Below are 110,710 nucleotides of genomic sequence, written 5' to 3'. Positions count from 1 at the left end.
ATTTACTCTTACACTAAAGACTCTATAATGGTATATGTTACAGAAGAACAGCCAAATGAGTCTGTTCTGCAAAATCCTTACTGAGTACTGTAATAAAATCAGCTCATTCTCCTAAGTAATTGTAATTCTTTTTAAATTAAATAATACTGATTTGCTTATAGACTAAGCACTAAAGCAAAAATCCTTCAATTGTTTTAAAATTCCCTTCAAATAAATTATTTAGCAAGTCAGGGTGTAGTTGAATAAAGGAATTATTCCTGTCCTGGGAAGTTACCATCTGAGATCTAATGACTGACTACGTGCGTATTCATAATCCCATTAAAATGCAGAGCAAAAAGATTTGGCAGAACTCTAAACCAGTTTAAGCAAAAGTGCATTATTTTGCATTGTTGCAGATAAAGAAAGAGCACACAGCTACTGTGTCTCTATGGCGGGAATAAAAGCTCATGAAAAACAATCAGGACTAGATGGCTGATATTTGCCTGATAGAACACTAAAAATATTCAGAATCACAGAATACACTGAGACACAGATCTTTTGGAAGCACCGTATCTAATTCCCACTGATTGTAAGATTTAGGCCACTGCTCATTTTTTCTTTCTGCCTTCAGATCAGTTTTCCAGGGAATAGGCAATTGATTTCAGAATTTTCAGTGTCTTAGTAAATTCCTTTCTTGATGTGTGCTAACAGACGATGGCTTGTGACACTTAACAATTAGAAACACGTACGGCAGAAATGGCCTAAGGGTACATTTCAATAAATTGATAGTATAATCATTTACAAAGATAAACTTTAAGCATATTTCAGTATTATTTACAAAGGGCTGCATTTTGTTTCAAAACAGTGTTTGATTATGTTACAGATTACTCTTCTGTTTGATGTTTCTCTTATAATTTGCTTTTAGCATAGCACTGTTCTGAAAAACAAAACAAAACAAAAACCAAACTACAAACTTGAAGCCTCCCCTAAATCTGTGGCTATTTTGATAGTGTACATCAGAGGATTTGTTGGGGGAAAAATCTCATTCTCAGGAAAAGACTTGAATGATTTGTGATTCTGTTCTGTTTCAGTGTTGCGACACCTACATTAACATAAGACAGTGTTGTGCTATAAGTGTGTGCTCCATTCTCTTTCATAAGGACACTAAAATTAAGTTCATATTTCTCTCATTAAAGTGCTTTGAGAGAAACAATGCCTCACTACTATGATGTACTCATTTACTTATACAAAGATGCACCTGAATGAGATACCATTAAACCGTTTAGAACAGTACTTTTTTAAATTATTATGAAGCCTTAGGCATCAATGCATCTGGGTTACAAATATTTTCTCAAAAATGCTGTCAGTTTTACTGTAATTTATGTTCTTATATTTATGTATATTTGTTAAATCTGTAAAAAAGAAAAAAAAAAGAAAAAACACTTTAAAATATGTTTAATATGTTTGTGGCTCAAAATTATTTGTGGTTAGCAGATTCCTATTGCTTGCATGTATATCACCAGGATATGTAACTCTTATATTTCAAGTGTATACATATTGTGTATATAGCTATAAATAATATTAAATGGGGCAAGAGGGTTTGCACATTCTGCCTGTTAGACAGTTCCTGCGAATACCATTGTAGGAATATGTTGAGTAACAGTATGAAATTGTGTATAATATACAGTGATAGAAGAAACCAGAAGGCTGGAATCAACTCTTACACATGTCGAAGGACTTCACAGGAAGTTTAATAATGGGAGGATTTTCATTTCTAAAACATGTATTATGATTTAGCTGGTAATTTGCAACACCGTGAAGACACACATTGATCTAATCAAAGTGAGCTTAAGTACATAACAGAGGAATTGTCTGATTCATTTTAGATATATCTGAATGTATTAAAGAAATCTACACTTGTCAACAGGTGAAAGATTTGTGCAATGTTTAAAAGTAGAATGTGAATAATGCAGCTGAAAAGTTCATTGCTCGCAGTATAAAGTTTTACTTAATACAGGAAAAGTAAAGCTAGATGTGCTTTTCCTTTTTAAGCCTGCAAATTTTCTAATTACAGTGGGTCTGCGGTTGGGATCATGTTTAAAAAAAAAAAAATTAAAAAAATTAAGGTAAATTGAAAACATGAAAATAATAAGGAAGCTTTCCGTGAAGGCCAGTATTTATCACTGACCTTTTCAGAACACACTGGTGCTTTCATCAGGGGTATTACTATTGTTGCTATGACTGAATTGCCAAACTATCATGTTAGGTTTTGGAGCAAAATTTCGTATTCTAACAGTCACAACAGCTACTGATTTTTTTTTATTTTATTTTAGGATGACTGTTAGTTTTTATTATTTGGCTGTTTAAAGCCAAATTCAGCTATTTAATTGATTTAATGGGCAATGTTGGAAAATGTACAGTGTATTGTGTGCTTACTTGTCCACTTCTATGGAGCATAGCTTCCATATTTTTTCAAATGCTGTGCTGTAAAATATTGTCATTGCTACTTATGTGGTACCGTTGTAGTTTTTTCCTTTCATTTAAATAAAAGCATGGCACCAAATGTGTATTTATTTGTTCTCGTGTTTACTCCTGAACAAAAATGGAAGCTATATGAAGTCCACATTCCTGCTTAATTTTTCTCTTCATATGGCATTTCAGCAATGCAGAATTTTTAAGTATGCAAATTTTCATTTCTCCTTTTTGTACTGCAGTCTTTCACATATAATTTAGCTTATAAATGTTGGTTGAACCAGGCTAATGAGTAATTAGGCTTCTCGTTACCTTTTTGCAGTCTACACAGAGTTGTCCTGTTCTCTTCAGAGGTGAGTTCCACAATTTCAAGTCAACTGATAGAACTAACTGGACTACAGAGTTGTGTGTTAAAAAAAACATACAAACTTAGTGGTCAGTGTAATAGGATTGCTTCATAAGGGCAAGTTTTCGAGATGCTCTCATCTTGAGCAAGATGATTAAGACAGCTAGTAAAGAGGGACTTGTGTGAAATAAGTTGTTTGTTAGTTTTGCGATTCTGAAGAGAAATTGTATTTAAAAAAGAAAAAAAGCCCTCCCTTTCAGATACATTAATTAGTGTTTTTTTCCATCCTAAGTTTTACGCGTGCATACATGGGTGTGTGTTGTGCTGGATTGCAGAGCAAGAGCAAGGATCTCTGCTGAAATGGGACACAATGTCACTGCAACACCAGCAGGCAAAATGAATTGTTGTGCTGACACAATGTCTAAATATTCAGATTTACTCTAAGGGCAGCTTCAATAAGATAGGAAATTCAATACCAGGACTTCTAGCAGTGAATTTAAAACTGATATAGGTGAAATTGAATAGTTTTCCCTCCTTTCCTCAAAACTGCTTATTTTTCAGCCAGCTCAGTGACTTCCCTGTACAGCATTACAAACAGATGGGAACGTACAAATGCAGAGTTAAATGGCTGCATACTTTAAAACTTGCTTGAATATGAAAATAATAGAAAATGTAAAGACTTGAGCGGGTCTGTAATAGTCCCTAAAAAGCATAAAGATGCTTTGCACAAACTGCTGAATGCTGGTGGCAGATAAGGTGCAAGGTCAGCATTCCAAGAAGGTATCTTAGCCCTCTTGAAATGGTATGTGGCCACCTGCATTATCTATATAATAGTCCCATTTTTTTCTCTAAGGCAGCACAAAACAGGCTGCAGTGCCTTGCCTTGTTACTAGCCAGTGCAGAACTGCTCTACTAATCCTGATTTTCAGGCTCCTTAAATACCCACACCCAACAGCTTTGCTATTCACGGAGTCACCTTCTTGTGCCATAATGACTAGGGAGTTCAAAGCAAGCTGAGGCTGCCCGGAAGGTATCCTGCTGTGCCAGAGTAAAGTTTTGAACAGCCAAAGAACAGGAGCTTCTATCTCCCCTTTTCCAATAGGATGCTTCTACGTATCCTCTCCAGAATTATTAACTGCTCAAGCAGGCACATCAAGTAATGCTAATGGTTCATCCCTCTCCCCGAGGGCAGATCCTTGGTTCAGGAAATCTCTTTCAAGACTGTAGGAATTTACTGCTTCCCTGGGAAGAGCCCTACATTCTCCATAGGAAACAGAATAGTTGTAAATTCAGAATTTATTATTCCTTTGGAGTATCTAACTTGGGAGAAGCCTTACCGTTCTTTCATACCAGAACTCTTGCCCTCTAGAGGTGGAATCTCACAGATTTGATCTCCAAACGTCCCCTGAAAACAGTTACAGTGTGAGAGATTGGTAAACCACAGTAAAGCCATTTGTGAAATTGAGATAAAACTTTAAAATGTATGTGCTCGGCTATTGCTTGGTTAGCTTAAAGTGTTTTTTCATCCACATGTACGTTCTGCAGATGTTTTCAAGTCATTTTTCCTATCATTGCTGTTAAGTCACTTCTATTAAGAAACAGAAATGAAATTTTCTATTAATCTTTGCCTCTGGATGTAATCAAGCGACCGGCAATAGCTTTTGCAGCAGAAGGGAGGAGTCAGTGTTTTAGCTAGAGAACCCAGCCAGCCTTTTGGGATGCGGTGCTGAGACCTCAGTGCTGCAGAAGGAGCCGGCAGCTTCCAGTCCTGGCTAATCCTGTGTGTAGTCACTGCTGCTTAGCCAGGTGGCACCTTGCCCAAGCTGCTCCTCATGGGCCTGACTGCAGGACATCTCTGCGCATTCCTTTCGGAAAGAAGAAAGAGAACAATATTATGACGACATTTCCCAGCTGCACTTCAGCTGATTCTTAACAAAACAGTTTGCAAGCTGGATCAATGCACTGCGCTACTTAGCTTTTTTAGCTATCAGTGTGAGAGAATCCAGATTGTTCCCTGACCACCTGTCACACATCATACATATGTAATTAAAAGCGAATCAGGTCTCTACTTCCTCAATTAGAAGACCGTCATCCTCCATTGCAACAGGGCTAGCCATGCAGTGTTGTGTATGTACCAGAATTTTGTCCATGTGGAGCACTGGCATTTTAATACGGTTTGCTTAAACTCATCTCAATGCAATATCTGAACACAGAGAAAGCATAGTCCGTGTTCACATAATCGGTCTTAGCTGCTGTCTTCTGAGAATTATGAAGATGCGTTAAACTTCACTGAATGTTAAATCATATGGAAATGCATCTTTGTATCTCCTATACAGCATGTGTAAGTCTGACGTTTCATGAGGAACGCACATTTTTCCACCGATTCTGCCCTGGAGGGAGCCGGCACCAGGCTGGGGAGCAGGGACAGGGCCCGCTCAGCGCCGTCACCCGGGACGCGAATTACAGACGGGCACTCGGCCACACGACATCTTCGGCGAAGACGAGGCGGGTCCCGCAGCCCTCAGACGAGCGCCGCAGGCCTCGGGGCGGGCCGCTCCCAGGGACGCGCCCGGAGCCGCCGCGCTGGGCGGGGAACGCCGACGAGCCCGCACTCGCCGGCCCGGCAGCCGCAGCCGCCGCGGCTCCGCCGCCCGACTCCGCCCCACCCCGCCCCGCCCGCGGTTCCCTCTGCGCGCGGCAGGGCCCCGCCGCCACCCGCCGCGGCCCGGGGGCGGTAGGGGGTTCGCCCCGCCGCCGACAAAGCGCGGCCCCGCCCCGCCGCCGCCAGCCGCTCCCCGCCCCCGCGGCGACGCCCAGCTCCCTTCTGGCTTCCACTCGGGCTGTGAGCAGGCACTCCGCCCCGGCGCGGGGAGGGTCCTGGACGCCGGGCGGCGAGCGCGACGCCGGGCGGCGGCCGCAGTGCCGAGCGATAGCGAGACCCCGTCCGACCGAGCGCGGCCCCGGGCCCGCCCCGCAGCGAGGCCTGCCGCCATTTTCTCCTCACGCCCCGCGGCCGGCGCGCGGACGGGCCTCCGGGCCCCAGGTGAGCTCGGGCGGGACGGAGGACGGGAGCCGCGCGGCGGAGAAGTCGGGCCGGGCTGAGCTTTCTCCTCGGGGCCGCGCTGCGGGACGGGCGCTGCCCGGCGGTCCCCGAGCGCAGCTGGGTGCGGGCCGGCCGCCTCCGCGGCCCATTTCCACCGTACGGCCGCGCCGCACGGTGCCCGCCGCGCCTCCCTCGCGCCGGGGCGCATCGACGCGGCGCCGCCCGGTTGCCGACGTCCCTTTGTTGCGGCTCCGCGGGGCGGGCGGCTTCTGCCGGCCTGGCGGCGCGGGCCCGGCGAGGTGCGAGCCGCGGGGAGCTCCGGGGCCGCTCTGCGGTCCTGGCCGTTCGCCCCCGGCCCGGGCCACCTTTCGGGGAGCGGCCTCCCAGGCCCCGCACTGTGTGACGGCTGAGGGGCGTCCGCCTGGCGGCGCATGTGGGGACGAATAAAGGCGATCTCGGAGCAGGTGCGCCGCAGCCAAAACGCGTTCGCTTGCTCTGTAAGCCGTTCGCGTTCTCCGTTGTTTTCTGTGGAAGCGCTGCGTGCCTGAACGCCGCCCCCCGGCATTGGCTCTGCGCGGTGCTGAAATGCCCAGAAATACAAGGAAGAAGTACTGGAATTCCCAGCCAAGCTCTGTGAGGGCACGTTGCATGCCGCTGGCCCATTTGGGAGGGATGAAGACAAAGGAGTAATGCTTGTTTGGAGTTTGGCAACTCCTTTGTATTTCACAACGTCAGACCTTGCTGCAATTGTCATGTGAATGCAGATGCAATTACATTTTTCCTAAGAAGGGTAACTTAGAGACTATCCCAAACTCACTTTCCAGTTTACAGGCGTTCTCCCAAAGTAGTGTACTTATGTGTCTGTTTACGTTCCTTAGAAAACAACGCGCTTGTGATGCCGTGGGGCAGTTGATGCCGTTGGTTTGTGCTTAGAATACGAGTAAAAGCAGAGCAAGAGTGAAAGCTCTCCCTGGGAAGCATAGAAGTAGATAGGTTACGTTCCAAAGAGCTCAGCTAAAGAGCATCTTGTGCGTTGGAAGCAGAGAACAGGTGTGTCAGCTGGGTGGCAGGAGAGCTGGTTGGATTTTTCAGTTTTTCTTGATATTGGTTTATTTAGGAGATGGTTATGGGGACTTAAAAGGGCGACAGATGTTGGAATGGATTGCTATGAAAAGATGGGGTAAGAAGAAAAGGTACTTTGTCAGCGGAGGACACTGAAATTTGCAGCTTTAATACTCCTTTATCATCACTTATACCTCATGTTAATGCTGTGCTTTGGTTGTTCTTGGTATTAGTGCTAGAGCTGATCAGACTGTGACGCTGTGTTGCCATATGTGCTGGCAGAAAGCAGTGCTGGGGATGGACCAAAGATGCAGCTGAGCTCTAATCCCGAGTTTCCCTGATGTTTGATTTTCATTTATTATTATGTTCACATTGACTGTTAGAAAAACTGACTTACTTCAGTGTCATGTGTAAAACTATATATAGCTGTGATGTCATGATGGTGTTACAGCACTGCTGATTTTTTTGACAGCGTAATACAGGGGAGTCTGGGCTCATCAGTCTAAAAGAACTTTCTGTTAAGTGAAGAACCTTCTTCAGTAGGTTTACCATTATTTTCTATCTGCGTGTCTGATAGCAATGTTGCTCTGACACCAAATGTGCGCTGTTTTCATAATCTTGCTGATTTATGAGCTTACTGGTACGTTTCAAACTGTCTTTTGAGGATCAGCATCCAAGCTACATGTTTGAGTTTTCTTAGCAGGATGCCAGAGGTGCCATTATTCATTCCACGTGAAATGGTGGGGTGCTGGTCATCCTTTATCCAATTTATGTGGGAAATATAAGTAAGGAAAAATAACTTGAGTTTTAGAACCTATGGAAATAATTCAAGGTAATCTTGAAGGTCTGTATGGTGACTTCCTGCTTAGAGCAGACTCCAATGGATCCAACAGCAAAGAAAGCTGGGGTGTGGATGTTCCTTGCTTCAAAGAGAGTATTACCCTGAACTGTGCCGATGGTTTCCTGATGGCGAGGCTCAGTACAGGTTTGACTCAGCTTCACTTCGTTATTTGCCAAGGAAGCCATGTAAGTTGTTTCATGTAACCGCCAATGCGATAAAGCAAAGTAAAAGCTAAATGCAAATGTTTTAGATGAGGCTAGGAATGAAGATGTTAATGCTAAACTCCTGGTTAAATTTGTGTTTATTTCTTTTCCAGTCTGTAAGGATGGAATTGAGTTTTTTTTCTGGGACCAAAAATCCTGACCCGATTGCCAAAAGGAGAAATAAAAATGGTGCTAAAATGTGAGGAAAGAGCATTTCGCTAGAGGAGCTGGCTCTGGGTTTGTTTGCTGTCTGTCCATCTGTTTGCTTTCCTGCAGAAAGGTGCTCTGCAAGCCAGATCTTAATTTTTTTCCCTTGACTTCACAGCCAGGAGTGGGTGCGCAGTCCCTGGGTGTGTCTGCCCTGAGCCCATCCAAATTGCAGGTGACTGGGGTGACTGCAATGAGAGTCAAACCCAGTTGCTGTAAGAAGGCCATTTGTGTCTGGCACAGCCAGGTCTCTGGTGCTCCAGGATAAATTGTGCTGCTATCATCAAATGTGTTCCCAATCAGACGCTCTGGTGAAAACCTCATTGGAAAAAAGTTGGCATGTGGTCATAAGGAGAATGAAGAGGAAAACTCTTTCTTTATGCCTATTTTTTTTTTTCAATTGCTTGAAGTTCAGTAGCCTTGGTTTATCAGTTTCATTGGAGTATTTGTATCTTCTCATCTCTAGGGAGTAATTAGGGTATTGTGACTTTTTACTGTGGATGCTTTGCTCTGTGTGTTCATTTGTTCTTTTGATTGCTTTCATTCTACTTAGCTCATTTCTGGGGATACGGCTTCCTGCTGGGGGCTCATCACTGATACCAGCTTCTTGTTTTTGTATGCTCTCGTAATCCGTTTAAGTCATTTTGCAGCTTTGCTCCTGCCAGAAGGTGTGGTTGTGCTGGTTCCACATGTCCGCAGTAGCGCCCCGTGCCTCTCAGGCGAGCAGGCAGGTGCTGCGTTGGTGCCTGGCCCTTCTGTGGTGCCAGGGGGCGGCTGGAGAGCTCCTCACAGCCTGGGCTGCTCCCAGGCACAAGCTGGTGGCAGAGCTGCCCCAGTGGAAGAGGGGAATGGTGCTGAGGAGGAGCTGGGAGCGGGCAGGTGGAGGCGGGTGAGTGAATAGGGGGCTCCAGCAGTCAGCGGCTGAACTGGGCTGTCTTGGATTTGCAGAGTGAGATTGTTCATGAAGCATGCAGGCAGAAATAGGTGTCCTTTTAGAGGGATAATAGAAAGCTTTGGTTAAACCTCCATTTATAGCTTCAAAAAAGGGCTGAGGTGTGAGCTTGCTGTGCTTTTTAGCGTGCTTCACTTTTTGTATGTGTTTCTAACAAATCTGATTTTAAGTTTATACGTAAGATGTCTAGATAGAACGTAGTAGCTGGGGAATTCATATGCCCTTTGAACTTCACTGAAAGGCAAATAGTGAGGTGCAATTTCACATATAGTGCTTTTACTGCAGTGGGATTGGTGTCTTCGTAGACTGGTTTCTCTGGACCCTATCTATTCATAGAGGAGAAATGTAAAGGTGTGGAGTTAGTCTTATTGGAGGCCTTATAACCAACATCTTGAATAAAGAAAACTTGGAAGTTGATTTTTGTTTTTGTAATGCTACAGTGTTCTGTCCTGTAAAACGATGGAAGAAATCCGAGTAGTCAACAGTTGGTAAGCAAACAAAAAGATATTGATCATCACAGAAATTCTCTCTTTCCTTTCAGGCTGCCATCATGACGGCTGAAGAAACAGTGAATGTTAAAGAAGCTGAAATAATTAAACTGATACTAGATTTTCTGAACTCAAGGAAGCTTCATATCAGTATGCTGGCGCTTGAGAAAGAAAGCGGGGTCATTAATGGCCTGTTTTCAGATGACATGCTGTTCTTAAGGTAGGCCTTTCTCCTGTGCTTCAGTACCACATGTATGAAAGGATGCTGTTGGACAATGATTCCATGGGCAGCTCCATGACACTAAGGGGGAGTTCTTATCTTGTTCTTCTGCTTCCTTATCCCAGTTGTGTGGTCCAGCCCTGTTCTGTGTTTCATCTCTGAAGTTAACAAATGAACAACTTAATGTAAATGACTAAGCATCCACGTAAGCTCTAGAGTTAGGTTTGTTTGTTTGTTTTCTTGTTTATTCACATGTTCATTCATTTTGACTTAGTTATTTTCCTGACATGCTAATGAATTTAAAGTGGGAAGGAGTCTTAACACGTGTTAGTGTCAGCAAGGGCTAAGTTGGGCAAAGCACCTGAGCAGGAGATGGGAGAGCAAGATCTTCTAGCAGCAATGATCTGTTGTTATCTGCTTATTATGTCACGTGGAAATGAGCATGTCCTTGATTGGTTCCAGATACAAATAAAATATTCTTATAGTCTACTAGTACTAAGATCTGGGATGAGGTACCTGCGGTCATGGAGGCATGGAAGTTTGTGTCATTTACATTGTGTCATTAGTTGTACTGTCCTCTGAATTATTAAAAGCAGTTACTGTAGATGCATGTAATACTTCAGCATTGCGGTCTCCTATGACATGAAATATCATGTGGGTATTTAAATTATTTCATGTTTGCAGAAGGTTATTATCTGGTTATTCTTAATATGTAAATACATAAATTACTGAACAGATTTTCTCATGTAGCTTCTCTTCCAGTGAGATTACAGGTACTGGGATAAAATGAAAGAACTAAAGAGATTGAAATTAGTAGTAATACTTGTTTGTTTCATTCTTAGTTAATTCAGACTATGCAACTCATGAGGAATGCAGCCTTTCCTTCTAGAGCTGGACTTTTAGGGAGTATGGTGTGCATTGGGAGTTGAAGTAATCCACTTGTGCAACATAGCACACTATTCACATAGCATAGTTATTTCCAAGCTGTTGCTTTTATATTCTTAATATAGGTGCTCTGCACCCCTTTGTATAAGAATAGGTCCAACAGTATTTATACAGTTAAAATTAACATATTTTTAAGTCTGCTTCAATTCAGCAGTGTCTTCCTTGAATAATTGTATTTAATTAAAATTTCTTACTTGAAGAATACTCAATAAGAATTACAAGTGAAGCAGGAAACACAGGGCCATTTAATCTTCATTGATATGTCTTTAAAAGCATCAGTGTTTGTACCTGCATGAATTTCTTTTTTACACAGTGCTGTGATTTGTGTTTTACCGTATCGGTCATTTTCACATATGTGCAAAGCATTAATTTTTCCAAACAGATTGATCAACTGTTTTACGTTTAAATATCCAGCTGTCATTTAAGTGTATAGCTTTCTAAGCTGGTTGCTTAGAAAGAAGGATAATGTGCTTGTCTGGTGAAATGAAAGCAGTGTCTTTGTTTTTCTCTTATTAGGCAGTTGATTCTTGATGGTCAGTGGGATGAGGTTCTTCAATTTATTCAGCCTCTCGAATGTATGGAAAAATTCGACAAGAAAAGGTAGAATAGAGTATATATGTCTCTGTGTATGAGTTACATTGTCCTTGGGAGTGGTTGTGAGAAATACAAGAAATTAAATATTCTTTATGGAAACAGTAGGTTTCAGTGTTTAACTGTTTTGTGTGCGTGTGTGTCCTGTATGCAGTTCCTGATTGCATGTGGGTGTGTTATTTATACTTGAAGTTAAAAAGCCTCGTGCACAGAGGGTGTAATGGGCTTTCATTTGCTTTACATCTTCAGAATGCAGTGCTGCATCTTGAACTGTTCTTTTACATTTGGATGTGTTTTTATTTGAGAAACAAGTGTGCTTGCTTTACTTTTTTTATCCCCTTATGACCCTTCAAATATTTTTAATGTGTTATTTTTGAAAGCAGTGATTGAAGAAGAACATGTCCTGCTAAAATTTTGTGGTTACAACTCTGTTAAACTCTGATCAGAGTTTCTTAACGCAGTCACTTCTATCCCTAAATCAAAAAATATAATTTAAAATATATTTAAAATTTATTTATATTAATTTATATTAATTTATTTATAAAATTTAAAATAATTTAAAAAAAGTAAAATACTTTGCTTGTTTCTAAAAGAATATTGAACTACTGGGTTGAGATGGGTAATATTTCACTACTTGCCTGCAGATTTCGTTACATAATTATGAAGCAGAAGTTCTTGGAGGCCTTATGTGTAAACAATGCAATGTCAGCAGAAGACGAGCCTCAGCATGTAAGATCTGTCTTTGTTTGGGGAATTTTATATTGGCAAGAAACTTATTCACGTGGTTCAATTAAAAGAAAAACCAATGCTCCCAGACTGAATACCCAAATTCTATCTATTACCAAATGGTTTCATAAATAATGGACAAACTAATTGGTGTCCTTTGGAAGCGAATCTGATCCTCAGGTCTCAAATAGAATTTTATATGCAAGGGTTGCTTGAAAAGTGGCGGTATAGATCAGTGACCGTATGTCATCTTTTGGTCTTGAAATTTACTTTAGGCCATTATGCTAAAGAGCAGTGCTTTGTTTTCAGGAGGGCTCTGAGGCAGGCCTGAAAATCAGGGAAATTTATTGTCAGAGTCAGGTCCAAATGAGAGATGAAATTGATCTTAACCTTCTTTTCTGTTGCTTTTAAAGAGGAAAAGATGCTGTTGTTTCTTTGATGGCAACAGATGCAGTCACAAAGGACTGACTGAATTAAATAAGCCAACAGAAGGAGCTGTAACTTAGATTTTCATATGGAGACCTGAATGGCAAATTCAAGTGACAGAAAAGGCCTGCTGTCTGTGGACTTAATCAGAGTTTCATTTGTGTTTGTGATACAGTAGTAGTAATTTTCTAACACAAAGATTATCAAATGAAAAAGAAAAAAAAAAAAGGATTCCAGTAGTTCTCAGACAACTGATTTTGTTTTGAGAACTGAGTTAGCTTGAATTCTCTCTCATTACATATACTACAGAGTTTTTTTTTTTTGACAGTGTAGACAAAGCTTGAAGTAAGTGCTGTAAAGGGATCACACACTTCTGTAATCAGTCTGTCTGTACACAGTTATTAGATAATGGTATAGGAGAAGATGGTCAAATCCATTTCTTATTTTTGTGCTGAATGTTACCAGATGTGGAAGCATTTGTGGGTGAAAGGCTTGTACGTTGAGAATGTGCTAGGGAACAGAGGTAGGATGTTACTGATTTTGTTTTTATTTTTTAAAGAAGCTTTTAAACTAAAGATACTGAGTTAGGTGTGTTTAACATGTTTTTCTGACTTTTATTTTCAACAAGCTTTCTATTAAAAGCCATGTAGTCATAGGTGTTATCTGTGGAGGTTAACTTTTTTAACTTCTTTTTTAACTCTTTTTACTTCTTTTAATGCTTTCCTGATTGGAAAACAGAAAACATTAATATAAAAGACAAATGAAATTTGCTAATAACTGGAAACTAGAGAAATATGCCACTTTTTATAATTATGCTGATAGCTTTCCATAAGCTTGGGGGGGGGGAAATGTATGTATATAGAGTTGGCCCTGAGAATGGAAGTAACCTTCTGTTCTACAATAGAATTGAAGCTGTTTAGCTGCAGATGTGAAGTTTTAAGCCTGCAAAATCTGCGGTGATGTGAAAGTTCCATAGGTCTGTAGAAAGTAAGAGCAGGAATGGGGCAGAAGGTGGAGATTTCAGGAAGTATAAACATCCAGGAATTTGACTCTGTAAATGCATTTGCATCAGCAATTTTGGACTTAAAACAGCGTATGCTATTTTGGTTAAAATAGAAACAGTAATATTAATAAAGGAATGGTAGTGGGAAAATCCTGCCACTGCACATTCTTCTTCTGCTAACTATAGAAACACGTGTAGTATGAGCTACTCTGCTGATTTGAATATTTCTGTAGCTGGAATTCACCATGCGAGAGGCTGTGCAGTGCCTACATGCGTTAGAAGAATATTGCCCCTCTAAGGAAGACTACAGCAAACTCTGCTTGCTGCTCACGTTGCCTCGCTTGACCAACCATGCAGAATTCAAAGACTGGAATCCCAGCACAGCGCGGGTGCACTGCTTTGAAGAAGCTTGTGTCATGGTGGCAGAGTTCATTCCCGCTGATAGGAAACTGAGCGAGGCTGGTTTCAAAGCAAGTAACAATCGTTTATTTCAGCTTGTAATGAAGGGGTTGCTTTATGAATGTTGTGTGGAGTTCTGTCAGAGTAAAGCAACAGGAGAAGAAATTACAGAAAGTGAAGTATTGCTGGGCATCGATCTCTTATGTGGTAATGGGTGCGATGATTTGGACCTTAGCTTGTTATCGTGGCTACAGAACCTGCCAGCTACTGTTTTTTCCTGTGCTTTTGAACAGAAGATGCTTAATATTCATGTTGATAAACTCCTCAAGCCTACAAAAGCTGCATATGCTGATCTTTTGACACCTCTTATTAGCAAACTTTCTCCATACCCATCCTCCCCAATGAGGCGGCCTCAGTCAGCCGATGCTTACATGACCCGCTCCTTAAACCCCGCCTTAGACGGGCTGTCCTGTGGGTTAACAAATCATGAGAAGCGTGTCACAGACCTCGGGACCAAAACTTCTCCCATGTCGCACTCCTTTGCTAATTTCCATTACCCTGGAGTACAGAATCTCAGCCGAAGTCTTATGCTGGAGAACACCGAGTGTCACAGCATTTTTGAGGAGTCACCTGAGCGGTAAGTGCAACTGCAGTTTTTTGCTTAGGTTAAAATTACATGTGTTGTATTTCTGGACGTAAGTGCAATGTTGAAACTTACCTTGGTTGTTTAGTGGCTGGTTAAGTAAAACTCAGTGGGCAAGGGTTTTTATTCCCCGTGCATTTATGATTAAAATCAGATTTTCGTAAAATCAGATTTTGGTTGTGAGCCTTTTGGGTTCAGGCAGGATTTTCTTGAAGTTTAGGTGTACAGAAAATGGAAGTTATAGCTTATATAGTTTGTATTTGTATATAAATCCAAATTTATGTTCTGATTATGTAATAGAGGTTGTGTTATTAATTTGAATTTTTTCCTCACCGATAAATATATGCTGTTTGTGAGATGGCTCTAACTCCATCTTTGTTATTCTCAGTGTCTGTAAACTTGGGTCACGATACTGCAAATAACTAAATATGCTCAATGTTTCTCTTGAAAAGAGTTATTGCCATTTCTGAATGATCTGGTTTAATGTTTGATTTTGCCATCCTCTTCATAGCTGCAGTTTGTAGATTGCTTAACTCCTATAGCTTTTACTCTAAAATGTTACTTCTCTCTTCTTACCAGTGGACTTTCTGCTCATATCTTTTCTCAATTACACTTCTTTTTCATGTTGCTCTGAGAAGTGATACTCCTGTGGAGCCACAGCATCCCATTGGCAGCGAGGCATTGTCCCAGAGTTTAGTTCTAGAGAATGAGCCAGTCACTGGAGCACAGAGTCAGGGATCGGCCAAACAAGAGAAAAATGAGGTACTGGCTGTTCTGAAACATAATAACATGAAAAATAATGAAGCCTTTGGAGCTGTGTTCTGATATGTTCATAATTTGCTTTTTGTGTTGAGAACTTCATGCATGACAGTAAGTTGTTTTCAGTCTTGGTGGCTTTTTAATGAGATGTTAACAAATTAAATTACAATATTGCATTTTATATAAGACACTTCTTTTTTCATTGTAAAATGCTCTGCTGTCAGTTAAGTCTGTAGCGCACCCAGTGAACCTGGGTGCATTCTCACCTTAGTGTTGCTAAACTATTGCATGTAACTTAAATTTTGCAGAGCTCTGAATCAGCAATGTTAGATTAAACAGTGCTTAAGAATCCTTGTAGTGTTTTAGCCAGCAATCTAGAGGGTAGCTTGCAGTGTTAGTGTTACTGTCAACTTTCAGGGGCCATTGTATGTAATTAGTCTAGAGCACAGATAACAAATATCAAATCCCTGCTAAACGTATCTTTGCTGTCCAGAATCCAGTAGCATAACCTTTTTATTTAAAAAAAACAAAAGAGTTTGAAAGCTTTGGGCCTTGACTTTTTTCCTGTCCTGTAATGGCAATATGGGGAAGGTGAAATAGCAGTTCAGTAGGAAGGGATGAACAGTTACCCATTCTTTTTGCTTTCTACCATTCTAAATATCTGCCTCTGAGTTCAGTAACAATGTATTCTTACCTGAATATTTGTACTAAGTGTTTGAGTGAAGAAATAACATCCAGTTGTTTGTTTGGTTTGTAGACTCCAGTTTGATTTTCTTAAGTAAACTTTTGACATCTCTACGGTACTGAAAACCAGTCCAGTCTTAACAGGACTAGTTTAGTGTAGACTCTGGGTGATTGAGTAGGGCAATGGGGCTGTGAGGGGATTAACAGAATCCTCTAAATGTGAGGACTTGGCTCCACTCAAGGACTTTGCTGAGTAACCTCTTTGCTGCAATGACATGATTTATGTGGGTTAGGAATAAGGAAAGGGAAAGAAGAGAGAGCTTAGCTAGGCACATGGCAGAGCAGTCCTCAAAAGTCAGAAGACCATGGCAGAGTTTATGGGGGAGAATGAAGGCAGGAGATATAACTGTAGGTGAAGATGTTGGCTGGACTGTTATACACAAGTGAAAAACAAAGTCATATCCAGTCCAGTTTCTTCATGTTTGGTTTTGTTTGTGTTACTGCTGTGTGTTTATCTGCGTGAATGAGAAATTCTTTCATGTCTCCTTAGTTCTTATTTGTGTTGTTCTTGGAAAGATTGATTTTAAAAGCCAGGTTTTATACTACGGAGCATCTATACAACGTTTAGGTTTTGGATTCTATATCATTGTCACTCAGACTAAAGGACCCAGAATTGCAGCAAATAAGTACTAGTTATGAAAAAAAAATATGCTCCAGGGTATGCGTGTTATTTGTAAGGATGCTAACTCGGCAATTTGGAAATGGGCCATGTATTTGAAATAGTTGGAATGCTTCTTAAGCTTTCAAAGATAATTTCCAAGTTCTCATCTTGAGGAAACCTAACAAGTATGAAGAACTTTTTTATCTACTGCTACTACTACATTTTTTTTTTCTTTCAGTTGGTAAAAATATTGTTTTATTTTTCAGAAAATGCACATCATTGTTAATACTTCGATCTTGGACTGAAGTGCTTTAGGCTTTGTGTGTTTCACTGTTCTTTTTGAACTTGTTCTCAGCTGGTTTTGATGGTGACATTCAGAGCTAGCAACAGAGGCAGGGAGTGCAGAAAGCAGGAAGTCCTTGGGAGCTAGTGGCAGGGAGTGAGTGCAGAAGGCAGGGAGTAGTGGAGGAAGCTAAAGAGACTACATAAATGTGAAGAGACAGTGTAAAAGGAAGCTGAAGTATTTGTTTTGCCTAGAGGTGCTACATCCTATTTTTTAATGTTGATCGCTGGGAGATAGGAATCTGTTCTCCAGACTGATTGCAGAGAGGTATCAACACAGCAGAAAATACTGAAATGATATTGAAAATATGAATTGGAATTTGGAATGTTTAGTGGTTTTTCTTTTATTTTCACCTTTTGATTACCTGTTTGTTTTGATGTTAATTACTACTTTGGAAGTAGCAGTCTTGTCCTAAAATAAGCACGAAGGCAGCACGCCAATACTAACAGCACGGTATGGCAGGGATTTCCTTCTTTAGTAAGGAAATTGTATTTAGTTTTAGGGAAAATGAAAGTACTGCTGACCTTTTGATGCCTGTAATGAATTAGTGAACAAGAGAGTGAGTATTTAGCTTAAATTCTGCAAGTAACTATTCTTATTTTTCTAAGCTTCGTGATTCAACAGAGCAGTTTCAAGAATACTACAGACAAAGGCTACGTTACCAGCAGCACTTAGAACAAAAAGAGCAACAGCGGCAGTTGTATCAGCAGATGTTGCTGGAAGGTGGTGTAAATCAAGAAGATGGACCTGACCAGCAACAGAATCTTACTGAGCAGTTTCTTAACAGGTTGGGGGTATCTGTTACTCTTCTCCTTTTCTCTCTAGCCACTTGCATAACTGCAGGTTCGCATGTTAACCTAGTTTTGTTTTCTCTTTTTTTTGTTGTTGTGTTTTAACTAGGTCTATCCAGAAGCTAGGAGAATTAAATATAGGTATGGACAGTCTTGGAAATGGTGTGCAAACACTTAGCCAGCAATGCAATGGGAGCAAAGGGAATGCATCTACCAGTCTAGCAAGTAACGTTACATCAGATGCTGCTCAGAGGATGCCGACTGATGGCCAAAGTGTTAGCACAAGCACTCCTCGAAAGCATGGATCAGCTAATCAGATACCCTTTCCTGAAGAGTCACCTGTGCAGGGGAATCAAATGTAAGTTATTTGATACCTGCTTAAGACTGGAAATTCCCTTCTCCTAGCACTGTGGAAATAGCAGTTTGTATCTACTTATCAATACCAAACAGATTTGTTGTTTGAGTTGGGGGTGTACGGTTGGTGACCTATTGTCTAGGTATTTTTATACGAATTTTAAAATAAATTCTTGACTTAGGAGAAATGGTGGTTATTTGTGATGGCTTCTATTTTATGTTTAATTTTTATTTCAGACCTCTTATTCCATATTATTTGTGTAATTAACGTTTGTTTTGTAATTCTACTAAGCTTCTGAAATACAAAATAAATGGGGGTAGCTACTGGATTTTCTGTAAAATGAATGCTAACCTAAAAGCAGAAACTATTTTGCCATGTATGTGTTGTGTGTATTATAGCATGAAAGAAAATATTTTTATTTCTTTAATTTTTGACTTGTTTGATGCCTGGAGCTGTCCAAAAAATGACAATCTGTTGTAAAAATAGTATGTTAATGATAAGGAGTTAGACATGTGATGTAAGTTCTCAGTGTGACTGCAGCTTTAGTCCAGAAATGCTTACAAACAAACAAATCTCCTTCCTTTTTTTTTTTCTTTCTGTTGTGCATTTCAACTCTTAATCAAATCAAAACAGTGTGTCAGAACATGCTGTCGCTCAGCCACAGTTGGAGGACTCCTCAGGGAATCTAAATAGGACAAGAGGTGATGAGGTGAGTTTTCTTACTCTCTTGTACAGTGTGTGATTTCGCAAGATTCAGCGCTTGATCCTATGTGACATTCTCTCATTGTTAATAGATGGTTAGACTGAATGTAATACTTAGTGTCACAGAACAATTGAGGGTGGATGGGACTTTTGAAAAACGAGTCCACAGCAGCTGCTCAAGGGAAGTTCAGTGGCAGTAGATTGCTCAGGGCCAGTTCAAGTGGGGTTTTATGTATTGAAAAGGATTAAGACTCTACAGCCTCTGTAGGCAGCCTGTTTCCATGCTTGACTACTCTGTGTGTTCTGTTTAAAACAACAGAAGTAGTTAAATGTAACTTGCTGTATTTCTATTTGTGCTCATTGCCTCTTGTCCTGTGCTGAGTACCACTGCTCTGCCTTCTTTACTTCTCCTGTCAGGTTTTTATACTCATTGATTAAATCCTCTGACCCCAGCCTCCTTCAAGCCCTTCTCTTCTGGAACAGTCCCAACCCCCTCAGTCACTCTTTGCACAAGGAAAGCTCCACTCCCTTGGTCATCTTAGTGGAGCCAAGTACTGGTCATGGTACTCTAGATGTCAAATGTGGAAGTATGGCACAAGTAGTTCTGAGCAGCAGCTCAGTTGGTAGCTTTGCTCCCCTTACGAGTTTCACCTGGATTAGATGTGTATTTGTAGAAATAAATTGTAATAGTAGACTTAGGAGTTGGCTGTTAAGGAAGATAGTTGTTGAGTGTCCTGGGGGGAGGATGAGAAATGTTAATCTAACGTCAGCTTAGGAGTGAATTGTAGTAATGAATTTTCTGAAGAATGTCATTCAGTGACCAGGAATAAACATTGTTTTTCCAAATTCTGAATTTAGTCTGGTCCTCTGCTTTCTAGTACATTTTTCAGAGTAACTTATAACCATTATTTCAACAATCAAGCCTACTTTCCAACATCTGGTTTTGCTTTAAGAACCTAATTTGACTGTCATCATTCTGTGTAGGATGACAAATCAAAAAAGCAGTTCATTTGCATTAATACTCTAGAAGACACACAAGCTGTCAGAGCTGTTGCCTTTCATCCCAGTGGGAGTTTATATGCTGTTGGCTCCAACTCTAAAACCTTGCGAGTGTGTGCCTACCCAGAGGTAATTGACCCAAGGTAAGAAAGATTGTAACTTTATTTTCCTGTGTGATAGTATTTCTTTCTCCAGTAGCTACTGATACCTGTATGTTTCATTCCTTTATTTTGCTGTTGTAAGTAGTGCAATCGTCATTACAATTTTGAACTGTCAAACCAAAACAATCTGAAGTATTTATGTGTTTGTGGACAAGTTTTTGCTCTTCCATTTCGTGCTAGATACATTGCTGTGCAACAACTTTTCCTTATAAAAGCATTATTTTGCTTTAGTGGGTGGGCTCTGAAAGTAAATATTGCCATCTCAATCATCATCTCCTTGCCTCTGCTCCAATAACATGATTTTCTTGGAGCACAGGGGAAGCACAAACCTGACAGTTTCAGAAGGAGCTACAAGGACGCACAGTTTAGGATTCATGTTCAGGCTTTTAAAGTGTTCAGTAGGTAATCTGAATATTTCTACCCATTCCCTCCCCTTAAACATAGTACAGTAAATCAGTAAGTAGCCTTTGTAGTTAATTGGTGAAAAAGTCTTTGAAGTTTAATTCTACAATACTTATTGACAATGCATCAGCTAACTCCACATGGTTCTGTTTCATAGTCAGTGCAGACTGATTTGCTGGGCTTGACGCCCAAATATTCTCTCCTTGGTTGGTAAACAGTGCCAGCGTTTCTAGTAGGACAGGCAATTCACTATCATTAGTGATTAGTCTCTCCTCACACAACTTACTGTTCTAAATGTTGGGAAAGATTAGATTGACTCTGCAGCATTGGTCTCTTGTGAGAAGTGCATGCATCTGTTCTGACAAGAGACATAATGTGGGTATCAAAAATGGAAATTGGGTATCAAAGGAATGCAGAGACTTTATTCATTTGAACATGTACTTGTGCATCTTAACTGGTCTTTTGCTTTGCTCAGTCTGCCAAAAACTTTCCATCGTGGGATTTTCAAGTCAGCAAAGAAATGTTTTGAAACACAATCTTTGTAACAGTCTGACTCCAGACAGACAACGGTTGGTTTTTGCAAAAAATCTATTTCTGTGAATGCAAACTGAGTGGTCCTGGTTTTGTTTTGTTGGTTTTTTTTTTCCTCTGTTCTGTTCTTATCAGGTGTCAGCAGTATGTTTTTCAAATTCCTCAGTTGTGATTAAATTTGCTGAGTTTCTGTTGTTGATGTTACTGCAGTGAGCGTTGATGTTGGATACAGCAATACTGTATATTAAGCACTGGACTATTTCCTTCTAGAGGAGCAGGAATTCCTCAGTTGAAAGGGAGGGAATGTACTTAAATTGGACTGTTTTTTTACTTCTGCTGTGTGTAAAGCTGATCTAGTTTCTTCCCTTTGAATATACGGTGTGTATATTATACACACACACACACACACACACACACATATGTGCTAGAAAGGCTGGGTTTTTTTTTTTTTTTTTTTTCGTACTACTTTTCTTTTAATGGACAAAGAAGATTCTTAAAGCAGCTTTCTTTTGCTTCTTTCTCAAGCAGGGTTAACATGTAGGAAGCAGTTTATTTACAGAGCACATGATTTTCCTTACAAATAAAAAGAAAACACTTCTTTTTTACTGTCTTTCAGTGCTTATAATACTCCTAAGCAACCAGTAGTTCGCTTCAAAAGGAATAAGCATCATAAAGGATCGATCTACTGTGTGGCCTGGAGTCCCTGTGGACAGTTGCTGGCTACTGGTTCTAATGATAAATATGTGAAAGTACTGCCTTTTAATGCTGAAACATGCAATGCAACAGGTAGAGTGTGTGTGTGTGCACGCGTAAAGAAGTAATTTTAGATTATTCGTCCACTACTTAAGACTATTTAAATTATTTAGGTTATGTAGTTGAGTTCTGCTGTAATTTCTCTAATACGTGAATGAATGTAGTCCCTTTTTCTATCTATTGTCACTGTGCTCTTTGTTAAGAAAATGGACACTGAGGCTGTTGTTTAGGGAGTATCTTTGGGTTTTAATTAAGTTTGGATGTTTGGGTTGGTTTTATTTTTTTGTTTGTTAGTTTGCTTTCATTTTGTCTTTGATCTGGAGATTCTGTGGCATTGTGCTGCCATCTGAAGTTTGTTTTTCGAATACTGGTAAATAGCTGAATGTTCTTACCAGCTTCAGTCTGTAAGAATTGCCAGTAGAAGTTTATTTCCAAATTGAGTTATCTTTTCCTCACCTACTTCTGTTGTCATCTCTTTCTCTGTAGAAATCTGGTATTTCTTTTACACAAATACTACTTTCTTTGCCTTGCCCTTACAGCCATTATTCTGACTGTGGCTGTATTTTATTTTGAACTCAGGCTGACCTGTCTTGTTGGATTTTAGTTATCCTTTCCTCCTGGCAGAGAAAACCTTTTTGTATTTGTGTTACTTCACCACAATTCACAAAAAGAAATAATTGTACTATGTAAACCTTGCCTGGAATTGCCTGTGGAGATGATCTCTGTATATTTTTTTGCTATACGTTAGGAATGGTAGGAATCTCAAGCAACACCCAATGAAAATAGCATTAGTGAGGGTTTTACTTGAGCTTAGTATTTATAGTTCTATTGAAAGTATACGTTTATCATAGATCATATGCTGCCATTGCCTGAAGTAACTTGTGTTGTCACTATAACTGCTTTAAAGATTGCAGCACTGACTGCTAAACCAAATATGCCTCATATTCTTTTTATTATTGCTTTTGTTATGGCAGGTCCAGATTTGGAGTTCAGCATGCATGATGGGACAATCAGAGATCTTGCTTTTATGGAAGGACCAGAAAGTGGTGGTGCTATCTTAATAAGTGCTGGAGCAGGGGACTGTAATATATATACAACAGACTGTCAGAGGGGGCAAGGTCTGCATGCTTTAAGTGGTCACACAGGTAAGTTGTTACTTCCATATTGCATTTCAAAAGTCTGTATTAGATTCATGTAGCAATTGTTTTTGAAATGTCATCTTTGAGTTTTCCTTTGAGCAAGAATTCAATTATCCCTAGACTGCTCTGGTGATAGTGGGGAAGGCTGGTTGTTTTTGTGTTTCAGATATTTTTATTTGACAGTTCTTTTTGTTGGTTTCTTTGTGTCTGATTGGTTTGTTGGGTTTTGGTTGTTTTTTTTTTTTGTTTTTTTTTTTGTTTTTAAATATCCTGTTATCTTATTGGCAGAAGTGCATACTTTGTTGCAGAAAAGGTGCAGTGCTCAGTATTCCTTTATACTGTTATTTCAGAACCTGCAGCTATTCTTCAGGATCATTTAATCTCTGAATGCAAAAATATCATCGGAAATGTAACGTTTCATTGTTTGATTAATTATGCTGAATCCTTTTTTTCCACAGGTCATATTTTAGCACTTTATACGTGGAGTGGCTGGATGATCGCATCTGGATCCCAAGACAAGACTGTAAGATTCTGGGATCTGAGAGTACCAAGTTGTGTTCGTGTTGTGGGAACAACGTTTCATGGAACAGGCAAGACTGGCTTCCACGCCTTTGCTCATTCTTGCATTAAAACAGAGGTCTTAATAGAAAGCATGAGGGTGTAATTTGTTTCTTTCCTTAAAAATAAACAAACACTTGAAACATTGGTAGCTACTTTGCCTTGTGAAATTCAAACATGTCTCTGAAGTACTTCAGAATAACACAAGACACATGAGCTGTTTCGGGGGAAAAAAAAAAAAAGTAAGCTAGCATTCTATACTTCTACGTAGAACCATCAAGTATCTTGAGTGGAACACACCCACAAGATCAAGCTCAAATCCTGGCTCCAGTGGGACCACCCAAAACTCAAACCCTATGTTTGAGAGCATTGTCCCAGCCGCTCTTAAACTCCAGCAACTTGGGGCTGTGACTACTGCACTGGGCAGTCTGTTTGATGCCCACCACCTGCTGGTGCCAGAACTCTTCTTTGATCCCCACCTACCCTCCTTTGATGCAACTCCACACTGTTCCCTTCATCTCTGTTGCTGTCACAGAGGGCAGAGAATAGCACTGCCCCTCTACTCCCTGTGAGAGCTGCAGATGCTGGGAGGCCTCCCCTCAGCCTTTGCTCTGGGTGAGCAAATCCTCGACCTATCTCAGCTGCTCTCATATGTCTTCTCCTCCAGACCTGGATTCCCCACATTTGTAGCCCTCCTTTGGATGCTCTCTAATAGTTGTGTGTCTGTATGTCATGGTGTCAAATCCCGCACACAGGTGGCCACCAGTAATGGGTGATGTAATGGAAATGTGTTTGTAGTAATGATAGAAACCGTACCCAGGAGAAGCTCCTTTGCAACTGCAAAAGAGGGAGAGAAACCAGGAGTTTTCCAAAGTTGCAAACCCAATAATGCCTGGACAGACACACCAATTCTGTCAGTGATCACTATCATGATCCTGGCTGGCTACAAGTGATAACATTCCCATTTTGTCATTTGCTTAAATATAATGGTTTGTATTTTTCTCCTGTAGGAAGTGCTGTAGCCTCAGTAGCTGTTGATCCTAGCGGTCGTCTCCTGGCTACAGGACAAGAGGACTCCAGCTGCATGTTGTATGATATTCGAGGAGGGCGAATGGTCCAAAGCTATCATCCTCACGCAAGTGATGTTCGTTCTGTGCGCTTCTCTCCAGGGGCTCACTACTTGCTCACAGGATCTTATGACATGAAAATAAAGGTGACAGACTTGCAAGGTAACATACAAAAGATGCTAGGTTAATTTTCAGTTTGTTTTTCTTACAGAGGTTGAATCAAAGATAATGTTTTGGTTTGAAAGAAAAGAATAGAATTTCAAATGTTTGAAATGTCATCATGTTGGTGAGGGGTAAGGAGCTGATAATGGTAAAAACTATTGAATCCTATTGCTTGAAGAGTTGGCCTTTGCTTTTGCACAGCATTTAAAAAATTTGCCCTTTAAAAAGAAAAACATAAGTATTGTCATAATTACTGTGAAGAGTTTAGATGTACTTTACACCTTTTCTTAGCACCTTTCCCCAGACTGTTCAGTTGCATGTGTGGTGTGTGTTTGTGTTTCTCTGTCTGTGTTGAAAGGTCCAGTATGCTTCATAAGGTGAAATGCACCTGTAAGTTTTATTAAATCATAAAGAGCTAGAATATAAAGTGATGAGATAACTGATGATGTCTGTTCCTCTATTGCAGGAGACCTCACAAAGCAGCTTCCTCTTATGGTGGTAGGAGAGCACAAGGACAAAGTTATTCAATGCAGATGGCATACGCAAGATCTTTCCTTCTTGTCATCGTCAGCAGACAGAACTGTAACCCTTTGGACCTACAACGGCTAGAGTGCAACTAAAGGCAACCTATGCAGCTAAAGCACAGAGACCTGAGACTACAGAACTGTAAAAACCAAGTAATAAGAATTAGGCATTCAGAGAGCAGCAGTTGAGTAGGAGAGTATGTTGAAAAGAGACACTTGTCACAGATTTTTCTGGTTTCTAGGAGGTCTTGGTGTTTTTAGTATATTCTTTTGCAGTGCTTTCAGTCTTCCATGTGAACTCATGCTGCTGTGACCTATTGTAGTCTTGTTGCCAAAGTTTGAGAAGAACTTTCATTGTCAGTGTGCACTCTAAGTAACATGAATGATGTGTTTACAGTTTGGTATTAATTGCATTCCTTGGTTTTTGCCTCAATGAAAATTTTTATAGAGGAACTTCAGTTGATCAACACTTCCAGTCAGTATCAAAGTAGTTCCATGTACACATAAGATATTCCACTGTTTTTTCAGATTTATTATATTCATCACTTCTTGTCAAAAGGTCAGACTTTTTAACATCAACTTTTTTAGTAATGAACTCTGAACTTCAAAGGTGATTAGGTGGTAACCACATCTTGATTATGGTCTTTTCATCTAGAGGGGGAAATGTTGCTCTCATTACTACATGACATTGTTTTCAACAAGCTGACATGTTGGAGGGGGGGAAACAGTAACATAGTGAATTTGTTTTTGTAGAAACATAAAATATTTTGCTTTCTGAATGCAACAGAATACCTCTGTGTATAATGTACTGTAGAAGAGAGTGGATTGGCAGCAGTTGTCACAGTGAACTTAATGGCTATCAGTTCTCAAAGTAAAAGGGATACCATTAACACTATAATAGAAACCAGCATGGCTTAAAATGCTATGTCTGCATGATAATTTAAGAATTAAGTAATTTAAATTCCCAGTTCAGAAGCTTATCTGAATTTTATTTCTTGCACTGTTTATGTATGGGAAATTAGTTTTTTTTATTTCTACAGAACTTTAGATTCGAATGTTTATGTATTGTTATATTTTTTCATATTGTACAGTTCCTTTTACTTTTTAAATTTGAACCTTAAGCATTAGGTTATTTATTTGAACTGCAGCTAAGTTTTGGATTCTCTTGATTACTAAATTAAACGTGCACTGTAGCAAAGCATTTTTAACTATCGTATAAAAGTGGAAAGGTAAATATAGAAGTGTATCTGTGCTATAATCTCAATAAAGACCTCCAACACCTGCAGCTACCTTATCTGCTTGAGCTTCTTATGTAATGCCTCAGTGCTACTCAAACTATTAAGCAAGAGCTGGTGCATGCTTAGAATTTGGTCTTTGTACTGTTTCAGAGAACCTGACTGTAGTGGGGTAAGTAGTAACAGACTAGAGCCCTGTGAATTTGACACAGAAGGAGGAGCTGATGCTGCTTTGGAGGAGTGCTCGCAGCTACCAGTTTCTTCACTCCTAAGCTAGCTGTGTGAGATACAGCTTGTGCTGTTAGAGACTGCCCAATTACACATCACTTCGTGTCCTGGATGTCCTGGGAGTCTGCGTTGTCCGTGTGCCTCGTGCTCGTATTTACTGCAAAGCGCCCGGGCTGTGTGAGTTGGGAGCAGAAGGGGGATCTTATATCTTATTTACGAAAGACTGAACCAGTAAGCTGAGCGTGGGGAAGAGAGACGGTAAGCTGGATAACAGCAGGGTAAGAATTGCTGCGTCATTTCTCGCAGCGGTGTACGGTCCGCTCACTCGCTGTTCGGCTTCCGCACGTGCCGGGCAGAGCTGCCGGCTGCCTACCGCCTTGCTGCGGCTCCGCTTCAGTTTCGCCCTGCGGCTGGTTTTCCCGCCTTTCGCCGCACTCCTGCCGCCGTGCGGTGCGTGCGTGCAGCCGCCCCTGAGGTGACCGACGCCGCGCGGCCCTCCCCGCCTCGCCCGCTCTCTGCGCCCTGAGGGGCCGGGCCGCGCCTGCGCGCCTCGGAGCGGGGCTGCGCGGTGGGCAAAGGCGGTGTAAGGGGCGGGGAGAAGGCGCGGGCCCTCACTGCCGGCCCGGGGCTGGTGGTGCGGCGAGTGCGGGGCTGAAGGAGCGCGGCGAGGCGGTCTGCGGCGCTCAGGTACGAGGGGCCGCGCGCGGTCCGGTGCGGGCGCGAGACCGAGCGGTGGCCGTTGGGGCGGTGGCTGTGGCGGCGCCGCTGACGGAAACCGCGGCGGGTGGGCCGGGCCGGGCCGGCTGCGAGGCTCCGAGGCTCCGACGAGACGGCGGGAGCGGCGATAGCGACGAGAACGTTTGCTCCGGGTTGTACTGCCATTTCAGCCCCTGCACGGAAAGCGGTCCTCCCTCCCCTGCCGCGTAGCCCCGCGCCGTGGGCGCAGCGATGCTGGTGCTGGTGCTGTGCGCCGCCGTGCTGGCTGGAGGCCGGGCCCAGGACGACGACTGGATCGACCCCACCGATATGCTCAACTACGACGCGGCGTCGGGAACGATGAGAAGGCCTTACAAGGTACGAGAAGCGCTCGAGTCAGTCTTCTGTCTGTCCTGAGCCGCGTCCTGCTGAGGGGGTGCCCTTAAGTCGCGCATTTATGTAATATTGGAGTTGTGCTCTTTTTATCATTCCGTAAAGATACATTCTGGTCCGTAAACGGAAAGAAATTGTACATCTGTAACTCTGCTCTGGGCAGTGCTGCGCCAAGTGGCTCTCGCTGGGCACCAGAGCACGGCGTTATGTATCTGAAAATGAAGCACTGGTTAATGGGTGACGTTTGAGTTAAGCTACCGAACTCCTCAGTAACGTACTGGCAAAACTTGTTCATTGTATGAATGTGTTGTGAAACTCGATGGAGTTCTACTGTGTTGGGCATCAGAGCCTTCAGAAGGAAGATTAGATCTGAGTAATGCTGTGCTGTTAGTACTCCAGGAATATGGAGAATATGAAATATGAAAGTACAATTTGAAGATGGTGGATCACAATCTGCAACACCACGTATCATGAGATGCATGTTGATCATTATGTCACATAGAGCACTGTAAGCTATGGCTGGCTGCATGAGCACCCTTGTCATTCTTCAGCTTTGAATTTTGGTTTTGTAGTCTTGAATAATTCTTCTTAAGTATTTCAGAGTATTGTTTTAGGAACCTGATAAAGTACAAATTGCGTTATTTGTCTTTGTAACTCTTGTGAAGAGAACAGCTCCCAAAGCATTGGGATGCTACTTCAGGGTGAAGGGGGAAACTGGAAAGTTGAGCAAGGCACACAACAAGGAATGCAGCTCTGTTGACTTTAAGTCTGGCTGTATGGCCATCGTGGCCGGGGATTTGGGCTGGCTGGAAGCTGTCCCTTCATTTGCTGAGTCAGTGGTTAGCCAAGCTTTATCTAATCTGATGCACTGGGGCTCGTGTGCTCAGCAGCTCTCAGCCAAGGGGAAAGGGTGAGACCTCTCCTTTTGGGGGCAGCATGCACAGGCATAAAGCAGCTGTTGGTTCGGAGCCTGAAATAACAGCAGAGAAGCAATGGAATGTAGCTGAGAGCGTTTGCAGAAGACCAACCCTCGTTTTAGCACCTTTGCTCCTGCCAGTCTATGACCTGTCTATGGAAGTGTGATATGGCACGTTGGTTAAATTCTTGGATTCTGAAAGTTGTTTTTTTCTTATGTAACTTCAGGTAAACTATCATGATTCTGAGGATAAGACAGTGGATGGAATCATCAATGAAAACTTATCAAGTTGTTCCAGGGAAGTGGATTCTTTGCAGCGGAAGGTTTGTTATGGAACTTCAGAGTATTTTCCAGTCTCTATTTTGTGCCTGATGCAGAGTTGATGGATGACACAGGGTAGCATAGAGAATTGTCGGTTCACTGTGGGAAACCATGCACTACTTAGAAGGAGCCTCTTTGTGTGACTTGTGAGGAAAGAAAGTGGTTTGATTTCAGTTCCAAATTACTGTTCTGTCTGTTAAGGGCTGTTTCCTGCAATGTTCTGTAGTGGTACAGAAGCTGGTAGGAGTTATGTGCAGCACTGACAGTTTAAATGTGGTGGTGTTACTTCATGCTGCCACCACAGCTTGGAGAATCTGACTTTGCATCTGAGTGTTCAGTTCTGGTACGTTTGAAGGGCTTGGCTGTAGGTGAGAGCGCCTGTGGCTGCCTGCAGTGTGCAGTGGCAGCAGCTCCCAGAAGCCCTGTAGGCAGCCCACTCTGCTGCTTCCTCTGAGGTCAGAAAGATGCGGTGATGCTTGTGTAGTCCTCAGTTGTTTGGAGACCCCATGTGAAATGGGATCTTGGTATTGTTCTACTTGATATGCTTTACATGGTACAAACTCAAAATTTAAGGATATTCGGATCCATAGTTTTTCTAGTCCTACTGACGTGGGCATTCAAACTGTTTCACTACCAGATCTGAAATCCCCAGTACTGGCCAATGCCATGGGAAGCAGCGGCAGCATGAAAAGCTCTTTAGCAACTGCATGTTATTTGTATCTGATGTGTGATCCCACTGACTGTGGGATTATTGCTAAACTAAAGAAACGTGACACTGTTCATCGTGAGTTTCTTGTGTTGGTGGTATTTGTTTATTCTATAAACCAAACCGTGTTTGAGCAACAAACGAGTGGAAATGTCTTTATGTTGCAGATTGCAGAATGTGAGAACAGGAATGCCAAATCTCGTGAAAGCCGGAGCTTTTATATTTTTAAGCGGTACTTGAATAAGATTTTAAATGAAGCTAGGAAACTTGGCCTTGTGAGTATCTGAAAATGGATTAAAAATGAGTTTGAATTCATTCCATCATGCTTCAAATTAAAGTGAAGGAAACTGAACTGTGAAATTAGAAATGATGGAAGTATGTGCATGCAGTATTGCTGTCAGAGTTTGTGCTGTTTGCTGACGGGAGGCACAGTTGTCTCTTGTTCTGTAAAGCATCCAGGGGCAGCATGCGCTGGGGTGCAGCAGTATCTAGTAATGCCCTGTCCGGTTCACCTCAGCAGCTGTTAAACTCGTGAGAGCTAGATTCCGTATTTGCTTGTGGTAGCCCTTGTAGGCTTCTCTTTAAGACCTGATCACAGTGCCCAGCTAGGAGTAGCAGCTTTGAGTTTGCATGTAAGAATTACCACATCTATTTCTTCATTTTATTGCCTTTGGAGATAGTTTTTATTTTATGCAGGGGTAGAACAGTAATTTTTTAGCAATTGGTAAAATTAATGTTTTAGAAGAACATTATGTTTAGCAATACAACATTTCTTATTTCCCTATTTAGAAGCTTCTGTCTGTGTTACCCACTCATGAAGAAGTTCAGTGGCACCCACAGTGTGTCAGTCCTGAATGCCTGTCAATGAGAAGTGGTTGTAAAATTTAAATCATGGCTCAGATGACCCAATGCAACATTTTTAGGTTTTTGCACTAGAGTTGAAAGAAAACAAAACAGCTGCATTTTTGTTCTATATAGGCCTTCATCCTGCAATCCACCACAAAAGGTAGCCAACTTTTGTGTATAATCAGGGCTAATAATCAGGATTTTGCAACGGAATAGCATTTTTCTTACATAGATGTTAGAGGGTGCCTACTGGAAGTACAATTGTTTTGTCTTGCTTTTAATTCAGCCCGAGGGAAACATGGACCAAGTGCATTATGATGCTGAGATTATCCTCACAAAACAGACACATCTGGAGATCCTCCGGTTCCTGCAGGAGGAAGCGTGGCAGCCAGGTGCTGTGGATGATGCACTTAGCAATATTTTGATCAATTTTAAGCACCACGATTATAAAGCTTGGCACTGGAGATTTGAAGACACTTTTGGAATTGATCTGTATAACGTGTTCATGGTAAGAGAGGAAAGGCAGTAGTCTTGTATTGATTACTGTTTTCTCCTGTTTCTTTGTGAAGCAGTATTACCACCTTAACTCTGCATGAAAACCTGTCATAAGCTCTTTGGTTGTTGAAGCTGTAGGGCAGGTAGTTATTTGAAACACAAACTTTTGTATTCCCTTGGTCTTACTTTCTTCTTGTGGCAATGCAATTTTTTTTTTTTTCTGGAATGCATTTTTTTTTTCTTTGGTCTTTTGTAACTGCTGTGGGACTCTTTGGGCTCTGTTGGTTTGTTGTCACGACTTACATTCATAATGCACAGGTTGTCAGTTGTCCAGATTTGTCTCTTGTTCAAATAGATGCTGTTGCTGCTGGCTTCTATAGGAGTTGGAATGTATTTCTATTGAGAGAAGCATGTATTTGTGGTCTTAGATTTTATAGGTTAGAGTTTTTGTGAGTTATGTGGAAAAATTATATGTACTGTTGTACAGCATGGAAATGTCATATTCTTTAAAATGGATGTGACATCCTCAGTGCTGAACTGAGGATGAGCTGAAGTTCTTGGAATAAATCTTTACAAAATATGCTAATATTTGTGAGCTAAAAAGACCTTGAATGTAGCTTGTCTGGCTGTGGGCAGTGCCTTGCGCTTAATGAAAAAGCAAGCTGTTATCAATGCCACTTTCGTCCTAGCAGTCCTCAGATGGAAAAAGGCTGTGAAGTGCTTCTCTGAAATTCTGCTGCTGGTACTTAGAACGTAACCATCTCCTACAACCCACAGCAGGTGGCAGCAGTCGCTCTGTGATTCATACTGTGTGCTTTGCAACTCAAGTGCTGAACTATGCCAATTTTGTAAATACAAATACTAATAGGTAATGTTATAAATGGCATAAGGAAGAAACAGCAAAATAATCAGAACAGTGACGCTTTTTTACTTTGTACTGCACCAAGTATGCTGTGAAAGCAGTAAGTTTTTCAGCTGCTCTGTGCAAGTGTTGCCTGTAAAAACAAAAGCTGGGAATTCTTTCATATGTACACAGAGTAAGCCTGAAAAATTCCAACTCTGAATCATAGTTCTGTTTTCTTTTTCAGATACTCTTGTGCTTAGTGTGTGTTGTCATTATAATAGCTACAGAGCTGTGGACACGTATCCACTGGTTTGTTCAGCTGAAACGTGTTTTATTAATAAGTTTTCTCATCAGTTTTGCATGGAATTGGCTTTACTTATATAAGGTAAGTTGTTTTGAAAGCTTAATGGCTTTTAGGCTTAACATTTGATAGTTATGAGGAACTTAAGGTAATATACGATGATTCTTAGTCTGTCTTTATTATTCACAATTACTTCTGATTCTCCTGCAGCGGGCTTTTGCACAGCATCAAGCAGAAATTGCCAAAATGGGGCAGTTTGATAACATTTGTGCTGAGAAGTTGGACTGGAGAGAGAGCCTTATTGGTAAATACACTTTTTCATTGTTTTTTAGTAGCTTTTATGATCACAAAATATTCAGTGGTTGTGTCCAAAATACTCTAATTTCTTTGTGAATTGCAAGTGTGCTGAATGTTCTTGAGCAGTACACAATTAAGAGGTTTCACCGTTCTTCCTCGTCACAAGACGTTCCTTTCTAACCTCTGAAGGAGAGCTGACATCAAAAATGATGTTCTCAGAGCATGTCACAGAGTTGCTTCTTTCTATCAGAGCCTGACCTGTGAATGTTCCACCAGCTGCTCTCCCCAGCACCACTCAGTGTAGGTTACTGCAGGTAGGACAGCAGAATTAAAGACAGTTTCTCATCAGCCACTCATGTGAATGCAGCAATTGATAGGCAACTATTCAATCTACTTCTGTTATTTTACAGAGATGGCTGAATTGCTTTTTATTGTCCGGTATTTATTATTCAGTACTGCAGCAGGTGGACTAATGAAGCCTGTTGTGGTCTCACCTTTGAAGTTCAGAGGCTGTGGTTGCTCTGTTTGTGTTAATTTCAGTGGATTACAATATGACTTTGCTGGTGTCATAGATTACTTAGAGCTTTATGATTTCTAGGGACTAAATTCATCTAATAAAGAGAACTTTCATGACTAAGCATAGGAAAACCAAAGTTTCTTCTCTTTCTTTCCTGCTTTCCCTCTCCTTCCTGAGTCCCTATGACTGGATAAACTGCACAGCCAAGCTAACCTCATGTTGTTGAACGTAAATCTTGGCCTTGAACCATATCTGGAAGGTTTATCTTCCATCTGTAGTTGAAGTGCTACTTCCTGTATTACTGTTATGTCATAAAATATGTTTTAGCAAGTAGTGAAATTGCATCCCTGCTTTGACTTCAGGATGGCTCAGAAGACAGTGGACATTTCAGGATGATCCATGTCAGAAGTACTACGAAACTTTGCTAGTAAACCCTGTGCTGCTGGTTCCACCAACAAAGGTAAGAGCCAGACCCAAAGGAACTCTCTGTGTTTCTTTGTAACCCATCCCAACACCAGGCTTCCCTTTGTACTTCTCCAGGCATTGGCTATTACTTTTACCACCTTTGTGACTGAGCCTTTGAAGCATGTGGGACAAGGTATTGGTGAATTCATCAGAGCGCTTATGAAGGAGATACCACTGATTCTGCAGGTTCCAGTGCTAATCATGATGGCTCTGCTCATTCTGGTTCGTGTGCATTTATGGTATTTAGAAGCTCAAATTTATTTTTACATAGTAAATTTATTTAAGCATCATTATTCATTTCTTATTTGTACTGTTGAACAGATTTCATAGCACAGGTGAAATTATTTGTACAAGGAATTTTTTCCATTAAAAATCTTTTAAAGTTCAGTTTGGGATGAAATAGCATTAAACTGCTTGAAATCCTAGACTCTGTGACAGTTAACTTCAACTTTGTTCCCATTTCTTTCTTAAGAGTCATTACACAGCGATGCACAAAATTGCGTTTTGTACATGGAAGCAGTGAGCAGTGAGACCCTTCTATGTCTTTATTGTAGCAAAAAGATAAATTACAATGTGGCAGCTGCTGCACTGTGCAGAAAGTTTGAATTTTGTTGTAGCCGTTTGATCATCAGTAGTTCTATTTCAGTATCTTTCAGTTTTGTGGCTTTGCATTCTGTGTGAAAACTGTAGGTTGCAACTGTTCAGAGTTTTGTTTTGTCTTCCCTCCCCCAGGCTTTCTGCTATGGTGCAGCATCATCACTGTCTGCAATAAGATATTTAATGCCTTCTCAGAAGAAGAGGCTTCCTCTACCTGACGGTCAGCAGGAGGAAATAGACTTCAGTCAGTATGATGGGAGTAAATCCGATGGCTGCTATTCACAGAAGACTCCTAGCATTTACAGAGGCCACTACAACAGAGGAGATGTTCAGATGAGACCTGGAAATAGCAGCAGCAGTCTTGATGTGCTGCATGCAAGTGGAGAGCCAGATACACGAGTAGAGGAGTCTCAAAAACCAGAAGCTGGTGTACGTTAGTCTTGGTGCTCCTTGGGATTAGATTTGATAGACTTCAGTGTCATCTGCTAGAATGTGCTTAAGCAACAAACTTCACCCAAATCTGGTGGGGAAGATGTAGCTGTTGCCCTGTAAGGAGCTATAGATTACCATGGGCATGCTTTATTCTGGAAAAATACGGAGCCATGGTTAACCATGGCAGGAACCTCCTGAATTAAAACACTTGAACGTTGGTCTGTCAGGGAAGATAGGTTACCCACAGAAGGAAGGGAAAAGAAGAAAACTTCTCTGTGAATTGCAGAAAATTAAAAACAGATCTATACTCTAGATTGTGCTTATTCCCTGGAATGGTTCCTGTGGGGAAAAAAAAGTAAAAAGGGAGTATTGACAATGTTTGAAGTTTGGAAATGTGAGGGAGTTCTGTCTCTGGAGTTGAGAGGCATTTGAAGCTACAGATACCATCGGTTTGGGTTGCTTGATTAATAACTTATTAATTTTTACAGAATAGATTTCACCCTGAAGCTGAAATTCGTAGATTAGAACCTTCTCCAGCTGCAACCCATACCGGAGAAAAGGCACTTGAGCATCAGAAGCAGTGGACAGATAAAGCAGAGGAAGAGACTGCGAAAAGTAGTGATCCTAACAGAAACGAGGAAGGACAAAGTTGTGCAGTGGGACCTGCTGAAGAGAGGAAGAGCAGCACGTGCGAGTCACAGGAAGGAGACTGAGGAGTCCCCACACTCTGTGGTAAGTTTTGTCTAACATGTAATTGTCACATACTTGCTAGCTCCAAAGCTACAAGACAATGTAAAATCTTCAGTAATTATAAAATATTTGGAATTATATGGAGCCTATCTCCATAACTATTCTTTAATTGCTCTTTCACTCTGAAGCTAAAATTAAAATTGGATTCTTCTCTGGGGATATAATACTTAAAAATTTGAAAGGAAACTTGATTTGTGAATAGCCTAAGTGATCAGTCTGCCACCATCAGCATTAAAATCAGCAGTGTGTAACACTTAGATCTGTATGTTATGTGAGGTACCAAGGGTTCTCAAGAAATGCATCAATACAGGTGTGTGTTGAGGCTGAACATTGACCATTAGAGCTGTTTCTCCCAAAAAACACCCTAGCATAGCGCATCGTGTTTTCATGAGAAGTAGTGTTTGAGGTCCTGCAGTAAGCAGCAGCCATATGTTTGTTATTTGGAATGTTTAAAGCTCATGTACTGCAGGAATTAGCTGCTGTTTATGGGAGTCTGTGTGAAGTGCTCACCATCCCTGCGAGACCTTTGGTGCAGAGAACACTTGTGGTGGTGCAAATGTACCTCAGCTTTTAGAATTACACTGACTGCTTCTACTTAAAATACAAGTGTAACTTTAGAAACAAGTTCTGCTTGTTCCCTGCATTACTTAGTGCAGTTCTGTACTTAAGGAAGTATTAACAAAATAAACCTTGTATGTTTTTAAGGGTATTTTCATTGTGAAGAGGAGTAAACCAGATTAGATTTTGATTTAGTTAATTCTGGTTTTGTGTTTTGTTTTGTTTTGTTTTTTTAATTAACAAGATGCAGAAACACAGGTTGGAAGAAGCAAAGTCAGACACAGTACTGAAGTAATTTCTCGATTACTTTTATTAAAAAAAGTATAAAAGAAAATGGGACCTTTTTTCAGGGAGGTACAAATCAGAAAAAAAAAATCAAGTCTTTATCCTTATAAAGAGCATACAAACCTAGGTCTCAAACTAGGTGTGGTAGAGATCGCACACCTACAACAACATTACATTGAGGGAGAAGAAAACTGCTGTGAATGTTCATCAACTAGAAGCAATTAAGAGGAAGATGCAGTAATCTGTATCTTAGACACAGCTAGAAGTAGCTGCCCGATACAAAGACACAACTCCAACTAGCAATCACAAGTGTGGTGCTGCTACTGTACAAAAAGTGATTATAAAGGAGACAAAACTACTAATTGCAGTCCTTTGTAAAAAGACACGTACGTTTTTCCAGCAAACAAAATGAAACTTAAGATGCTACTGTACAGCAGGAGCCTGTGCATCTCCTCAGCTAGAACTCGGTCCTTTTATAGCAGAGGGTAAGTGGACTCTCTGTTCATCCATTCTCTTAGCTTGGGATCGTACAATGAGGCTGAAAAAGTCCTCATCTGGTACAGTTGGTCCTTTTGCAGATGATGGAGGAGCACATCTTTGATCATCCAGTCTGGAACCCTACAGACAGACCAAGCAGTGAGGCTGCACATTTAGTGTGTAATATTGAAATAAGCAAGCAATGTAACTGGAAAAAAATGACTAAAAGTTTTCTTTTCACATGTGAAACTGTAAGTTTTGTTTCAGGCTTATGCCTTAACAGTTCTCAAATGAAATTACTATGTTAAAAGTTCAAGCGTAGTTTTTCTAACTTTTACTTAGCTGTTAAGAAGACCTCCTGTAATAGAAGAGCTGTCATCCTTCCTTTCACTGCAAAGGGTGTGAAAAATAATTACTGGGTTGTCAGATTTGGAAAAGCAGTATCTAGAGACTCAACAGACCGATGCATTTTAATCATAGGGTTGCAGAGCAGTTTGCATATAGTGTCTGAGCTGTTTCTATATTATTTCACACCTACTTCAGGAGGCTCAGGGCTTGTCACGCCATTGCCTTGGACTGTCACCTTTGTGTCCTTTTGTGTTACAGACTGGATATACACAGTACACAGTATTCATTATATTAATGTCTAGATTATTTGCTTGACTCGGAAAATCAGCCAAGGTTCTAAAATAGATGATGCTATTTCATCAGGTTGATGAATGCTGATTCTAGACTCAGTGCCAGGTGTTGCTTTCCATGAAAGCTAATACAACTTACCTTTGAAGTTCTCAGTAGTGGAATTTTTTATTTGGAGATCCAAGTCTTTTTCATTAAACTATTTGGTCTAGTTGGTATATATACCGTGCTATACTTAGCAGAAAAACCACTTGCATATACCATGAAGTATTGTTACCATAATTTTAATGATGATCACTAATTGCCAACGAAACTTCAATACTGAATTTTCATTTGCTGAGTTAAGAATTCCTGGTATGTCAGGTGTCCAGCAAACAAAGCCAGCTCCAAACACACTGACAGACTCAGTTGTTCTCCCTCAGTTTCAGCATACCTCAAGCATATCAACATGATAACTTGTAGCCACTAGATAATTTAATATATATTTAAGATGTATTGTATTAAATATTCTTTAATATGTACAAACATATTATAATTTTATATGTGCTCTATTTATAATAACTATATTCATATAACATTTTATAATTAATATCATATAATAATAATATAATTTATTATATATCATTATTATATAACAATAATGCTATATCTAGTATGCCATTTTATAATTATATAATACAGAATATAATATTGCTGATATTAATATTTCATTATATAATATTACTATTATATTATTTTGAAATTACAATATACTATGTATATATATAAATATATTATGCATTTAAGTCAATAATATAACTACATTACATAAATATGAAATATTATTACACATATAATAATGCATTCAATATATTTAATAGCATTACATTAAATATACTGTTTGTAAATATTATGTAATATAGAATTTAATATACATTTAATATATATTAACATAACTATATAATGTATATTAAATTGATTATCCAGTGGCTGTAAGTATATAAACACACCCATAAGACTGTATGTGAGGTTATGTGTATATAAAAATGTGTGTAATGAGGCTGCATATAAGAATGATATATGAGTGTATACATTAAAATATGTGTAAATGTATGTTCATAGATATGACATACACATAGTATTTTATTTTCATACATGCATGTTTGTTTGTTTTTTTAACTTCAGTTCTTTATCTACCAAATATTTATCTTAAAACCTTTGTGCTAAGCATGGAAGCCTTCTCAAAGACGTTAAATAGCAGGATGCACACATCAAACCCCAGCAATCTCACAGCCTTACCTGGCATTTGATTAATATATCAAAGAAGTCCTCATCTAGCTCTCTGTTGTTACTGGCCATTAAGTGGCCCAGCACAGACGGACTGGTGCGGTGGTTAAGACGAAGGCCAGGCAGATTGCTAAAGCTGGCGCGCTGGTCATCAAGGCGGCGGCTCTGTGAGCTCGCGAGTAAATCCAGAAAGTCATCAGTGTGGGGTGAGACTACGGAAGCAGAAAAGGCTAAGGGAAGAAGAAGGAAGACAAATGAGCACAGAAGCTCCTCTCCGTTCAAATACTTTTTCAGAACAGCATTTGACAGGAACTGAAGTCAGCTACAGATCTGAGTTTCAAAATTACATTTTCGTATTGTTTTAGGTGGAGTAGAGGACGTTGCTACTGAAGCAGCTGAGAATCTGTTCTTCTCCTGGAAGTGGCATCTCTGATCATCCATCCTGTTACTCTGGAATCGGCTCAGCAGATCAAAGAACCCTTCATCTGCCACTGTTTCTCGACTGTTTCTCTGAAGAGGAAAGAAAAGTGAGAGGTACTTGGAACTCAGAAGTACCTAAAAACTAGGACAACTGCAGGGCAGTTTGATTCCAGTAATGTATTTGTATATCTGAAATTCATTAAACTAATTTTGTTTAGTCATCCATTCTTGTAGACAGAGATTTATCCAAAGAAGCAACATTTATAATATGGCAAACAGTTCTGGAAGGTAAAATCTAGTAAAGAGATTTTGTTCTCAGAAAGAAATAGTACACTGATTAGTATAAGCCCACCAAAAACCCCAGAGCCCATAGGCCATGAAATTTCCATTTGCTCCTTAGCTCTGTGTTGAAAAGCACTCTTCTCCCTGCAAGATCAAATGACTCTGTTGTTTTCTTTTTAATCAACTTCCATGAATAGTGCAGTAATCTAAAATATACATTTAATTATACCTTCCAGTGTCTGAATCCAAAAAGCTACGTTTTTCAAATTAGAAGAAGCAGGATAGAAAGGCTAGAAATAAAATATATGCAAGTTATTTTAGACAGTCCATTAGGAAAATGTAGTAGTCCCAATGGTAGGAGAGACTTATAGCTGTCACCACCCAGGAGACAGAAGGAGAACGGCTGATTCTACATCAACTTACAGCATTTAACTCAAATATATAAGTAGAACTAAAAATGTTATCTGCACAAACAAGTTTTCCATAGTTTTGGTCAAATCAAAATTATATGAAATCAAGGTTATGATCTGAGAGGACTCCAAACCTACCCTCTGAGAGTTGGGAAGGCGGTGGTCAATAGAATTACTGGCATCCTGCAGAACTTTGGAAGTGGTGCCATTTTTATACTTTTTGCCTTTGAGTCGATTTACAAAATGCAGTTTTGCTGAAGGTTTGGCAATGAGTGGTTTCTGTTTAGCAAGAATCTCACTGTTCCAGTTCTGAACCTAAAAAAAGAAGCCAAAACATTTTCATCATATATTGTTTTATTTCTTATTTGTGTATTTATTCTTTTCATCCCCAAAATGAAGCAGCTTTATGCTTTTCATTTTATCCAGCCACTCAGACATAAACCCCAGTTTTGTTCTGTTACTTGACCTGTGATTATTGAGATTTTGTTACCTGAATCAGGCCACTACTGCTACTGATCAGTCTTATAACTGAACCATCATGCAATGACTGATTTGATTAAAATGTGCTCATGGCCTGTGTAATCAAACATGCTGATGTTTTCATTGCTGAGGGCCACAGAGAAACTGTAGAAAGAATGGAGAAAATGCCAGCACGAGAGCAAACAGGATTAACTATCATTCACTGAAAACAGTAGAGAAAACAGTCCGACAGAGTTCCCCTAAATACTCTTCTAAAATAAGTGCCCCAAAAATCTGATAACTTCCTCTACAATAGCAAGCTGTTCTAATTGGAAAAAAATAAAAGTTCTTGACCCTGCATCAGAGCCTGTAGCCACAATCCAGTCTTTCAGCAAAACAGAATTCATTCTAAAGCCTGAGGGATCAACCCACGTTCCAGCTCCAAGATGACAGTATCCTGTACAGTCAAATAATGCTACTGTTCATCATGTTGTTCTACACTCCCTTACTTAGGGAGTAAACTTCAGAACCTACTACATGAATGTCTTGAAAAGAGCCCCTTTATAAGAACTAAGCCACAAAACTAGGTTAATACTTGATTATAAAAATCCACATGAAGCATTTGAGTATATTTAGGGCAGACAATCACAGGCTACGTCTTTTGAAAGATACCACAGACAAACGCATTCAGAGAATAAGAAAATGGAGCTGATACTGCCAAAAGCTTAATGGTTCCCTGCAGGGAAATCCATTTGCAATAAAACCCAGGATCTTTAGAAATCAGTATCCAAAGCAGTGCTCAAAGCAACAGTGCTGCTGCATCTGCACCAGCTGTCACCGTGTAAGCTTAGAGATTTCATTTTGTATTTCTAATCATGGCAGAATGCTTTGGATCACTTGAAAACATGGGCAGCAGATACCCCAATATGCAGGAAAAAAATAGCAATATCAGCTTACCTTTAGAATCATTTGTATGGAATTCCAAAGAGACTTCTCCTTGAAGACTGAGCTAAAGCTTTGGAGTTCTGTTCTGAATCACTTTCTGCATTCTGTTCTGAATCATTTCTAACATTAAACTCCTACAAAAACCTTTAGATTTCATTGCAATCTCACCAGCAGAATTTTTTTTTTAAAAAAAAAAAAAAGCACGAACCTTTTCTGGTGTTAATTTCATAAGTTCCATGTTCTCCATACTGTGACGACGTCCCACCCTTGGCCGGGTACCTTCAAGAAGGAAAAAAGTTCATCTTTTTTTGCCATTAAGGTTTATGGTGTCACCTTCAAAGCTGTGCCTGTGTTCATCAAATGCCCAAGATAAGCAATTCTGAATTCCAAACTCACGAGAGAATAAATAATCAGTAGTAAAAGCAGCTTTGAAAACCACACAACTGTAACGTATGCAACTTGCTTTCATCAGACAGAACGGAGCATGGATCTTCACACAGAAAAACATCACATGAAGCAGCTTTAACTATAACCCCTTCTGTTCTTACACTAGCACAAAGGAAAAAGGAGGGATGCAATTTGGGCAGAAAACAACTACATTTGCCTCATCAAAAAAAGACTGATTAGAAACTTCAGATGATGTGTTATCTGAAGAAACGAGGCAGTAACCTGGGATTCACAACGGAAATCCTCCAAAAAAGTAGGAGCTGAAGGGATCCAGCACTGCACCATTTATTTATGGGGAAAAAGTAAACAATGCAGCATCTATAGTCAGAAAACAATGCAAATATCAGAGTTTTTTTTTGAAGTTTGATCTTAGAAAGTATTTGGAGAAAAGCACGTACCATTCAGACTGTTATCTACCGCGTGGCTTTCTGACATCATGGAGGTGTTTGTGCTATAGCTTAATCCAAGAACCATTTGAAGATCTGAGAGATTCAGTCTAGCAGTGAGTTCCCCACTTCTATCTCCTACCTGTAACCAAATAAAGTAAGCAGTTCTGTTACTGTAACAAATACATACACATATGTAAATACAAAGGAAACTTTGTTCCCAGACTTCTAAGAAAAGGGTTTAAATGTTTTTCTTGTTGAAAACTGTTAGAAAACCATCTTCTTATCGAAGTACATCAAAGGCATAAACCAAAACCTAACATAACCTCTGCTATGCTCTCAGTGAGAGCAAAAACCTGGCAGCCAACAGACATAAGTGACAATCATACCTCTCTGGAGATCTCCAGGTGCCTCTCAGCAAAGTGCATAGCTTGGTCATGATTGCCCAGAGCAGTATATGCATTCCCTAAACTCCAGCATGCTCTTCCTTCACCAATTCTGCAGCAAATAGAACATCTTCAGGGATACATTTCACTCTCTGAACGCTAGGTGTCATGTTTTCATAATATTACCAGAATAATACTACTGTGCCAAGGAAAATTCAGACTGTCTCCAAAAACGATTCCAACACCATCGTGTTAAGTACCTTCTAAAAGAACTGTGATCTGGTATAAGCGTAAACATGAGCAAGTCTCATCAAAACTTAAATTTTAAAATTTACAGCAACCATTTAAGTCACTCCTTATAGTTTTGCAAACATGGAACACTGCACAACCCCCTTTCTGTCCCTCAGATTGTGTGGCTTATTATTCACATATTCTGCTTATTTTGTGCATTTAAAAGCTGTAAAAACAACAACAACAACAAACACCACTGCCACCACAAAAACAAACGTCTCCCCCCCTCCCCAAAAAAAGCTTTACAAATAATTTTAGAAGAGGCATAATTTACTACTGGATTATCCTCCCTTCATCATCCCTTCTTATTTTCTTCATTTGTGGAGAAGAAGAAGAAAAACTCTTGTGAAGATACCCAAGCTACTACAATCACATCTTGGAAAATATGTTTTTCCCTTCATTTTTGAAGGCGATACAAAGAACACAAGATCTAGAGACAGTCATTCATCAGTTATCCTCCAATTGGATTCATTATCTGCAATACTTGCAAGGGCTTTTTTTCCACTGTTTCAAAACAAGCTCAGTACTGCAGGGAATCACATTCAAACGTCATACACAGAACAGCGTCCGCTAAGTGTGAAGTAATAGGAATTGCTTTAAGCATCATATTCATTAAACAATCTCTTAGGGCTTACTTGTCATTTAATTCCTGAGCAATCACAAGGTGTTTCAAATGATAATCAATTGCTTTCTCATAGTCTTGAAGCAGAGTGTATGTGTTTCCAAGGCTGTAGCAGGCCTGTGCTTCCACAGCTCTATCCTTAAGCTGCCTAGCCAGCTGTAATGTCCTCCTGAAAGAAAGGGTTAGTCACCTCACAAATCACTACTTACACAAGTAAAAATCTCTTACGTAAACTAAATAGATTAGGACACCAGACTGACAAATTAGCAGCTAATAAATTATCTTGCAAAATCTTATGAGATTTTAGGCATCTTCCTCTCCCATCCATTGCAGTCCATTTCTGTTTACTTCACTGCAGAGCACACACAGCCCTCAGACTGCATGCTCTAATGTTAATGTATTGCTTCATCAATAATTTACAGGTGATTTGCTGGTATTATGTACTTGAAACAGTTCATTATCAGCATTAGAATAATTACTGTGTGTTCTCCATCAACTTGAGCAAGACAGACCTATAACCACCAAGCCCTCCCATCTCTACAAGTGGAATAGAATCTACTCAATACTGAGGCACTATATTTTCCAATTTTCAAGCCCTGAAGTCCAAGTAAGACGCTAACCCCTACACTGCATCTTTGCACAGCTTATATTTTTCTGAGTTACAGCAGCAACATGGCTGTTTACATGTCTAGAGATAAAGAAGAAAAATCTTAATTACAAATTAAGTATACAAAACCATGTTGATACGCACCGCTGACTGCAGATGGTGAATATACCTGAGATAACTACTAAGCTCAAGTGTACTAAAAAGTCACTTTGATCAAGCACTCCAGAACTCGCTAAGAGCTAAGACAATAATGCCTGCTTCTAGAATTAAGTGAATAAGTGCGTATCAAAAGAAAGGCATCCACAGTGCTGAGAAATATCTATTTAAAAGTAACTAAAAAGATCAAGATTAACGTTGTCTTAGAAAACCTGAGTAAGCAGGGAAAAACAGAATATTTTTTTTTACTAAACAAATGCAGCCTTTTTCTAAGTGTGTTTTGAAGAGATGGCTGTTCTACAGTGAGCTCAAGTACCAGCACAAGAGCAATTAACTCTATGAGAAGAGGTATAAATGTAAGCAGTCGACTAACTTGTAGTATTCAGAAGCGGTTTCAAATTCACCCAGGAATATGTAGGCATTTCCAAGATTGCTGTACGCTCTTCTTTCAGCTGATCTATCACCAAATTCTTTTGCAATTAGGAGACGCTTAAAAATGTGAAATAAGCATATTAATCACATTTTGTACTGCATAACATACATTTGCACACAAAATTGAACGCCCACAGACTTTCCAACCCTATCTGTTCTTTAGGCCAATGGTGCTTGAAAAGAACAGCCAGACTTGACGCTAGGCCTTAAGATCTAAAGCTTGCATTAAAAAGCTCATGGGAGTATACAACAAAACACATGGATACGAGGTCTGGAGCAACCGGTGATATTTCATGTTGCTGTACCTGCTCATGGGCTAAAACTGCACTCCTGAAGTTGCCCAGAAGATAGTGTGTGTTTCCCAGATTTCCAAAGGCACGTCCTTGTGCTGCTCTATCACCCAGCTCTGTGACTATTGTCAGGTTTTCCCTGTTTTGAACAAGTGAGAAAAGAAAAACTACTGATTTGAAGTCATTTTTTCTCACAGTCATTTAAAACAGATCATCTTCCTATTTACATAAAAGGAAAAGCAGGATATTCTGCTTTGGCCTACTTTAATGGCCTTTATGCAACCACAATTCTTCCACTGAGTAATGAATACGTTCAGTGAGATACTGAACTGTGCTCTTGTTCATGCTGACCTGCTAGTTTCAAAGAAAAAAGCTATATTATATGCAAGTACACAACATTCAGTTGTCTCAGTCTTGTTCTAAGAGTAATGCTGAATCCTAACGTAGGGGAAGGACTTACCTGGTAATAAAAGTACACTAAAATGAGAGCTAAACAAAAAACTGTGTACTCTCCAGTTGAAAAGGAAGAAATTCACAGGTCTTATAGCTCATGACTCCACAAATCTCAATATTTTAACAAACCAGATGAATGTATCTTCTCCATCACCGATATTTAGAGCTACTACTTACTCATAGTAATTTGCAGCTTTTTGCAAAGCATTTTTCACATCCTCTGGAAGCTCCCCTGGATCATGTGTTCCAGCACAAGCCACATTTTTCCCTTTAGAGTGATAAACATTTCCCAGATTATACAGTGCTCTTGCTTCTCCAACCTGAAACAACAATAAAGCGAGGCATTAAAACTTCCTGCTTCCAACTCCTGTGTCACAACAACCTTCAGTGCAATCCACAGAAAGGAGTTTGTTCACTGCTTGCCAAGGCACACTCTGTCCATTCTGAGTATGCTCTCATTGCCTACCCACGTCATGGCCACTTGCACTCCTCAATCATACTGTATCACATATTATTTCCTTTTGAGATACATAAGATACATAACAATTATTGAGGCCAATTATTAAAAGAATTTTTTTTTAGTCTCCTAGGTGAAATCAGCCATCTTAAACCTGACAGATTCTTATTTCTATTAGAAATACTGGAATATTCAATATTTAATTTCCTCTGAAAGATGGCGTTACCAAACAGGGTTCACTACTATGTATTCTTTGGAGTCTATTTCCGGATTTCTAAGCATCACTCACCTTATCATTAAGCTCTCTGGAAATATCCAGATGTCTCTGACAACAAACAATAGCTTCTTCAAAGTTTCCGAGTACCTTCAAGGTGTTGCCCAGATTTCCACTAGCTTTAGCTTCTCCCACCAAATCTCCAATTGTCCTAAAATTGCGCAAGTAAAGTAATTCAAAACCAAGCCAACAATCAGAAGAATATATGGAAAGAAAATGTAAGCATATATGTATATATCTATAAATATTCCATTCAATTATATCTAAAAGGCATTCAAATAAATATGGTTCCGTCTATCGTTATGGAAACACTTAATTTTGTTTCTTAATGATTACACAAAAAAGCAGGCCAGGATGACAGAAAGTTTTAACTGTTCCTTAGTTTTCCTTGACTATCATCCTTTTATTATACAGTAAACCTACTGGTCTCTCAGAAAGCTCAGAAGAAATACTACACTTCTAGGTTCTGAATGAAATTAAGGCAAAAGGTCACCACCGTCTCTGCCTCTGATACCTGGGGAATAACACAACAAAACAGCAGGTTCCCACAAGGATGCTCACTGAATGTGGGCACCTTCATAGTTACCACACTTAAGCAAGTAAAGGGGGTGGAAAAAATAGATTTTTGCTTATATTGTGTTTAAGTCCTACATTAGCGTGTGTGTCTTTTATCGGATCTACAATAAATAATTAAAAATGAGATCATAAATAGTGTATGAAATACACAGCTGTTGATTTCAGTGTATTGTATTGTGAGTTTTACACAAAGAAACACGAGCAAGTTTTATCTTTTAAACAAGAGAGCCAGAAAGATTTGAGTTTTGGGAACAGAGAAGGGTAAAGAAAGGTTGGATTTAAAGAAGCTTCTTAATTACCCACAAACCTGGTAAGGCCTCCAGTTAGTACTAGGATTATGGTGCTAGGCTGAGCATTAGCTCCCAGGTTAAAGGGCAGTCAAGTTACCTACCAGGCCCCCGACCCTCTCCTGTCACCACATTCATGCATTATCTGGCATTAGCGGCACGTTTTGGTAGGCAGACCAAGAGCCAGCTGCTCACCTCTACAAGAATAGGATGAAATGGAGAACAGGTTAAATATATGAGATTACCTTGCAAGAGTTAAATCATGGTGATGGTATTCCAAAGCCTTTGCATATTCATGCAAGTAGAAGTAGGCATTGCCTAGCTGGCTGTAAATAGCACTGAGTGTTTTTAAGTCTTCGGTTCCAACCTGAACAGCTGCTTCAAAGAAAGACACACCAGCTCGGCAATCTCCTGCTTTACACAGGCGCTCACCTTCCAAAGCCAGCTCCAGGCAAGAAGCCTCCATCCTGCATAGGTTAAGTAAAAAGAGAGGCCTGTCACTCTGTATGCAGTACTTTGTCCAGTAATCTTGAGTTCTGAAAAGGTGTGTTTTACTCAGAGGGTGATGTCCATTTGTTGAGGACAGGAAGTCAGCACCGCAGTACAAACAACCACCATGATTCTCTAGCATTACAGAAGCTAAGGCTGAAACACAACTTGGCAGCTCAGTAGTGATATGTAAACATAGCAGTGGAACAAAAAGCTTCAACTGCTTTTATTTTTATATCTTGAGGAGGAAATTCAAACACTGCTTTGTCCATATACAGCATCTGTAGGATCCTAAAACGCTGAGTATTCACCATCTAGATAATTTCAGAACAAAGAACTAGAACTCAAGTGACTACTGCCAAATACTGATTTTGACAAATGTAATAATATAGCCTTAGCTTTTTACTGATGGGCTCATGGAGGCAGAATAATCAAAGAATTGAACACTGTAATGGTGACACATAGGTACAAATGGATGTGGCATTATTTACAGCAGGCTAACAGCAATTGCTTTCTCCCTTCCAGCTCTGCATCCCTGAAGAAGTCAGTTTTACTCTTAGGAAGCTAATGTAGTTACTTACAAAATGTATTATTAAAAACAAACATCTTAAAAGTCCAAATGTTCTTGTGTATCAAAGGCCATGACTACTTCTCCTAAAGGTCTTTCCAATGTAATTCACTACTACTTCATACTTTCCTATTATTTCCTATAGTGTCACTGTTATGAAAATTCTCAGTGCAAAGAAAAAAACAGACTTAATGTCTATTATATGTCTATGTCAATTCCTGTTACTTTAATGAAAAACCGTAAGTCCAGAAGACACTGGAATATGTTGAATTATTATGAACAATCATGTAATTATGCAGGTATAAAATAGTGCAAGCAGTAAAGAAGATATCAGTGAATCTGTGGATTACATTTTGAGCAAAGAATAAAGGAGCTCAGAGAGAGAACAGTGGCTGCCAAAAAATATTCATATGCACTTCTGCTATTGCGAATTCAGGCGTACAAAAGGTAAAAAGGTCAAATTTCATGAAGTGTTAACAGCCATACATACTTTGCAATTGAGATGAGGAGGGTGGGGAGGCAGAAGGTAGGGAGGAAGACAGCTTTAGAGTCATAATCCTGAAGCGTTCTCTAACTTTTTAGGAACGTCTGCATTTTAACAAAGTTTACAAAAATGCCACCATTCTACTTTTAGAAGATATTTTTTGAGAAGAAAATTAGTAAGAGACATTCTCTAATCGTTCAGAAAGTGTGTGCCAAATACTGCCAAAAAATGTTGGCCATGACTTTGTCAATTGGTGTATTGTTGTACGTTTTTCTTCTTGATGGAACTATGTTTTGGCTGTTTGGCATTGCAGTCCAAAATAGAACATTTTGCATAATTTAATATATCTTTGTTATCAGATAATATCAAATGCCAGATAATGATATCTACGTGGTTGTAAGAATAAATATTCTAGAAATCTAGTTCAAAACATATGCCTGCTTTCCTTTACATGCAAAATCAGTAATAATTACAAATGTTTGCTTTTCCAACAGCTGTTTTAGCAGCAGCACTAGAAGACGGCTGTTTCTACAAGACACAGCAACAAAATATTTAGTGTACCTGCAATTTTTACATTTATTTTTCTAAATCAGAAAAGAAATAGTTTTATACAACAATCTACAGAAACCAGAGTAAGAAGAAAGCATTTTTGACAAACCTACCGACTTGCCAAGAGAACCAGAAGAACCTGGATCGTAAGTAAAATAAGCTACTAGCACAAAATAGTACCATACCTGCTGGTCTTTGACATTCCACAACTTAAGCACAGTGAGATGACAGACATATTTAACTTTTGCAATTAAAAATACTGTCTGCTCGGTAGTCGGTAATGATGCCAATAGCAAATGGTAACTGAAGTATGAAGTTCTTCCCAGGCACAACTTCTCGGGTTGGATATCCATAACACATGTGATGGTAAGTTTGGAAGCTTCTCAAGAAGCTAAAGCACTCCTATTGCTAGAGCACACAACTTGTTTTTTGTTACATGGTGCAGGTGTTGAATGTAAGACAGAAAAGGCAGAAATGATTAAGCACAGCATGTTACACCATCAGCAACTGAAGGTTTAAGATTTAAACACATCATTGGGTAATCTTAATCCTATCCAAAGAGGTTCTCTCCGGGCACCTCATGTTAACTGACATGCCTAATTAAAGTGATGGCTAGAAAATATGGTGCTCCTCAGTGCGAAGCTTTAGAACATTATACAATCGTGTTCATTTCCTCTCATCTTTAGCTTGAAAGGATTGCAGTAGAGCTTTCAGTAAAATGCCTATATGGCAAAAAAAAGTCAAAATGGTAGCATAGTATTTATTATTCATGGTACCAGGCTCCAGACGTATAAATTGAGTTAGCCCATTAAAAAATCATGTTCTTATTTGCGATCTGAGAATGCTGTGGACCAGGAATTTTTCTGATATTCTCTGCACTGAATTAATTTCACATTATTTCAAAGACTGCCAGATGCAAAGGCAGCATTACCATTTTGTGAAGGAACTTGAAACAATCTTATGACTCTGCAATCCTAATTTAGTACCACTGATACATATGAAAGATGTGGTTTGTTTTCTATTTTGGTGTTGTGTTTTCTTCCCCATACAGAAAGCTAAAGCTGATGAGTATCAGCTATTTCAATTCAACCAGAATCATAGGAAGTAAATGAGAACGAGAATTGTTTGGGTAAAAAAGAAGTCAAAATGTAATACTACTTGAGCACACCTCCAGAAAGGTTGCTTCAACAGCTAGTTGGAATCTTTGCAACAACTTGAAGCTATATGGATCCATACACTGGCCTTCCATTTTCAAAGTCTAAACACTATAAAAAAAATAAAAACAGATGAAAAAAATTTGATGTACTACAGTTGCTTCTACTCAATATTTTACTCACACTTCAGAAAAGCTGTGGAATTATTATGTTATTTTACCACTTTGGAGCAAAAGGGTTTCTACATTTATCTGTAAAGTACAAAAATGGACCCAGAAAATGTGTATATATGAATATATATTTTTTACAGACTTTGGAAGACTGTTCTAAAAAAAAATCACACATTTTTAGAAGGTGTACTTAACTGTTCTACAGTCAGCAACCCATCACCTCGTGTTCTCAGAGACTGTTCTAACTGCTAATGGTTAAACAGCATGCCAGCAGAGCAGACAGAGCCAGGTTATCAATGTTTTAGGAAGTCATTAAATAGTTAGAAGCAGAATATGAAATTACTTTCTCTGTTCCAAGGGCTGAATCAAATGACTTATTTATTCAACACAGAATGGCTAAACAAAAGATACGCTGAATTCACAGAGACAAGAAAACAAGGCCCATTCATCTCCATACTCCTAATGAAACTCTGTTCCTGCTAAACAGAATAGCTTTCTTCCAGACACAACTGTGGAAATACTCCATTATTCTGCTTACAGTTGCCTCCACCTGCTCTCTGAGAGGCTGGCATCTCCTGAATAATTTCTCATTTGTAAAACTACCTCATCCTTATCTCTGCCTCCAAGCTCTTCATCTTCCCTGGCTCCCATATGCTTTGTTTTGGTTTGGTTTTTAGTCTTGTCTGACCTTCATATTCTCTTTTGAAACCTGACCCTCATAAAAACACAACCCCTAAACATACGCCTCCATCCAGGCCTCCCTGTTTTTCTCCTCTTTGGACTCTTCCATCCTTTATCTGTTCGCATCTTGAAATGAAGAATGGAAAACTGCTAAGAAATAAGGCAAGAAGAAGAAAAGAAGATTACGCTGATTATATTAGTCTTTTAACACTGGTAATTTAGTTTTACTCCATTCAATTCCTACTTAGAGGATTTCTGAAAACTTACTGTTTGGTGGGGTGTTGCCTTGTACCTACGCTGTGAAACATGGATCCACGCATGGACACAAAACTAAAACCACCTATTACCTCTCTTAAATTCTGAGAGAAAAAATCACTAATGCCACAGAGTCCTATACTACAGATGGCAGACTGCTCCTCATTCCTACCTCATTCCTGGTTTCCATACATAACACAGAAGTGCATCACATTGACCAGACCAAACAACTTAACTACATGGCCACTGGAGCCCTGTGTTTAGTCAGACTGTTACAACTTCAATTTTTGATGCATGACTTAGGAGGCCAAGACAAATTACTTCTACAAATATTTACTCTATAGATCGCTTACTCATTAGTCACAGTTATTAACATCAGCATTTCATTTTAAGTCACCAGTTAATATTATAACAGTTCTTTCTCCATCAGTGTAAGCCTTTTGCAGTTGCTAAACCCAGTTTACTGTGTGCCACTCAGCTGCTGTTGGGAGAAAGCAGCAGCTCATGCAGTAAGGAACAGACCCACAGTAGGAGCAGGCCAGTAGTTTCCTTGTGCAGCCAGTTCCAACAGAATGCCAGTGGGAAAGTTTGTCTGAATTTAGGAAAGTTTAATATATGAAAAAAAAAACCCAAACAACAAAACAAACAAGGATTACATCTCCATATTTTTCAAATGTTTCTCAGATTACAGTTCTTAAAGAAAGATTTAATAAGGCACGAATACTTCTTTTGTTAATCAGTATCATTTAAGCTTGTACAGAAATAGAGAATCAAGCTGTAAGACATTTTGCTCTACCCTTAGTTACCAAATTTGACAAAGTTACTTCTGGCTTGTCAATGTAGACAAGGCAATTGGCCATGGCTTTCTTTGCTCATTTACTGTCATAAGAGTAACCTTAACAGCCCCAGCTTTTTTGTTAGAGAGCAAGGATGTACTGCAGTTGTCTGGGAACAACCTAGGGCATCAGCTAGATGCAGCCAAGAAACAACAAACACAGCGGAAATACCAAGCTCACACATCAATGATTTCTGCTATCAAAGCCAATGTATACAGATTTTAGCAAAGAAAGAAGAGTTGAAAATAAACGTTATTTACCATTTTTTTCCATATTGACCACGAATAAGTTCCCCCTGCTGAGTGCACTGCTAACCAGAACTATTACTGTACTCCTATGAAATGGAAGACAACCAACCAACACTCAGAAAGCTGTTCTGGCTGGATACTGCAAGTACGTTCATGTTCATGTGAATTAATTTTAAGCCACAGCACATGCTGTCTTACAAATAAGGGTGGTTCTGTGTTTCTCTTAGAGAGGAAAATGCCTCCAAAGAAAGGCTGACTGGGGGAGAGGGCAGGGGAACACAGAAGAACCACGCTTTTCATTTGTTTTTCAAACAATCATTCCACTGTTCCAGCGTCCCTTCTGTTGAATGAGCTGCAAGATTTACCCTTCCCAGCAGCAGCCACTCAATTACAGTGCACTGCACAATGTTTCTGTTGTTCAAATTCATTAGGGGGAGTCTGGAATGCTAACATTTCGTCTCACATCTATAAGGGAGATTCCAGAAGAAAAAGGATGAAAGCATTCAGAAGCGAAATGGCATATCCTCTTGACTTGCAATTATAGGACTTTCTAGTTCAAAGTACCAAAGCAGTTTTTAATCACTCAGTCGAATCTATTATAGGTAAGGAAAACAGTGCTCTAGATGACACTGCCCATCACAGCAGCAGTAATGGGACAAGTACAGAGAACGTTAGCAGACAAAGCTCCATAGTTTGCAGAGGCAACCCAGAAACTAAATGAAGAGATAAGATGTATTACCACGCAGGGATCATACGTTGGATCATTCTATCACAAGTCCAAGAAGAAAGACAATAGAAATACAAACACTCATGCACTGTTCTGCACCCGCACACAGTTCCAGAATCATCCAAACTATCCTAACATATAACAAAAGTGAACTTTCAAACTTGAAAAATGAAGGAAATTAGTGATTTAGCTTTCAGTTTCAATCTCAGTAGCAACAGAGACACCAAACTATTGCAAACATGGTTAGTTTTCTAACATTAACAGTACTTATTCATCCAAACTAAAATTCATCATCTTACCTGTATCGCACATGGAAAGACTGATCTTCTCGCATGCTTATCAAAACATTACTTTCCTCCATTGAGCTGCATTATCAGTAGAGAAAACACTACTGTTCTGTAGCAAGGCGAGTAGTTTGCTACGGGGAATTGTTGTCAGAACACCATTCCAGTTAGTAGGTTAATAAATTGGCATACAGGTATCCTAAGCTGCTGTTGAAATACTCTTCTTTGTTACTAGGGTAAGCAACTCACTGCCAGACACATCTTAAACTTTCAGAAACGTGTTCAAGTTTTCATCTGTGGCCCTTTCAGCTCCATTCAGCTGCATTCCTGCAAAGGGAACACAAGACGCTTGGCTTGAAGTCTCATAACATCCCGTTCATAACTCACAACCATTTGTAGCTGATATAAAAGCATAACACTACTCCGACCAAGCAGGAAATGTCAATCAAGAATGTAAAGCCAGAGCCAAAACATTCATATACACACAGAGATTACCATAGGCAAGCAAGAAAGCAAGAAAGTTTTACAAAAAAACAACGCTCTTCTGTGTTGGAAAGTTCAAGTAATTTATCCTTGTTAGTTTTTTGGGGTTGTTTTTTTTTTTGCCTCATGAAGTTCCATGCAAAAAGAATAAAGGATGAAAGCTATAGAATAAAAGCTGTAACATAAAACCGATTCCAAACTGCTTTACATGTGAACAGCTGCCAGAACTGGCTGACACAATCCCACCTGGAGAGGCTCATTCAGGAAACCACCCCTCTGAACATCAGGAGCACAGAAGCCAGCAGAGGTTTAAGCTCTACTCCCTTTCCCTTCCTCTCCCAAAAGGAAAAGGATATTTTTGTTTCGCCTTCTTATTTTTTATGGTTACATATTCTGAAGTGCCGCAGTTGCTGCATGAGCACCAAACTCTGCTTCAAAGGGACTGCAGCAGCCACTGCTCAGAAGTTCGACCTGTTTAGGCTGGCAGGGAAAACAATTTACCAGAAAGAAACTATTCAGAAGTTTACCCACTTTTAAGTATATTTTTAGCAGAGGAGTTGATGTATTTATTGCTTAGCACTAACACTACCTTTCTTTGAAAGTAAACATACAGTTGTGTAATTCACAAATGCATATTTCATCAAGAGCTTGCAGAAATGTCACAAGAACAGAACTCAGACTTAAAATTGTCAACAGAACTCACCAATCTCTACATTCTTAATTGTCAAGGAAGGCAATGCCTTCTCATTAGTTTCATCAATTACCAGGTACGAATATTCATGCTTCTCACCACCCTCCTCTCTGACAGCATCTTTCAAAGAGACTGTTCACAGTGTTCTTCCAGTCAAACAACTACTTTGCCCTCCCACACTCAGCACCAGAGTTATTTGGCATCAACAAGTGGGCGTGGGTATACTTTAGCAATTACAAAGCGTGATACATACATTTTTAAATACCATTGCAACCCACACACTGAGAAGACCACATGACAGGTATTTGCTCTGCACAGGTTTGCACAAAGCTCAAGTCAGGCAACTCCTGCAAGCAGCCGGCTGTAAGTGGCCCTGCCTGCACTCATTGCCCCAGAGCAGTGCTGGTGTTCAACTACAAGGGGACCAAAAGTTACTGATATGCTTCTGAGCTACTGATATGCATATGATGTTGACATCACATGTCAACAACTTGATTTAACTGGGCTCCACGTCCATCTTGTACGTCATCTCCAGTGGGTGCCACCTCCCTGCTGCTGGAAGCCCTGCTGCCCCCTCCTGCTGACTGCATGGCACATGGCTGGCTTTAGGTGGCTGATGCGGGCACAATGGCCCACGTCCAACTAAAGGCACATTAATCAGAGCGATTAATTAAAAATGAAGGTGGTAGATATCCATGACGACTCTTGCAGACACGACCTCCTCAAATCAGAAGATTCCAGCAGCATCCTTGGCTCCCTCCCTCATCTCACCATCTCCCTTGACCATATTTCCATTTTGGAGACTGTCAGATGATTGATGATCAAAAATCATTTCTGTGCTCATCAGCAGCTACAGGCCTCCTCACAGCCACAGGCTGACCAGTCACTGGGGGCTGGCTGCCGGAACACACCCAGCCCCGCTTGTCCTGCCTCACCTTATAGGAGGCAACAAACCAAGGCCTTCTCTGCCCATCTGCTATTTTTCACAGACCTACAGAAGCATCTGCCAAATGACATCATCAAAGGCTGAGGGACTTGGAATTGACACGGTGGAAGTATAAATCGAGACAGACCAACCACACACATACTATTTCCTTACAAAAATTAGCTACAGAGAGTGGTTGCTTCAAGATTACAGCAATTTTTCCAGTGTTGAACTAAGTATGAATTTTCTTTCAGGGAGCGGCTACAGCATAAGTGAATAAACAGGAAAAGAATCTTGCAGTGGATTACCTGAAAAGAAAGCAGAGCTTTGTGTACCATGTGAAGAAAAAGACAGACTGAGGACAAAAAAAAATACAGCAATGGTTCTGTTACTGAAATACAGAGGTTAGCTTGACTCCTTGAGACCTTGAAAGTGTAAATCCACATATAAACATCAACAGTGATTCTAGACATACTGAACCACAACTGAAACCACACAAACCACAATTTTAGTCTTTAATGATGTCCAGGGATATTTTTAAAATTCACCTAAATTAACACAGAAGCCTGAGATAAGTCCCTCCAAATTTAATTAATTCTACTTCAAATTTAACCTTGCATTCGCACAGAAAACGGACAGCCAAAAGCATTTGTGCAGTAATAACCATTCCCCGATGAACATTCCTTAACATAGCAGTGTGACATGTTGGGAAGCAGCTGTTTTCTCCAGACCTTGGCACAACACAGCACAAGTGCTGAGCCACGAGAGGGACGTGCAGGTGAACAAACGCCAAATGAGGACAAGCAGTGAGGTGACTCTGGGAACCTTACCGACATGCTCTGCTCTGCACCACGTCTGACAGTTCAGCGGCTGATTAGCTGGTGCCACACAGAAACCCCCCTTACTGACAAAGTGACTTTGAGGTTTTATTCATGGCCAACAGTGGATGCAGAGCAATTCCTGCTCTGGAATATGTTCTTTCCTCCAGATGGCTTTACACACGGCGCAGATACCCTCACAATCAATCGCAGGGCTCCAGATGAAGGACTGGTTTAGAAGCTCCCAACACACGCAGCGTTCAGCGTAACACCAAATGCAGCCCCTGCCAGACACGGATGGGCTGCACCCAGAGGGCAGAGAAGGACAGTGGGGGTCTGTTAACTACGTGGGACTCTACCTAGGAGTGTGCCTGGCAGAGCAGATTCTGCACAGTTTGTCTTTACCCAGTGCATGGGGAAGGCCCAGCCTATGCTATCATACTCACCAGACAAGCTGTAAGTAAATACATTAATACTAGCATCTAATGTGCTTGATCCAGATGCTTCCTCTTCCACCCCAGATCTATCTGCTGACTGACAAACATCAGACCACATGAAACTAAATCACATCACTGAATATTGCAGAAAGTCACCAAGTGGGTGGAAAAAGGGTACTGCATCAGCTTTGGGCCACATGTGACACCCATTCAACAGAACAGGAACCCTACCAACCCACTCAGCACAAGCCTAAGATTTCACTTACAGCATGTTAACAGAAAGCAGCACACAAAGCTTCCTCCCCCGTTCCCAGAACTATTTTTGCATAGGAAATCATCTGCTCCTCATCGGAGAACCAAAATAATGCTAAGAGGTATTTCATGGCTAGGACTGAATGACCCATGGCTAACCACCTTGTATGAATCAAAAGAACAGGATTACAATAGGGAGGCTTAGAACTTTGACTCCTTGATCTATAAAATGATTTCATCTTCTGCCCCCAGCCTGTTCCTAGTGCTACATTACCGTAAAGGACAAAAAGGGCTTTTGTCCACACACTTAACTCAGCATGGCTGCAGGGGGAGAAAGTCGCAGCGATAACCAAGAGCCAGGATGCCCAGGACAGCCCAAAGTAGGACTGGAAAACAGCTTTGCTGAAAACACTGAGTATCGGTAGGAAAAATAAATAACAAATATTCCATAAAAATCTACAATTACTTTACAAGACTAAATAATAATTGATTATATTAATGCACAATTTTATTTTTAATAAGCTTAAAAAATATCCAAGCAAGAAGATCCTCCTAACTCTCAAGACAGTACAAACCAACCAAACAAAAAACAACAGGTAGCGAGCGTGTCTGAGACAAAGCTTGCTCACAACGCAGTGAGGATCACACTGCACCCTCAGCTGAAAATGAAAGCATGGACACAGCTCCAGAGCAGAGTCCAACATCGATTATGTAACTGCTAACACAGTGCTGCATTATGACAAACACGGTAACAGTGGAGACGCTTCATTTGCTGCCCTATTTCTAAACAAGCTTGATCTAATTTTTACATTCTTTGGTTACCTAAACACAACTGACCGTGCTGCGCGGTGCGTTCCAATCCAAGGCAGAGGAAGCTAGGTTCTTCCAGGCCCTCTCATGGACAACAATCCCTCTTCACTCTTCCTCCACATACAGCCCTTTTTGGCCTAACACAATAGACACCCTGGTTCATACAACTTTATGTTAAAGGCTAAGCAAACCCAAGGAGCACTTCCACACGCCCTCTAGCATTATCTCTATATACTTTCTATCTATTTCATGGATTAGAAGTAGTTAAATTTCCCTTCATGTTTGTGCTGTACCTAGTTTACATAATCAAGTTTGCAGCTTTAATGCTCAAGATCTGCAATATGGCAAGCCTTTTCAACCCCATGTATTCCTTCACTTCATTTTTTCTCTTTATCATTAAAGGGCTGTGCAAACATCTCTTTAACAAGTGAGCACTGCCTCGCATTATTTTCAACATCGCTCACAATGATCAGTCCTAAAAAACAAAACAAAACAAACAAACAAAAAAACCAACAACAAGAAGAATCTTAATGACCCAAGTTATTTCTATCATAGATAGAATGACCCAAAGTTATTTCGTCATAAAAAACAAAAACACCAATAACTGAATCCAGAAGCACTTTCCCAGTCTGAGTCAGAAGGAAGCCCATCCACATTCTTAAGTGTTATTTTATTTTCCTTCCCTGTGAAGCACCCAAGCCATGGATAAAAAACGCATAGACGCTTTGCAGTGAGAGAAAACCACCTGATAGCAAAAGCTAAAGGGAAAAAAAAAAACCAAAACCTTGTAATTAAGGAACGTTCACATTTCTGGACAGAATGTATTATCTCTACTCACACCAATGCCTTATTTTCACTCAACAATCACACTGAAATACAAATGCATTCCTTTTAACAGGATCACTCATCAACAGCAGAAAGAAATGCCAGGCACTTAGGACGATGCAATACATGAGTGAGAAAAACCAACACCTCCTCATTGCTGATGTGTTCATCAGAGTACTGTTGTGGTTCCAAGCCAACTATTAACTGCAGTAAGTGAGGAAGTGCCCCATGAGGCATTCATCAGTAATACAGGTTTGTAAAGAGAAATGCTTGAGGCATCTTGCAATGATGCAAGCTATACAGTAACTTACAGGCCGAGAACACACTGCTGACAAAAACAAATAGAACAACCAGTACATATACTTACAGCAGGCAAAGGAACGCAGAGCAGCAGCCAACGCACATGTACTGCACGTACTGCACTGACACCTGAGTGTAAGAAACAGCAATGTTCAGATGGAGCTCTCAGCGCCTCTCTCCCAGAACATCTTTCAGAACAGAATTTCCCTTTATGAAATAATATTTATCTGTAAACAGCTAAATACCTGCCGCCCTGCGTGCAAGGAGCTAACACAAATGCGCACAAGTAACCATTATAACTCTAAGGACAGTTCTGCAAGTAGGTCACGTAAGGCAAGCCCCCACCACAGCAATATACAAAAGGAAGAGAAGACAAAGTGCCTGCAGCATAACAGATCTAATATCCTTATAATAAAACTAGTCAGGAAACAAGGAACCAATTCTACGTGCAATGAGATTTTCAATGCAAAATGCTGGAGTAATATCTTCTCTCTGCCTTGAAGAACAGCAAAAACTGAGTTGCTGGGTGTCCTGGCTCTGAGTTACCAGACTTCACATCTGAATCTCACTCTTGCTTGCCAGGACAACTTCACCATGCCAGTGCTGGACATCAGGCCTCTCCCAGCCCAGGCAGTCACTCAAACACCACTAAATGCTACAGGCTGCCAAGGAGCACCAGATGGGAAACATTCCACAGAAAATGTTGTACTTAAGCTGATGGAGAGTGTTTATCTCAAATGTCTGCAACAACGTGCTCCACTTTGCTCAGCTCTGTTCTGCCTCTTTTGCCCACAGCTGTACCCAAACTCAATAACACGTTGCCACACAAATCCCGCACGCTGCCCAGCCACAACCAGGGGCTGCTGGGTAACAGAGCCCACGAGGCACTGCATGCAGAACCGAATTCTGAGCAGCACAACAGCAGGACAGTGGCAGAAAAAAGAGCAAAGAAATTAAAAGACTTGGAGGAGCCCTGTGGTAGACCACATAATGTTTTTCCCCTATAGCTCAGCAGCACGAAAGCTTCCCCTTCATATTAATGATGGTTTATAGCAGAAGTTCTATTATCTGAACAAGAACACACGTCAAGCACTAAGGGGCAACCTGCCACTGACCATCTGCTCAATGTCACACACATCTCAGACCACCTCTCACCTCTCACCAGGCTTTTTTCCCACCAGGTTCTTCTGGTATTTTACACTTCAACACTGTGATCTTTAACACCACAGTATCCTATTTTAGATGCACTCATTCACATAGCTAACTTCTGATTGAGTGCCTAAATGAAAGCAAAGAGTTTCTTCCTTCATCTGATACCTTTCTGTTCTCTCCTTCAAGGGAACGGTAACAGCTGTAACAGCTTCATCTCTCACCAGGTCCTAAGATCAGTACTTGTGAAACAAATTATGTCACTGATACGTTACTGATAAGGACTACTAAAAAACAGATCTGAGTATGAATGACAAAGTCGTGCAGAGCAAAAGTGACTGTGCAGCTGCTACCAAAAACAGGAATGACAGCAAGTGGAAAGTACAAATAATTTTGTTATTAAATGTAATAAATTAAGCACAGATACAGTTGAAAATACTGACAGATCTCATTAACTTTTAAAAAAACCAACACATTTATTAACACGACTTCTAACTTGTGGGGAATGAAAGCTGCTCTCCATAATGCACATGGGGACCCGAGTGGCTTAGAAAAATCAGCTGTCATTTGCTGGCAAAACAACACAAGAATAGACAACAATAGTCCTAGCAAATTAGGAAGAGATTTTGCCAACAAAGAGATAGAATTCATTTCCAAAACTGCATTGATCTCCTTTTCAGTATATCAGAAGAATCAGATCTCCTGCATTCGTGCACGCTGCTATTCAGCACACTCAGATGTGCCAGTCTTTAAATAATTCAGACGGCAAAAGGAATAAAAGGAAGAGAGGAGGGAGACAGCAATTTGAGCCAAGTGACAGGGACAGCACGTGAAGAAAATGCTGAGATATCCATTAATATCTTTTAAAAAATTAGGATTTTAGGTTCCAAGCATCAAGTTCTGCTGTATTTCTCCAGCAAGAGCAACGGGAATATACAATTGCAAGCAGCTCTCAAACAAGAGCATTACGACGAGCCCCACAGCAGCGCGTTCTGGCCCAATGAAGCCGGCTCAAGTTTCGGGCAGGTTTTGTGTAAGCTCAGCAGTAACTGAAGGCACAAAGTCCATTCCTCCAGCGGGCCGTGGAACCGCCGTGCCAACGTAACCACGGATGGAAGCAGCGCAGCAGAAGGCTGCCACGAGCCGATAGAGCGCTTCTAAATCATAGCAACGCGTGTGCAAACAAAGACTCGGTAAGGACCACGTCGCAAAGATGACATCGGCTGTGCTTCCAGCTCTAACGAGACCGGCATTTACGCGGAAGGCACAGACCGACCCCGGGAGGCCCGTTATCCCCGCGCGAAGCCGGGCCGCAGCAGCCGAAGGGAACCGCAACCCCCGGGCGAACCGCCGGAGGAAGGCGGCGCCACGGCTGCGGTGCAACTCGACGTCCAGCCGCGGTTCCAGCAGCTCCACGCGCGCTAGCTGCACGCCTCGCCAGCCGCCTGCGGGCACGCGACGTGTCGGAGGCCGCACCGCTTCTGCCCCGGCACGGCGGTGCCGCATACGTGCGGGGCTCGCGCCCCTCCCCCCCCCCGCAGCGCCGGGCCCGGCAACGGGCGCCGGGTTTCCCCTGCCCCCGGCGGTGAAGCCCCTCGGGGCCGCGCGCGCCTCACCTGGCGCCTCCGTTGCGGGCCGCGCGCCGCCGGCACAGTTTCCACAGCGACCGCCGCGGCGGGGAGTTCCGGGCGGCACCGCCCACGCGCAGCCGTGCTTCGAACCCGCCAATCGCCGCGCGCCCCCGCGCGTCCCCGAGGCGGGGCGGACGGCGGCACCAGGCGCTACGCGCACGCGCGGAGGCCGCCCGCGGCGGAAAGTCGCATCTTTCACAGCGGCCAATGGGAGCCGCTGGCGGGCGCAGGCACCGCCGGATGGGCGGCGAGCCCGGCGGGTGTGCACGAGGCCGGGGAAAGGCGCGGGGCGGCGCCTCTCGGTTGTGAGGTTACGTCCTCCTGCCTCCGCTGCCGGCAGGTAGGCGAAATCGAACGCTGCTGCCGCTCACGGCGCCGCGCCTTACTCTGCTACCTTCATCCACCGCGCGTGGGCTGGGGGGCGATGAGAAATCAATCGAATAACGGTGGGCGGGCGGCGAGCGGCGCGGCGGCGAGCGCGTTCTTACAGAGCCGCTGTAGCGCGAGTTGCGTTACCGGCCTCGGCTCCGGTTACCAAAGGTTTCGCTGCTGCGCTCGAGGGGAAAGAATAGCCAGCAGTTACCTGCACTGCAGTCTGCTCTCCTTTTCCTCTTTGTCCCCGCAGCACCGCACCCACACCATCTCGGCCCAGCCGCCAGCCCGAATCCACGGCACAGCTCCAAAACAGCCACATCGGCCTAAGAAAGCAGGTCCTACTCGGAACTGTATTGAATATACAGTAATTCCTACTCATCCCTGATGGATTTCAATCCATGCACTAATTGAAGCTCTAGCCCCAAAAAACAGAGGAACGATGCCGTTCATTCGGCCCACAGAGGAGGTAAGCAGGCAGTAAAGAAGCACAGAGCAGCAGTGGATGGAAACCCAAATGAGCTGCTCGATTCCAAATGAGTTACACTGTGTCACAGACACGACTGATGCAGAACAAGATGACCTACCTTGGGATGGAGACGGGGGAATAGCCTGTGAACACCATGGCAAGTCAGACCAATTGAATGACTGCACTTACATCCCTGATGCTTTAAACTTACCCCTTTCTGAAGATAACAGAAATGCATCAAATTACAAGATTTATGTACAACCTGAAGGTGTATTTAACTATGCTAAAGGAACCATAGGAACAAGTGGAATTTCAGCTGGAATACCTGGAAGTGAACTGTCCTTTAAAAAGGACAGCTGGTGTGGTCAACCAGATGGCAGAGACCCTCCAAGTCACTCCAGTATGTCCCATGTCCTTCTGCGCCATTTCCCTACAGGAGAGTTAATGAGCAAATGGCAGTTGATTGAACATGAGACTATACCAGAAACATCCCTGACTGAAAGCATTGACGAAACCACAAACAAGCACACAGCTTGTGAATGCGTCCAAGGCCCTTCAACAGGTGAACAACAGGCAGCCAAGTTTGAAGAGCACCACTTAGAAAAGCTGAAAGCAGTGAGTACTGAAGGGAAAATTCAGGATTTGCTAAACAAAAACACATTTGTTTCAAAAACCTCTGTTTCTACTCTTGCTAAGCATGGGTGCAGACAAGAAAATTTGCTGTTGATTAATGAGTATGAAGATGCATGTGTCTTTCAAAACACAGAGCAGACATACGTGTTTAAGAAATCAGTTCCATCTCATGAGCTCATAGCGGGCCAAGGTGAAGCTCAGAAGTGTCAGGAAGACAGTAATGAAGTCACTTCAGAAATGAAAGTACCAAAAATGAGTGAAAATAATAAATCCATCCCCACCGTTAAAAGAACAACATCCTTCCCTACATTGCTAAGTAAATCAGTAACCATTAACAGCATTCTAGAAAATCAGAAATGTTTTGATTCCATTGAAGTCACAAATCAGGAAGGAACAAGCATTCCAGAATCGTCCCAACAACAAAAGGTAATTAGGATAATTTAATAAATTGAGAATTTCTTAAAACAAGAGTGATGTGTACCACTTCAGTCAGTAATCACTTCCACAAAGTTCTGTGGGATATAATCTCTATGGAGATTTCATTACCAAATTTATGATGCTCTGTCATGTTATTCCTGACGGCAAAGCATTGTAGTAAATCACCAGGAAATCCACTATAAGCAGTTAATTCCAGTATTATATGAAAATGTTCTCATTCACTAAAAATAATATAAATGGGAATTTCTTAAAATATTTTTAATCTTGTGCCTGTTTTTACATTAAAGACTTACACTCTTCAGCTATTCAGGCCAGCATTCATTGAAAGGTCAGGATTTTTTTGTTTTGTTTTTGAAGGTTTTGCTCTATAATAAGATTTGTCTTACAGCAAATTTTAAGATTTCTCTTACAGTAGTAACTTCCTGTTAAGATTTGTTGGTAATTAGATAATCACTTCTTAATGTCATGCCCTGCCACTGAGTTCACTCCAGAGCTAAACAGATGCTTAAGTCCTTTCCTAGGCTTATCCCTTCATAAACTGTTCAGGATGGAACAACTTCTAATACTTTTCCCTATAACTTCTTGATGGTACATTGAAATGTGAACACAGCTTGCTGACATCAAGAATCATACTGATTTTTTGAGATACAATCAGATACAGAAGTCCTCTAAAGAAACCTAAATTCATTCTTATTTCTATGACTTCAAATAATCACCAGAACTTTTCTGTCACCTTTATAATATACTTCCCCTTTACACAAATTGTCTAAATACAGATTCATAACCCAAGTTGCATATTTCAGTATATACACTATGAGATACACAAACCAAAGTCAAAGCAAATTACATGATACAGTTATAACCAACTTCCCATTAACTTTAGAAAGTAGTCCTATGCATTTCCAAACTTTTTATTGTGCAGAGCATTCTGCATGCTTCTTCCTCAAACCAAGATTCTCCCTTTGACAGGTACTACCTCAGTCAGGTTTTCCAAATGCAGGATTTGCCATTTACTCAGGAGACATTGGAACAGCCTCTGAAGCCTCTCCAGCATACACTTCTGTCCTACAGCCTTCACATGGTTTGTCTGAACCAAGTAAGTGCAAATACCTAACTCATTTCAAGTAAATCAATAGCACTTTTGGGTAGAAGTCCAACTAATACATTTTCTCTTACATTACATAGAATTGCCATGTGGGAAAACAGCATCTGCATTTCCAACAACTCATACAGTAGAACTGTGCAGTCCAAATGCTTCTAATTCACTGCCCAAAATAACCCAAGGAGAGATGATGTCTCAAATACTAAAGGAACAGACAGATCAACTAAAAATTAAAGTAAAGAGCTCTGTTTCAGTATCTATTTTGCATTGATTCTTTAGTTTTATGGTAACTTGGCATGTTTGCTTTTAAAAAACAACATCTAAGTCTACTATTTTCTCTTGAAGGTGGAAGACTTCTCTAAACACATGACCAAGGAGACATTCCTCTTACAAGATGATTATCTGGTAAACTAATGTCTTTCCAGTTACCTGAAGTGTACTTTAATTGGCTAGACTTGAGATTTTCTGGCAATACACTCAGTGTTTTTCTCAAACAGGCATTTGAAAATAATTTGTTCTGAATCTCAAACTTAAACTGAGGTTAAGAAGAAGAATAAAGGAGCTCAGTAAGTGGCTCAGTTCTTTAAAATTAAAGACTACAGTTAGGAAGTAGTTAGTGAAAGGCCTTAAATTGGCATAGAAATAATTAATTGTGATTTGTAGGGTAGTGTGTCTGAAGGGTTATTTAGTATTTTACCTCTAAATGACCAAGCAGCACAGCGTACTGATAGGTATAGTAGATACAACTCAGAGCAGCAGCAGAATTCTTACTAATATCACTGCAAATATCATCTGTCTTACATAGCATATGTAGATATTACAATATCTTGTTAATGATAACATCATTTACTGTTGAACTCTCTGTTATTGGTGAAGGCATTAAATCAACTGAAAAGATACCTTGAAGCCTTGGAAAGGAATTATTTAACTGCTAGAGAGGAGCACCGTAACTTACAGCTGCAGTACTACAAGGACAAGTCTGTCAACATTGGAGAATTTGACCCCAAAAGGTTTGAAGATAAATGCTAAGTACTTCATCAGTGTATTTTCCATATTTTGGAGCATCTAACCACTATTACTTTATCTGTCACACTTTTCAGAGGTGAAAACATTTTAATATCACACAGGGTAAGCTCGAAGTTACTTGGCCAAAATTCATCTCATGCTTTACATATCCTTGTTATAATAATGGTAGCTATTTGACTAATTCAAGCATTTAAAAGGGACTCAGTGAACTCCATTTCTTTCTTCCCTCTATGAACTGTTTATTGCAATGCCAAATACAGTTATCATAGTAAGAAACAGAAGTTTCACTAGCTGTGTATTGTGATTGATTTTAGAAAGGTAGAAGGGGAAATATTTAGACTTGGCACGATGCTTGAAGACATCAAAGAACTAGCTGATGACAGCAGGCACAGATGGGCTCCTTCACCTAGTTCCTGTGGATCTGCCCATTCATCATATTCTCTTTGGGAGGTAACTGAGTCTTATCATTTAAAGACTGCATTATTCCATCTTATTCAAGAAAAACAGAGTGGTTATTGCATATTCTCCTCTAACATTTGTAAGACCATGATGCTTTTGAATAGCATGTTACTTCAAGAAAAAGTTTTTTCATGAAATTGTAGCTTAATTTTTCATGAACTGTAAAAAAAACTTTAGTATGAACACAGCTGCACTGAGTAATCTAAGTGCTAGCTTCAAAAACAATTCATTTCTGAGTAAGAAAATGAGCAATTATTTTCAGTTTTACAGAGCTTTCTGGTTTTGAAAATTCATTATTATAATTCAGCTGAAAGAATGATTACTTTGTCCAAGATTCTTTAACTGCAGAACTGCTGGAAGACTAAACATTCTGCTACAGAAAACTCAGTTCACTGTTAAATATAGTAATATTTTGTCCTGGATCATAAATACATGGAAAAAATTGAATTAGTTCTCCACAAAACAAAAGATAAATATCTTCATATGCTTTCATTCTCCATATTTTCGAAGTCATTTTTCTCTGAATCTCAAGTAAAAGATAATTAGAAAATGCAGGCTGGTACAAGTCATCTACTTGAAATACTCTGACTGAAAACTGCTATCCTGGGGTTACTTTATACAGAGCTCAGTACTTTCAAGTATTGCTGATTCCCCTGAAGAAAATACATTTCTTAGCAAGAACAATGAAGGAGAAAATACAAGCCAGACAAGTTCCGTAACTCCACAGAGAAATGCCCACTTCTCTTTGCAGTGTGACAGATGCAATCTTCGTATTCACACGTAAGCATAAAACTTACACAACTACTGGAATTATCACAAAAAATGGTACTGCAATCATTTGCTGAGTACAGAAAGTTAGGGTGCCTGGAATATCTGAAAGCAGGTAGAATGCTCACAGACTCAGCTTCTCAGAAAACCCTTAAAACCTCCTTCCAGGCTGGCACTCCTACTCCAAAGCCAAAACACTACTGCCATCATTTTGCTAAGAGTCAAATCATACCTCTGTATAAAATTGATTGCAACTGCACTGATTCAAGATATGAGTGACTAGATACAATACCAGTACAAAATGTTTGCTTACATTTGTGTAGTATTTTTAACTAAAAAGAGTGCAGATGTTTACATAATTAACCATCAAAACTTCAAACAACTCTAGAGTGTCTGTACTCCTTTGCACGTATTTTATGAGATCAGATCAAATGTTTTCCTCTTAACCAATTAAGGTTACAGAAGAGAGCCGAATCAACTTATGGGAAAGAAATGGATCCTCTGGGAAAAAGTTGTCTGCTAGCAAGCAAGTATTCTTCAAATGAAATGGTATGAGAAGTTTTCATGTTCATTCTAGTTTAGATGAACATAATAATATTCTGAAATAATAATATATAATATAGTATAATATCACATATTTATGTAATATGAAAGCATAATATTTTTCCATTTAGTTTTTTCACAACATGAAAGCTCACCTTTTGAGGTACTACAGTTGTATAACTTGTATTGATTTTGAAAGAAAAATTGAAGGCACACTGAATATTTTTTGAACTATGTGATGATTAGCTGTGTTTACTAGCCTGCTTTTATTACTAGTTCAGAAGGCGACAACATACAGGCAATTGCTTGCCTACAAAACCTTTCAATTTTAAGGCAATAACAGAAGTAGATAATGTGTTAACCTTCTTCAACACTACATGACAATATCTTGTATTCCAACTTTACAGGTTAAGAAGTATTGATAAGTTGTCCAATTTCCTTTACCATTAGAATGGTAACAGACCAAACTGTAGATTTGATGGCAACTAGACAACTAGAAGCTATACAGATTTAATGTACATTTGATGCTGCTGTTCACACTGTGTGATGAGTACACAGTAATATAAACAAAATATCAGTTTGTTTTACCGTCTGTGCACAACAGAGATTCTTTTCACCTGAAGGAAAATATGAGGCGGAAGGTCTTGGATTCCATACTCAGGGTACATTAAGTCAGAAAGATAGTGCCAGTGAAGAGAGTATGAAAGGGTAAGCATATTAAATGTTTTGGCTAGGTACAGACACTTCTCTTCAGCTAAATGAACTGATACATGCATTTGCAGTGTGCCTCTATTCTGGACTCTGCTCACTACACTGAAAATTCTTCTGATATGTATGAAATGCAAGGATGATCTGTTTTCTAAATCATTACCAGTTAATCACATATGGTATGAGATATATCAGACCACTGGAGAATGGGAAAAACACCCCTCTGTTTTTTTTAAATACAGGATTCTTTTCCATATTGAAGTAGCCCATCTAAGTGGTATAAAACTTAAATAACACACGCTTACTTTAATAAAGCATGGAAATAAATTTACTCTTTTTTCAGTGATGGATGACCACAAAACATTCAAGCAACAACAATAATAACCTCAAATATTTGTAATGAACTAATCTGATAGCCTTGAAAGGAGAGCATATTAGTACCTCCATATATATTTCAAGTGCAAGGGTCTATCTGTCAAGTTTCATTTACAGATTCATCAAGGTGCTAAAATAGTTCCATATGGCTTAGTTGGGCTTTAGAACTTCCAGCAAATCAAGTCTCCATCCAAAGTCAGATCTCATAACAACATTCAGTGCAGAACATAATAATCATCATGTTAGTATGCTGAAAGAAGGCAAGCATGGGAGAAAAATGCTGACGGACTATTTACCGAATAAATACTAATATTTATCTAGTAAAATTCACCTAGCTTGCTTCCTTCTCCCTGTCATTTAAGGAATGCTCAATCTTCCAGTCTGTTTCCATGAGTAGATAAGAAAAGCTTGCCAATAAATTTGCTGACACTACATTCCCTACAGTGAAAATATGTATATAAAATACTGCAAACAATGATCTTCACTCCTGTTTTGACAGAAAGTACATTATAAATATTCCTCTAATTCTCCAAAGGCTGCAAAACTGAAACCTTAATAGCTCAGTTACAAAGAAACCATATCATCCTTACCAGTGATAATATTTTGATACAGCGTGTGTAAGCATCTCTAAATACACAAAATTTTATACTCCATTGTTTCTCAATAAGGTATCATATTTTAAGCTGTGCTTAAGAGCTCTGATAAGGCAGTCTTTCTGTCAGAATGTGTCCTTTAACAAAGTCATTGTTATGTGATTATTCTTTAATTTAAGCTTCCACTTGACACCTTTTTGGGTTGATGAAAAGATAAGAGTTCTTTCTATAGTAAATCTATTTTCTTCTCAGTTAAGTGGCCAAACACTAATACATCGGTAAGGCTTATCATAAAGATATCATAATCTAACTGAAATATCATTCTGTTTTCATGCTCAAAGAAATAACATAATGGAAAGGAAAACTGGAACACATACAATCTTCATTCTAAGAAAACCAACTGATTTATCAGATAAAAATCTGAGTAAGTAGCAATGAGACACCAACATCAGAATTGTGTTTATACCTACTATTCAGTCTTGTTAAACAATCCACTCCTGTTACACCTAAGCACCATGAAAATTATTTTGGAATTCCAACACGTTACTGCTTAGCATAGTACAAGATACTAAGAATAAAAAGGAGACCATAAAGGAGGCCACATGAAACCCACTTAGCCACTCAAAGGTCTTAGTGGCAGACAAGCTACAATGAAATTAGCAGCAAAATACAAGCAAAAGAGGTTTTACATTTGGTTAGAATCAGATACTACAACAGTTTACCCGTAAGAGGATGTATTATCTTCATCCTCGGAGATACTGAAAACTCAATGGAGGTGTCCTGAGCTACGTGATATAGGTTGGTCCTGCTTTGAGGAGGGATTGGACCAGACCATCTCCAGAAATACTTTCCAAATGGAATTATTCTATAATTCTAACCCATCTTTTTAGATGCTTTTTTGCAGACTAACGTCTTCCAAAGCGTAATACTGACATGCACGCTGTGCTTTGATAGTGCTTTTTCTCCTTATCAGATGCATTTATATCATATGCTAGAAGATCTGAAATCTGGAGTCTTAACATGAAAAGTTTCAATATCCACTTTCAGTTTCAGGATACAGCTTTCTTATTCTGCATGAAAACTAAATGAAAGATTTTCCTAAACCTCTGTTCCACTCAGGATGGAGACAAAAGACTGTATGTGTTCTCCTTCCTCAGGACAGTTTCTAACAACATGATTTCACCTAATCCAAACTAGAGCCCTCACTGGTTATTTAAAGTAATTAAGTTAGCTGTCAAATCATTGAAGATCCCAGTTCTTGGAGATTCACTAAGAATCTCTAGACATTTGTTTCTCTTACAGCAACTTCACTTTTCCTCTGCAGAATACTCCAAAGCTGTTAATATTCAACAACCTAGAAGAGTAGTATAAGTGTCTTATATTTAAGTTTGAATACATGTGGTTTGCTTATGCTTTGGGCCTACCTTTCATCCTTGATTTCTCATGGTGTCCTTTCCCTTAATATAATACAGCGGGCCTTCTATTCTTAGTACTGATTTGTTTAGTATGTAAAACAGCTACTATCCCAGCTTCTATCATGGTCTTATGCTGCCTTGTTTGTATAATACTTTAACTTTCAGCCATTTGAACCTCCAGAGCTAAAACCTAAGGACAGGAAAAGGGGAGCATTTCATTGTTTTTGTTTTGTTGTTGTGTTGTTTTTTGTTTGTTTGTTTGTTTTTTATAAACACTTGTAGTACTGAAAAGAACAGTACAAAGTGCATTTGAGGCTTACAGGTAGAGCTGAAAGCCATTCTTAACAGCTCAGACACACCTGTAAAATGAATGGAAAAGTACTTCAAACTGCAGAACTGTTACTGACTGTGAAGGCCTTGGAAATTATTTAGCTGAAGTTCAGTAATGACTTAAAACTAGAAATCTTGGCTTGTGTATTTTCAGATATTTTTCATGTGTTTTGGGATTTTAGACAATGATTCAGAAGCCATCTCAGCCTACCATTCTTATGGTTCACAAAGCGATGAATTTATGAAATGTGAAAGTCACCAAATTCTCCATGCAAGGCTACATAGAGAGAGAAAAGGTATAATGATTTCAAAAATACCCAAATCGACACCAAGTTTTCTTCTTTGCATTGTTCCAATTTTCAATGATTTGTCTTTGTTTCAGGATTTAAATGCAGATGCTCCAGAGAAAGCCAAAATCCATTTAAACTCAGGAACTACAAGGAATCTGTTCAGTCTTGCACTCCACGTAGAAATAAAAACTTTGGTTCAACTTGTAAGTATGACACATTACTGAAATAACTTTCAATTACGAGTCAAATTCTCAAAAACAAAAAAAGCTATATTGTGCATGTATCAGGCTAAATTCCATTTAGTACGAGCAAGCCACAGCACTGCAGCTGAACAGTAAATGAGTACAGATCCTGGGCTGAAATGAGCAAATCCAACATTTACACACCTACCTGAGTTTAATTCCCTATGCACAACAACTACCACCTCTGCACTGCTCTTTGACAAGTCCCATATTTCACTGTAAACAGTATCACCTCCAGTTATCCAGTGCCACATAGAAGAATATTAAAACTGGCCATAATTACACCAACCTTTTCATTCCTGGTTGTACATACTATAAACAAGTATTAAAAGGGAATACCTGCTCAGCTCTGCACTGTGTGACATACAGCAAAGTCAAGGATTGCCTGGTTTTTTAAACATATTGAACATGTAGTTTTTAAAGTCACTTCTCTCTTAGACTCCTTGTACTGTAGGAATTAATTGAAGGTAGATCAACTGAATTAATCTACTGTTCAGCAGCGAGCAGAAAGTACAGGTTAGCTATTTCTCTATTAAGACAAAAAAACATTGCATCAAAGTGGCACTTATATCATTATTGGGACTGATGTCCTAATAATGCCATTATGCAACCCTTTCTTCCTGGGGCCTTTCACTGTTAAGAAATGTAATACAATTCTATACATCACTCGTTCAAGAGCTAAACTCAACCCAAAAAGGGAACACAAAGAAATATTTTAGTCTCATTTAGATAAATCCTTAATATGTTCAGATTTTTGTTCAGTAGCCTCTTGAAATTAAGTTTTACACTGCTCAGAGAAAGATGCTAAATGTATACAACATTCCTCTTTCCTTTATTTCTACACATGGCTTCAATGTTGTAAGCTTATTCGCAGAAGAGAATCCCCAGTCAAAAGGCTCAAACAAATCAACAGCCACCTGAACCTGTCAGCAAACTTTATGAAAGGTAAGCTACAACAACTGCATGTGTGCATGCATGATAACAAGAAATGCCATTATTAAAGGTTCAGCACTGAAAAAGTCATCATATCATAAGCAGGGGCAATGGCTTACCTTCTGTAGAGCTTGCTACGCATTACACTTTGATTCAGTAATGAAATACCATCATGTAAATAATGACCTGAGTAGTTCTTCTATCTTTGTAGTTTAATGAGTCAAGCTTCAGCTGACATACATACTTCTCCATCTTGAGAAAAAGTAATTCTTATTATATAACCACTTTCCCATTCACAGATCCCTAGAATAATAAAAACCTCTACAAATATGTCCAAGTGCTACATTTAATAATCCTTAACATACAATTATTCATAGAATCTGAGAAATAAAATGGATTCTTCACCATAGCACAGACTACACGAACTGAAACAAGTTCTGTGACTGTAAGTTTTACCAGCTTTATCAAATAACAGTAATTTCCTGCAAGTATGGTGGTCGCACTTGAGAATCTGTGGCACAGACTACTCAGAGAAGTTACAGCACCAAGAAAATGATGTTTTTATGAGAGATTTCCTGACTGCATTCTGGAATCTATTTTGTTTTACTGCAATACAGATTATAATCAGCTGCAATTTTATAATTTAGTCACTGTAAAACAGACTTGAAAATACAGGTTATCAAAATTATCAAATTTACAGTTTGAAAATACGTTGGCTTATCAAGTTGTGTATTTCACTACCTATGACATTTAGACCAAATTTTGAGGCTGATAAAACCTTGTATTCAAACACAGATGATCACATAATCCTTTTGCATTAATGCTTACCCAGCAAGAAGTCTGCCCGAAACACATCCGCGACCATCAGAAACAGAACTGCCAAAGACTTCAACATAAACGTAAGACTTGAGAGTGAAAATTAGAAACCCTACAATTAATCAAAAAAATACATACCCCCATATCATGGCACTGTTGCACATCCCCCTTCTTAGCACATTGATTATCTCAGTCTAAGTTTGTCTAGTCCACTATGGGACAGGATGAGGAAGTGAGAAAGTTTTCAGTGCCACTTCAAAATCAGATATAATGCACTACATTCATATAAAGCTTAGTATAAGGTAGAGCTCCTTAAGTGAATACAGAAAATCATTTTAGTATTGCGTATGCAGTATAGTAATAAATTTTTGTTAATACACACATGTATATAACACACTGTGTTTCTCAAATGTGAACAATTGCAGAATCTGTAGGTTAAACTGCCTTAACAGCTCTGAGCCATCCTTACTCTCCCTCCATTACAAGAGCTTTTTGTCCTGTGGTTTCATTTCAACACTGCAGGATTACACAAAGAGAAATAAGTAACAAATGCTTGAACTTAAATCCTTGAGTAGCCTTCAAATACGTTTTACTTCTCAACGTGTATTCCAAGTAGGTATGCTGAAAAAGCTACAGAGAACCTTAACTACACAGCACTTCCTTTTCTATACCTACCTCAGCAAAGCTGTATTTTACTGCTTCCAACAGATTTTAAATTCTACTCTGGATCATGCAATACAGACAGCAAACAGTTTGAAGAAAGCTACAGAAAAAATGGCGCAAGCAATTTCAGAAGATCTAGCTAAAGCTAGAAGAAAACAGCTTTAACCATCTAGTTTCAGATGCTACATTTTTTTGCTGGTTATAAATAATAAACATCTCTACAAATATAAAGTGACAAAGATTAGAAAATCAGCTAGCTTTAGTTCTATGATTGCCAGTACTAACTGGTACATACTGGTATTCCACATGTTTATACTCAGTGTCTGAACTAGAAAATGAATTGCTCATCTATTGAAGTCTTTGATGCTTTGGCTGGCCCCTGTTGCTTACAACTGCCTTTCCTAAGCATTCGTTAGGCATCCATTTCAGGTAGCTTCATAAAAACTGGCTTATCAAGCAAAGTTAGTTTTTTTTTTTAATTTCTATTTCCCTCCACCCCCAAAGAGCAGAATGAGTTTCATTCATTCTAACGTACATTTGCATTTCGCACTTGAAAAGTAGCTGCTTGACCACACCAACTAATAGAAGCAGGATCTGCAGTTGTAAGCAGGATGCTAGTATATCGAGTCATATTTAAAGCATATAATTATTTCTGGAGTGCCCTACATTGAGAGTGTTTTGTTTAAGAGAGATCCTTGCATGTCTCAGAAACTGAGTAATGCCATTGGTTGTTTGCCTGTTCCTAACAGCTGAACTGTTGCTTCACTCACATGTCCTCACCTTGTCTGATATATCTGACAGATTTCTAGCTGATGATGTAGGCTACAGAATTTTTAAAAACCGTTCTATGATTTTCCTAATGAAATCCATTTAACTGTAGCAATTAAAAGCAAGCAGACAGTTAACAGCTGTGCATGTATCAGATATGCTATTCACTGAAGCAAATCCAAAATATATCATAGAATCATTTGAATTAGAAGGGACCTTTAAAGATCATCTAGTCCAACCCTCATGAGAGTGAAGGCATACCCACAGTTCCATCAGGTTTTCAGTGCCCAGTGCAGCCTGACCTTGAATATCCCGAGGACAAGGCATCCACCACTTCTCAGGGCAACCTGTTCCAACGCTTCACTACCCATACTGTAAAGGACTTTTTTCTTACATCTAAATCCTCGCTTCTTTAGTTTGAAACCATTTCCCCCATCCTGTCACAACAGACTCTGCTAAAGAATCTGTCCCCTTCTTTTTTCCAGCTCTGCTTTACTGAAAGGCCACTACCAGGCCTCTCTTCTCCAGGCTGAACAGCCTCCACTCTCAGCCTGATTTCCTCTCACTTGGACAAAGTCTAGATGCTGAATAAGGAGACTTAGTTCAGCATTAGCAATTGATATTTCTTTAACTCTATGCAATAAATCAATGTAAATAAAATGGGTTTTCTACAACTTGTCAGTTTGGTCCTTAAGTAGGATATTCTGATATTATTTTGTTCTGCTTTTATTGCTTTTAAATTCCCTTTTTTTTTTTTTTAATTAAAAAACCGCTTTAAAGGAGGAGAAAGAAAAAAAAACCAATCTGCACCTTTTAATTAACTTTGAATGAACTTAACTAGCAAATACATTCTCTAACCCACTAGTTACCCGAAGACAACAAACCAAATCTTTTTGCAAAACCAGAAGTGAATACCCTTACGCCCTGGAGAAAACGTATATTGAAATTTAAGTCATATGTTAGGTCACATTATGACACTTCTCATTTAACAAATTAGTGTATCAGTGCACCTCAATACAATATTATCCCTTTAAAAGGTTATTATATTTGCACTTAAGTAACTTTTTAATACAACCAAACATTAGCAGTATTACAGAATACAGTTTATTTGATCCACTTCAACACAAACATATACAGACAAAGAAGAGAACAGTAAATTCTCTGAATAGATCATATTGTGATGATAGTTTGCTTCTTTATTAAAAAAAAAAAAATCAAGTACTACAAAGAGTAACCATCTACTTTCCCTTCTTTTCCTCTCCTCTCTTCCCCCTCTCCCCGAGAAATTTAAGCTTCATTAAATTTTTTTTTTTTTTTTTAAACATTGTTTGGGAACCAGTAGAATACTGTCATAGGGAATTTTGTTTCTTAAATAGATGGACTACGCAGACACAAAAAAGGAGTTTATAAGAAATTGTATTTGAGAAGCTTCAGAAATAATTCCTGCACATACTTGAATACACAGCGCAGTTCAGTCCACAATTAACTGCATTTATCCAAAGCTATTTATTGAAATCAGAACTGGTTGATATGTCCATGATTATATTTCTACCTAAACCCACTACATCTGAGAAAAAAAAAAAAAAAAAAAAAGTATTTTAACAATGACATGCAGTTAATGTTTCCAATGAGTTATTTTACAGAGACAACATCAGAGACATCACCTTTAAGTGCCTGGACCCTTTTTAATTCAACCAACTCTTAGAAAAATGCTTCACAGTTTTCAAAAACAATTACAGTTCATATATAATCTGAATAACTTTCATATAATTTATTAGGAATGAATGTAACCTTCTCAAAAAGCACACCCTGATTATTTTTTCCCCTTCTGCCTTCTACTTCCCCTCAAAAAAGCAGCAACTTCATAATTTAAAGTGACATTCAATTAGTCAGAAACATACTGTGTCCCACTACACTGGAAGAGCCAGCAGTGTGAGAATATGTACATGTTCTACACTGTTTGATGCCTAAAGCATCACGCCCATTCCTACTCATCCTTAATGCAGACTGTATCCTTTGGTTTATTAAGGCTCTTGACTTCATCCAGTAGTCTTCTAGGAGTCAAAACATGCGTAGAACCTGACAAAACAGCAGTTTCAGTCTGATGCAGGTATGATTTACGATCATTCCCTCTTAAAAAATATATAGTAAAAACCACAGCTTTGTAACAAATACATACATAGCTAAATATTATACACACAAATATATACATACAAGTACCAGCTAAAAGATAATACGCTTGTGTTTTTTTCCTGTACCTGGTCATCAGAAAAGTACAACAGTTCAAAACGTTTTTATGTGTCGTATAAAGCATCATAACAATTAAACTGTCATGATTAGGTAGCATCTCTCTTCCACACACCAAGGATATTGAGAAGAAAGCCATGTCTCTTGACACTCTGCCCCTTGCCCTTAAATGAAGCCTGCCAGTATTTCAGGACCAGGAGACTGGAGAAGCGAAGAGGAGGTGGCAAACACTGCAAACTTACAACTCTTAGTTTGGACACCAGTTTCAAGTCTCTACTGAGTGGTTTGAACCACTGGCTTTAACCTGCCCCCTCCCCCCCCCCCAGCTCTATCCAACAGACTGCAGGAAATCTGCCCATTCTGTCAGAGGGAGAGTTAGTGACAGGCTTTCTCCTAAAAATCAATAAAATACCTGCACTACATTATCATGAACAGTAGTTTTACATAGAAACATCACAGAAATTATGCTTTTATTGACCAACGTTTTCCTGAAACTTTTACAGCAAATTCTAAATTCAGAACAGCAAACAAAATTCATACTACTGAAGAGCTCATAACTATCACTTCTGTTCTTATGGAGAGTTAGCTTCTACCTTGAAGGGTCACTCTCCAGTTCTAAAGGGAATCCTTAACTACTTAAGGTTAGGGCTGTCTTCAACAGTTTTAATGGTGTCAATCTAAGCAGTCTAGTAATCCTTACAATTATAATTCAGAATAGTGTAAGGCTTTCACTTTGAAGTAGGCAGCATAGGAACTTGGCAATTATTACTTTACCTCAGACAGCAGGATCACAAGCAAAACTATAAGAGGAGCTTCTTCACAGAAGGAAAAATGGTGCTGAATTTAATGCCTCACATTACAGTGGAAAAGATATACACTACATACAGTTCTGGAAACAACTCTCAGATGAGGAAACTGCCTTGTCATTCTACATGCTCATTATCCTGGATTTCCAATTCCAAGTCAAAAGTAGGACCACTGTTAAACCTTCCTCAACAGCCATCAGTGATAATAGAAATCCAACTCTCTTCAATTGTTGATAGCAGATTCTATAGCTCAGCATCAAGGCTATCGCTGCTTTATGGAAGAGTATTTTTACCTATGTTTTGGTAGATAGAGTAAATCCTTCTTGGCACTTAGAACTAAACTTGGTTGCCAAAATATAGGCTTCGCAAGCAATTTAGGATGTTTTGGATGATCCGGCATCTGGAAAACTGCTGCCACTACACATGGGTATAGGTCTCTAAGGTTCTGTATGTGGGAATTCTGATACATAGCACACCCCAATGTTTTCATACTTACATATAAACAACGTTGCAGTATAAATGATTACTTGCCCTGGAGAACAGCAACTGATGGAAAAAGCACTTGCTGCCTCACAAGTAGTAACAGATTATTAGTCCAGCTAGTGGCCCATGCATTAACAATACTAGGAAATCCTAAAAGGATTAGGGAGATTGCTAGTTGTCAGGGAAAAACCTGTTAATGTTTTTTATGTAAGTTGCCCAAAGTGTCCATGACAAAACTCAAAAAGTTCACAAAATGGACTAAGTAAACTACACTTGAGAAGGCTTTTTTGTTCTACTTTAGTGTTTTTTGTTTTTTGTTTTTTTTTTTTTAAAACACAGGATAAAAAAAGTTTCTTCCTCCAACGTGAAGCAATTCATTTTGAATAACTTCACCAGCTTTCCTACTACTAACACAAGTAACTGCAGTAATATGCAAGTGCAGCTGTATAAGTCCATTTAATCATTTTTGCTATACATCAGGCTACAATACTATCATAATATATTTCCTCTGATAATTCATGATGATTTTTCCATAGTTTTCAAAAATAATTTACCCATAATAATTTATCCATTTTTATTGTGAATGAAAAACCCGATCTTCAATCACTCTAGATAGAAGTAACTTTTCAGTTTAAATGTCTAGTTTAAAATAATATATTGGCTGTAGCATTACTTAGCAGAATCAACTTCCAGTGAAAAAAAAAAAAAAGCTCCTGTTTTTAACAGGAAAGCATTTCACGACTACATACTTGTACTTGAAGTAAATCACTGCTTACCACCCCTGCCCTTCCCCAAGCTAGGCTTACCAATGATAACTTCACAAGACTTGAAGGCTTGAGAAACTTCATAAGCGCAGCGCATCTCCGAGTACGTAATTCCTCCAATCACAAATAAAATCAGTCTCGCTTTACTCCTTCGCTCATCTGGATAACTAGCTTTAGGCTTCTGGCGAGCACTGCAATGCATTCCACAACATTTACACAGTTGTAATGATCTATCTGTCTGTAAAAATGATACACTTAACAGCAGCAACAGCTCATACAGCAAAATTCAGATCAATTGTTAACTACAGCAGTAAGTTAGAACATTACACAGAAGCTATTCTACTATCAAAAGGTAAAATAAATACAAAGCAAAACCCTCATTGCTTCTCTACTAAGAAGCTTAGTTCTGCCTGCTACCAGTTACAGTGGCAGCTTTCAAAGTTCATTTGAAAAAGCTAAAATCCTAAGTCTTACAGTCTCTGTGAGCAGAATAAAACTAAGAACATTTGTCTGTTATCAAGAAAGATTCAGAAATCTAGGAAAAGAAAAAAACAAAGCACTTAAAACATATTCTGCAATTTATAGATGTATACAAACACTAATAGTAGATTCAAATTACACCATCAGCACTCAATCTCTTTGCTAGGTTGCATAAACTATCATCCAATTTCATCAGCTTATAAGACAAAGAAGTGGTTACAATGCAGAGGGATTTGATTTATGGGCTATGTTTATCATAGCCATCGTCCTGCATCACATCCTTATCTCTGAACTGGAAAGCTATGGATTTGGAGGGTGGACTATGTGGAGGTTAGAACTAGATGATTTTTACAGTCCCTTCCAATCTAAGCCATTCTATGACTGGATTATTTCCTTGCACTAATCATTCTAGTGAAAGTCCAGGAACATAAGGACACACCAGCAAAGTGATAAACAGTGGAGGAAACAGAACTATTTTCCTAAGACTGTGTATCTTGAGCCTTGTCTCATATAAGACACAAATTCCAGTGAGTACTCAACTCCTAGTATAAGTGTCATGCTTCACTCCCTATGAATTCCAGCATCTAATTAGGATTTTTTTTGCTCATAATACATTTCTTCAACAGTAGAACACTTATTACCTCTTCTCAGCTGTGTCACCATTTAATTAATACTACTAGAAGTGGTAACACCGTCAAGTTGGCAGATACCAGCCTGGAAATTCAAGAACTACTAGGACAATGCAGAAAAGTACAATTTACTAAGCTAGAAAAAAAATCCATAATTCCCTCTCAGCGCTGCTGAGCAAACAATCCCTGTAACAGGGTTCAGTTACATACTGTAATCATGCACATAAGCAGCAGAGGTTGAATATGAAACTCAAGGCATTATTTTCAAGAACGATGCCACCAAACACCATTGCAGAAGTAACTGTCAGAAGTAGTGAAAAGAATTCATTATGCTTAAGTCACAGTATGATCATCCATTATTAAAACTTCACACTAACCTACTAAAAGTGATTCAATCTTCTCTTACTGGGAACATGGAAATGCATTTCTAAACGTGAGGCAAAAAAAGCTAAATAAAGTCTAAATAATAAACTACCCAAGGCTAAGGAGAGTTACTACATTAACAATCAAGTTTTAGATGAGTCAAAAAAAAAAAAAAGTTTTACACTTCAAATACTACCTTATATGAATTTCTACACTTATAAAATTAGCTTGTATATAGTACCTTGCAACATATTTGACAGAAATGTCAAGAAATAGGTAAATTTACTTCTGAAAAAATTAGTTTACCTTACTATTCCTGAGCCATTCCAGGTAGGAGGACACTGGGAACAATAAGGCCACTCTTTTGAATCCAGTTTGTTTTCTATAGCATCCTGAAAGACAACGACTCACTTTGAAAAGCCACGGAAAACAAAAGACCATTGAGTTTCAACTCCAGTTAGCCACTTACTGGAAATTTAATGCAATTTCTCAGAAAAACCAATGGCAACCAACATTCCAACAACTGTGTTCCAGTATGGCAAAATATTACACTACATAATGCTAAAAATTGTTCTAAGGCTTTTGTACATCATTAGGAAATGGAAGTACACGTTTTCTTTCTAAAAAAGAATACTGATGTAATCATTTAGGTATTCCTAGTAGTTTTCCATCTGCAATCACGCTGGTTTACTTATTTATTCCAGAGGACTATGTGAGAGAAGTAATAAACCCTTGAAGGGCCATTAGGTAAATGAATTGATCAAGTTAGCAAAAACCTGCAAATGACTGCACTGAGTCAGAATAAAGACCTAGCAACCCCTCTGTTCTGCCAGACATCAAACTGATGCCAAGTACCATTTTCCAGCCTCTACCAATCCACAGTTATGGTTTGCATTACAAATTGAACACGTTCTGAAGGAAAACCAAAATAACAACAGAAGCAGGTAACATCCAGATCCAGATTACACAGAATATTACCAATTACTTGGTAGGCAGTTCAAAAGATACTTTCACTTTTATTTCCTTCAACCTTAACCCAAACTACAAGTAACATGGCACTCTAGTTATCAAGAGATTAGAAGTCATTACTAAACAGAAGTAATATAATATTTTATGGAATTTCAAAAGATTGAATACAGCTGCACACTTAGTATTTCTCTGCAGTGTGCTCATAAAATAATTAATGGGTCAAATTTACCTCCATAACATCTTTTATAAGAGGTGTCCACCTAGAGAGTTGAAAAGTTTCTTCTGCAGAGCGATCCCTCCTTGGTTGCTTTTGTTGCTGAACAGCTGACTGAAGAGATTTTCAAAATGTCAATTATATTGTACAGGACATTTGGGTTTCATTGAAACTTGTTTGCAGCAGATGGGGAAAAGTCAGTAGGAAGTTTTAAAGAAATGATCATCCATTACAATCATACCATTGCATAATTGAAAATCATTCTACAGGTAATCATGCCACAAAAACTCAGGATGTCCTAGAAGAACACCTCTCAGAGACAAGTAATTGAGTGAACAAGCGCTTCCCAAAACCAAATAGCTCAAGTCACCTCATCTGATTGTTTCAGAGGAAGCATTACAGGTATCTCTCTTTGAAAACTGCTCACGTAAATTGTTCACAGACACATCATGGGAGCAAGAGCACTGAGTAATTGCTTGCTTCCAAAAAAGAATCCTCATCAATACTGCTGATGTAAGAGTTGCTGAAAGTTGTAGGCAAGTGCTTGGACAGCAGGACATTTAAAAAGAAATCTTACTGAAGAGATAATAGGGACATGAAGGTATTCCCAGTTTCTTATCATATCACTGTCACTTTCTATTTGTACATTCTGGATCAGCTTGTCCAAATTCTCCTGGGTAGTTCCTTTGAAATAAGAAAAACATACAACTTTGTTACCATGTGACTGTCAGCGAGACCAATTTTACTTTATACATTCCAGGCTGGGTTTTTTTTTTTTTTTTAATTATTACTTTTGTTTGGTTGGGTTTTTTTGTTTGTTTGTTTTTTGATTAACCAGTACACAATAATTTTAGCATAATCTGTATTTTAGATAATAACTTCGTTCAGAGCTGCTCTTATGACAACACAACTCAGTACTGTTAAAGATTCTTTAAACCTACATTCCGGATTTTAACTATTTTGTTAGTACAAATTATTCCCCATTGCCAGGTCGCACCAGACACGGAGCTCCCCCTTTAACACCTCCAGTATTGCATAAGGAGAAAAATTATGTTGTACGCATTCAAGTACAAGACTGATACTAAAGAATATGATCTGTGCTTGTATTTAAATCCGTATTTCTTTATCAAGTGTATCTTTATTATCTTTCATGTCATACGTGGGGAGAGGAGCTACAGAGGATAGATAGTACTTCTTTCAAACTTGGCCAGCTGCTCAAGTTCAGTAAAAATACTGGGCTCTACCATAAAATTTCAAATTTATTCCATAATACTGAGATAAAAAGCAAGGCAGCTCAACGTACCATTTGTGCTGAAGATATACAGGAGAATAGCTCTAATTTTGTCATAGCTGTCGTGACTTTTGTTGAGCAGAACCGGAAGAAGGACTCTCATGGAGTCTTTCACTTTTTGACCTTCTGCATCAGTTCCAAGAGCCAAATCCTAAATTAAAAAGAAAGCAAATAATGTTAGTGAATAGTCATCTAAGTGAAGTGTAGTTTTTGTCTGTTTTGAAATACATTTTTATGAAACTGTACATCACAGGAAAAAAAAAGAAAACAAGACATCCATTTAAACTCATTATGAAAAGATTTCGACTTAATTATTTCAAGAATTACACGATTACAATAATACTATATTATGCAGTTGAAAAATTGCAATTCAGTTTGCACTGGACATCGGAAAAGATCCTAGACTATAGGTCAGGCAAAACAGATTTAAATTCTCCTAAAAATTACAAAAGACATTCCATCTGCATAAGAGGGATGAGCCAGCAGCTGAAATGCAACAGCTACAGCCACTGATGTATCAGTATTTTAGAGACAAGATGTCAATTTGTTATAGATTCCTTCCGAGCTACAATAAAAACTACATTATCTCTCTCCCCCCCTCCAAAATTGTAATATTCTTTAACTCAAAACACTTTCAAAATATCAATTAGAAAATATTTTAATCTGTCGAATTACAGTAAAGTTCACCTACTTCCAATCCCCCTGCCACAAGCAGGATTGACAGCCACTAAACGTGACTGACCAGGATCTCATCTAACCTGGTCTTGAACGCATTCCGGAGCTTCACCACCATCCAAGAAGAAAAATTTCTTCTTGACATCCAACCTAAAACTGCCCCTTTTGAGCTTAAGTCTCCCTTCCTGCTTGCAAGCTCCCTTCAAATATGTGAAGGATGCAGCAATGCCTCCCCTGAGCCTTCTCTTCTCCAAGAGGAACAAGCCCAGCTCCCTCAACATTTCTTCATAGGAGAGGTGCTCCAGACCTCTAATGATCTTTGTGGCCCTCCTCTGGAGCCACTCCAACAGCTCTGCATCCTTCCTCTGACTGGGCCTCCAGGTTTGGACACAGCAGTCCAGGTGGAGCCCCACTAGGGCAGGGCAGAGGTGGGACAATCACTTCCCTCTCCCCGCTGCCACCCTCTTCTGATGCAGTAATCCAAACTTCACATTAAAACAAATTTTGTTTTTAATTAAGACTGCTAGTATAACTGTAGTTACAACTGTAATTCAAGCACGTGCTTTGCTCAGATATTTAGAAAATGTTTCCTTTGTCAAAAAATAGTAGGGCAACTACACTGGAGAATAGAAAGAAAACATGAAAGTAATCTTTATACAGATCAGCTAGATTCAAATGCAAAGACAACCCTAACAGCAACACCTTAATCACTAAGAATCTTGCACATTTAATTACATTCCAGTATTACTGACTCCAAATGTAACAAGAAAAAAGGATGTTCAATCATATGCACGTACAGATTTTTATATCATATATAAAATTATTGAATTTGTAACATACTTAGTATATATAGATACACTATAATAAATGTTACAGACATATACACTACATATTATACATATGTGTATCCATAGTGTATATCAGTACCTATTTCCAAAACAACCAGCAGTTGAAAAATTGCAATTCAGTTTGCACTGGACATCGGAAAAGATCCTAGACTATAGGTCAGGCAAAACAGATTTAAATTCTCCTAAAAATTAAAAAAGACATTCCATCTGCATAAGAGGGATGAGCCAGCAGCTGAAATGCAACAGCTACAGCCACTGATGTATCAGTATTTTAGAGACAAGCTGTGTCCAAACCTGGAGGCCCAGTTACATTTGCACCAGTTTTATGGGGTTGCTGTTTTTTTTTCCTTCTCCAGCCTGTTTCACACATACCTGTTCAGTTTTACAAAGCCTTTCTAAGTTAGCTTTGAACTTGCTCATGCAGTCTTCTGCTATGTTAAGATGGACAACTTGCTAGGAGACAGAAAATCCAGTGTCATAGCTTGTTCTTTATTGATTTTTTAAACATATCAAGTAATCACTTTTATCAGTTACCAAATTCAGTCTTCAACTGTTATTCACTGTCATCAGACATTTTCTATATTTCACCTTTTACGTAAAGACTGACCCCCCATAATACTTTTAAAACCCTAACTGCTCTGCTATCTTCAATGCTTTGAGCACACAAGTAGTAAAAACAATTAAGCATGTTGAAGTGTTAAAATGAAACACTTGGAAACAGGTTCTTATCAAAAATTTCTAGTAGATTAATGTAATGTGGAGAAAAGTTACATATTGCACTCAACAAGGAAGTGACAGAATAAACCTAGACATCAACAACATAATTACGGAATATAAAAGACTTACCACTAAGCTGTAGTAATGAAATGCTCCTTACCCTAGTGATCTCTTTACGATACTGTGGCATCTTCTTCATTAAGTGGGCCAGACTGGATAACGTTATCTGCAAAGAAACAAATAAGTTGAGTTTTCCATCCCCATTTTAGACAGTTATTTCCCTTCCTGTTGCTGTTTTGCAGTTTTCAAACATTGCAAGAGTTACAGGTTTATCTGTGTATATTCACATTTCTCTCCAATGCAATAGACATGAATTACATAGATCTAATCAGCTGAACACAAATTAAGAGGAAAAAAAACAACACTCAACTTACTTTTCCTTCTGCTGCTTTCTTCTTCGATGAAACTTCTTTCAACAGTTGAGATATTTCCCTGTGCAAAAATTGAAAATCATCAGATACAACAGGACTGTAATTCTTGGGTATTTCATTAAAATCTTATAGGAACTGAGCAGTGAGAACTTCTGACTGAAAGTAAAAGCTCCAAATTCAAGTTTCACATAGAGAGAAAAGCCTTTTTCCACAAAGAAAAAGGAAATTAGACAAGCTTTTTCTTTTATTTTAAATATTGCTACAAATGACGTAATGCAAATAGCTTGTTAGCACTTTTTGTTAAATCCCTTTGGATTTAACCAGGTTACAGTATTTGTTGGGAAAATATTTTACTTTAGGTATTCTAGGTATGTTTAGGCATTCTGTTAACGAGTGTTAACAGACCTGCATTTCTCTCCATACATGCTGCTTCTTAAAATACACTTTCTTCTTGGCATCAAGTATTCAACAGTACGAAGACTATTTTACAAGCTATTTTCACTACTCCCACTTCTTTTTTTACAGCTCAGCCACCCCCCTCTAGAAGAAACCTTGGTAACCTGTACTTTTAGCTACTGCTCATTAATTCAAATACGTACTCTATTACGTCTGCAATATGCTTGTGCCGCATCTTCACCCAGAGCTCATCATCTTCTTCCAGGATTGCTTCCTTTTCCTTCCCATCTGCTTTGTATCTTCAGAAAGAATATTCAGGTTGAATTTTTTAAGTTTTCTACTATTTATTGTTTTTCTTCATTCTAATAACTTTCTAGGGAGTATTAATGATTATAATTTAATCAACATGCATGGCAATAACAGTAACACACACTTGTTTTCACTTAGAAATCAAGCTATGGTCTGAAATAGATCTAAATCTACGTTTTACAGATTGTATATTAGAATACACAAGAATATATGATTTTCAGAATGGATCTTCAGGGCAGTACTCCTGGATTTCTTTTTAAATCAACAGCAACTACAGTCTCAACGATACATTTACATGCACATCAATTCCTCATCAGCTTTTAAAATACATTTGGTTGTGAAATAATACATATTAAGAAGTGCAGCTTTTTGTACCAAATATAAAGTACACTCTAACCCTGAAGGAAAATTAAAGTCCCTTTCATCCACAGAAAAAATGAAGCAGTACAAACTATTTCACCTATACAAGTAACACGCCTCAAAACATTAGAAAACTGTTACTTTTCTACAAACAAACATACAGAAGAAAGCAATGAACCATCATATAACAAAACACTTTCAGTTACAGAAACTCACATATATAATGTGTGCAGCCAGAATGCAGAAAAATAAGAGAAAAGTTGCAAGATTAGTTGTGCAAATCAGATTGTGACTCTACCTAGAAATACCCTTGCTACATCCCAAATACAAGTAATTCAGTGTCAGAAACACTAATTTCATATAACAAAAAATAAACATTCTTGTTTGTTCGATTCAACGGTGAGAATCTAAACTGATTTGCTGTAGTGGCTGATCAGGAAGCAAAAACTCAAACACCTTTGGTGTAAGGACAAGCCAACAGCAAATCATTGAAACAGTGTCACTACTCCAATTAGTAATTAAATAACACATTTTAACTCAAGACCTAAATGAGCACTTCAGGTGGAAACATGTAAAACTGCAACCACTACACAAATTAGATGACTGGAGCTACAAAAGTGAATGTTCCTGAAAAAAGGTAATTGAGCTTTTTCCTCAAGGTTTTTGTCCTCTCGCTACACTAAGCAAGGCAGTCTGGAATCTGACTGCGCACTCAGAGCTTTGATTCAAGTCTACTGTCGAGTTCCAATGTGCTTTTTAAGTGCAAAAATAAAACAACCAACACTACAGATTTACTTAAGCAGACAACTAAAAAAAAAAATCTGTGTTATTTGTTAGCATCAAGCTGAACAAAAATGTTAATTAAGTCCCACCTAATGAAATAAGGAAGCTAATATAACCAACTTAAAAATCCCCGAGGAAGACTATTAACTAATCTAAGCAATCCCTACATACCATAAGCAGCTACAAGTACCTAGGTTGCAGTTCAGCTAAACAATTCCATAGATATGATCAAGAATAAAGTGCTTAAAGAAGTACTTGCTTGTAAGTATCATTTTCAATTGGCAGTAGATCATACGCCATAGCCTGGAACGTGAGTTCGTGAAGGACAGTTGATACTGGGTCAAAGCCTCGATCAATTACTATTAATTGTGAGTGGGTTTTAGCCTAGAGAGCCATCAAGTAAACATCAGGTTAAGAAGCATTGATTTTTGTACTGTCCATCCTAAATTTATTTACAGTAAATTACATCACTATGCACTTTTTTTTTTAAAGCCTCCTATTACTAAGGAATCTTTCTTAACTGAAAAAATACAGTCTGAATGTTTATCAGCATAAATGGAAACAAACGTTTGCACAAAAACCAAAACAGTACGGTTAAGTAAATAAAAATAAAACACACAAGCAAGCTCTTAAGGCCTCCCACTGCCTATACACAAATACAGACATGGTTTGAATTTGTATTTCAGAGTCCATTATTAATCTCCAGCTGCAGTACAGGAAAAATTCTGCACTAAAGCATCCAAACATTCATCCTGGGGTTTAGTAGAATGGCAATAGCATCAGATACACATATTTCTACAGCAGCATGCAATGCCACCAAGACACAGTGGTTTTCCCCTGTACTTCCGTGTTGAGGCTGCTGCCCGTGATGTAGGAATACATCAGAATCGCTACTTATGTGAAAGAGCACATCTTTGTGGAGAATAAATCCCTCTAAGGGAGCGACTTCACATATGTAGCAAAGTCCTTCTTACATAAAACCACAAAAAAATAGTATTAAGACAGAAGTTTTACCTTCTCTTCAGGTCTGCGCCATCCCTACAACTTTCCAAGGACAATTAACTGCTTCAATAACATGCAAACTGCATTTACTTACATACAGATATGCCACACAAGTTGCTACCTCTAGGAAGAGGCTTATGTACAAACAGCTTAATGCCAATTACTTGTGTTAGCAAACAAATAAAACCTATTTTTGTCAAAGCAACTGACAGAACATCCTCCATAAACTGTTTGTTTTTCAGAAACAAATATTTTAGTTCACTTTTTACCTTTATTTGGCTTTGCTCATCAGTTTTGTAGTAGTTCTCAAGCTTCTTTTCAACAAGCTGTGCAAGTCTGCTGGCATTATCTGAAGGTGTGCTGGGAAGATAAAAAACAAAAACAACTTAAAACACGTCATCAACACATTCAGATGCTTCATTTAAGAAGATTTCCTAGTCTGGTGGCCCAGCACCAGAACTTCTGAGGTGTGGGAGACGTGCACTTGAGCCAAAAGCTACCACACGGTCAAAAGCCCAAAGGTAATGTTTAAAAGCCCATAATTAGCTTTGCCTGCTTTCCAAAGGATTGTGCTTCAAGCGAAGTTGCATGACGCATCTGTATTTCAATTACAAATTTCCCCCCAAAAATTAAGTTTAAGGTCACAAGATAAATCTGTGGTTAAACCACAAATCAAACTTTCAGACTTGAAAACTTTCTGGTTCTCTCCTCCTTTTGGAAAAGAAAAACAAACAAACAAAAAAGAAACACAAGAACACACAGTGAAACAGTTATTGCTTCCTTACCTTTGAGAAGACTAACAGGTTACAAAGACATCACATTCCAGAAAGCCATTTGAGCATCGTTTCAGGTGCTTATTTTGATTTCAAAACTGCTACTCTGTACCCCCTAACAAAGCTCAGATGTATTCCACAGTAGCCTCGAGCTCTTATCAAATAATGTGGCAAAAGTTAAAGCAACTACACAAATAAATACCCCACCTTTTAGATCGCACTCCTGGATTCTCTTCTAGAGTGGCACACAAGGTAACAATTTGTTCAGCCATTGCTTCCATCACAGCATCTTTATCCTTTGTATTTTCAAGAGTTGGACTGTAACAGCAATAGAATGCATCCGGGATGTTGAGGGTAAATACCTACATAAAGCACAGCCAAGGAAAAAAGGAAAGAAGGTGTCATTGTGCACTTCTAAAACATCTGTTAAAAGACGACCTGCTTGTATTTTGTGTTTGAAGTTACTCAGCATACAGTTCTGTTAAACAAACCTCTAAGAAATCCAACTCTATACATGTATTAGACCTTGATGAAAGATATTTAATACCACATAGAATTACTTTTTCAACAGTTCACTAAGTGAAATGCAAGCACAGAAATAATTCCACTGTCTGTAAAAGGCACTTCTCCAACTTCAGAGGGACTCAACTACAGAGCCAGAAAACTTCCATCCAGATAAGGATGTCTGCTTCTTTGGGGTTGATAATCACCTGGACTTCTCCCAGAGTTCAGTCTGATTAATTACTCCATCACCAAAGAAAGCAGGTACAGCGAGTCCAAATTAGGAAAAAGCACTTCACATTCTCCATTCATTTCCTAAGGATTCAAAATATTCTCACAACTCAACAAGAATAGAAAACAAACAAGAAAACATTAAGAGACCAAGTGCTCTTCTGTATTTGTCTTAATAAAATGCCAGATGTCAGAAGAGACTTGTTGAAAAGCTATTTACAGTTAGTTCTGCAGTTCCCAAGAGCTGACGTGGTTTTGGGGTTAGACTGCATGAGGAATTAGAGTGCATTTCAGCTTCCTGTATCAGACTATGCACACACTGGCAACAAGTTATTTCTCAACACAGCACTCACACTTTCAATACTGAAAACACTCCATCACTGGCAGTTCCCTTGTTTCCCTAGCAATTAAAAAAAAAAAAACAAAACCCTGTAACAACTTGGCTATTTTTATGTTCTTCTCTTTTCTTAGGGAGGTTTTCATTTTGTTCTGCTTTTCTTCATCTTCAGTTCTCTTAATCTGTTTGCTCTTCATTTCCAATTTTCACTGGGTAACAAGCTTTCAAATTCTAACTGTTCCTACCTCTGTGCACCAACCTACCTAAGTCTGTCAAAATAACATCACACCATAAGCAGTAACAAGATTCACTGCTTCAAAACAAACCAGAATACTTTCCTTCTCTTTCAGCACAGATTCCTACTCTATCACCTCTGTGATAACTAATTCCAAGTTTAGAAGAGAGGCGGTATGCAAACAGCAAATCTTGGGGTACAAGAGCATGTGTTTTCCAGTGAAAAACACGAGCAAACACAGGAAATACGTCAAAACAGTAACAAGCCTCACAAACAACGTCAGCAAAAAATCAGATAATAATTAAATGGAAATCACCTATTAAAATCAACAACACTAGAAAACAGTCTTACAAGATATCAAGTGTGGTTGAGTTCAAGAATAACACTTACCTGAGATTCATACGGGAAGAAGGAAACACTGATTTCCTTGCATCTCCTTATTGATCTGGCACAGGAAGACTTAATTTTATTGAAGAGGTTGTCAGGACAAGCTAGAGAAAAAGACACTAAGCTAAAAATCTCCTGCACACATTCCAGCTACAACTTAAGTCATTTACTTAACTCACAGTTCTCAAAACCTCCTAAGTAAAACTTGCTTCCCAAAAATGACATCTTTCTCATATGCTTTCACTACAACTTCTTTGTAGCTTCAAGTTCTGACCCTACAGCTCTCACTAAACTTAGCAGTTTAGTATGTAATTGAATTCTCTTTTTCTTTCAGAATAGTAATTAACAGCCATTTACAGTAAAATAAACAAGCTGCTGAAACTCCTAGAGTAAAATAACACTTATAACCATATTTTGCTTGAGATCTCTTTTGAAACAAACACTGCTTTCATCTTTTACTAGCTTTTGGTAGGTGAAGTTAGAACATTTGCTAGCAATCTACAACAGTGAAGGATATCAGTTGTACCTAAGCAAAAATTTCTGCAGTTAAAAGAGAAAGTATGTCCTATGCTACAAGGTTAAAAGAAAAAAAATACCATGAAACGAACCACCAATATACCAAAAGTAGAGATTTCAGAAATGCATTCCACTACATTTACAGGCTGTGTTACATCCCAGTCAAAAAAAAAATAAAAAAATTTAATAGTATTTGGATGACAAATACTACACAGACTTGAAAGTGACAGTAAAGCTCTCGCTCTCTCAGAGAAGCTTTAATAAAAGCTCATGCTGAAAGCTAGCCAACACACAACAAAAAAAGAGAAGTTAAAGAGAACAGTATATATTCAGAAGTGATACCAAAAACTGCTGCACCAGTATCAGATAAACAAGATACCAGGAGACATTGATAGTAATTTGATAATTGCTATGAGAAAACGCAGCTCCTTGAGTTATCAACATAAGGATTCTATTCTGAAAGAAAACCTAACTGCTGAAAAATGCCAATTAGTGGAATAAATAGTTTTGTAATTTAATTTCAGTATAAAATAGAACCAAAGAATCAGCAGCCTTCATCAACTAAGCTGTTGTCAATGACAGCCAGACAGAAGCAGACTCGTGGTGCACAGAGAATAGTCGTCCCAGAGAGAGGGGGAAGGGGAACCCACCTGATAAGCTTGAATAATTTAGACATGCAACTTATAGAACAAAACTAGCAAACCCCTTAAAGAAACAGTACAGAAGTTGTCCTTTCACTCTAAGCTGCTACACATGATAGAAAGACACAAAGCACCAAAATACACTTGAGATTGGGAGTAATAAAAACCAAACAGAAGAATTGCCTTTCACTTTGGGTTTGAGAGATACATTTTTCACTTAACAGCTAGGTTATACAGGCAGAGCAACCCCTAAGCAGCAGATGCACACTGTCCATGAACATCTACAGAAACTGCCAGGATTCCATGACATTTTCTTCTTTTAATTTTACTCCTCTCCACATTCATTTTAATCACAGAGACTGACTGCAAAACAAAATGCAGTCACATTAACCATATCTGCACACTGCAATGAAGCATCCCTGGAATGGATGATGTAGGTACCACATTGTCCCTTCTTTCCTACAATAACTGATGACAAAAAGATCCTGCATTACAGCAAATTCTCATGCATTGATACTTTTCAGTAGTTTCATTTATACAAGGCATATAATTTTAATTTAATTGCCTTCCTCCATACTTCCTGACACAGAAGAAACCACATTTATTTTTAAAATAAGTCTAGATTACTGAAGTAAAAAACTGAGATGGGAATGGTCAGCACTGGTAACAGGAAGAGCTGAGCGTTGCCACAGCACCTTAAAGTTCTGACAACCAAAGTACGGTTAATTAATTGAGACTCAAATCCTGCCTAAAGAAACAAGACCCAAATATTAATGCAGTATGCTACAGAAAAGAGGATGACTTATTTACTATAACAAAGTCAGATTACAATACAGAAGCTTACTTACTGTCAGTGAAATAGACGTACGCTGCTTTGTATCTGCTGGATGATTTACTGATGAAGTCATCAATAAGACCATCTACAGACTTGGGAAGAGTCAGCAAGAAAAATATCATTGATTTGCTTCTCCTCACATATTGAAGTTATTCCCCTCTCTTCTTACACTTTCAATTACCCAGTGTAGCTTAAGAATATTGCAAAGCAACATGAAAAGTAAAGTAGTATTTTTTATTCAAGAACCACATTATTACACTATGACAAAAGCTCAGGCACATGCCTCAGCCAAGATCACCCCGTGAACCAAAGCAGGACATTTGGATCATTTTTTACTTAAGCACTGCTGAAATTTTTTCTCACAATACTTTTTGGGAAGTAGCAACTATCTCCTATTACAGTCATTACTGCAAGCCGTTTCACCTATCGCATTATTACTAGATGCAGGGTCTCTGTCAGCAAGGTTACTGACTTCTATAAAATGAAACATTGCTTCTCTTGATCAATAGTTATGCTGTTTTTCAGGCTTCTTTAGTTTTAAATACTAACCTTCTTGGTTGGAGTTATGAAATATATTGCTTTCATGTGCGGAACAGGCTCTCGGTTTTTATACACGTTCTCCACCACTACAACATAAGAAATACTATGTTTTGATATTAAGAACTCCATGCAATCAAAAAAACATACATATTGTAATGTAAGGCAATAAAAACAAAGTCCCACAAATTATCCACAAATTCCCTGTGAGGTATTCACCTTCTGCCTGGAGAGCCTTGATTTTACTTATTTTTTTATTTGTCGTTTTAAATACAAGTTACCATAGGCCTCTTACAGCACTTATCCTTCTGTCAACTCAGATTTAGGACTAGGTAGATCTTACATCCTCCAGAAAAGCAGGACAACAAAAGGACGCTCAAACTACGGGGTTCAGTATGAGTTATTTTAAAGAGAACTACCTCAACAAGATTAATCTTCCAGTTCATCAAAGGAAGAGGAAAATGAAACCATGCAAGCATCATCTTGGACTCTATCCTCTATTGTACTTTGTTTGCCCATTTCCTGTGTGCTTTGTGTCAGTATAATTACAGGCACAAATTAGACAATTTCAGCAAATCAGCTCTTTCATTCAGCTCTTGTTTTTCTGTTTAAACAAATCCTTACTGTATACAGCAGAGCAGTACACTACACTGAAAAGACAGAGGTTCATGTTGCTCAGTAATTCTGAATAAGAGAAAAGATACTAAACATCAGATGCTGGCATGTGTAAAGATAAGTTCTTTTTAACAGTGTATTCAATGAAAAGGATGCCTTTCAAACTGATAAACAGAACACATGCCTATTGACAGCTTCTCACAAAGGATAGGTAAAACTCATGATTACAATACACTTAGAAGAGTAAACAGCTCCTCTACCATTCTTCTACAAGAATTATGTCACACAGAATACATGGAACAAGGAAAAAAAAGCCTTGTAAACAACACCACTGAATGAACTTTCATACCTTTAAGTTACAAATTAAGCATTTATTCATGCAGTCTCTTGAAGCAACTTCACTACTTATGTGCAAAATAACTAGTTCTTTCTGAAGTTCTTTCTGAAGTGTTCCTAAAAATCTAAAACTAGAACTAATTAAAAATTAGATTATTTACATTTTGTCTAACTGTTCCAATTTCAAAGGTATGCTTGGCATGATGATATCCTGAAAAGCATTACAGAAAGGACAATAAAGAAAAAGTGCTTTAGAGCAAAAAAAAAAAAAAAAAAAAAAAAACCTTCTGGTTTTGTTTTGTTTTTCTCTCTTATTGTAGGGAAGGAATGAAAAAGAAACCAAGTTCACTCCAGGAAAAACACTTTTACTAAGTATGTGTAGAAAAATCAAGTCTTAACTAAGCAGACATACTATATAGCCGAGATCTATCACAATCTGTTTGTTGACACAACTGACTCTTGACAGTGGTCAGCATCAAGGAACATCTGAGTAACTCCAGCACATGAAAGGAAAATATATCTACTAGAAATTACTCCCAAGCTACAGAGAAAACAGATAGTTACTTCTCATGCTGCTGACAGTTTTATTACTGGTAAAGCAATAATCGATATCGTTTAATGTTACACTTTTTAATTACAAAAAGCTCTCATTTCATAGAGAAGCCATAAGATTTCCTTGCAACGTATAACTCAAATTTCAATTCTCATCTCTGCACTGAATCCACTTGCTTGCAAACCTCCCTCATGAATTTGTCTAGTCTCCTGTTATCATCCTCTCTTAAGCACTTACGTTTCCATACCTTCGTATCCTAATTCTACTGCCCATGAACACAAATGCATTCAAAGCAGCATAACAGTCACTACCAGAACACATTACAAAAACAGTTCACCTATTCTTTTATGTTTCTGTATAGTTCACTTAATTCTTTAGTGAGATATTGTATTCATTTCAGTATTCATTTCAGAGAGGTAACATCCTTGAGAAATCCATTACTTCATGGATAACATCCTCATCTTCTTGACATTAGCAAGCAAACAAAGTAAACCACATCAATAACCATGAGCCTTAAATCAGTCTTCAATTATTAAAAAAACATTTGGAGACTCTAGGCAGAGAAGTGTTTCATTTTTTATTCAAACAGATTAATCGAAATCAATTGATTATTCTAAAAGCCACAAACCTGATAGCGTAATACCCCACAGTTACTTGCCTTCAACCCTCAAAATAAGACAATTTCTTGTAAGAGTACCATCAACTCAATTCTTTCCCTTCGTCTCGGGACATCGTGATCCACATATTGCAAAAAATTACACTTACCTGTGATACCCTCTGCTAGTAGATCAGACATTTTGCAGCACATTGACAGTAATTTAGTAGTGTAATCATCCAAAAGAATTACCTAAAAATTTAAAAAAAAAAAAAACACAATTAAATTGACTGGGTATAGTACAGCCATATTATTTCTTGAGAGCCTTGGCTTGAAAATTTGATTCCAAAATATCTCTTTACACTGTATCCTTCTATCACCTGCATACAGAAACTGTAGTAGTAGGAAATTATTCTTGAACAATGTCAGAAGGCATCTCCCTGCATACAGGATTTCAGATGATTAACTGCATCTTCAATATGTACCTTATCCCCAGACTTCCTACAGAAAACTGCCTCAGCCTTTCACTTCAATACATAAGTCTTGAATTCCTGCCTAATTTACCGTACAGCCTTCTGAAGCATATTTGTTCTTTTTCTAGAACTGTTTTCCAGCTCAAGCAGCTTCTTTCTGCTCCCATGCTACTTGCCCGGCTCTTGCATGTTTTAGCAGGTGATAATTACTTCCAGCTATCAGAGACTTCTTCCTTCAGACTCATGAAGTGATAAGGCTCTCTCAGCATTCCTGACCATCTCTACATACCTTCTTAAGCATGAGAATCTACAAAAAACCCACAAGATTGCTCCGGTATTTTATACCACTGCTTGCTTACTTCCTCACATTTCAGACAACAAGCGTACACTTCATAGAAACTCAACAAGAACCAACAAAGGAATCAAGAATTAACTAAGTTGAATTAATTACAATAATTTTAGACTCAAAAAGAAAATAAAAATCCAGAAACAAAATCAGCCACACAAAATGAAGAAGTCAGTTTGTTTTTCTTCCCAATCAATTGGCTTACATTGCAACAAGAAAAATGAATTAGAAAATGTTAATGAAAAAGCACTAGAAGATGGACATCAAAACACACTCTAATGAAATTGAAAAAATCAGGTGTTCTCTCTAGTCTACTGTCCTTTAAGAAAATCTTGCAAGAATGACACAAATAATAATTAGATGACTAATATGGCCAAGTGTCTTTCAAAAGCAATTAACAGCCCAGACATTCCTGGGATTCTGTTTGAGGGCATCCACTGAAAGGTAAGTAAGAAAAACAAGATAACAGACAGCAAACTCAACGTGGGACATAAAGGAACAATGTGCAAATGAGAAAAAAAAAAAATGAACACTTGGATCAAATGATCTTCCTGCAGACATTTTATCTATAGTTTCCTATTACTTTTACTACTGTTCAAGCATCACTGAAAGCAGCACACGTTAGTAGCATCAGTCTCAGGCCTTGCTTGTCTTGCACTTTTGAATCCTGTTGCTCATATATCACACAGCAGTGTCATTTGCTCCTGGATACCACCAAAAAAATTGAAGTTCTAGAGAAATGAATACCTGAGCTGATACTCTTATTGTTTGGAAAGCAAGCAAGGTTTTAAGCAAGAAATAAAGTCATCCATCAAATGAAACTTATACACAACTATACCTTCCATTCATCCTCTTTCCTACAGTCATCAAATATTGCAGATTTCAGCTCTATAGAAAAGAAGAGAGAGAAACAAGTTAACAATCGGAGATATCAAGTTGTTACAAAAAGAGTTTTTTTTATTTCTGCTGAAGTCATTCTAAACAATCACAAGCCTGTAAATATTTCACTTTGTGCTGGGATTCTGTTTCTTTGCTTTCAAGTAAACTGTGCCACTAAACAGATGGCACACATGCAAAAATTTAAGTTAGTCCTCCAGAAACAGCCATTAGACCAACATACCAACAGGCAGACCTATTTTCCAGCACACGCAAGTTTTAAACATGCTCATTCTCTCTCTAGAATTCCAGCAGAAACCTAAGGAATCCCCAGGTCATTCACAAAATAAAAGTTACCTTATAACAGGCAGCTGTTATTTTTCCTTGCTATCAGAACTTTGAAAGAAATTTTGACTAAAAAACATGTAGCAATAATAGCTGTACGGCACAACTAGACTCTGGCTCTAAGAGATAGCCAGAACCACAAGTTGCACCTTTCTACAGCAGGGACATCAGTTTATCAAAAATTTGATCATATCAGTAATATATGTAAACTAAGAAGAAGTCAGAAAACTGGGGGAACTGATGAGCCTATCCTCTTATCAACAAAAAAGTAACAAAGTCCAATTACTCTGTTTGTTCTTCCCCAGAGAAGGAATTTCAGATGCTGTTGCTGTCTGGGTCTAACTAACAGCAGCCATTCTGTCACACTCAAATATAAAGCTAGTACTAACAGAGGTCTAATACACAAGCTCGCAGTTTCAGCATGCATTTTGTGCCTCCCACCAAGTGAAAGAACTGTCAAAGGGTCCAGAATAGCAGGCGTACATGTAACAAGAAGCACATCTGTTTTTTCGATGTTTGTAAACATTAATATCTTTGCTTATGTTAAAAGCTCTCTGGCATGACACCAAACCTAATACACCAAAGCCCATACCCAAGCCCAGTGTGTAATACAGGCCCTTCTTCCCCCTTCATGTTCATACACTCCACGTTCCTTACATTTCTTTCCAGGTCTATCCACAAGGTGTATGAGCTCATCTGGATTTTTTTTATTTTTATTTTTATTTTTAAACTTTGTGAAAGTTCATTATGTTTTCTGAGAACTCTCTCACCAGTAATCCAGTATTTAGCATTACACGGACATCTTTTTCAGTAAATGGAGAGCCTGAGAACATAACCTGAAATGTCAGGTATTTTCCCATACAGTACTTTCACTTACTTGCCTAGAGAAAAAACCCTAACAAACGAACAGTTCAGTTGCCCACAGCTTCATCCCATCATGAAAAAGTAATAATTCCAAGCTACCAGCGTAGCAGACACAGCATACTTGCCCCTGCAGCATTCAAACTGCCATTTGTTTTGTCCCCACCTGCAGCTACTTATCTAAAGAATTCACTCTGGCTTACAGGCTCTCAAAATCACCTCATTTGTTTCTAACAAGCAATCATAAGCACTGCTCCATTCCTCTCTGTGGGGTCATTTCCTTCATTCTCCACACCAACCACCTATCCCATTCAATTCAGTTAAGGCATTTTCCCTCTACATAAGAGAGACAGAAAGAAAAATAAGTAGACACAATTGGACAGAATAACTGACTGCTATACCTTGGTGGTAAAAAAAGGCCCAAAACATAACAAATGACAAAAAATAAGAAAAGCAGACCATACTGCCCTAAGGAAGCACCTGGACTGCAACTCTCCCATAAGCAACTCTTCTGGGAAAAAAAAAAAGTTGCAGAAATACTGAGTCATAAGAAATATCGATGCTTTTTTTAAAAGCCCACAAGTCGCTTTTTCTTGTCTTTGCTCCTTTTTTTTTAATTACTCTCCCCTCAAAATACGTGTGGGCAGCATAACTGACGATAAACTTCGATGAAACAACCTTTTTCCACTTATTTTCTCTGCTTAGATTCAGTCTAGAACTGCCCCTCATAGAAATCCGCGTGATCTCGGAACAACAGCTGCTAACAGCACCATCGCACGGCACAGAGCGGGCTCTCGCACCTGCGCGCCCGCTGCCGGGACAGGAAGGCACGGCCGCCTCCTGACACGCAGCCGGAGATCCCGCAGCTCCGCCAGGAACCAAAGAGCCGCTCGCGAGCCCCGCGCGGAGCCCCCGGCTCCGTAGGAAGAGAAGCGCGTGGGAAAGTGACTTCCGCCCCACCTGACCAAGGTGGCGGAACCCGGCCGGGTCCGCCTCGCCTCGGCAGTGTCGGAGCCCTTCCCGCCCGAGCCGCCCCCACCCGAGGCGGCGGAGGACGAGTAGCACGGCGGCCCTGCCGGGCTCCGCACAGAGGCACCCGGACCCTGCAGCGCTCTCCCGCTGCCGCCCCGCTTCCGCTCGGCTTGGCTGCCCCCGCCCTCAGCTCCATCTGAACAGCGAGACCGTCGACATGCCGACCCCCAACCGGGCGCGAAAGAACAGCGAGGCGAGACCCTCACTGACTCACTCTGCCACACCAAACTCTTCAGCCCCCGCACCGCCGGCGCCATCTTGCTCGCAGTACCACCAAGCGGCTCCAGACCGCGCCCTCTTCAGAGGCGGTGCCGGCCCGCCCCTCAGAAGCCGCTCCGCCCTCCAGGTGGCGAGGGGTGGGAGGGCGGTGATCGGAGCGCCCTCCTTGAGGAAGGTTTCTCTCTAGCAGGCTGCTGGCGGGGCAGGTGAGGAGCCCGGCTCCTTAGGGAGCGAAATTGCCTCCATGCACGGTGCAGCCAGCCGTCTGTTCATCGCGAAATCCTGTTTCTATTAAAGGGCACGGCCTGGAGGACACCTCCGTGCCTCCTCAAACGGCACAGAGGCTGAGGAGGGGAGCTGCGGGCCGCTGCGGGGAGCGTCTTTCCGTTCAAAAGAAATCACAGACTGAAAGGAACGTGCCTGTGAGCAGACGGAAAGAGCCACCGTAAACTAAACAGCAAGTTTCAGATCTGAATTGGGCGTGATTATTGTATTAGTTTTGTGTATTCGATACAGGAACTGTAACAAAACAAAACAAAAACTTGCTGACCTACAAGTTGAAGTCTGTGTAGGACCGGGCTGCCGCCGCTGCGCGGAGATGCGCGGTTCGGAGCGAGCATCGCTGCTGCTCGTCGGATTGCATCTCCACAGCCTGCAAGTGGTGAGTGCGACTGGTCTTCTTTCCAAGTGTTGCGAGCGTTTACAGGTGACTGGCAAGGCTTTGAAGAGATGGGATCTTTCAGAGCCTGCCTGTCGACAGGCAGATCCATGGAGGAGAACGAGGAATGTAATCTGCCGATCTGCCTCACTGGTTGCAGTGTCTGTGCTTAATGAGTCTGAACAGACACATCACATTAGTGAAATGTGTTAAAACGTGTAATCTTCTAAGTTGATATTGTTATTACCAGCACCATTAGGAGTTTTTTAGTTTCCCAAATAGAATATATTGCTTCGTATTTCTAACTTTTTATATCTTCCTTTTCAGGTCTTTTCAGCTAACACAGGTACACCTTCAAAATGGTGTTTTGGTTTTGGCTGCTCATTTCTGAATGGGTCCAAAAAGAACATACACAATTCTGATTTCTAATAAACTGTGTAAGTTCTCGGTGTTTTAGGGGGAAAAAAAAAAACAACAAAAACTTTCCATGATTGACTGAGTTTTTAAAAATTTGTGATGATATTGTTGATACCTTTATAAACTGTAAACCTCACTTTTAGGAGTCTCAATTCTATCTAACACTCACAGGTGGATTCGCTCATGCCACAAACAAATAAATAATAATCAAAATCTCCTGAGCACTGAATATCTTTTAGTGTTCTGTGCATTTTAGACTTCCTTCAGTCTCACGTTTTGTGCCAAGAGCTCCTGTTGCCTTGTGTGTGTGTAATATGAGAAATACAAGACTGCAAGGAGTGCTTTCAAAATGTGCTCAGTCTATAAGCAGGATATTCCTGAATACACTGACCTGTGAAAGTCTTAAACGTTTAACCATAGCCATGCTGTTTTAGTACCTAGGTGCTTATTGCAGCACATTCTTTCCACAAGCTGCAGAACGCACGTTTGATCCTATTCATGTAGAGTGCTTTTCAAAAGGTTGTATATCTATATGTGGATTATATCCAGTATGTTTAGAAAATAAGTAAACTGAAGTATTTAAGGGTTTCCAGTAAAATGGTGATATTATCACATAATAAAATGGTGATAATATCACAAGTGATATTATGAGAGCAAGTAGCAGTTATTGCAGTAATTAAGAGATTACAGAAGTGAACAAGGGAAATAGCACTGCAGAATCAGTGGAATGTCGATCTGCTAAAAATCAGTTCACCTATATACTTGCTTAGGGTCTGAACAATCGTCTTGTCAAGACTTCCCTACATTCAAGAACAACTGAAATGTTTTTCTGATTATGGTTTGTTTTCGTCTGTGTTCGTGTGTGGTTTTTTTTCTTTGTGTGTTGCTTTGGTTTTTTTGTCTTGTTTTGTTTTTTTTAGGTTTCTCTATGTCTATATATGACGTGACCTCAAGAAGCATTTATCTCAGATGGTCCAAGTTTTCAGGAGCCTCTTCTTACAGAGTCACAGCTACAGCTGTGAATAGTGTAGGCCATTCTTTACTGGCTTATTTTAGTGATGGGACACTTAAGAGCACTCTAACTTCATTAATTCCCAATACTGTCTATGCTATACAAGCAGAAGCCATTGACAAGAATGGAATTACTCTAGCAGAAACACAGACTGTGCAATCAACAGGTTAGTAAGAGAACCTTCTTGAAGAGTAATTTCAATTGACCTCTAAAGGGTTGGAATCCCTGATGTTTGTTGTATTTGTAGGGAATAGCTGCCATTCCTGTTGAAACCTTTTGCTGACGCTCACACTGAATTTGGTAGCAGCATGATTAGCTCATTTTCTCCTCTTCTTTTTTCTTATATGATTCCCTGAGCTACCATGCACAGCTTGCTCAGTCTCCAGCTTTCCAAATTATTTGCCCTTTCATTACAAGCGCAGATGTGAAGCTGTATACATCGGTGCTGATAAATGGTATTTTTGTTTCAAAGGACTGCTAGCATATGCTAGCATTGATGAAGAATCTACATAAACAAAGTACTTTTTTACTCACGCTGAAGGGCAATTGAGAAAATATTTTGTTGAAATTCTGTTTGAAAATACTTTTAATCATAATTGAACACTGGAACAGGCTGCCCAGAGAGACTGTGGAGAAGTTCAGAACCCACCTGATGGTGTTCTTGTGTGACCTGACTTGTTTCTGCTCCAGTAGGGGGATTGGACTAGATGAACTTTTGAGATTTCTTCCAATCCCTGACACTCTGTGATTCTGTGTAATAATTTTTAGAAATAGTCATTACCTTCCCAGTGTTTTTGTTTGTTTGTTTGTTTGTTGTTTGTTTGTTTGTTTTTTAATATAAGGAGTCAGTGCAATAACAATTAAAAGTAGCAGTGTTTATCCTGATAGGTATAAAAGCCTTCTACTGCTAGATCAGTTATCTGAGAACAGACATTAATGATCCATGTTTTCTAATTTATTTTTGATACCAATGATGCTATTTATTCTCTTTTGTTATGAATTGCTACTAACGACTGTATATTAAAAGGAGAAAAAATGCAATAGATAGCAATTGCTCAAATACACAGAAAGACACAAGTGCAAATGTTCTGGGGGCATGGTCTTATAGAATATATGTTGCCATTTTTAAAAGGGGACAAAAGAGGGTGTCTAGTATGAACAAATGAGAAAATGCTTGGGTCTAAGAGAGCTTCCTCCCTGTAAATACATTTGCCTCGAGGCACATACTGACATCCCAAATACGTTTTAATTCTTTTTTTTTTAGCGCATCTTTTGTTGTTATTCATGTTTTAGCTCCAGACGTTCCTGTTATTGATCAAGCTTACTCAAAACTTAGCAATAGTATCACAGTAGAATGGAGAGCAGTACCTGGAGCTACTAGTTATCTGCTGGCTGCACAGGATGGAGATGCCTGCATTGAAACTGTAGTCACAAAATCACCAGGTACAGTGATGGGATTGGAACCAGCCACCTGCTACAGAATCACCATCAGGTCTGTAAATGCAGGAGGAAAGAGCCGCCCTTCACCTTCCAGAAAAACAACAACAGGTGGATTTTGTTTTTATTTCCGTTCTGCATTATTGTAATCTAAAGAATTTACGCAAGTATCTTAACTTAAAAAATAAAATAAAAAAAAATAATTAAAAAAAACTTTTGGAGCTGAAAATGAGCAGCATAGCAGTGTAGTTAAGAAGCATAGCAGTACCAATAATTACAGTCTTGCATTTTAGATTGTATTGAGCATGTTCTCCTTGCAGTTTTTGAGGACTGGAATTCTACCATTTGACTCAATGACAAGGACACGAATCTGAATTAGTGGTTTTGCTTTGTGACTGTACTGAAAGTTAATGCTTAATAGAGAAGTTTTAATAGAGTTTCTGTGAATGTCTGGATTTTATTTTAACAAGAGACACAACTTGACAGAATGGAATAAATGAAGAAAATACAACCAAAAGCACAAAACAATAAGATAATGTAAAACTTAGATGATGGGAAATACAGTGTCTTAGTGATTTGCATTCTTCTACACACTCAACCTTTTGTAATTTGTTTATAAGTTGCATGAATTGCATTCATTTTACAAAACCTGACATATAATAGAAGTACCAAATCAGTTTCCTAATGTATTCTGCCAGTCTTGCATTAATTTGTTTTCCTGGGGTTGCTGGTTTTTTTTTTTTTTTTTTTATTTCTTTTTTTTTGTCTTTTTTTAAGGTGGTGATTTTTAAATTCTGGGTATTTTTCTGGTATTTGAACCCACCAAACAGTACGACTGAGAAACTTAAAGCCTAACTGATATTCTTTCTCAACAGTCTTGTCTGCTCCAGTTCTGTCTGCCAGTTCCCCGAGCTGTGATTCCATTGCAGTGAGCTGGAAAGCTGTGTATATGGCAGTTGGGTTCTCTGTGTCCCTGATGAGATCAGACGGTTTGGGCAGAATGCTGAAGCAGAACACCACCAATACCTCCTTCGTATTTTCAAACTTAGATCCAGGAACTCTCTATACTATAAAAGCATATGCCTGGAATGCCAATGGCCTTCCTGGAGATGATTTCACATATAACCAAAGAACAAGTAAGAAATGTTCTTTTCTGAAACTTTGTAAGCATTTTATAAGAAGCTGTACCAAGAAGTATTTACGTACGTAGGATTACATTATGCTTTTCTAAGATACGCTGGATAGGTTTTCTCATCGTGTAAGTTTTATTCTATGGAAACTCAGATGGTGTGTCTATGTTTAATGAATGTTACTGAGGTAAAGGTACCATTAACTACCAGCAAAGTTTTACAGGCTTGGGTAAAGATTACACATGCTTTGACTAATTTGAGGATTTTTCTTACTTATTTTTCTTACTTATTTAAACAACAAATATTCAAATAAGGCAAGGAATTTTAAAAGAATGCTCGTTGTCAGAGTACAACTAAAATAATTTATTTATTTAGCTTTTAAATCAATGAGGGTTGAAAATTCTTCATTTGCATGTTCTGAGAACGATGATGTCTGTAGACCATGTGCAAAGCTGTATTTACAAGTATGTTCCAAACTGATATACCGTAGGTCCTAAGGCACCAGCAGATGTTCAAGTAGCTTTCAGTAGCGGAGCTTTAAGAGCTATTGTTTCTTGGATGCCAGCAGAAGGAGCTCTGACTTACAGTGTGACTGCCTCCAGTGGACTGTTGAAACTGAAGTGTAACACATCTTCTTCCTCCTGCACAGTACCATCGCTCCAGTGTGGGTCTGAGTATTCCGTTTCTGTCACAGCACATAATGATGCTGGATCCAGTAATCCTACTGATGCAGTGAGCTTAAAAACTAGTATGTGAATAATCGATTATTACATAGCTTATGGCATTTGGGCATGCATTTATTTAATTTCAAATGCTAGGCCATTAACATTCTTGGTTCTCAAAATTGTTTTTGCTTCTGAACTGTGTGCATGAACTATGCTATGTATGTTTGTGCTTAGGGGATAATAGCCTAAATTTTCTTAATATTTCTGTGAGAAACTGGCAGTGGTGTATATATATTGTTAGCTGAAACAAAAAGTCTGCCTTTTCCTCCTACCCATAGTACATATTCTAAAGTCAATTTTCTGAGTGTAAAACTAATCTAAGGAATAGCAGCTATATCCTACTATGGTAGATCTGTCACAAATAGACCAGGAGAAATCTGTGAGGAAATAGCACTGAGGACTGGCCATAGACTGAGAACTGTTCAGGCTAGATGTAGTTGTAACTTGGAATGCAGATTAACAAATAACCACTTGCAACTAAAATAGTACCACTGGACTTAATTAAGATGTGGTCATAGACCATTTCAGGTAGCAGCTTGGTCAGCACAAAAGGCTGCTAATCTCTGCTACATAGCACCACTACCATGCCAGAGATTAATGCTTTCTAGTCTGTTAGATTTATGGCCCATGTAAGCAAAACCTAAACCATGGAAGCTACATGCTACCTTACAGACACAACTTAATTACTGATTTATGTAATGTTACCTACCTCATTTTGACCTCTCGTTGCGAGTTAGAGATCACTCGAGAGGAACTTGGGAATAGTTCTAATGGAATGAAAGCCTTTGGTAAGAGAAAGTTTAAGCTGTGGTCTGTAATCTTCTCAACCCATATTGCTTCTGTTTGACCATGTATAATTTAATTAGCAGCAAGCTGAACTCTTTGAACCAGAAAGAAAGGAAAGATGTTATTTGAGCAAAACCTATGGAGTTTTCAGCCTATTGCAAAATTTTAGGATGCCACCAGAAAGGAAACAGAAACAAATTACTTTTTTTAATCAGACACAGTCAGTGAGTTTTGTACCACCATATCAAAGGTTTTCACAAAAGTTTTTTAGATGACAAATGCTGTTAAAACTAGTATTCTTATCATCATCCAGACCTATTCATTTGTGAGAACAGAATGTGCCAATTTCTTCTGCAATACTGTCTGGTGCCTCTGCTTTTGATTATGGGATCTCCTTCAGCAGATCTCTCTTACGTAAGTGATGAAGGTAGCATGTTTTGTTCTGTAAAAATCACAGTCACTTCTAATCTAAATGTAAGTAACATCATCTGTAAAGCCATTTGAGTTCCTGTTTTCTTGAGCAAGACAATTCTAAATATTCAAACCGTATAGAATAATTCCACATATATCAGATTTTCCTTTTTTTTTTTCCCGTACAGCATAACTTGAATACAAATATTCCAATGACAATTATTTTTTCTAATTTTTTTTTTTTCAGTTCCTTGTGCACCAGGAAATATATCAGTTGAAGGTGATGAACATGGAAACTTATTGGTATCATGGTCTAGAGTAAATTTTGGACATTATTATGTGGTTTTTGTGAAGAGCGACGATGGCTTGGAAGTATATTGCAACACATCCCACACACAGTGCCATTTCCAGTCAGACTGTGGTTTCACTTATTTCGTTAGTGTCTTTGCATATAACAGTGCAGGGCAGAGTCCTTTAGGTGATGTATTCAATTACACAACTGGTAAGTAGTAAAGTATTCTTGCAAGTTCCTTTTGGATCTGCTACCTGTATTTATGATAGAGCTGAATGTACATTTTTATTTTTTCAAGATAATGACTTAAACTTCAATTTTTCCTTAGTGTGGGGGTAAAATAATCAGTTCAGTGGGAAATTGTGAAGAACGTCCTTAAGAATTACTTAGATAATCTCCAGTTGTTTTGCAGTTTTAGATCGAGGATATTCATAATTCTATGTGTAAGTACACATAAATACAATGATTACATATCCATTAGGAGGCCCTTTGTTAAAAAAAGGGTGTGGAAGTACTCGGGCAGTAAGTCTGGGATTAACGACGCTCAGTTGGCGCAATACAAGACACCTTTGGCGATTTAAGCTATGAAGCACAGAGGCAAATGACAGTTTTCTGCTCGGGCTGAACCTCCATCTGTGCCTTGCCTTTCAGCACCGTGCTGCCCCAGTAACTTCCGCGCAGTGCCGGTGTCGAGCGACACGGTGGAGGTGAGCTGGGCTCCCGTCCGCGGTGCTGAAATGTACGAGACCAAGGCTGCCTCCGGGAGGGGGACGGTGCTGTGCAACGACACGGCCACCGCCTGCACCCTGTCTGCTCTGCGCTGCAACACCCGCTACAACGTCACCGTTTACTCCTTCAGCGAGGCCAGGGGCAGCAACACATCGTGTGCATCTAAGTATGTGGCAACAGGTATGTGCATTCCTACCTTCCTTTAGCAGAAGAAATAATTAGGTAGACTGCAGTGATTAATGCATGAAAAGCATTAGCAGAGGTCTAAGTTACTGTAACTGACATAAGTGAAAACAGAAGGCTGCTGGAAGTATTTAAAAATGTACTGTGATGAGGGACCTAAAAAAAAGATTTGGACTGAAAGTTACTGAGTGCTCCAAGCTTTTGAAAATCACTTACAATTTATTGCTGTTATTGTATGCAAAATTCTATGTTATCATTTCTGTCATGAGTTCTAAATTCACACTAAGCGTAACAATGTCAGGATTACACACTTTTCCAAAGGAGCTCATTAGTTTCAAATGGAAGTTAATTTTTGTGTAACTGTTATGGTATGTATAAACAATCTGTTAAACAACTTTCAGCTCCCTGCAGTCCTGAAATTAAAAATATCTCAAAGGAGGCTCTTTCTGTGATCAGTGTGCACTGGCAATCTAACAACGAGGAAGCTACATATATCGTAACTGCCCGAGGAGAGGCTGGCCTTTGGCATTGTACAAGCTCTGGAAACTCTTGTACCCTAATTAATCTTCCCTGTGGATCTGCTTTCTCTGTCAGTGTCATAGCAAGATCGCCAGTTGGACAGAGCTTGCCAAGCTACAGTGTCCCTTTAGAGACTGGTATGTGGGAATTGTGTTTGATGTGAAATACTTAGTATCATGGCACTATAATATTTCTACATGTGTTTATAAATGCGTATATGTATATAAAAATTACCATTTGTGCAAATTATAGTTTCTCTTCCTGTACTCTGCTTAAAATACGTGTGTGTGTGTGTGTGTGTGTGTGTGAGAGAGAGAGAGGGAGAGAGAGAGAGAGAGAGGGAGAGAAAAGGATCACTTGGCATTTGCTTCAGTGTAAGCAGCCGTAGTGCAATCATTTATGATACATCACAGCTAACAAATATATTAACTCCCTTGTCAGTGTTTTCACTCCTAATATTACCAGGCGAAGCAATGAGGTTATGCCCATATCACCAAACTAAACAGTCTAAAGAGAAGATTAAAGCACTTCCTACCGTAATTCCTGCTATTAACTTGTTAGCAGAACTTTATCCTATATTTTTCACCCAGACAATTCCAAAGCACAGTTCTGGGGTTAATGTAGGCCAATTTTAGGATAGGATCAATTTTAGGATCAATTTTAAATAGGCAGTTCAGTTTTTAACAGTTACTTTGATTTGTAGAGAAAAAACCTTTGAACACAGGCAGACCTCGACCGTCACATGACTTAACAGGTAGAGATGGACCCTGCTTAATCAGATCCTAGACATGGAGCCAGAGTCATCTTCCCCATGCTAAGGTTTGCCTGAAAAGTATGCTAGTTGTCATTGCTCTCAATGCACTGCTCTAGTTGCAGTCCTTCAAAGTGCTTTGTTTTCCAAGTGAAAAAAATTAACTCTCTACTTTTATTTTACTTTTAAGCTCCTTGTTGCCCTAACAACCTGACACTAACTCAAGTGACACAGTCGGTAACAAACGTCACCTGGTCTGCTGGAATGGGTGCACACAGATATGCAGCAACACTGGAGTCTCCAAAGGGACAGGCAAGATGTCACACTCTTCAGAACTACTGTCTCCTGGGATGCATCACATGTGGCACCAACTACACGGTATCACTGAAAGCCATCAGTGAAACTGGTTTGACATCCCATTGCACATATCAAGGATATTCTTCCAGTATGTAAACAATAAATGCAATTAAGGAGAAAATGACTTAACATACAGCTTAATTGAATAGCGTTCCTCTAATGCAAGTAATGCAACTGAAACTCAATAAAGTTGCAAGTACCCTCTTTTAAATAAAAGCACATAGAATTAATTTCACATATTATTTAAGCCCTGTTCTTACAACTTTGAAAGAAGCTTTAATAATAATACTCCTGAAACAAATATTTAATTAAGCTATGGCATAATTAAATTCCAGAATCCACAAAAGGTTTTCTAGGTTACTGCCTCCATAATAAGTAGAAAAGAACAGTATTCCAGTACTACAAAACAGTAGTTAAATTCCAGCTCCATAATTTGAGTCTGAGAGAGCATTTTCTTTCCTAGCACGGTTCAGTGATTATTCTGGTTTTCTTTTAAGTAACTTCTCAAGGAAATGCTGCTATTTAACATGTTGGTAATCATGTCGTCTGTGAAAAGGCACTACAGGAATTTAGAACATACTGTACTTTACAGACATCCGTACTGATGCGTTTCTTATTCTGCTAGGTGCTTGCTGTCCTTCTGGAGTGAAGCTATATAGACTTGGCAATAATGGTATCCGGGTATACTGGCGAGCTTCTGAAGAAACAATAAGCTACACTACTGATTTACGTGGCTCAAAAGGCAATTTCACTTGTTCACCTCGCTTGGGTCTAAGTTACTGTGATATTACTGAGATACCTTGTGGTGATGTCTACACAGCAGTAGTATCTCCAGCTACAGATAAGAGGCTGAAGCTCACCTTTTGTCCTAAAAAAATATATTCAGGTAAATCTTTAAAATTTTTTGAACGCTATTTTTTTTCCCCCATGCACACTAGATAGTTAAAAAGTAATCAAGTTATTTGAATAAAGGCAGCATGCAGCAGAACTTTTCTATTGTGCTCACTCCAGAATAATTTTGTGGATGCTATTCTGCAGTATGTGTGATGGGCTTCAGAAACACTTCAAGATTAAGCACAGAAAAGTTGCTTTTTCTTAGCACAGATCTTGCATAAGGATCACTAACACTTAACTGATGATTCTAGTGAATACAGAGAAGTTAATTTTCAGTTGGGAGAGCAGAGGTTATAATACATGGGCAAATAAATGAGGTTTTATAATCAGAAGTTAATTAAAAAAGATCAAGAACTTCTAGAAAAGAATCCCAAGTGGGCACTGAATGTTTTGAAGTAGTAGTAATTTCTTTGTGATTCCTTTCTGAGGGCATAAATTTCATCCGCTATCAAACTGTATTGTGATGCAATTGCACAGTTGTTTAACATGGACTACATTCAACAGCCTACAACCTAAAACTTAACATTTGTGCTACCGTTTTATGTCATTTCAGTAACCTGTTCTGGAAGCTCTGTTGGAATGGGTAAGAACACAGTACATTCATTCCATTAATCATGTTCACAGAAGCACGTTAGTTAGCACTGTGTAAAACCAAGTTGCAAATAGTACATTTGACGGTCAAAGCTTAGAGTCATGCAGGTTCATCTCACACATCATCTTACAAAGCATAATTAAAAACCACCGTTACCTGCATTGTTGCCTGTGTACCATCATGCCTTCTACACTGTTGCATGACTTACACTGTTTATCTAATAATATGTAATAAAAGGCAGGCTTATCTTTTATAGCCCAGCCATATTCAGTTATAGATTAAACAAGGTCACTACTCTAAATGTGACTTACCTGAATCCATTCTACTTTATTTTACAAGGGATCACAACAGGATAGTCTTGTGCTTCATTTCTCTATATAAAAGGCTTGAAACAACACTGAATGCACTTCACTAGATAGTTGCTTTTCCATAACTGGTTATGTGAATTTCTGAATTGTTACAGTGATATACAGAGGGAAGAGCAGTGCAGAACACGTCTAGATGGAAATTCTGGCTCAG

General features: G+C 39.2%; 6 protein-coding genes across 7 annotated transcripts; 4 read left to right on the top strand and 2 right to left on the bottom strand.

Moving 5' to 3' along the window:
* Positions 1 to 9,652: 9,652 nt before the first annotated feature.
* Positions 9,653 to 25,222, top strand: WDR47 (WD repeat domain 47; the record flags this gene model as incomplete). 2 transcript variants are annotated; one of them, XM_079535306.1, is made up of 14 exons in its annotated part: positions 9,653 to 9,813; positions 11,275 to 11,358; positions 11,994 to 12,078; positions 13,738 to 14,540; positions 15,185 to 15,308; positions 17,602 to 17,780; positions 17,894 to 18,142; positions 18,773 to 18,848; positions 19,826 to 19,983; positions 21,551 to 21,720; positions 22,662 to 22,832; positions 23,285 to 23,416; positions 24,395 to 24,613; positions 25,080 to 25,222. In XM_079535306.1, the coding sequence occupies exons 1-14, from the start codon at positions 9,656 to 9,658 to the stop codon at positions 25,220 to 25,222; spliced, it is 2,751 nt and encodes a 916-aa protein (XP_079391432.1). In that variant the 5' UTR covers positions 9,653 to 9,655. The 2 variants fall into 2 exon arrangements, with proteins under 2 accessions (XP_079391432.1, XP_079391431.1); XM_079535305.1 differs by having other exon boundaries at positions 15,182 to 15,308.
* Positions 25,223 to 27,548: 2,326 nt separating this feature from the next.
* CLCC1 (chloride channel CLIC like 1) lies at positions 27,549 to 35,139 on the top strand (the record flags this gene model as incomplete). Its single annotated transcript, XM_079535643.1, has 10 exons — positions 27,549 to 27,674; positions 28,833 to 28,928; positions 29,800 to 29,907; positions 30,765 to 30,986; positions 32,062 to 32,202; positions 32,329 to 32,422; positions 33,295 to 33,392; positions 33,473 to 33,619; positions 34,130 to 34,423; positions 34,915 to 35,139. The coding sequence occupies 10 exons, from the start codon at positions 27,549 to 27,551 to the stop codon at positions 35,137 to 35,139; spliced, it is 1,551 nt and encodes a 516-aa protein (XP_079391769.1).
* Positions 35,140 to 36,472: 1,333 nt separating this feature from the next.
* GPSM2 (G protein signaling modulator 2) lies at positions 36,473 to 53,100 on the bottom strand (the record flags this gene model as incomplete). Its single annotated transcript, XM_079536257.1, has 14 exons — positions 36,473 to 36,637; positions 38,411 to 38,628; positions 38,746 to 38,908; positions 39,649 to 39,825; positions 41,123 to 41,193; positions 41,760 to 41,889; positions 42,137 to 42,245; positions 43,060 to 43,215; positions 44,183 to 44,298; positions 44,547 to 44,670; positions 45,162 to 45,304; positions 45,731 to 45,866; positions 46,824 to 47,045; positions 53,039 to 53,100. 14 exons carry the CDS (start codon positions 53,098 to 53,100, stop codon positions 36,473 to 36,475), a joined length of 1,992 nt encoding a protein of 663 aa, XP_079392383.1.
* An 8,668-nt stretch (positions 53,101 to 61,768) lies between these two features.
* AKNAD1 (AKNA domain containing 1) lies at positions 61,769 to 73,684 on the top strand (the record flags this gene model as incomplete). Its single annotated transcript, XM_079535835.1, is given in 16 exon segments — positions 61,769 to 62,083; positions 62,152 to 62,216; positions 62,218 to 63,244; positions 64,238 to 64,352; positions 64,442 to 64,593; positions 64,704 to 64,763; positions 65,235 to 65,368; positions 65,699 to 65,834; positions 66,466 to 66,623; positions 67,067 to 67,160; positions 67,759 to 67,862; positions 69,172 to 69,254; positions 70,958 to 71,068; positions 71,971 to 72,052; positions 72,873 to 72,939; positions 73,565 to 73,684. Coding segments are annotated over 16 exon segments (2,823 nt in total).
* A 2,590-nt stretch (positions 73,685 to 76,274) lies between these two features.
* Positions 76,275 to 99,336, bottom strand: STXBP3 (syntaxin binding protein 3; the record flags this gene model as incomplete). Its single annotated transcript, XM_079535289.1, has 19 exons — positions 76,275 to 76,366; positions 78,630 to 78,778; positions 80,366 to 80,451; positions 81,258 to 81,356; positions 81,820 to 81,926; positions 82,546 to 82,684; positions 84,429 to 84,509; positions 84,934 to 84,999; positions 85,208 to 85,265; positions 85,804 to 85,895; positions 87,308 to 87,436; positions 88,324 to 88,414; positions 89,035 to 89,189; positions 90,522 to 90,622; positions 92,524 to 92,602; positions 93,060 to 93,136; positions 95,317 to 95,398; positions 96,804 to 96,853; positions 99,294 to 99,336. The coding sequence occupies 19 exons, from the start codon at positions 99,334 to 99,336 to the stop codon at positions 76,275 to 76,277; spliced, it is 1,776 nt and encodes a 591-aa protein (XP_079391415.1).
* Positions 99,337 to 99,896: 560 nt separating this feature from the next.
* FNDC7 (fibronectin type III domain containing 7) lies at positions 99,897 to 110,211 on the top strand (the record flags this gene model as incomplete). Its single annotated transcript, XM_079535248.1, has 12 exons — positions 99,897 to 99,959; positions 100,284 to 100,302; positions 101,294 to 101,551; positions 102,679 to 102,933; positions 103,698 to 103,958; positions 104,443 to 104,700; positions 106,122 to 106,376; positions 106,818 to 107,075; positions 107,480 to 107,734; positions 108,539 to 108,793; positions 109,331 to 109,591; positions 110,153 to 110,211. 12 exons carry the CDS (start codon positions 99,897 to 99,899, stop codon positions 110,209 to 110,211), a joined length of 2,457 nt encoding a protein of 818 aa, XP_079391374.1.
* Positions 110,212 to 110,710: the final 499 nt, after the last annotated feature.

Source organism: Tetrao urogallus (genome assembly GCF_951394365.1).
Source record: "Tetrao urogallus genome assembly, chromosome: 5".
Lineage (NCBI taxonomy): Eukaryota > Metazoa > Chordata > Aves > Galliformes > Phasianidae > Tetrao > Tetrao urogallus.
Note: the sequence above shows the minus strand (reverse complement) of the source record. Positions and strands in the feature narration are given on the sequence as shown.